General features: G+C 46.1%; 2 protein-coding genes and 1 pseudogene across 2 annotated transcripts; 2 read left to right on the top strand and 1 right to left on the bottom strand.

Annotated features, from left to right (window-relative positions):
• Positions 1-32,398: 32,398 nt before the first annotated feature.
• On the bottom strand, positions 32,399-77,135 carry LOC147725727 (uncharacterized). Its single transcript, XM_086964415.1, has 2 exons — positions 76,639-77,135; positions 32,399-36,180 (listed from the first exon to the last, which is right to left on the bottom strand). Exon 2 carries the CDS (start codon positions 34,933-34,935, stop codon positions 33,187-33,189), a length of 1,749 nt encoding a protein of 582 aa, XP_086820541.1. The 5' UTR covers positions 34,936-36,180; positions 76,639-77,135; the 3' UTR covers positions 32,399-33,186.
• An 8,672-nt stretch (positions 77,136-85,807) lies between these two features.
• Positions 85,808-88,153, top strand: LOC147725726 (uncharacterized; annotated as a pseudogene).
• Positions 88,154-108,992: 20,839 nt separating this feature from the next.
• LOC147725725 (uncharacterized) lies at positions 108,993-128,131 on the top strand. The gene is made up of 2 exons (XM_086964484.1): positions 108,993-110,765; positions 127,958-128,131. Exons 1-2 carry the CDS (start codon positions 108,993-108,995, stop codon positions 128,129-128,131), a joined length of 1,947 nt encoding a protein of 648 aa, XP_086820610.1.
• The last annotated feature ends 16,048 nt before the right edge of the window (positions 128,132-144,179 follow it).

Here is a 144,179-nt window from a genome sequence, read left to right as displayed (position 1 = left end):
ATCAATAAGGACCAAATCATACTTGGGAGAACTCCCAATCTGCCCAAAGGGACGAGCAACATCAAAAGCCAGTTTGCACCAGGGTGGGTTTTTCACTGTCACAGGATCAACCGGGGAGGGATGAGTCACTTGAGACTTGTCACTCAAAACACAAATGAAGCAGTCACGAACATAATGTGCGACATCTGTGTCTAATCCAGGCCACCAAAAATCCTCCCTAACTCTGCGTTTCATGGCACGAATTCCCTGATGACCTTCATGGGCTAAGTCCAAAATCCTCTTGTGCATGCACGCAGGAACCACCAGTAAACCACCTCTCCTTAACACGCCATTAAGCTCCTCACCGATCCTTTTGTAAGGAATCAACTCAGAGGGACAATCCTTGTTGATGGACCGCACACTCGATAAAGAATCAATGACCATATTAATTTCAAGATCACTTGACAAAGCTGGAAAACATTCTTGCTCAGAAAGAGCACTTCACACAGTATTCTCCAAAAGACATACTGCACAAACCATTTCCAAGTTCTCAGGTGATTCTGCGCACACTACCCACCAAGGGTACCTAGATAAGCAATCAGCCACAAGATTCTGACACCAGCCACATATTCCAGGTGATAATGGAATTATTGCAGTCTGTACTGCCACTTAGCAATGTGCGCAGTAGCCCTACCACCACCTTTAGTAGTGAACAGGCCAATCAAAGGTTTGTAATTGGTCCTTAAAACAAATTATTCCCACACAAGAAATTCCTGAAATGTTGGACACCCCACCACAAGGCTAAAGCTTCCTTTTCGATGGTTGAATAAGTACCTTCAGCGCCCCTTAATGTTCCCAGGAGCAGAAGCAATTGTTTCCTCACGACCATCAGCTCTTCTCTGCAAAAGAACAGCATCCACACCCACATTACTTGCATCAGTGGACACAAATCATTGGTCATTGATGATAAACAATTTAAGAGGGCGTGCATGGACAATTTCATGCTTTGTCGATTCAAAATTGTCACCACAATCATCATTCCACACAAACTTGACATTCTTTTTCAAGTGAACCTCCATAGATGCAGTTTTGCTGGAAAAGTTGCTCATAAATTTGGCGTAGTATTCTACTAGCCCCAAAAAGCTGGTCTTTAACCGTAGGTGTGGGAGAAATTTTGAATCGCCTACATTATTTTCAGTTTAGATTCAACATCCTTAATGGAAATATGGTGACGAAGATAATCCACACCCTCTTGAAGGAACTTGCATTTGTATTTCCTCAAAGTAAGGCCACTAGACCTGACAATATCTAAATCACGCCTAACTCGATCATCATGTTCCAATTCTGTCTTGCCATGAATCAGAATGTCATCTTGGAAAAACACGACTCCTGCAGTGTCTTTGAACAAATTGTTCATCAAACGCAGAAACACTGCAAAAGCCGAGGCAAGACCTAAAGACATTTGTTTGTAGTGATAGGCTCCCTCAGGAGTAACAAAAGACGTGAGATGTCTTGACTCCTTACACAGTTCTATTTGATGATAAGTAAAAGAAATGTCCAAGGACGTGAAAAACTTGCCACCCTTCAAAGTAGCCAATATCTCATTGATGTTTGGTAGAAGTTGGCGATCAATCCAAATGTTAGAATTGAGGTCCCTCAAGTACACACACATCCTCAGAGACTTGTCAGACTTGCGTGCTAAAACAATGGGGGCCAACCATTCAGAGCCTTCAATGAACTCAATTACCCCCCTAACACACAATTGTTCCAGTTCGCATTTGAGTTCCTTCTGAAGACTCAAGGGTACCTTGCGTACTTTGTGAACCATAGGTCTAGTACCATCTGCAATGCTGAAACCCCTTTAATTTCCCTACCTCTTCCTTAAACCATTCAGGGAAATCTTGAATCCATTTATTGGAAGGAACTTGAGCAACGACACACACACACTACACGTGGGGGTAAACTATAGAATTGGTTCACAGCTCTGCGGGATATCACCAGGTCAGAATGACTGGGGTGCATTTGCACCTTCCTTGACAACATATAGGGGACCCTTAGCCAAATCTTGACCAAAAGCAAGATCAGCCAAAAACTACCCCATCACTTCTGCTTTGTTTCCACCATAAGCAAAAATTCTGATGTTGGATTGTTGCAACTGGATGCCATCCAACTCCCACAAATCCTTTGCATTAATCAGCAGGAAAGGGGAACCTGAATTGACTATAAATTCTATACACTCCCCGTTGACATTCAATTTACACGCAGGAGATTTCCTCTTGTGGGCCCCTATCATGGAAGATATTTCCACCATGCCTTCAGAATTTGAGGGAGAAGAGGACAACATCAATAATTCATAACATTGTTCATCAGAATCAGACATATCTTGTGCAATTGTTTTCACCATCTGTGCAGGACTTTTTAAAGAAAGAACTGGCTTTACACATTCAAGCAAAATGACCCTTTTGCCACATTTAAAGCATGTTTGATTTAAGGCAAAACAGAGCTTAGCGTTCCCTAAATGTGATTTGCTTCCACAACGGAAACATGCACCCTCTACTTGTTCACTTTTAGCTTTAGATTGTGACAAAGGGTGCACCGGAATGGTAGGACTGCGAGGCTGGGTTCAGTATTCTGCAAGACAGTGACACCGAGTACCAGTGGTCAAGGAGTCTAATCACAAATCTGTCTAACAAAACTCTGAGCCCAACGGAAGTAAAAGTCCTAGAAAGAGGATTAGGTTTCGTCCCAACAGCCAGACCGGACAAATTTAAACTCCACTGTGAGATAGCCGACTTTTTCCGAAAGCTTAAGCTAAAAGCCTTTTTTGAAGCCAGAACAGAAGTTGACAATGAACCCCCTGCTTTTGATACCAACTTCAGATTGAAATCAACATTTGTCCCACCCCCTCACACCATCCCCGCAGAGATAACGGCTTTTGAACAGGCGGTCTATAATGATATGGAATCGCTACCCTTACCAACCACGTTCAAAAACTTCTCAGCTGTAGAATTCCAAGCACTAGACAAACTGAAAAAGGACAAAAATATAACAATCAAGCCAGCGGACAAAGGAGGAGGGATAGTGATTCAAAACACTCCTGATTACGACAAAGCATGTCGTACTCTATTGGACAATAGAGTCAACTACAAACGACTTACTGCAGATCCTACACCGGAATTGAAGGAACGCATCCATAACCTTGTCAAAGAGGCAGAGGAAAATGACCAGATTTCTAAACATGAAGCAGCTTTTCTAACTGGAAGTGGAAGCAATATCCCTTACTTCTACACCTTACCAAAAACCCATAAAAATATCAACCCACCACCTGGGCGACCAGTCGTCTCTGGCATTGGTTCGGTTCTTGAACCCCTTTCAACTTTCTTTGATTTCTATCTTAAACCATTGGTACAAAACACCCCGACGTACCTGAGGGACACCAAAAACCTTCTACAACTCGCTGGGACATGTTACCTTTTCAGAAAACTCCATCTTCCTTGTTACACTCGATATAGAGAGTCTATATATGAGTATCCCTCAAGACGACACCCTCAGGGTCATGGAAAGAGCTTTAGACTCAATTGAGTGGAACTATGTAACTCCCAAGGATTTCATAGTCCAATGCGCCACAATGGCTCTTAAAGAAAATTATTTCGAATACCAAGGTGAGCTCTACCTGCAAAGCACTGGAACATCAATAGGCAGTACTTTTGCTCCCAGCATAGCTGGACTTTATGTCTATGACTTTGAAGTGGAAAATATCCTGCCCACTGACAACCCCTTTCATTCTTCCATTACCTTATGGAAAAGGTATATTGATGATATACTGTTAATCTGGAAAGGTGGAGAGGATACTCTAAAAACATTCCTGACCTGGATAAACACCCGAGATCCCTATCTCAAGTTTACCAATCACTTCAGCAAAGAAACAGTCGTATCTCTTGATGTTAGCATCACTGTAAGCAGGGCATCTTTGAGAACAACAACCCACTACAAACCCACGGCAAAAAATAATCTCCTAGACTTCTCAAGCTTTCACCCTAGACCTTTGAGGGAAAACCTGCCGTACGGCCAATATCTCCGAATACGGAGAAATTGCACAGACATCAAGGACTACAAATCCCAAGCCTCCGATCTCACCAAAAGATTACAATTACGTGGCTACCCCAAAAAGATCTTGGAAAAAGGGAATAAACGTGCTAGAAACCAACCACGAGAGGCTTTACTGGAGGAAATCACCATGGAACCATCTGAAATACCCCTAACATGCGTGACCACCTACAGCTCTATCTCAGATGCAATGAAAAAATCAGTGAACAAACATTGGAAAATCCTAACAAGCAACAAAAGAACCTGGGAAAAACCCCTTTTTTCTTTAAAAAAAGGCATAAGTTTAAAAGACTCTCTGGTCCACACGCGCCCGAAGGTTGGTACCTCTGCCTCTGGGACTACAAGGTCGATCACAGATGCATGGGGCTTGCCCCCCGTGACAGGACACTTCCCTTGTGCCAACTGTAGCGTATGCCATCTAACTACGCACACGAAACAACTTTCACTTGAAACAGGAAAGATATGGACACAGAAGAGCCATACCAATTGCAATTCGACCAATGTTGTCTACATGGTAACCTGTCCCTGCCAGAAGAGATATATAGGGATGACAACTCGCAAAAATAAACAAAGGATCTGCGAGCATCGTAGCAACATTAGGTGTCAAAAGTCAGCAACCAAAATGAGTGAACATTTTCTTCAACAACACCACACGCCTAATGACCTACGGTGGACAATAATTGAGCAAGTCACTTCAGAGAGAAACACCACCAACATTCTCTTTGAAAAAGAGCAACGTTGGGTGTATAGACTGGGTACCCACATCATTGGGCTTAATGACCAGATTCCTTGGTCTTCTGTTCTCAAGCGGTAAGCCTACCACAGTCCTGAAAGCTAACCTCTGCATCTTTCGCCACGATCCTTTGCTCACCTTCACCTATGTGAACAATACCACTTACTGCCGCCATAGTTCTGGTCTCGTTGTGCCTGCTCTGTTTCTCCTTCTCTGTTTACTTAGAATCGAAAATATAATTGTCCACTTCACCTTTCGATTCTGTCAGACTCGTTGTCATCTGACGAACGAGGCTTTCATCACCGCTAAGAATGATCTAATCACTCACCATGACAACGCAAGTGTTTGGATCACAAGCCCCGGTCTGATCCTTAACTCTGCTGGGATACTGAGGCGCATGCGTTATGTCACACCTTCTAAGCCTCCACAACAAAGCGAGGGCTTGCATCCCAAGCCTCACATCTGTCCTTTACTGTGATTGGGTATTGAGACGTGCACGTCTTCATACACACACCCCCTGGCACGCCTACCTTCGGCCACGGCAACGCCCTCAACCGCGCGCTTTACCGCGGAGAGAGTATTTCAATGCCATTCGATCTCCGGACATCCATCCAAGGAGTCCGGTTTGAGGAGATCGTTAGGCGCCTAGCGGGTGTTTGGCGTTGCGGGCGTAAGAATCTTTCTGTTATGACCACTTGGCACCATCCAGCCCCCACGCTCAGCTAAGTAACCTTAACATCATTCCAATCGCTAAGTAGGTCTGTGTTCCTTTATTTATCTTTGTACGGTGTGCCATTGTCACCACCACCCCCCTCCCGAGACCCATGAAGTGTGGATCTTTTAACACACAAGTGAGAAACTCGCCATTTTAATTTATTTATTTATTTATTTTAAGTTTATTTATTTGTTAAAAATGGGTTGAACCGCTAGGGTCCAACATAGACACCGGCCCTCCATTTGGGCGCATTGATCGCACCAGCACGAATGGCATGAAGTCTGTTTTGCGATCGTCTTTCTTGCTCTAAAACTGCATGCCCTGAGACAGCCTGGCTCCCACAGTTTCAGGCTTTAAGTACCTCTAATTTCCACCTCGGGCACGCGAATTTTCTCCTTAACCCAAGCACAGAACTTTGAGATCAGTGTTTGCAAAAAGACGCTCCAGTCCATTCATTAACTTTGTTTGTATTGTCTTCTATGTGTGTTTGTCATTTCTTTTAGACCACAGGTTCATCAAAATTGTTCGAACCCCCTTTTTTTCTGGTTTGTTTTTTTGCACCCTTTTTTTACACATAATTCTGTTTTTTAACTGTCACGTCCTCTGGCTAGGGTGGGCCTTAGCGCGCCCACACCACCGAGGTACACAATTACATGGTCCTGACGAATGCCCAGTAATATCCATACACTTAAAGGGCAGAAACATGTTGACCCCATTGTAAAGGGGAAAACACCCAACACATTAGTTGGTATATTTCCCTGCACATACTTTTTAACTAATACCCAGCTAACCACGGAATAAAGTTTTTTGTTTGGGAAAGCTGCTTGGTATTTTTTAATTCACTTTTTTCGTACACTCTGTCACAAAAAAATCCCGCTCCGCAGTAACCTGGCGTTGCAGCACACCAGGGAGGCATTCGGCTTCTCCTGGTGGGCCCGATGATGAAGCATGTCACCACCCAGGGTGGTGAGTGAGGGCTTCCAAAAAATCCCTGAGAGATTCTTGCTCAGGTTGATTTGATTCTCTTTTCTTTTCTGTGCTGGACACAACTATCCCTGTGTGGACACTCTTCTGTTGTTTGTAACCATTACCTGGGGGACCGAGAGTGCCTCTTCCCTCTCTCTCTAGTTGTTGTTATTGTTCTAGCAGCGTACAGCTGTGAGAGTACAAAAACATCCCATTTTTTGGTACGTCACCAAAACATTTTTAAATATGGCGAATTTCGGTCTTACCTTTTCGGAGGAAGAGGTAGACGCACTTCTGGCTGATCCTAATCTTTTTGCGGACCCGGGAATATCCCAAGCTATTTCCCATACTGCTGAATGGGAGAAACTCACGGAGCAGAAACGAGACCGCATCAGAACTATTCTGCATGGCACCATTTTAAAACATTACTTATCATCCAACACTGCACCAAAAGGACTAATAGTAACCAATGCCCCACGCATATTCCTAAACGATGCCACATTTCGGAAGGAATGGGCGATGATAGCCTGGCATTGCACCTGCGATTGGCTGGTGCTCATCATTAAAACAGCACTTTGCTTATCTGAAGCACTTATGGTTGAAATCCAGCAAACAGAATCACAATTTAAAGCCACGATCACTGGTTATAAAAAGAAGCTGGAGGAAATCAATAAAGAAATGGCAGAATATAAAGAATCTCTCATGCAATCTAAAATAACCAAATTCCAAAAAGATCTCAAGAAATTTGAATTTAAGACGGTCTATCCTTACTCTGAACCTGACTACACTCCACCTCGGAGGGACTCCAACAAGTCAGATGATACCGACAGCAACTCTTCAAATAGCAGCAATTCTAGCAATCACTCTCACAAACAGAGAGGACGCAGAGGTGGCAGGGGTCGACCCAACTTTCATAATCAGCCACCTGGTTGGGCACAATTTGGAACCCCGGGAAACGGTCCACCTCCCTTTATGTTCCCGCAACATCCTCCATTTCCCCTAATGGGATGGAATCCCTCCATGCAGCCCCACTACCCCCAACACCATCAACACCAGATGCCTTTTTTAGAGAGAGGCGGGAGGGGAAGGGGAAGGAGAAGAGGGAACAACCAAAACCCACGAGTGACCTGGCAAACAGAGGACCGAGTGGGCGACCACACCCGCAGCAAGACAGTGACACCGAGTACCAGTGGTCAAGGAGTCTAATCACAAATCTGTCTAACAAAACTCTGAGCCCAACGGAAGTAAAAGTCCTAGAAAGAGGATTAGGTTTCGTCCCAACAGCCAGACCGGACAAATTTAAACTCCACTGTGAGCTAGCCGACTTTTTCCGAAAGCTTAAGCTAAAAGCCTTTTTTGAAGCCAGAACAGAAGTTGACAATGAACCCCCTGCTTTTGATACCAACTTCAGATTGAAATCAACATTTGTCCCACCGACTCACACCATCCCCGCTGAGATAACGGCTTTTGAACAGGCGGTCTATAATGATATGGAATCGCTACCCTTACCAACCACGTTCAAAAACTTTTCAGCTGTAGAATTCCAAGCACTAGACAAACTGAAAAAGGACAAAAACATAACAATCAAGCCAGCGGACAAAGGAGGAGGGATAGTGATTCAAAACACTCCTATATATGTAACACACCCAAGCACACCATATTATTGTGACGCATCAAGTGATGTAAATATTTTGTCTCAAGAACAGTCCATATAATCTCAGCATCCAATGATTTTCCAAAGCCCAAAAAGAACTTTTCAATAGAATATCCACACAAATCTTCTTGGGTTGAGATCTGGTGTTTTATTTCCAAAGTTCATATGAGGAAAGACAGCAGCCGATGCGCGTTTCGCCCACAGGGCTTTTTCAAGGCTGCAACCAAAACATTTATACATGTCCATCAGACAAGGATACTGTTCCATCTAATCACAACATTACGCTTGTCAGAATGACATGCAAGATCCCTCATGGATCAATCAACTCAATTAATTATGTGATGATTTTTATAATAATAAAATGTGAAACCAAATCATACAAAGATAGTTCAAAGGACACCCTGGTGGATCGAGTCTCCCAGAGACCACAAGATCGTGCCGATAGAACAATGGTCAGAAATATCAAACTAGTGTAGATCGTAAGAATCAAAGGACAGGCATAGCATTCGCAGAGGCCGATGAGTGTTTGATAATATTGGCATTAAATGTGTCATGCCAACGGGAAGCATTGCCCTCCACCAGGTGCAAACCAACACGCACCTGTGAGTATGTCAAAAATTCTCACCTATTTGTTCACTTTTCTTGCGGGTAATATTATTGTCCCCCAACATATATTGAAGAAAAAATGCCACTTGTGGTGAGGATGTATACAGATTGTATTTCTGCTCTGTGGGAGGGAAAACCATATTACCAAAACGCCTTATTGTGCAAGTCAGCATCAGGATAAAAATATGCATTTCTTGTTAGTAGATCATCATTTCTTGAGTATTTACACTAATCAATTATGGGACACACACGGTGTCCTTAATGGGTTCAGTATGTCTGCACCCGTGATCTGATATGTCACCAATTCATGTATGAAATACTAACAATAGAGCAGCTATAAGATAAGTATTAAAATAGGTCAGTCATAAAATTGTCTGTTATTTTAGATATAGAGTTGAAAAAAGAATATATTTACCGTATAAAATTTATTCATTAGTCTATAAAAACACATAGTAAGCCAAAGGTATTTTGACATTACTGCCTTACCATTCAAATGGTATTAGTGGCCCCTACAGTTTTCAGGCCTGTCCTCTTCCAAAGTCACCACGCAAAGCGATTGTTCTAATCCATTTCATAAGTTGTATTTAAACTTGAATCTTGATACATCCAAGGTTGTGCTTGTATGACCGAACCAAAAAGGTAGAGAAAAAAAGGAAAACAGAAGGAACAGTCAGCCAATCTGTATCTGTTGACATTGAATTTTTGTTCCAAACATGTTGTGTTGTCTGTCGCAACACAAGAATGTGTTGCGACAGACCCCGCATCCTATGTGCAACGTTTACAATTTGTAATTGGACGTCCGGTTTGGACGATTCATCCGAATAATAAGGCATGCGAATGGGTGGGTGGTAGCCGTTTTAGAACGAGGTGATGAACATAAAAAGCATAGATAAATGGGATCGAGCCAAGCAATAAAATTAAAGAGTAAATATCGTATTCCTGTAATAAGGATATGAACACAACATGTTTGGAACAAAAATTCAATGTCAACAGATACAGATTGGCTGACTGTTCCTTCTGTTTTCCTTTTTTTCTCTACCTTTTTGGTTCGGTCATACAAGCACAACCTTGGATGTATCAAGATTCAAGTTTAAATACAACTTATGAAATGGATTAGAACAATCGCTTTGCGTGGTGACTTTGGAAGAGGACAGGCCTGAAAACTGTAGGGGCCACTAATACCATTTGAATGGTAAGGCAGTAATGTCAAAATACCTTTGGCTTACTATGTGTTTTTATAGACTAATGAATAAATTTTATACGGTAAATATATTCTTTTTTCAACTCTATATCTAAAATAACGGACAATTTTATGACTGACCTATTTTAATACTTATCTTATAGCTGCTCTATTGTTAGTATTTCATACATGAATTGGTGACATATCAGATCACGGGTGCAGACATACTGAACCCATTAAGGACACCGTGTGTGTCCCATAATTGATTAGTGTAAATACTCAAGAAATGATGATCTACTAACAAGAAATGCATATTTTTATCCTGATGCTGACTTGCACAATAAGGCGTTTTGGTAATATGGTTTTCCCTCCCACAGAGCAGAAATACAATCTGTATACATCCTCACCACAAGTGGCATTTTTTCTTCAATATATGTTGGGGGACAATAATATTACCCGCAAGAAAAGTGAACAAATAGGTGAGAATTTTTGACATACTCACAGGTGCGTGTTGGTTTGCACCTGGTGGAGGGCAATGCTTCCCGTTGGCATGACACATTTAATGCCAATATTATCAAACACTCATCGGCCTCTGCGAATGCTATGCCTGTCCTTTGATTCTTACGATCTACACTAGTTTGATATTTCTGACCATTGTTCTATCGGCACGATCTTGTGGTCTCTGGGAGACTCGATCCACCAGGGTGTCCTTTGAACTATCTTTGTATGATTTGGTTTCACATTTTATTATTATAAAAATCATCACATAATTAATTGAGTTGATTGATCCATGAGGGATCTTGCATGTCATTCTGACAAGCGTAATGTTGTGATTAGATGGAACAGTATCCTTGTCTGATGGACATGTATAAATGTTTTGGTTGCAGCCTTGAAAAAGCCCTGTGGGCGAAACGCGCGTCGGCTGCTGTCTTTCCTCATATGAACTTTGGAAATAAAACACCAGATCTCAACCCAAGAAGATTTGTGTGGATATTCTATTGAAAAGTTCTTTTTGGGCTTTGGAAAATCATTGGATGCTGAGATTATATGGACTGTTCTTGAGACAAAATATTTACATCACTTGATGCGTCACAATAATATGGTGCGCTTGGGTGTGTTACATATATATGTTTGACCTAGATTCAATTGGATACTAGGACGGATTGACACCTTGGTGGGTAGGTGTCATACACCTTAGGAGCACCCTAGCCATAGTTGCTGTCTCCAAACCACTTCTATCTATTTTTACAATTGGTGAAACTCTGTGATGTGCGGTTAAATTATAGCAAACCCATTGCCTTTGACTATTATGTACAATTTTGCTTAACCAGCACTCTATCTTAAGCCATAACTAAAAAGATACTATTGCTTGAAGCGTGCTATTGATCAGTCTAATATAAACACTAGTGTTTTTGTGGAAGGAAAAACTCAGTCATTGACCTACAAACTATATTTTGACTTACTTCTCCAACCAATACAGGAAATACGCAAATACAAAGACTGCTCCTGATCAAGCCCAAATTTCAATATGGCTTCTTTTGATGACAATAGGAATGCCCTTATGGATGACCTATTTAATGCCAATCCCAGCTCTGCGTCTAACACCACTAGACCCACTGGCAATGAGGGACTTAAACAAAAATTCCTACGTCTGGAGAGATTAAAAAAGCAGGAACTCTCCCGATGGTGGGATGCGAGTGTCCTTCGTAAATATATAGCAAATGAACAAGTACCAAGAGGACTTCGCATATTGATTTTCCCCTCCTTTGAAGACCTGGATCGGGGTCATCTCAAAGAATGGGAAAGACTACTGGCAAACTCTTCTGCAGGTATGATTGATATCCTAATTAGGGATGCAGAACTTAAAAGAGAGAAACTTCTAGTGGAAATTGCTGCGCTAGAAAAGGAAATTGACAATATGAACCTCCCAGAGGTAGTGCAGAAGAATTTGGCGATACTTAAGGAAGAGATACAAAAACATCAACTCTACTTAAAAGAGAAGAAATTACAAAAGATAAGAAGGGATGAGAGGGACTACCACAGCGGTAGAGTTTACACGTTTGCCAAGAAATTCGACAACATTAAAACATCAGGACATGCTAACACAAATGATAGTTCAGCCACTACTGCAACCCCTAGTATGTCTGCGGCCTCTAGTACCAGCAGCATCACAAGTGCAGAGTCATCTAGCTTATCTGTCCCAATTCCTAGTACCAGTTCAGACCCCTTTTTTTTAGAGCTACAGAGGTTCCGCAAAGGGAACAAACAAGCCCTTCAGAAAGAGCGATTTACAGGAAAACAAGGAGGGGCAAATGTAGGAAGAGATCCAGGCACAAAAGTAGGGATGACGACAAGATCGGCAGCGCGCAATCAACAAAGATAGATTGTGAGCCTGTTGACAATGAAAAAGACACTGTGAATGTAATCAACTTGTCAGACTATGATTTGTCAGAAAATGAAATAAATCTTCTAAGCAGAGGCCTTGGTTTTTGTCCTTATGTTTATCCTAACTTTACCTCGTTTCATCTAAGTTGTTTTAAATTCACCAGAAAACTAAAGTTACATACATTTTTTAAGGAACAACAGCAATCAAACATGAATTTAACTGAACTGGATACAGCAGGACAAACTCAATCAATTAAAGATATAAAGGCAATACATCTGTTAATGACAATGGGTGACCAAGAGACATCTATATCACTTGAAAGTCTGGCAGCTGAATTAAATCTAGACACTTACGAAGGGTCAGACAGTGGACTTAGACCAAATTCGAAGTTCACACCTCACTTGCCACATAATAACTGTATAGATGTCTTTCAGGAATTGGTCTATGAGGATTTATATAAGTTGGAGGACAAATTCAAATTCTCATCTAGTAAAGACAGATTTAATCTTTCCCGTGAAGAAAGTGATGCCCTTAGGAAACTTGCTGGTATTCCCTCCCTTGTCATCCGAGAGGCTGACAAGGGAGGGAACATTGTTGTCATGAACAAAGTGGATTACATCAACGAGATAGACAGACAGTTAGCAGACGAAACCACATACACACCATTATCAGGCAATCCTATAAGATCTACTGTCACACTCATTGAGACCTGTCTGAAACACTGGAAAAGTAAGGGACTTATTTCAGATACGGAATTCAGATAACTTTTTAATGATACTCCAAAATACCCATGCATATATGTGCTTCCAAAAGTACATAAGCAATGCACATTCCCACCAGGCAGGCCGATCATCTCTGGAATCAATTCACCAACAGAAAGAATATCAGAGTATATAGATATGTACCTACAACCCCATGTGATCAACCTGCCATCGTATATAAAAGACACCTGAGATGTTCTAAGTAAGATTTCTGATGTAGAATGGACAGAAGGACATCTCTTGGTTACAATGGACGTTTGTTCATTATATACATGCATACCTGGAGAGATGGGTGTGAATGCGATAGAACACTTTCTGGACTGTCGCCCAATACAATGCTATGAACACACACAAATGCTATTGGACCTAATTAATTTAGTTCTAAATAATAACATCTTTCTACATAATGGTCAGTGGTTTCGCCAAAAGAGAGGTGTGGCCATGGGGGCTAAATTTTCACCCTCATATGCAAATCTCTTTATGGGACTATTTGAACTAACACACATTTGGCGTAATTGCCCTGAACGTCTGTCACAACACATTCTTTACTATGGCCGATATATTGATGATGTCCTGCTCTTTTGGGCAGGATCCAAACAAGAGCTAGACACATTTTGCACATTTGTCAATGCCAATGACTTCAATTTAACATTTACTATGGAGTCTAGCACTAGACAAATCAATTTTTTGGACATCACTATCATTGCTGATAACAACAAACTTATGACCATACCATACAGAAAGGTAACGGCTTGTAACGCCACTTTGCACGCAAAGAGTGCACATCCACCTTCACAGATCAATGCAATACCGTTTGGTGAGATGTTGCGCATCAAGCGGAACTGCAGTGTCGAATCTACTCTAATTAATGAACTGGATGATGTGGAACGGAGGTTCTTACAGAGAGGCTATTGCCCCTCCATCATCAAACAGGCAAGAACTAAAGTAAATCGAATCAAAAGGTCCACCTTGCTGACGAACAAAAAGAAAAAGAAAAAGAGTATTAGGATGATGAATTTCATCGCACCATACTCCAGTATAAGCACCGATGTTTACAAGATTCTAAAAAAACACTGGCATCTACTAAGGCATGATATGGATCTAAAAACAGTGATAGGAGTTAACCCTATTCTTACACATGCCAGAGGAAAAACTTTGAGACAATATCTATGTCCTAGCTTTATAACACCTACAAATAGCAATATTTGGCTAAGTTGCAAACAAAAAGGTTTTTACTGCTGTGGTAATTGTAATGTATGTTGCTTTGGATTACATAGGAAAACAGAATTCAAATATAACACAGAAAAAACATACAATATCAGTAGTTTTATCAACTGTAACACTAAGTTTGTAGTGTATTGCATCGTATGTGTATGTGGCAAAATATACATAGGGAGTACCATCAGAGCCCTAAAGGAAAGAATTCAAGAACACATACGTGCGATAAAAAACAATAATGCTCAATATCCGTTGGCAGTACACTTCAATACCACACACACTGCAAATGATCTGCATAGACTTGGCTTTCACGGTATTGAGAATGTCAATTTGGGCCCAAGAGGCGGTGACAAATTGTCATGTTTGCGAAAAACAGAAAGTTTGTGGATCATTAAATTACGTGCTGTGGAATTAATATACTCAAGGATCTTCATGAATTTCTCTAAGAAAATTGATAACTGACGTATGAATATTGCAGTTACAATGATGTGGCTAACCGTATATATAATGAGCTGTACAAGGTTAACCTTCGGTCATATGTATGGTTAAAAACAATATGGGACATACAAGTCATGATGTGATTAGAGTGACAGATAATGTTAAAAATATGTTCCTATTCTAACATATGTATCACATATACAGTTGTAAGTGAGCTCTGAGGTGGTCCACCATGTGGAAATTGGATCAGTCTGTTACTAATGCTCTAAATGTTCCTGTATAATTCTCTTCTCAAACCCTTATTGATGTGAAATCTTCTGCTGTAAACAAATAGACAGGACTACCTACACGTTTAGATTGTAATGGTGGAAATGAGTCTACTGGTGCCCTAGGTCCATACTGGTGGAACAATTTGTTATGACTCATACGGTAATCTAGGTCTTAAATGAACTCCTCGTTTATTGCGGTGATAATGAAAACAAAATAAGATGGTTTCTCGTTCTTTTTCCCCTTAGAAATAATCCATGCCGTCAGAACTATTTTTTATAAATAGTGTGATGTAAAAGCATAACATTCACGTAAGATTTAACTTGTAACAAATTATGAACCGAACGGGTACGTAAATAGAGGAAGCATATAGAATTATGCTCGAAAAATATACAACTCTAACATCTTTAGTAATGGCAGCCACCAATTTTAGGACGCCGGTATAGTTCAAATGGCGAAGTCCGTCTCTTATGTCTATCACAACCAAGGCGGTTCTCCAAACTATATCTATGGCGGAAACACGGAGCAAGCAGGACACAAAACTTCACTCGGCTCGTCAGAACTCGCACAGAAAGCTATAAGGAGGTAAGAATAATCTTGTTAGAGCGGCTATATTTGCACTAATAACGAGTTCAGGCGGAACTCAAACACCGGCAAATATGATGCCGTTTTTCCACAAACGTGGTTGCATCGTTTGTAAATAACTGCGCCTACATAGACTAACAAGGGGAAAAATATATAAAAAAAAATTCTTTTGGAGGGGAGAGGTTAACCCAGCCTGCCCCGCATCCTATGTGCAACGTTTACAATTTGTAATTGGACGTCCGGTTTGGACGATTCATCCGAATAATAAGGCATGCGAATGGGTGGGTGGTAGCCGTTTTAGAACGAGGTGATGAACATAAAAAGCATAGATAAATGGGATCGAGCCAAGCAATAAAATTAAAGAGTAAATATCGTATTCCTGTAATAAGGATATGAACACAACATGTTTGGAACAAAAATTCAATGTCAACAGATACAGATTGGCTGACTGTTCCTTCTGTTTTCCTTTTTTTCTCTACCTTTTTGGTTCGGTCATACAAGCACAACCTTGGATGTATCAAGATTCAAGTTTAAATACAACTTATGAAATGGATTAGAACAATCGCTTTGCGTGGTGACTTTGGAAGAGGACAGGCCTGAAAACTGTAGGGGCCACTAATACCATTTGAATGGTAAGGCAGTAATGTCAAAATACCTTTGGCTTACTATATGTTTTTATAGACTAATGAATAAATTTTATACGGTAAATATATTCTTTTTTCAACTCTATATCTAAAATAACGGACAATTTTATGACTGACCTATTTTAATACTTATCTTATAGCTGCTCTATTGTTAGTATTTCATACATGAATTGGTGACATATCAGATCACGGGTGCAGACATACTGAACCCATTAAGGACACCGTGTGTGTCCCATAATTGATTAGTGTAAATACTCAAGAAATGATGATCTACTAACAAGAAATGCATATTTTTATCCTGATGCTGACTTGCACAATAAGGCGTTTTGGTAATATGGTTTTCCCTCCCACAGAGCAGAAATACAATCTGTATACATCCTCACCACAAGTGGCATTTTTTCTTCAATATATGTTGGGGGACAATAATATTACCCGCAAGAAAAGTGAACAAATAGGTGAGAATTTTTGACATACTCACAGGTGCGTGTTGGTTTGCACCTGGTGGAGGGCAATGCTTCCCGTTGGCATGACACATTTAATGCCAATATTATCAAACACTCATCGGCCTCTGCGAATGCTATGCCTGTCCTTTGATTCTTACGATCTACACTAGTTTGATATTTCTGACCATTGTTCTATCGGCACGATCTTGTGGTCTCTGGGAGACTCGATCCACCAGGGTGTCCTTTGAACTATCTTTGTATGATTTGGTTTCACTTTTTATTATTATAAAAATCATCACATAATTAATTGAGTTGATTGATCCATGAGGGATCTTGCATGTCATTCTGACAAGCGTAATGTTGTGATTAGATGGAACAGTATCCTTGTCTGATGGACATGTATAAATGTTTTGGTTGCAGCCTTGAAAAAGCCCTGTGGGCGAAACGCGCGTCGGCTGCTGTCTTTCCTCGTATGAACTTTGGAAATAAAACACCAGATCTCAACCCAAGAAGATTTGTGTGGATATTCTATTGAAAAGTTCTTTTTGGGCTTTGGAAAATCATTGGATGCTGAGATTATATGGACTGTTCTTGAGACAAAATATTTACATCACTTGATGCGTCACAATAATATGGTGTGCTTGGGTGTGTTACATATATATGTTTGACCTAGATTCAATTGGATACTAGGACGGATTGACACCTTGGTGGGTAGGTGTCATACACCTTAGGAGCACCCTAGCCATAGTTGCTGTCTCCAAACCACTTCTATCTATTTTTACAATTGGTGAAACTCTGTGATGTGCGGTTAAATTATAGCAAACCCATTGCCTTTGACTGTTATATTCAAAACACCATCCCCGCAGAGATAACGGCTTTTGAACAGGCGGTCTATAATGATATGGAATCGCTACCCTTACCAACCACGTTCAAAAACTTCTCAGCTGTAGAATTCCAAGCACTAGACAAACTGAAAAAGGACAAAAACATAACAATCAAGCCAGCGGACAAAGGAGGAGGGATAGTGATTCAAAACACTCCTGATTACGACAAAGCATGTCGTACTCTATTGGACAATAGAGTCAACTACAAACGACTTACTGCAGATCCTACACCGGAATTGAAGGAACGCATCCATAACCTTGTCAAAGAGGCAGAGGAAAATGACCAGATTTCTAAACATGAAGCAGCTTTTCTAACTGGAAGTGGAAGCAATATCCCTTACTTCTACACCTTACCAAAAACCCATAAAAATATCAACCCACCACCTGGGCGACCAATCGTCTCTGGCATTGGTTCGGTTCTTGAACCCCTTTCAACTTTCTGTGATTTCTATTTCAAACCATTGGTACAAAACACCCCGACGTACCTGAGGGACACCAAAAACCTTCTACAACTCGCTGGGACATGTTACCTTTTCAGAAAACTCCATCTTCCTTGTTACACTCGATATAGAGAGTCTATATACGAGTATCCCTCAAGACGACACCCTCAGGGTCATGGAAAGAGCTTTAGACTCAATTGAGTGGAACTATGTAACTCCCAAGGATTTCATAGTCCAATGCGCCACAATGGCTCTTAAAGAAAATTATTTCGAATACCAAGGTGAGCTCTACCTGCAAAGCACTGGAACATCAATGGGCAGTACTTTTGCTCCCAGCATAGCTGGACTTTATGTCTATGACTTTGAAGAGAAAAATATCCTGCCCACTGACAACCCCTTTCATTCTTCAATTACCTTATGGAAAAGGTATATTGATGATATACTATTAATCTGGAAAGGTGGAGAGGATACTCTAAAAACATTCCTGACCTGGATAAACACCCGAGATCCCTATCTCAAGTTTACCAATCACTTCAGCAAAGAAACAGTCATATTTCTTGATGTTAGCATCACTGTAAGCGGGACATCTTTGAGAACAACAACCCACTACAAACCCACGGCAAAAAATAATCTCCTAGACTTCTCAAGCTTTCACCCAAGACCGTTAAGGGAAAACCTTCCCTATGGCCAATATCTCTGAATACGGAGAAATTGCACAGACATCAAGGACTACAAATCCCAAGCCTCCGATCTCACCAAAAGATTACAATTACGTGGCTACCCCAAAAAGATCTTGGAAAAAGGGAATAAACGTGCTAGACACCAACCACGAGAGGCTTTACTGGAGGAAATCACCAAGGAACCATCTGAAATACCCCTAACATGCGTGACCACCTACAGCTCTATCTCAGATGCAATGAAAAAATCAGTGAACAAACATTGGAAAATCCTAACAAGCAACAAAAGAACCTGGAAAAAACCCTTTTTTCTTTCAAAAAAGGCATAAGTTTAAAAGACTCTCTGGTCCACACGCGCCCGAAGGTTGGTACCTCTGCCTCCGGGACTACAAGGTCGATCACAGATGCATGGGGCTTGCCCCCCGTGACAGGACACTTCCCTTGTGCCAACTGTAGCGTATGCCATCTAACTACGCACACGAAACAACTTTCACTTGAAACAGGAAAGATATGGACACAGAAGAGCCATACCAATTGCAATTCGACCAATGTTGTCTACATGGTAACCTGTCCCTGCCAGAAGAGATATATAGGGATGACAACTCGCAAAATTAAACAAAGGATCTGCGAGCATCGTAGCAACATTAGGTGTCAAAAGTCAGCAACCAAAATGAGTGAACATTTTCTTCAACAACACCACACGCCTAATGACCTACGGTGGACAATAATTGAGCAAGTCACTTCAGAGAGAAACACCACCAACATTCTCTTTGAAAAAGAGCAACGTTGGGTGTATAGACTGGGTACCCACATCATTGGGCTTAATGACCAGATTCCTTGGTCTTCTGTTCTCAAGCGGTAAGCCTACCACAGTCCTGAAAGCTAACCTCTGCATCTTTCGCCACGATCCTTTGCTCACCTTCACCTATGTGAACAATACCACTTACTGCCGCCATAGTTCTGGTCTCGTTGTGCCTGCTCTGTTTCTCCTTCTCTGTTTACTTAGAATCGAAAATATAATTGTCCACTTCACCTTTCGATTCTGTCAGACTCGTTGTCATCTGACGAACGAGGCTTTCGTCACCGCTAGGAATGATCTAATCACTCACCATGGCAACGCGAGTGTTTGGATCACAAGCCCTGGTCTGATCCTTAACTCTGCTGGGATACTGAGGTGCATGCGTTATGTCACACCTTCTAAGCCTCCACAACAACGCGAGGGCTTGCATCCCAAGCCTCACATCTGTCCACACACCCCCTGGCACGCCTACCTTCGGCCACGGCAACGCCCTCAACCGCGCGCTTTACCGCGGAGAGAGTATTTCAATGCCATTCGATCTCCGGACATCCATCCACGGGGTTATGGGGGCAATGGGGAGGGTGTGAATACGCATGGGCCTACATGCCGAGGCTGAAAGGAGAGGTAATTTTATGGCCATTTTGGATTCTCACTCCAGTCTATGGTGGGCTGGCAGGGGGTAAGGGAAGCGACCTCCCAAGAGGCCAGGTGTTGCCATCTCAGCCCCAGTGTCTTTTAGGCCTTGTTGCTGGGTTTAAATGACTGGATATGACATTAAGATTAATCCTGAATCGCTGCACAAAATGTGTGCCTAGAAAAGTACACAAAGCACTGACTGGAAAGGTGTCAGTGATGTAAACTAGCATTTACAACAATAGTTAAGTGAACACTGCAGTACATGCAGATGTCAGCGAGACGTAAAGCAAGTGCACAAGTGGTAAAACCAGATGGGCCACTGATTATAGGAGTAACTGACTAAAGCAGAATTAAACTATTATATCACAAACTGAGAGTCACCTGCAAATCGTGAGGTCCTGTAAAACCAGCTTCATAGATCTAATTATCAGAGGCTCCCATGCTGTCAGACAGAAAGGATGTTATGCAGCTACAGAAAGGGGTTCCTGAACCAGTGTGTTTCAGAAGATATTTGATGCACACAAAAGAGGGTGTTCCTTACTTTATCGGAGTTGCCTGCGAAAGGTCTGTGTAATTTGCACTTCGTGAAAAGTGGGCTACAGTTTTTTTTTAGTTTATTGTTATTCTTTTAGGATTGCGGGTCTCAGGAACGTGCAGGCATCTCTGCTTCATGCACAAGCACTTTTAACATGTGCTGCCTGCTTTGGGGCCACTGCAATTATGCAGCAATGGAGGACAAAATGATGCTGCAGTGTTGGCTAAATTATGCAGCAAAGAAAGGCTGCTGCCTAATGTGAGGTACATTTTCTGATACTTTATTATTTTGACTTTTTTACACATCCCACAGTCTCTGCAAAGCTTTTGCCTCAATAATACCAGTTTAACATACAAGTGCAGCAGTGAGAACGGTGACCAGCCAACCTTTGTAAAGGGCTTTCTACTTCACAGCAACAAAAGTCACGTGTTTTGATCCATTTGAGGTACATACAATTTTTTTGTTAAAATCATCAGATTATGCGGCCGATGATGTATTAAGTGGAAAATATGGCAGAGCCATAATTATGTGGAAAAGATTAGAAAATTAGGATATTTTGCCATTCATGTTTCACCTTCCTCATGCTGTCTCTGTTGGGTGGTATTTCTAGACACCTACAGTGCTTTTGGAGAGACAAAGTATGAAGGTGTCTAATAGTGATTGCAGAGGATAGTAGTCTCAAGGGGAGAAAATAACTGATTGAGATAATCAGAGGAACACTGATGGAGCAAGTATTTGCATATGACGCGACTTGCTTGTATCAAGAACCTCGAATAACAGTAATAGAAACTAACTCTGTTTTGTCTTTAATATTGCATTTCACACTACACGGGGGTGTCCCAGTGACGCTTGCCTATGTGTTTACTAAAGGTAATGAAGCTTGCTAATAATATGGTTGCTGCTTTGCGGGAATCTAGTCTGCGCATGCGTCTGTCATGTCCACGTGATGTGACGCACTTGCAGTTCTGGAGGGAATTTGTCGCCCATGCGCAGTATTGCTAAAATGGCCGCTTTGTTTCTCACATGCTCCGGGCTTGCACTGCTGCTTTGGCAAAGCCGTTTTTTTCCGCTTAACTCCTAATGCTATAGTTATTATAAAATAAGGGATATAGTATAGCCATTCACGGTATACAGTGTATTCATTTTATTCTGTGTCTCTAATTTGTTTTCGCTTACTTTTCATGTACCATCCTTGGGGGGGGGGGGGGTCTGGGAAGCACCGCTACTCCATCTTGAAGTCAGGGTAGAACCAGTCCTGTGACGGGGAAGAGAAAGTCATGCAGCAGTGGAACCCAGCCAGCTGGCAGCTAAAGCAAAGATGCTCATGGGAACCTGCTCTCTGACCCAGCTGAAGAAGCCGAACAGTTACCTGCAATTGCAACAATTGTATATGAAATTGTGTACCTCATTGTCTGCTAAAACCTCTCTTGCAATGAGAACTGGAATGTAATGGGTGGGTTCGAAAATGAATATTAAGTCTGAGAAAGTTCGAAATTTAGGAGGTACCATGACCTAACCTCCTCTCTTGCCCAATCAGAAATTAGGGAACCTTTCACTTGCAACATTTGTGGGTGGTACGTTGTCCAGAAAACAGTATAATTAGTCTAGGTTTAGCTAGAGAAATTGTCCGACTTGTCCGAATAGCTGACCTGTCACTGACCCAACGAACTCTATAAGTGATTGATACAGAGAGCTGCGGAGCACTCTGTCCGTAATTTCCCCAGACTCAGCCAGAGTTTGGGAAACCTTAAGTGCTGGCGAAGCACTTTGCTGGGAGATTCGAGAACCCAATCGGGGTTATTGGCAGAGTTCTTGCAGAGAGGGGGTAGCGCAGGTGTTGCATCCGAAGCTGCAGGTGTTGGTCGTACCCTTTGGTGAGCCCAGTCCTGATCCAAATCCTGAGGTTATCCTGTCCTGACTGTCCATGAGCTGTACCTGCTCGCCTACTGGCAGCCTAAGTCTTTGAGGGTCCTTTCCCGCCTTTTTCCAACGGACCCGTGGCCAGGGTTGGTCTTCATTCTGTCCTAGGTAAATATAAACTTGCGTGGGTGATTGTCTTTCTCAAATCTTCATTCCCTTCTCGAATAAAGCAAATTACCTTTTGTCCTTTACCCTGTTTTTCTCTACAAATAAGGTTCTCGTATAATTTGATGTATTAGTATGTTCCATTCTCTCCCTACCCTTAGTCGAATACAGAATCATATGCATATATAGTTTGTTCCATTCTTACCCTCCCTTTAGTGAATACGAATCAAATCAAAGTTTTGTTTCTTATAGACCGTTAGTGATAATCGAAAATCTGCTTTGACTAGTATTGTTCCCTTTTCTTACCCGCCTTTTAGTAAAGTTATGAAAGTCTGTTGATCTAAAATTAGCGTGTTCCTTATTTGCCTTCCCTTTATTTCCAAATTTCTAAATGTTTCTCACTTTGATTCATTGTTATACTATTTTCTTAATTCTAGTGATAGATAGTTTGATTTGTGTTAACCTGTGGCTCATTGAAACTGAAGAAAACGAGAACTAGATAAAGGTTTTTGAAACTTCCTGCGTTTGGGGTTATTATAAGGAGTACAAAATTGTTATATGGTATTTGTGTTGTCTACTTTCTCCACAGCTAGCTCCTCGACCCATTGTGGTCTTAGGTACCTGAACGAGGATTGGTAAGTCAGGTACACAGTAGTAAATAAAGAACCGAACTGCTGATGGTAGAGTGCGGGTTGCCCGATTAAAGTATTACGTGAAATATTCATATAGGCCCAAAAGTGCATATTTGGTTGGTCGGGTGACCTGCGCGCTCTATCAACACTACCTATTTCTGACTCTACCACTGTTTGAATCTCATAATTTCTGAATTGATGCATTTGCAATTCTCATTGCTAACTAACTTGAGTAGTAATTACACAAACTACTAATATATTAATTGCACCCCATTCATCTGATAATGCTAAAAGCATCTGCAAAACCAACAGGTCTGGGTTGTTTTAGGTGTATATATTCATTTTTGATTGCTATTTCTAGATACAATAACAGGAAACAAGAAGGCATTTAATGCTGGCTTCATTACATGTTGAGTGAAGCACATAAAAAATGTAGGACTACAATTTTGCATTGACTGAGGGGCACTGAATGATGTACTCAACAGTGCTCCCCAACATGTAGGCCCTCCTGTCATAGAATTTACTCCTAAATTTTATGTTCACAAATGGTTAGGAAAAGGAAAGAGAAGTGCTGATGAAAGAACCCGCATGGCTCGGAGACAAACGGCACCTGGTTCCTCTTATAAGCGTATTTGGTACATTCTGTGATCGAAAATGTATCCCACGTTGTGAATGTATTTTAATGTAATTAACTAATATATTAAATTTCAAATAAACGTTTATCCATTGGTTGTGGATGCCAAACATACTAAAAATTGGTATGTTTTGCTCTTTTTAGCCTCACTTCTGACTCCTACTGATCCAATCCTCTGGTTATTCCCGCCTCCTGATGCTCCACCAACAGTTCCCCTACTTTTTTCTCCCAACTTCGACCACTGTTTTTAACTAATACCCAGCTAACCACGGAATAAAGTTTTTTGTTTGGGAAAGCTGCTTGGTATTTTTTAATTCACTTTTTTCGTACACTCTGTCACAAAAAAATCCCGCTCCGCAGTAACCTGGCGTTGCAGCACACCAGGGAGGCATTCTGCTTCTCCTGGTGGGCCCGATGATGAAGCATGTCACCACTCAGGGTGGTGAGTCAGGGCTTCCAAGAAATCCCTGAGAAATCCCTGCTCAGGTTGATTTGACTTTCTTTTCTTTTCTGTGCTGGACACAACTATCCCTGTGTGGACACTCTTCTGTTGTTTGTAACCAAAAGCAAGATCAGCCAAAAACTACCCCATCACTTCTGCTTTTTTTTCCACCATAAGCAAAAATTCTGATGTTGGATTGTTGCAACTGGATGCCATCCAACTCCCACAAATCCTTTGCATTAATCAGCATGAAAGGGGAACCGGAATTGACTATAAATTCTATACACTCCCCGTTGACATTCACTTTACACGCAGGAGATTTCCTCTTGTGGGCCCCTATCATGGAAGATATTTCCACCATGCCTTCAGAATTTGAGGGAGAAGAGGACAACATCAATAATTCATAACATTGTTCATCAGAATCAGACATATCTTGTGCAATTGTTTTCACCATCTGTGCAGGACTTTTTAAAGAAAGAACTGGCTTTACACATTCAAGCAAAATTACCCTTTTGCCACATTTAAAGCATGTTTGATTTAAGGCAAAACAAAGCTTAGCGTTCCCTAAATGTGATTTGCTTCCACAACGGAAACATGCAGCCTCTACTTGTTCACTTTTAGCTTTAGATTGTGACAAAGGGTGCACCGGAATGGTAGGACTGCGAGGCTGGGTTTAGTATTCAATAATTTAACTCAGGGATACATAGCCTCACCAACGAAGATCGTACCCCTGCTTCAGGCCTCCCATCACACACTCCAGGCTGTCCGCTCAGGGCTCTGCACGTCAGGCTCTACGCTCAGCTCACCGCTCACCCAGGAAAGGCCTCGCAAAACCAGGACTTCCAAACAACATGGAAACAGTTGTGTTGAGGAAATGCAGACACAGCACGGCTCCGATGCCTCGCAGAGGGGGGCGATGGCCCTACCGGACAATGAAGTGAAGTCCACACGTGAGGTAGGTTTAACACTACATTTATTCATCCAATAGTTTCCAAACCCTGGCAGCAACTGCCGCTCCACATTCTTTCCCAGAACCCTCCCGAACCCACAAGCATTCATCCAGTGACATTCCCGAACCCAACAGTACCTTAGTACCATATACTAAGGACTTACAAGGGTACACCAGTAGCCGATTGTGGAGGTACAACAGTACTTACCACAGTCAAATTTAGGTAGAAAGCACAGCGACTGGGGTCCTTATTAGCAGGATCCCAGCAGACTAAGTCAAAAACACACTGACACCCGGCAAATAGTGGGGGTAACTATGCTAGAATAGAGATACGCTGTTTGCATTTCTCCTGAGGCGGAAGCCGGGAGGTTGTTGTTTAATTTAACTGTGTGTAGCCAGATTAAGTGAGCTATCACTAGGGTCTCCTCGCGGATTTATCGCAGCGATTCCCCCCCGTTTTGAAATCTTTTTAAAACCCTCCCCTGCACTCTGCTTTATCTCCAGCAGTTTTAATTTAATTACTTAATATTTCACTCGCTCTCCACGCATTCCTAGGGGTTCTCAGCAGAGTTAAGGTGCTGAGCCCCTCGGTCCCAGGCTTCCTGTAGCGGCCATTTTGGCTTGGGAGACTTCCTTCTCTCCACTAGAGGGACAGTACTTAAGGATACGGTCATGCCTCCGCACAGCGGACGCGACCAGCGGACACGCCATATCAGGGCCGGAGTCACGCCTGAGTCCAGCCCCTCTGCACCCGTCAGCGACAAGGAGGCGCCAGGGGCCAGGTACGCTGCCCCCCCTCCCCGTCCTGCCATAATGGAACCCCTGTATACCTGTAACCTCACGAGCCCTCAAACCCTCTCGCCTTCCTTGCCATCACACCATCACTCCGGAAACGCTCATAACGACTCCCGAGTGCTGCTGGAATAAGACAGCTAACCACCAGCAGACCCCGAATACCGGTAAAAATCTGCCCTCCCCCTTAAGACCAGGTCCTCCTCCTATGTCCACCCACACCGGGTTCCTCATCAATACCCGATCGCTTGTTAAAAACAATATTACTTTCAAGGAATTCACCTCTGAGAAGCAACCCCCGTGGTTCTTTATCACCGAAACCTGGGTCATGGACTCTTCCGAGCCAGACCTAGTAAACGCCATCCCTGAAGGCTATGCATTGGCCAGAATGGATAGAATAGGACGCGTGGGAGGGGGCCTTGGGATACTCTACCATAGCTCGATTAAATGTCGTACCTTTTATCTGTCCTCCCCGCACGACCCCTTTCAGGCTATGCATTTTATCTTAAATCCTTCCCCTACGGTCTCCTTCTCAGGGATCCTGATCTATAGACCCCCTGGCCCCAGGTCCGTTTTCTATCTCGAACTCTTAAAAATTCTGGAACCCTACATCGATACCCCTAATTTTACCATCCTCGGGGATTTTAATTTTAATTTAGAAAACCGCAACTCCCCCGACACCGTCCATTTGTTGGATTCCTTAGCCTCCTGCGGTCTGCTGCAACTAGTGGGCAGCCCGACCCACTTAGCTGGGCATACCCTGGATGGGGTATTTTCTAACGACCCCCGGCTCCAGACTGGAGCCCCCCTCCCCCTGTCTTGGTCTGACCATCTGGCCGTTCCCCTTGATTTTGCAACTCCCCTTTCCACCAGACCCCAGCTGGACTGCAACAAGTAAGATTTGAGGAGGAATTTCAGGAAGATAAGCAATGAGACCCTTACTCCCTTTTTATCCAAATGCACAACCCTGCCTATAAAGGATGCTGAAGCTGCGGCTCTCGAGCTCTCTAACACCTTAGCAGAGGCCGTCGAATCTCTCACCCCGGCTCGCCAACACTACTCAGCCAGGAAGCGACCTTCGGCCCCCTGGTTCTCGGACTCCCTCAGGACCCTTAGACAGGGCTGTTGGAGGCAAGAAAGACTATGGAGATCACACTTGGACCCCATAGAGAAGGACAAACATAAAACCCTCCTCAAGGGCTATAAAGCGGCAGTGTTGGCTGAAAAGAAGGCGCACTTTACTCAATTAACTGGTTCTCTTACTTCCCCCAGAGACCTGTTTAATATAGTCAACACTTTATCCCTCCTTCAGGCTCCAGACCCTATAATAGCCTCCCAAGATCTATGCGATCGGATCTCCACCTATTTCCACACTAAAATCTTGTATATTTACACTGAGTTGGAAACCCTCAACCTCAATCTTAACCCCCTGATCCCCCCCATCAGCCGCCGTAACCCTGGAAAATCAAGCTACCGAGCTCTCCACTCGGCTCACCCATTTTCCCCCTCTCACCCCCGACCATCTTAGTGTGCTCTTGGACAGGCTTAAGTCTGGATCCTCGCTTGATCTCTTTCCTGTAAGAATCTTGAAAGAATGCAGGCAGGTACTTATGCCCCCTCTCGTGGAGGTCATGAATCTAGCTATGTCTGAAGGGGTTTATCCCTCGACGTGGAAAATGGCCATTGTCAAACCCCTTCTGAAAAAGCCCACATTGGACCCGGGGACTTTAAAAAACTTTCGTTCCATTTCTCTTCTCCCTGCCCCCACTAAACTCCTGGAGGCACACCTTAACCACCATTTGAGTGCCTTCCTCAACAGTTCCAGTTCTTTGGACCCCTCTCAGCACGGCTTCCGAAGGGCACACAGCACCGAGTCGGCACTCACTGTTGTTGTCGACAGCATTCGGGCCAAGGTTGATAGTGGCCCAACGACTTTACTGGTGCTGCTTGACTTAACGGCGGCTTTTGATACCTTGTCCCCTTCTATTCTTGCCAGTCGCCTTAGCAGGATGGGTGTAGATGGCCCCGCACTCAGCCTTCTCACATCCTTCCTTGACCAACGGCAGCAAAGGGTAAAGCTTGGCGACTTCATCTCACCAATCAAGCCTGTGAAGTGTGGGGTCCCCCAGGGCTCCTCTTTGAGCCCTACTCTTTTCAACATTTATGTGGCCCCACTCGCCAGGCTTGTAAGGACCTTTGTCCCAGAAGTTCTTTCCTATGCCGACGACACGCAGATCATGGTCTCCATAACACAATCTGTGGATATTACAACTCAACTTTAAAAACTGTATGGAAGCGGTTGCTGACTGGATGGTTAAGAACTTCCTTAAATTGAATGGGGGAAAAAACGAGGTCCTCATCTTCGGTGCCAAACATGAGACCTGGTCTATGGACTGGTGGCCCCCTGCCCTTGGCATCTGCCCCACGCCCTCTTCCTCCGCCCGTAATTTGGGTGTTATCCTGGACACCACTCTTTCCCTCGAGAAACAGGTCAGCAGGACAGTCTCCACCTGCTGTGGTGCTCTGAGGATTTTAAGAAAAATCACTCACTACCTCTCCCTTGAAGCCTGCAAACAAGTCGCAGTGGCCCTTCTAGCCTCCAGGCTGGACTGCTGCAATGCACTTCACCTAGGCATTAACATCGGCTTGGTCCATCGCCTACAAATTGTGCAAAATGCAGCGGCCCGGTTTGTCATGGATGCCCCCGAAACACTCTTCTGTTTCGGCCATCAGGTAGAACCTGCATTGGCTCCCCATGCAAGCTAGGATAAACTTCAAGGCCCTCTGCCTTATGCACTGTGCCTTGAATGGCACTGGGCCCGAAGACATTCGGTCACTTGTGTCCCCCTATGTCCCGGGCAGAGCACTTCGCTCCTCCAATAAAAATCTGCGCGTTGTTCCTCAAGTCTCCAAGGCCAGATGGGGCGGAAGGGCCTTCCGAGCTCTCGCCCCCAGACTCTGGAACACCCTCCCTGATGACCTTAAGGGACTCGCCTCCCATACCCTTTTTCGCAAAGCACTTAAGACCTGGCTCTTTTAGGAAGCTTATCAATAACCCGCTCCCACTCCTCCTCTGACCAAACAGTTTTACCATCCTAAGCGCCTTGATGCCTTCTGGTTTAGGTACGCTCTACAAATTTATTTTCATTCATTCTAGAAGAATCCTACCTTCCTGCACCCACCCTCCATTTTGCTACTTCTACCAGGATCTTCTGTCTCTCATGTGCTTCTTCTCCTTTAGTGCTCCTTGTTTCTCTCCCCTCACCTGCTTCTTTTGCCCTCCTCCCCAACCGAGGAAAAACATTTGTTTTATTTACTGATCCAAGTGGCATCCACCATCTTGGATAGTAAAATTAAAAAAACAAAAAAAAGAAAATGGTGACCACTTCATTCCGCTGGCACACATATGCCATCACACCATCACACCATCTCATCTTTCCGTTTTTTCCAATGCTGTACATCGCCTAAAAGTACTTTTTTTCCACTGCTGTAAAACATCAGGAAAAAGCACGGGGAAAGCCAATAGTCAACAAGGTGAGACCCATTGGATTTCCCAGTGCCTGTTTTCTTAGAAGGCATGCACCTGTTGTTTCCAGTTCATAATAAATATCGGAAAAATGTGAGTGCCAAACAGTAATGAAAAGATTGCATTTTATAGGAACAGGCAACAGCGATTACTAGAACCATAATGTGTGGCATATCAAGCACTATATAAAGTTACAATAAAATAATATATTGTCTTCTTTGTGCAGGTCATGAGTACCATTTGTATATGTGTGAGGAAAGTGGTGCATTATATGGTGTGGTTCTGAGACCTTACCGACTGATACACTCACAATACCGTCTAGGGTCGAATCAAGCTAGTTTGTAAAACCTGTTTCTCAACCCTGGCCAGCTGTGGCCTCGTGCTGTCATGCTCAGACTAAGGAACAAGTGTAAAGCATTTAGATTTTGAAATACCAAAACAACAAAATAAGAAAATCATACAACACAAAAGAAATCAGGTAGCAACTTATAATAATAGATAGTATTATTATGAATTTTTAGACACCAAAATGAAAACAATCCGTCAAAGGGTTCTGGAGATATAGATTTTTAAGTAAAACGAAAATCACTGTAAAAATCCAACAAGCACTGGTAACTGTAAAGTTTGGAAACTTTGCAAAACTATTGTGAAGTTATGTTTGGCTATTCCAAACCATTTTGGCGAGTAACTCCAGCAGGGAGTAAATCAAGGCAGCCAGTAAGGAGGTATTGGACAGTTACCTTCTCACCAAAGCAGTCTCAAGTACATTTCAAGCTCTATTGTCGGGCTGTTGTAGACTTCATTGGAGTGGCCCTACTGCAAAGGGATACAGGATGCTGAAGAGGCTGTAGGGTGCTAAGTGGGTCTTCCTGGGATCCCCCTCGGTCTATGGTCCATGTGGGTTGACTTTGGCCATAGGGGTTGAAGTCCCTCAAAGTCCTCTTTGGTCCAGAACTACTGGCCTCAGGTCACAGCAAAACCAGTGGTTCCCTTTGGTGAAAGCTAGTGTCCGCCTTGGGTGACCAAACTGCACTCCAACAAGTCTTTCAGATTCAGCAGATTCGGGTGCAATTTTTGAGCATTGAGTTCCAACCTACCTGGCTGCATGTTAGTGGTCAGTGGCAATAAAGCGATTTTGGCTACTGACTTGCCAGAACGGGCCGTATTCGGCTTTTGTGGCCCTGGTCCTGACGCAGGAAGTCAGTTCAGTGACTCTTGGATGTCACCTCTCTTGTCTATGGCTCGGGAACGACTTCCTCGAGCCCGGCAACACAGATCCAGTCCACTCTTTGCTAGCCCAAGGGTCAGCAGGTGCAGCCCAGCGGTTGGTCCAGTCTCTATTGCCAGGTCTAGGAAACAGCAGGGCAGTCCTTCTTTGGTCCTCTCTCCAGCCTCCAATGCGACCACAACACCGGCCCTCAATAGCTCAATGACAGAATCTCCTTCCACGTATCCATGAGGAACCTAAGATCCGTCGTCCTCGGCGAACCCCTGTGCATCCACAGAGCAAGAACGGGTGAAAGAACCTTCTCCTACATCACGACCAAGACCTGGAACGAGCCACTGATCAACATCATGCGCGCCCCCACCATGCACATCCTATGGAAGACCCTCAAGACCTGGCTCTTCGGTTGACTGGAGCACCCCCTCCCACTCCCTGCACCATAAGACCCTCAAGGGTGAGTAGCGTGCTTATAATCTCCCTGATTGATTGATTGAGTCCAGATGTGATCCGAGGTCTCGGTGCCAGGTGTGCCCTCAGAGAATGGAGTGCTTACTAGCCAATAGGATACCAGTTCCCTCACCATCTGATGATGACTTCCTACAATGCGTGGCAACCAGCTATTCCAGAGTGCACTATTGTACGCACTCCAAGGGTAGCGGAACCCTTCTCTCGTCGTGTGGAGCTTGGTAGCCCCTCCAGAGATGTGACTACCTGAGGGCTACATGCCCACGGAAAAAACATTTGACAATCGTTCTCTCCTTTCTGTCCCCTTCTCCATGGTAAACAGCTGTGGTGTGTGCCGGAAAAGTTGGATATGAATCTATCCACCCTAACACGGGCAGTGGGAAAGTATACAGTAGTTTTGTCCAGGAGAGGAATCTGCTACAAACCAGCCATAGTAGTGTAGAGAATATTCAAACTCAAGGAACTGACAGCTTTCTTGCTGTCAACCGCCAGTACGGTGGCCTTGGAGTAGTCCCTAAGTGGGGAGTGCAGTGCATGAACAAGTTGTCTAATATTAGTGATGGTACTACGATTCGGGATAAACCCAGACTGGCCGGGGTGCATCAGGATCGAGAGTCAAGGACGCAATGTAGTGACTTGGATCTTACTAAATATTTTGTAATCCACATTTATTATCCTTAGTGGCTTGTTGGAGGAGAGTTGATCCACCTCCTTGCCCTGTTTAAGGAGAGGGACAAACAAAGCCTCTCACATAGTGGGTGGGGAGGCATCACTCCCCTTCTCAAAGTTATAAATATTGGTTAATGGAGGAGCCAAAGAATCCACAAAGGTTGAAAAAAACTCAATAGGAAGTCCATCCTTTCCCTGTACCTTTTCCCTGGTCAGGGACTTAATAGCCTCTCCCACTTCCTGAACCTGTACAAAACAAGACATTTATGCCAAAGAAATTCATGGCTGCAAGGTGTCCCATTGTTAAGTGTGATACCTTCAGCTAATCATGACTTCATACGCAACTGCAATTTACTGCTGGAATTTGCAAGCATATAATTACAAAGTTTTTTTTTAAAAAAAACTCTTTTTACTGATCGCACATATAATTACAATGTTAAAAGCAAACTTTCAAGTCTCAGAATACAATGTAATGCCTAGTAAAATTTAAGGACTGACTTGTAGTTAGATATTTCTATGGCAGCTACAAATGTAAACACAACAGCGGCACCACCCTAATGTAGTTAGGCAAAGAGTGCAGAAAAGCATTGGTGAGCCAGCTTAAATCATCAAGTTTCAGTTGCCTTAGAATGCAGGCCTGCAAATTAATCTATTGTAATAAAAATGTTAACCAGTTGACGAGGTGTTATGCTGCTGGCAGGGTTGTCCACCCCTAAAATGTCATAATATTAAGTAAGGAGTAATTGAATGACTCCCACCTGAGTTATAGAATTTTCAAAAACATTTGAATATATCACTCTTACTTAATCCATTAACAGGAATGTAACCCAGAGTCCTAACAAAGTGTGAGAGATAATGAGATGTGAGAGAGGGTAATGAAGGGTGAGTGAGAGTGTAATACAAACTTTCTATGCTTAAAACAGTGTAACGTAAGTCCACTGGACACACTGTCAATGGTAAGTCACTATCTAGTATGCATTAGTCGCCTTTATATTTAATACGCTCTTTATAACAACATTTCATAATCAGTGGAAAAAACATATATTTTGTCTATTCCGTGATAGACAAAGCTGAACAAACACTGATTAAGCACTGATATAAAAAGGTTTGGAACCCAATAAGAAAACACCACTGCAATCCACAAAACATAAACACTGAAAACTGGACGGCCTAATTATAACATTTGCATGTTTTTACTCTGAGTGTGAGCTCTCAGGTGAAGGGATAGTGTATACCTACGTTTGAAAGCCATGTCACATTCAGAACATGTATATGGTTTCTCCCCCGTATGACACCTCTGGTGATAAGACAGTGTACCATTTGTTGCGAAAGCCATGTCACATTCAGAGCATTTATATGGTTTCTCCCCAGTGTGAGTTCTATGATGCACTGATAGCTCTCCTTTTGATCTGAAAGCCTTATCACATTCAGAACATGAATATGGTTTCTCGTCACTGTGAGTTTTCTGATGTATGGCGAGTGTACCTTTCTGTCTGAAAGTCTTGTCACATTCAGAACACTTATATGGTTTTTCCCCAGTGTGAATTCTTTGATGTATTGATAAAGAGCATTTTCGTGTGAAAGCCATGCCACATTCAGAACATTTAAATGGTCTTTCCCCGGTATGTGTTTTGTGATGTGATGCCTGATGACCTCTAACTTTAAAAGCCATATCGCATTCAGAACATTTATATGGTTTCTCCCCTGTGTGAATTCTCTGATGTAATGATAGCTCTCTTCTCATCTTATAAGCTTTATCACATTCAGAACATTTATATGGTTTCTCCCCTGTGTGAATTCTCTGATGTAATGATAGCTCTCCTCTCATCCTAAAAGTTTTTTCACATTCAGAACATTTATATGGTTTTTCCCCTGTGTGAATTCTTTGATGTATTGATAAAACACATTTTCGTGTGAAAGCCATGCCACATTCAGAACATTTAAATGGTCTTTCCCCAGTGTGAATCCTTTGATGTATGAATAGTGTAAATTGGTGTCTGAAAGCCTTATCACATTCAGAACATTTATATGGTTTCTTCCCAATATGAGCTCCCTGATGTTGCCTTCGTGAAAGCTTACCTTTGAAAGCCTTTTCCAATTCAGAACATTTATAAGGTGTATTCATAGTATAAGTTATCTGATACTGGATAGGGTAACCATTTTTATTAAAAACCTTGCCACATTTAGAATATTTATATGGTTTCTCCCCAGTGTGGCACCTTAGGTGAGCAGTTAGTGTACCTTTTTGTGCGAAAGCCTTGTGACATTCAGAACACTCATAAGGCTTCTCCCCAGTGTGAGTTCTCTGGTGTATTGATAACTCTATTTTTGTCTTGAAAGCCTTAACACATTCAGAGCATTTATATGGTTTCTCCCCAGTGTGAATTCTTTGATGTGTGGCTAGTGAACCTGATCGTGTGAAAGCCTTGTCACATTCAGAGCATTTATATGGTTTCTCCCCAGTGTGAATTCTTTGATGTATTGATAAAGAGCATTTTCTTGTGAAAGCCTTATCACATTCAGAACACTTAAAAGGCCTTTCCCCAGTATGTGTTTTGTGATGTGATGCCTGATGACTCTTAACTTTAAAAGCCATATCGCATTCAGAACATTTATATGGTTTCTTGCCAGTGTGAATTATTTGATGTAAGAATAGTGTACGTTTTTGTGTGAAAGCCTTGTCACATTTAAAACATGTATAGGGGTTCTTCCTCATGTGAGGTCCCTGGTGTAAAAATAGATTTCTCTTTCCAATGAAAGCTTTATCATATTCACAACATTCATGAGATTTCTCACTGCTGTGATTTATTTCATCTTGCAATACCCCTTGTGATGAATGTAAAACCTTGTCACATTCAGAAAATCCATATGGTTTCTCCCAAGTATGAGCTTTTTGATATACTGGGAGTGCCATCTTTCTCATGAAAGGCTTCTGACATTCAGGACAATTATGGCGGTTGCTCCCAGTATGAGTTCTCCGATAAATGGATAGTGTCAACTTTCTTATGGAAGTCTTGTCACATTTAGAACATTCATAGGGGTTCTTCCCAGTAAACTCTTGATGCACAGTTAGAGAATTCTTTTGAATGAAAGCCTGAACACATTTAGAACCTTTGCATGGTTTCTACCCAGTGTGAGTTCTCAGATGCTGGATTATTCATACAATTGTGTGCATAGTTACATTCATAATATTCATATGTTTTTCCTCTGGTGTGTCTTATCTGATATTCCAATAGCTCAGATGATATCTCGAAAACGTTGCCACATTCAGGACATCCATATGGTCTCTCTCAGTGCGAATTCTGATGTATAGATGGTGCATGCTTTTGACTGAAAGCCGGGTCACATACAGAATATCCATATGGTTTTTCACCAGAGTCCTTTGATATTTTATCAACTGCTCCTTTCATTCAGAATATTGATAAAGATCTCCATTGTTGTGTGTTATGTTTTAATGATTATCCTTCCCTCATTCCGTATGTTCATATGGACTTTGCTTGAGATTGTGGCTCACTTGGATTCTCTCGCCAGGTTGGGTACATTGTGTATAAATGTATTATGTTTTGTATGTTCAGCAACAGTGAAACCACCCTAACCAATCCACCATCATAGCTAGCGGTGGACACCTTTTTACATTGATCTAGAATGGCAACATCCTCACCTTACGGGAATCAGACATATATCTTTTATACGATCTGCAGATATGAAAGGAGTCTCTTTCCTGCAAGTTTTCTGGTGTCTAATTAGAGTTATTCATTCATATTGCCTCTTCAAGGATTGGCCTCAAGTTGATTTCATATTGCACAGTTAGTCGGTGATCTTTACATCGAAGATGTCACATGCAGAACATGTGCTCTCTAGTGAGCATGAGATCGGACTTGTTAGAGTTTGTTACAGTGGGAAAGAGCATCAGGTACGTGCGCTGCTTTGGAAACAACTGTGTGCATTAAAATATCTTCTCACATCAAAAACATTTGCAGAATTCCTTCAGTAAGTTAACTTCCCTCCACTCTGCATAACATTTTTCTAATGTTCGTGCTTCCAAGTCAGGTTCGATTGGTTGTTGCTTGAGAACATTTTAATGGAACTTTAACTATGATGACATTTGTTTTTCCAATACACTGTGATTCCCACTCTTCAGATTCCTTTCATAATGTTTTTCTTTTACCTTCCAGAGTAAAAAACAGAAAAAAAGGATTTAGGACAATAAAGCCAATAAACAACTTCAATATGGTAAAACTAGTCATCACGGTAAGAATTAACATAGAAAACAGCATATTTGTAATACCGTGACTAAACCAACAGCATGGAAAACAGAAATCTAGACATCACTGGCCAATGACTACGCTACACATTTAGACTGAAACAAAAATACAAGAGAATCAGCTCCAGAGTTACAAAGATTTTGATTGTGGTTGCATCGTTTTTTTGGAGCAGCCGCAATGCAAAATCTATTTTGAGATTTTAAGGTCATGCAAAGCCTAATTTATTTGACTGCATGGCTTTCTTAAAAAAAAAAAGATTACTTTGAGGTACCTTACATTGAGGAGGGGTTACCTGGATGGCACATGGGCATTCCCAATCATCCATCCACTCTTTTGACGCAAACCCATTTCTATTAATACAGATAAACATAGGTTTGAGCCAAAATGGTGCCCCTACCCAAGGCTGGCAGAAAGAGGAGAATTATTCTTTTATTTCTGGTCTGTACTTCCACTTTGCTTGAGTACTGCATTCTGCAGCACACATTGTCATGTGCCTAGTTAGGCCCGAGTAGGAAACAATACCATTCCTGTATACACACAAATCTTTTTCTTAAAGTTGCCTTCTCTTTGCCACATTAACGTTTGACACTCATTTTGCATTTTTGACGCTTGAATTTATATTCGCAGAAACACCGACCTTGTTGACAGAAAACACTTTGTTAGAATCCTATCACACAGCCTTGGCATAGTGCAAGGCCTCTCACGAGCGGAGTACAAATGTGTTTATTATTACATCCATATGGCGACATAGCTATCTGTAGAATACAAACAATGGTAGCCCGATTACAATCTCGACTGAGGCAAGGATGCCATTTTCTACATTAGCCTTTTGTTTCCTAACATAATCAGAGGAGACACTTCTACTGTCTCAATCCCTTTTTTCGGTATAGTAATGCCAGATAGCCTCTGCCGCCCATCGCTTGACGGTCAACCCTGCATACCGGTTCCTCCCTATCCGCATACAACCATGCATTGACTGTACTCAACTGTGCTGCCCAGTAGTACTTCTTAATATCTGGGACTGCAGCTCCCCCTCATAAACCCTCCTCTGTAGCTTTGAAAGGAAAATTCTAGAGCTGCCCCCATTCCAGCGGAGACCACATAGTTCCCCATCTTCTGAAAGTAGTCAGAAGGAACCCTACATGGGGTATTTGGTGGGACATGAAGAAAGCGGGCAGGGCCATCATTTTAACGAGGGCCGCTCTACCCATTAGGGATATTGGGCTGCCCCTCTAGTGTGCCACATCTGGCCCGAACCTCTCGATCAATGGAAGTAGATTATCTCTTTATGTATATCAGTCTTGAGCCTGTTCCTCATGGGAACAGTCCAGCCTGAACTGCTAATAGCACAGACACCAGCACTACTAGGGAAAAAAGTGCAAATACCAATGAAACTATTTTTCAGGTGTATGATGCCCCTGGACTCTGTGAAAGAAGAACATATGATATTTGACATACAAGTCCTTGAGATTAGATCAGGATAGACAATACTAATAGCCTTTGACAGAACTGTGGGAATCAATTGTATTTATGGGCCCAGGAGTTAAGTTAGGAGACTTATCAGATGAAGAATCATTTGAGGACAACCCATTGACCAAAAAAGTGGTGTTTGAAATGGGCATCAATCTTAGAATACAATTAAAGTACAGTGTCAAGACATATGAAGTATAGTTCAACACGAGAAAATGACTTGATATGAAGACCCGAGGGCACATGATGCAGTATGGATAGCTCTGAAACAAGGGGCAATACTGCCCAGGGTGCTCCAATATCCCGTAGCAGAGGAGGGATTTTTTCTAACAGTACAAGCTGTATTAGAGCATGGAGTAACATACGGGGGGACTTCACCTGGGAACACCCCTATTTTCCCAGGTAAGGAGGGCAAGGGAGGAACTTGAAGGACAGTACAGGATTTCTGCCCCTTGAATGACATAGTGGTGTCTGAATTTCCAGTGGCACCTGACCCCTCAGTGATTTTGACAAACATTCCTGCAGACTCCACCCACTTTTCAGAGATTGATTTGAAAAATGTGTTTTTCAGCATCCCACTGCAACCAAACTCAAATACTTGACCTCATTTGCATACAAAGGGACACAGTACCAACATTTGAGACTGCCCCGAGGGTATTGTGAGTCCCACAGCATCTTCAACAGGACACTGATACATGATTTAACAAACATCCAATGTAAAGTACACTTTTGAAATATGTGCATGACACTTAATATGCAGTCCCACAGATCATATATGTAGACAAGACACCATCAGTCTCCTTTGTAAGCGGGTAGAGAAGGGATACAAAGTAGACAAAGACAAATTGCAATACGTACAAACAAAAGTGCATTATTTGGAACAACTAATAATCCATTTTGGGAGGAGAGTGACACCTGATAGGGCAGAAAGAATCAGGAACATGCCCATCCCTAATACAGCTAAGGAAATGCAGCAGTTTTTAGGACTGTGAAATTATGTGAGACAATGGCTGTTTGGTTATGCCTCTTCTTTAACTACACCATTGTTGAGCGCATTAAAAGGGTCCCAAACTAATAATGCAATACCAAAGAGGATGATGGACGGAGAGTTGAACAATGCAAGCACTCACCCCCAGTCAACTGATCTGGGTTTAATCCACCATCATTCTTTAGCTCACTCCGCCACCTCAGTTCAGACATGGCCATATGCAAATCAGTCTGACCCTGTGCCTCATGGGAACAGGCCAGCCCGAACTGCCAAGCCATGTCTTCCCTGGACCAGAAACAAGCATCCCGGGACTGGTTTCTGGCTAATCAGCCGTCATCAGCCAGGCTAGCTTGAATCCAGTGGCAAAGTGAGCAAGGGACTCACGTCTGAGCATACCCTGCCAACTTAGGGCGAACAAAGCGATACCAAAGGGGATGATGGACGGAGTGTTGAACAGGATAAAACAGACCGATGAAAGGGAGACGGTATTTCAGGAATTAATAAGGCAATTACAAATGCTCCAATGTTAGGTACACCAGACTACGGTAAAAGATTTTAGCTCTTCTGTCACTGTAACGGATTAACAATGACTGCACTACTGACTCAAAAGAAATCCATGCAATATACGCCAATTGCATATTGCAGTGGTCTGTTAGACCCGATAATAAAGGGTCACTGTCCTTTTGAGCAAGCACTGGCCACAACAGCATTTGCAGTCCAGAAATGCACCACCATAGTGATGGGATCGCCACTCACACTATATGTAGAGCAGTCACTACCATAGTGATGGGATTGCCACTCAAACTATATGTAGAGCATGCAGTATTTGCCATCCTACAGTAAGCCAAGGGCACCCTCCCTACCCAGAGGGCCTCCGGCTATGAAGTGATACTTTCACTACCATTGCTGCTAGCGGTGCGCGGTAACACGGTCAATCTGGTAACATTGTTTGCACACCCAGATATGGACAATGAACAGGTACATGACTGTGGCACATATGTACCTGATAAAGTCAGGGTGGTAAGAGAAAACCCTATAAGTGTTAGTATCTTCGTGCGCCCATTGCTTGTGAGTGCAATATTGTTTGATTGGTGTTGGCGCTATCCTTGTTGCACTGTGTCTGTCAGTGCCTTTTTGAAATGCGAAACAAATGTGGTCAGTTGAACACAAAGGACGCGCACTTTCTACTTCAACCTTCTAGGTTTTCATCAGATTCAGTTATTGTTAATAACGTATTGAAAGAAACAAGATTTCGCTGAGTTTTTTCAACGTTGCTGTTATTTTAATTCATAAAGCATGTCTTTAGAAATTATTATCATTTCCAATATAAAGTTCTTTTGACATCTCTGGGATTTTACAACGTTACATTATGCCCAATGCATTTCGGGTTTGTCAATGAAACCCTTCGTCAGGGTCCTGTTGTAAACAAAAACATACAAGACCTTAGCATTCAAAAGTGAAAATCCTGATACTCAGGCAAAAATTACAATCCATGATTAACATCCTAATTTTGCTCACTAAAGGTTCTATCTAACAGATGACAATCTGATACAACAACATAAGTGTGCATAGTCAAACAGTATAAACCTATATGTACCAAAGAATATGGGAGAAGTTTAACACATAAATGAAACAGAAGTGCGGGTCTCTGTTCGAGGGAAAGAGATTAACACGCAACGCATAAACTTACGGTCTGTAAACAATCGCGGGGCTCTCGGTCTTCTCTTCCGAACGCGGAAGAGCACGGATATTGGGTTAGCCTATCAGATTAGTATTTGTAGGGAAGTGACTAAGTCATGTGATCGCGAGCGCACTGAAGTAAACAGTGCGTTCGATATATGTGCCGAAAAAACTGTTAGGAATGGAAGTGAAGTGAACGTTTCAACAAAACGGACTGGGTGAAATTGTAAAAAAATAATAATAAAACTCGTTAATATTAAGACGGGGAGTCTCATGCCATTAGTGCTAAAGTTCCGATCACGTGATCGAGTGAACAGCGATGTGATAGGTTAATGCTTCAGACCCATGGAAAGGGAAAGGCGATTAGTAAAGCATCGACTCGAAGTGAAAGACGGAGAAAAGACTATCTTCGCAAAAGTTACAATATGATGGACAACATTTGTCGAAACATAACAAATTATAAGAAATGATATACACACTAGATAATATAAATTTAAGATCAAAAATGCAGTTAATAAACATTAGTATAGTACATATAGGATTAAGTTATTGCACAGTCGATCCTGTGATTAATGAGGAAATAGGGTCAGCCTTACAAGACTGACGTTGTGCATGTGTAAGTTTATAAAAAGCAAGACATTTCAATTCTATCATTAATCCCGGTCGGTTGCAGTGCATTACGTTTTTTAATCCCAAAAAATTCAGCTTGCAAACGCTGTTTTGTAGGGTCCATGTCGCAGCGTTGCGGCAATATCTCCAGTATAGTATATTTCAATTGTGCAATTTGATGATTGCAGTCTAACCAATGAGTGGCTAGAGCGGATTTTGTATTCCTAGTCCGAATATTGCTCTTATGCTCGGATATCCTTATTTTTATTTTTATTTTTCGTTCAGTTTGTCCAATGTATATTTTGCCACACAGGCATTTGATTACGTAGATCAGATTCTTGGAGTCACATGTGCCTGTGTACTTCAGATTGATTTCATACCCTTGAGTGGGATGCCTGAAAGTTTTTCCGATTATTACATTATTGCAGTGAGTGCAATTTAGACATTTAGCCATTCCTTTATGTTGAATAGGTGTCGGTTTCTTGGTATTCAAGATTTCTTTAAGATTTTGAGATCTTCTATGTGCAATGTTATACGTTCACTGTAAAGCTGGTGTAAATCCGGTTCGGATTTGATTAACATCCAATGTCGGTTAATGATTTTTTTGATTTTCTTAGTTTCCGTTGAAAATTTCAAAACACACACTGTTTTCTTACTAGTGTCTTTTTCGGTTGGTCTCAATAATTTTTCTCGTGGTAATTTGGCCAACTTCTTGATGGATTCTTCTAGAATCTCTTTGGGGTAACCTCTTTCCAAATATTGATGTTGTTGTGCGATCAATGCTTTCTCTAGTGTCTGTGGATCAGAAGTGATTCGTTTAATGCGAAAAAACTGTGATGTGGGTAAATGGTTTGACAAACCCGAAATGCATTGGGCATAATGTAACGTCGTAAAATCCCAGAGATGTCAAAAGAACTTTATATTGGAAATGATAATAATTTCTAAAGACATGCTTTATGAATTAAAATAACAGCAACGTTGAAAATCTTGTTTCTTTCAATACGTTATTAACAATAACTGAATCTGATGAAAACCTAGAAGGTTGAAGTAGAAAGTGCGCGTCCTTTGTGTTCAACTGACCACATTTGTTTCGCAAGAGAAAACCCTATCCCAGGGAGCACCCTGCTCTTTGCCGATGGTTCCTAAATTCCTTCATAGATCAGGAAACAGGGATCAGACATTCCAGAGCAGCAGTTGTCAAGGCTGAACAGCGGCATTATTCTGATATGTTACACATTGTAAGCCAGATGTCACTGCCAACTCACTTTTTGCAACAAGCAGCAGAATTAGTGGGCATCATTGAAGCACTACACCAGGATAAGGGATTAGAGGTGACTATCTATTCAGACTCAGCATGTGTTACCATTACAATACACTCTGGTATTCACAGATGGGAAAGGAGGGGATTTCTCAAATCTGATGGGTCACCAGTAAGGCACAAAGACTTATTATCGCAGCTGATAAAAGCCTCCAAAGTAACTGTGATAAGTGTGTCAGGAACTTGAGGCAAGATGGCGGCCGCTCACGCGGCCGAATGAGAGGTGGTGTGTGAGCGGTCCCTACCTGATATCGAAATATTTGCTGATGTATTCGTAATTTACCTGCTGCCTTGCCCCCCCGATGGAGCTTGAAGCCTGAAAACTCAACTTTTCGTCCTTGGAGGAGCAGCGGGTGAGAAAAGCTGCAGTCAGGCTGTGGCATTTAAACGCGGCTGCCTTCGGTTCCTACCCGCCGCAGTGCTCAATTACCGCTGGGAGCTGCTCTGTGTCTGGCGGGCGGGCGTCCGAGCCCTCTCTCGCTGTTCCGCCTGGTGGTTGCTGCATTTGGTGCCTTCGTGGACAGCTTTTGGTGTCAGTTTCCCCTACTCAGAGGGAGAGACTTTTTCTGGAAGAAGAGCTCGGAGCACGGAGCTCCTTGATTACAAGTAAAAGCCAATTTCGTTCTCCGCTGAGCTGGAGCAGCTGGAGTTACGGTTCACTGGAGCGGGAGTGCTCCGATCTGACTGAGCTGACTGAGGTGGTTGGCGGGTCTCAGATAGCGTTCCAGAGACTGCACCCTTAAACGCGGTAGGACTCATTTATCTTTTGAGACTGTTTTGGTGGTGATTTGTGAAGGCAATAGCGGAACAGACTCTTTTTTTATCCTACCCAGCGGAGCTGTGTGGCAATTGGGGGGCAGACCTTGTTAAGGCAGCTGAGGGGTGAAGCTTTTTTTTTCTTTTTTTCTCGCTTTGGGTCTGCTTTGGGCTGTCAAAACTGAAGTAGTGGTGAAGCTGTCTCGAGGCACCCCGGTTCTTTTCTGATTTGGAGACATTGAGGCTGAAACACATTAATATCCTGGTCCTCATGAAATTGGGCTTTGTCACAGTTGCATGAATAATTGAATCTGTATTCATTACAATATATTGCCAAATCACTCCAAGAGATATATCTAGTGACAATCTTAATCTCTAATAAAAAGAATTCTATGGCTCCTAAGGGAAGGGGGGTCAGAGCAAAGGCCGCTGCTGCAGCAGCAGCAGCAGCTCTAGTTGGGACTTCGACTTCGACCACAACGGCTCCCGCCGCTCTAACTGGCGACGCCAGTGCAGCTTGTACTCCAGAGGTGGTTAGTAATAGTTCACGTATGGCCTCTAATGAACATTCAATACTTCAGCCAGATAAGGGTACAAAGGAGCGCACCGTAACCGATTTTTTCAAAAAAAGGGACTTGCCTGGTGCTAAAAATGTTACTCAAGCTGCCCTGACAGCTATAGGTCAAGGGGACGGAAATAGAACGGCTATGGGTCCAAGTATGGGGGAGAGTACGGTTCAAGGCCCTTCTTCAGTGCTGGTCCCAGCAACAGCAGTGATGCTAAAACCTGGTCAAACCGGAGTGTCCGTACTATCTCTTGAGACTGACACGGACGAAGAGTTGACAGAGCTGTGTTAGGCGGTGGGAGAGGTCAGAGTCTCACCTAAGGCAAATGTTAATCCTACTCAATTATCTACCGATATGTCTCTCTGCCTAGCTTCTGAGATTCCGGGCACTCTCTGTGCCTCTGTACCCTCTGGAGAGGCTCCTCAAGCGACTAAAAATCAGCCAACTAATACGCTGGACAAAGGCAAAGATAAAGATAAGGATACAGGAAAGGTATCCGTGAATGATGGAGAATCTGTTGGCTTCGGGGGTCAATTCTACTCTATGTCGGATGTATCTACTATGTCAGAAGGAGAGAATGATAATGACAGGCTATCCTTCTCAGGTGATTGGGTGGAGGATGGCAATTTATCTTTGGAAGATGACATTCTAAGTTTAGATTCTGCGGCAAATGCTGGGACCCTCGGTACAGTCCGTAAGGTGCCTGACCTTTCGAATGCACATCCCAATGCCAGTCCAAGCATGATGGAATAGCCTCAGTGAGATGCCACGACTGGCCTGCAGGTCATTCAAGGAGAAACTTCTGAATATCCTGAATCAGAATGTGAAGGAGAAATTACCCTCAAGTCTATCTACAATTTACAGTCTTCAATGTACAAAATCATTATGGCTCATAGAGAGGAGACCAAAGCGGAAGGGCTCCGGACCCAGGAAGCTGTTTGTAAGCTGCAGAATTCGGTCCGCCGCATCACTAAGTCTTGTACAGAAGCTATCACCAGAGTACAGGAAGCAGAAGAGCGGATCTCTTCAGTTGAGGATGAACTCTCCACTCAAAAATCCTCTATTACTGTATTACAGAAGACTGGTCAGGACATTGACTGGAAACTCACTGATTTAGAAAATCGTGCATGACGCAACAACTTACGTGTTTTGGGTATACCAGAAGGTGTCGAGGGAAAGGATGCTCGACGCTTTGTTGTGGAACTTTTTGCATCAGCGTTTCCAGACCTGAAGGAGTGGGACTGGGAGAAGGAGATTTTAAGGGCTCACCGGTTCCTGTTCATGCAGAGACAAAATGCAGAGCAATTCTTATTTGTCTCCACTTAATGATAAAAGAAAAAGGGGCATAATGGCCCAAATATTGAGAACTATGAGAACGGATATACTATGTATTCAAGAAACTCACATACCCTGGAAAAACAGAGGCTGGCTTAGGGATCTTGGTTTAGAAGTAGTGGGATGTTCTCGTCAGGGATCTACTATAAGAGGAGTAGCTATTCTAAAACGGTTCGGGCTGGGGCAGATTAGAAGAATCAAGGAGGACCTGTTGGGTCGATGGGTCATTGTTGAATTACGACTAGATATGTTAACTATGACCATATGCTCTGTCTAGGGATCCAACGCCGATGACCCTGTAGTCCTGAACCAATTAAGTATTGAGTTAGCATTATGGCCCTCAACGTTAATTTTGTGTGGGGATCTTAACCTGCATTTGGATGGGAACTTTTGATATATCTAGTAACACTCCCTTTGTAGGCAGGAAGAAAAATGTGTTTAAGGCCATTAGAGCTATTTCTCAGGAATATAGATTAGTGGATGTTGGGTTTCTTAGATCTGGCAGTACTTCTGGGAGCACTTTTTTCTCTGCCCCACACCAGAAGCATTGTAGGCTGGACTATTTTTTTGTTTCCGCCGTACTTATTAATACTTCGGCAAATTTAGGCTTTAATATTATTCCTAAACTGATCTCGGACCATAATCCTATTATTCTTAGTTTAGATATTAGTTCTCCACAATTTCATAAACCCTGGTCTTTTGAACGAAAACTTCTATTTGATCCCTGCTATATTGACCGTGAGTGGATACCGGAGTTTTTTTAAATAATAAAGTGTCTGCATCAACAGGGATTATATGGGATGCATTCAAGTCTGGGGTCCGGGGCGAAACTTTAAGTTACTCAATAAGAATACAGAGGGAGAAAAGGAAGACGGAAGAAGGAGAGATGAGTAAGCTGAGAGATTTTGAGATTAACTTAATGCAGGCGTGTAGCACAGGTACTGGCACGGAGGGAATTTTAAGGGACATAGCAGTTCAGAAAGCGAAGATTTATCAAGGCTTTGCTACAAAACTCGCTCAGCAGCTTGCTGCTTACAGATCTGAAGTCTATGAAGTTGGGGAAAATTCTGGAAAGCACCTGGCTAAAAGATTGAGACAAAAGGCCGTCGCAGCTAATATAGATAGAATAATGGATGAATCAGGGAAATTATATGATAACACAGCCGAGATCTTGGGGGTTTTTCGCGAATTTTATCGTAAACTTTATATGGATGATGTCACTGGAGAGATTGAAGGAAGAGTAACTGACTTCATGGAATCACTATCTAACTTTGCTCTAACATTGGAAGAGGCAGAATACTTAGAGTCACCTATTACTTTTTTTTTTTTAAACTTTATTGTGCAAAACCAATAGTACTACAAGTATGGGCCTACAACCACAGGGGCCGGCCGCTAAAACAAGTAGAGCAATTGTATGACCTCACAAAGCAGCGACTGATCCCCTAGAGGTCCAGCAGAAACAGGATACATTTCTCTGCAACACAGGATGTAGTAGATAAATATTTTGAGTTTTTTAAAACGGAACAAAGAAACAGTTAAAACAAAACTCAAGGCGAAAAGCGTTCTTAACAAGGTCGAGCTCCAACGGGGGGGACCTGCAGCATCGGGTAGAGAATCAAAAAGACAATAGAGATGACCAGGGGGTAGGAGGCAGTGAGGAAGTCAGACAATCAGGAAAAAGAGTAAATTCTTTCAGGAACCCCAGGATCAGGGGGACAGAGGAATGTCTGGAGAATCCTCAAACGGGGGCGTACAGTTGGTACCACGGTTGGAGTTCCATTGTCCCCAAATTTTATTCCACGCCCTAGGCTTGCCCCTAGCCAAATATACCGTCTTCTCTCTAAACACGCACCAGTCCATATTCTCCTTCCATACTGACACGGTGGGGGCCCGTTGGGAACCCCACAATTGCGCGATATCTCTCTTTGCGATCATGTTCCCAAGTGCCGCCCACCGGGCCTGAACAACGTTATAATCATTCGGCTCCCACACGTTCAACAAACATCTCCGGGCCTCGGGTAGCAGAACGACCCCGGTGACACACTCCATTACCACATGCACACGCTGCCAATACGCCGCCACCTCACGACATTCCCAAATGATATGAAGAAAGGTGGCACTCATTCCACATCCGCGCTTACACAACCCATCCGAGGAAAAACCCATAGCAACCAAACGAGGGCCCGTAACATACACCTGATAAAGAATTTTGAGCTGGACGAGACAGAGACGGGCAGGAATGGCGACCTCCTTCGGGGAGGACAGTGCGGACTGCCAATCCTCGTCATCCAACTCCAAGCCGTCTCCGGTCCAGGCCTACCTGAGATGCAAAAGGAGATCCGCCCTATTGTTAATTAATTTCTTATAAATCAAGGAGATCGTACCATCGGGCAGATGACCATCAAGTATACGGTCCTCGAGTGGGGAAGACTCAGGAACATTAAAACCGGCTGTGAAAACCGACATCAAAGCGTGGCGAACTTGCGCATACCTGAAGAACTCCCTATCACTCAACTCATACTCTCTTTGAAGAACCGCAAAGGACTTCACCGCGCCCTTCACCCAAAGATCACCCACTCTGCTTATGCCGATCTTATCCCAGTTCTCAAAACCTTTCGTTGTCCAGAGGCATCCCAGTCTTTCAGAAGCATACAAAGGGGTCGCTCGTGTCAATTGATCATTCCATCCCATCGCCGCATTCGCATCTTTCCACACACGCACTGCAATCCTGGTGGGTCCCGTTAGGTGCCTCCCCGCCGCCCGAAAGTAGAGCGCTCTATTGAAGTTACCGCCGGGCAATTGATATTTATCCATTTCGAAAGCCGGATTAGGACCGGGTGCATACGTTGCGTGGTTGATTGCGGACAGCTGGGAGGCCCAATAATACCTCCTGATATCCGGGAGCGCGATGCCCCCGTCATACCAGGGGAGAGTTAATTTTGCAAGGGCGATCCGTGCACGACCGTCCCAAACAAGCCTCCTCTGTAAACCTTCCACCTCCCGAAAGTAGCCCGCCGGAATAATATCGAAAGAGTTCTGGAGTGCGTAGAGAAATCGAGGGAGGAACATCATTTTAAAGAGTGCCGCGCGACCAAGAGGCGACAACGGCAATCTACGCCACCGATACACGTCCAATTTCAATCGTCGGAGAGGAGGAAGGAGATTGTGCTCGTAGCGGGCCGCTGGGTCTAACGATATAAAGACCCCCAAATACTTGAAGCCAGATTGTGAAATTTGAATGGGAAACCTACTCGGCAGGGGGGGGAAGGCAGACCGAGAGGACGTACACACACGATTTAGACCAATTAATGATCAAACCAGAGTTCTTGCCGAAAGAAGTGAGAACGTCAAACAGGACGTTAAGGGACTTACGAGGGGAGGTGAGGTATAAAAGGATATCATCGGCATAGAGCGAGACCCGATCTTCAAAATCGGGGGCCCACTGAATGCCCTATCGACGGCTCCCATCGGAGCCAGGTTGCAAGCGGTTCTAAAGCAAGAGCAAAGAGCAGGGGGGACAGCGGGCACCCCTGCCTAGTACCCCTCCCAAGAGCGAAGGACTGGGACACTCTACCATTAACGACCACCTGAGCCAGCGGTTCCGTATATAAAAGTCTAACCCAAGTGATAAATTCCACACCGAAACCGAACTTCGCCAGGGCTGCCCAGAGATATGGCCATTCTATCGTATCAAAGGCCATTGTGGCGTCCAAAGAAGCCAAGATGGCCGGCTCCGGAAGAGACCCCGCCCTAGCGAGAACGCCATGTAAACGCCGCAAATTGAGAGCAGTATTCCTGTGCGGAATAAAACCGGACTGATCCGGATGGATCAGGTCACAAATAACAGTGAGTAGACGATTAGCAAGGACCGTGGCGAGAATCTTCGGCTCAGCATTCAGTAGGGAGATAGGCCTGTATGACGCACAACAATCACGAGGCTTGCCCTCCTTGGGAATTACTACGATTGTTGCTAGACCCTGGTCACAAGGGAGGATGCCAAGATCACGTGACTCCATAAACATATCGCGGAGATATGGTGCGACTTTGTCCGGGCGCAGTTTGTACAGTTCGATGGGCAAGCCGTTTGGGCCCATAGCCTTGCCCGAACGGAGGGAACGAATTGCGGTCGCAATCTCGTCCACCGAAAACGAGGCCTCCATGCACTCTCGATCCTCCTCAGAAAGGCAGGGCAGTGCAATATCCCTCAGCAATAAACGGGAGTCATCCTCATCCCTATCGGACACCGGGGAGTAGACTACACGAAAATAGTCAGCAAAACACTCCACAATCTCGCCAGGGTCAGTCACATTCACACCATCCGAAGTCTGAATCACAGATGTATAGGCATTTATATAGCGCACTACTTACCCGTAGGGTCCCAAGGCGCTTCGACCGCTGCAAAACCCTTCCTGGCTTCCCTGAGAGATGGTCCCTTAATGGGTATCTCCAGGGTGAGACCAGGCATCCCCGGCGGTCTGGTGGGGCCGTTAGTGAAGATGAGGCAAGCTAATGCCCAGAGTTGCCGAGTGTGATCGCTGATCAGAGTGGGCACTGAGGCGAGAGAATTATCGAGTCCGCTGACCCTGGTCCAGAAACTTGCCGCACCGGGAATCGAACCCTGGTCCCGGGCCGTCCTCTGCTCTCGGGTCTGCCGCCTCTAACCAGTGAGCCACACTACTTCACTAATCACAGGGACCACACGATTCGCTCTTTCCTTCCTATCAAGCCAGGCAATCAATTTACCCGCCTTATCCCCAACATCATACAGCCTACCTTGCTGTTCCCTGTACATTGTCTTGGCAGCATCGGTGACAAGGGATTTGTAGTCAAACTGCTTCAAACCAAGGGCGTGGAGTCTATCCTGGGTAACGCCTAAGTCTAGGTCAGCCTCCAACTCTAGTATTTCTGCCTCGAGACTCACGACCTCCCCATTCCTAGCTTTCTTGGTCTCAGCTATTAGAGATAGGGCCTGTCCACGAATAGCAGTCTTAAAGGCCTCCCACAGGGACACAGAGGACAAAACGGACCCCTCGTTCTCCAGGAAATAATGATCTAGGGACTTTATCAGACTGTTACGGGTCTTGGGATAACACAGGTACCAGGGATTAATAGGGGCAATCCGCCCCGCGGCGTGTATCCCTATATCGAATTTAAGCCACAAAGGAGAATGATCCGAGATACCCCGGGCCAAGTGCCTGATCTCCCCGACGGAGGAAGACTGGGCAGCCGGCATAAGGATGTAGTCAAGCCTGGAGAGACTCCCATGAGCCCCGGAGTGAAAGGTGTACTGACATTGTGTCGGATGCATTAGCCTCCAGCAATCTACCAAACCAAAGGTGTCCAAGAACCCACTGAGCCGAGATTGGGAATTAGGAAGATCCCTGGGGGGGGTGGGGATCCAAACCGCCAGAAAGCACAGAATTGAAATCCCCACCCATGAGGAGAAGACTATTAGGTAGCTCCAACATCACCCGGCCAACATCCGAGAAGGTAGAGGTCTGGAGACCCGGAGGAACGTATACAGTAACCAACGAAAGAGTCCTACCCTCCCACCTACCAGTGAGGGCAGCATAGCGCCCTCTGTCGTCAAGAAGTATGTTATCAATCTCTAGAGGGAGAGAAGACCGAACCAGAATACCAACTCCTCTGGGACCAGTGGTGAACCCGGATTGCGCGACCAAGCGATAACCCCACCTATTCATAGCATGACACACATTTCCCACCAAATGCGACTCCTGTAAAAATACCACATCAGGCGACAAACGACGCAAATACTGCAGTACAACACCCCGTTTTATACGATCCCCCAATCCATTGACGTTCCAAGAAAGCAACCTCAACCCACTACCCCCCATCCCCACAAGTGATGCATGAGTCACCCCACAGAGAGCAGGACACCTGAAGCAGAGAAAAAACCATTATGTCGCCTTGAGAAAAAGAAACACCTAAACAAACACCCCATCCCACCCCCCAACCAAAACCAGTTACAACTCCCCCCTCCCTGCACCCCTGCAATAGACTAAAAAACATCCCCAACATGCAGTGTGCCTGTCGCCCTAACATTCCCATTCTACAAAAAGACCCCGGAGGTGGAAAGAGGCCCGTCACCACCCGCCACCCGGATGTGGACAACAATAAGTAATATTATACAATAGCAATAGCACCCAGCTGAGCAATGTCCGATGTCGGAGGTCAGGGACCGAAGGGTCACTTCTGTGTAGGCTCGCTACCCTCGGCGCCTCCAGGGTGCCCCGTCCGATCGCCTCGACCCGGCAGGAAATCCAACCAGTCACTCACATTGTCCGGTCGATCAAAAAAGAAGGTCCGTTCCTTGTACTCCACACGAAGCCTAGTAGGGAAAAGCATTGCGTATTTTAATCCTAAGTCCCGGAGACGTCGTTTAACCCCCTGAAAGCCCATCCTTTGTCTCTGGACAAATGGAGTAAAGTCCGGGAAAAAATTGACAGTGGAGTTTTCAAATTTCACCGGGCCGCTCACCCTTGATGCCTGCAGCATCGCATCACGGTCTCTGAAGTGAAAAAGTTTTGCAATGATAGGCCTCGGAGGAGCGCCCGGCTTGGGCTTACCACCCGGGACACGATGTGCACGCTCCACTGCGAAAAACTTGCTCAGTCCCGAAGGGGCAAGATGGTTCAGGACTAGATCTTCAACCAGGAGGTCAACCGAGTGAGTCTCGGGATTTTCTGGAACACCTATGACGCGGACGTTGTTGCGTCTTGCCCTGCTCTCAAAAACCTCCAGCCGATGGGAAAGCAGGTCATTCGCCGATTTTAAATTGCCGAGTTCGGTTTGAAGGTCTGACACATCGGCCGTGAGGCTGGAAGTCCTAAGATCCAATGACTTCACCTTCTCATTGGTCTTGGACAGGTCGGCCCTGATCAGAGTGACATCAATGGCGACCGTGTCAATTTTATGAGCAAGAGCCTCATATTGCTGGCCGATGGTTTCCTTCATACTGGTGATGGCGCCCATAATGTCCTGCAGGGACAACTCAACAGGAGCGGACGGGTCCTCTCTGGCGTCCTCCGGGGTACGGCTGGAGAGCCCGGGGGATCCTTTGGCTTGAGTGTACCGGTCCATAACATTTGTCTGGACCGGTCCCCCACGAAGAGGCGTCTTGGTCTTCCGCTTCTCAGCGTCACCCCTGGCTGCCATGCTAGAAGATGCGCCCCGGAGGGGCCCGCAAGACCTAGTGAAAATGGCCGCCTGCGGGCAGGGCACCAACAACCCACAAAAATTGGCTCGTACGGCAAGACGAAGTCACGACTTGACCCAAAAGGCTGTGATGATGAAGCAGTGCTTGCATTACATGAAAGCGAAACGGTCCCGCACTCAGATCAAGCCAGGATCCAGAAACGAAACCGAAAGTTGAGGTAGGGCTACTGAGGAGACCCCACTGCCGTTGTTGTTCAACTTCGTCCCGGATCCACAAGTCGCCAAGCCCCCGGCTCGCCTCAAGGTGGGCCCAAAAAGTTCAAATCGCTGTAATTTCGGTTGCCCAAGTCCGATTTAAATTTTGAAAAGAATTATGGACTCAGCCGAGGTTCATCTTCGAGAGTCCGTCCAAGAATTCAGGATCAATTGCGAAGAGTGGCGGGGATCCGGGGAGCCCTGTGCTCACGCGACCATCTTGGATGCGCGCTAAGCTCCTCCTCTGAGTCACCTATTACTTGGGAAGAAATAGAACTGTCCCTTCTCTCGCTGTCTTCAGGTAAAGCTGCCGGACCTGATGCGTTTTCCGTTCAGTTTTAAAATCTGAGTTAATCAAGGTATGCACAACTGCTCAAAAAGGAATGGCCCCAGCCTCCTGGCAGGAATCAATAATCACAGTCTTCCTCAAAAAGGATAAACCTCCTCTCTCTCCATCTTCATTTCACCCAATCTCATTAATTAATGCAGATAGCAAAGTGTACTCTAAGATCCTCGCTTCCCGACTTTCTAGCATTATCTCCCCACTTGCCCCGAAATATCAGCATGGATTTATTCCTGCACGAGATACGGCTGATCATATACGTCGCCTCATTACCTTTCTAGATTGGGCCCAGGCTTCACAGTCAAATATTGGTTTAACCCTGTTGGATGCTGAAAAAGCATTCAACAGGGTGGCCTGGGATTACTTATGGGACATATTATCTAGAAAGGAACTTGGTCCAGGATTTTTAACTGCGCTTAGAACTATGTATAGTGCTCCTAAAGCATCTATTTGTATAAATACTGAAATTTCGGCTCCTTTTCCAGTCACTCGTGGAACCTGACAAGGGTGTCCATGTGCTCCTTTACTTTTTGCATTTTACACTGATCCTTTAGTTAATCGTCTTAACATGGAAGAAAGAATAAAGTTATCTTAGCTCATACTAGTTATCGAGCGCTAGCATATGCCGACGATATCATTGTTGCTACTACAGATGTTGAACTGGCTATACCAGCAATTAATGACTTAGCCCTACAGTTTGGACTTTTCTCGGGATACAAACTAAATCTTTCAAAAACTCAGATTTTGTATTCCGGGGATAGCCCCCCTGCTAATATCCCACTTGCGTCTGAAGTTATGTATCTTGGAATCAAGATCTCACTTCCGATAGTGAAAATTCCTGAACTGAATTTGAATCCAGCTCTGGCAAAGTTAATCTGTTGCTAGAACGCTTAGATCATCTGCATTTATCTTTACACGGAAGAGTGAATGTTCTAAAAATGCTAATCCTACCAAAATTTTTATATATGTTCCGCACAATACCGCTAGAATTTCCACTTATTTGTTTTAAAAATCTGGAAAGGGCAGCCTCTAGATTCTTGTGTGGATATAAACGTCAACGAAAAGCCTATAAAAAAATGATTCTGGCTAAAGAGTGTGGTGGCTGGAATGTTCCTTATTTCTTTTTTTATTATATTGAAGCGACTCTTCAGTTTATCAGCCCGCTCATTATTGGGGATAAAGCTAGAATTCCCTATTGCAGCACCCCATCTATTTATGAATTACTTATGGGTGAAGGAATGAAGGCGTGTTTCATGAAAGTGATTGAACCAAGTTATTATAAAAAGACGAGGTTTAAGATTGTAAAAGCAACTTTTGGTGTGTGGCAAAAGGTTCGACGACATCTGGGCATTGCAAAATTTAATAAGTACACACCTATCGCTGCACCCGGTCTATTACCCTCTCCCATATTTTGTGATTTAGTAGCAATTAGATGGGGTACGAAAGGAATACATTCTCTAGGGGACTTGTTTGTCGATGGTTCGATGGCCTCATTTCAAGAGTTGCAGATTAAGTTCTCTTTGACAAGAAATTATTTTTTTAAAGTTTTTGCAAATCCGTAGTTTTTTTACAAAATTCAAGACACATGGCAGACATACGAATGAATAAAATTCCTCTTTTGGAGTATTTAGAGAAAAAAACTTCAATTGGTACTTTATATTTATGTTTGATGCAAGAATTTCCTGATGATTTGAATAATTGCCAATTAAAATGGATAAATAAGATGGGGATTCCCGAAATCGATATACATGAGTCGGTGATGCTTGCTAACAGAATTCTTATAACTGGGATGATGAAATCACAATATTTTATGTGTATACAGGATTTATATTACACACCCAGCAAGTTGGCTAAATGGAGCACGACAACAGGGACTCAATGTAATCGCTGCGGTCTTTACGCAGCTGATGCACTACATATGTTTTTCCAATGTTCTAAGCTTGGGGAATTGTTTAAGCAAATCGAGCTTTTCTTGGGGACTGTCTTAAAGAATAATATTAGTATAACTGCAGAGATGGTCTTGATCGGCGTGAGCTCAGGAACTGTGGGCTTTCCAAGACCTAAAGCTGTAACTTGTTTTATCTTTATTTGCATGGCTGTAATACGAGCCTGCATTACTAGAGACTGGATTAGCCCAGACCCTCCGTCTTTTTTTAATTGGCGTGAAAGATTACTTTCAATGTATAATTTAGAATTAGCTATATATAAAACTAAAGGAGTGAAAAGGAGGGGTATGGTAACAAAGATTTGGACACCAATTACTGAATGGATTTAGAATGGTTTTCTCTTGTTTTTTTCTCCTTTTGGGCGAAACCCATGTATTTGTTGAGTTTGATGCTTGACTATAATGTACGATTCTCTGTAAATTTGACCTGTTCTTTCTGTCTTTTCTTGCATAAAACAATAAAAAAAAAAGTAACTGTGATAAAATGTGCAGCTCACACTAACCAGCAAGACCTCATCTCCAGGGTAACACCGTGGCAGACTGGGCAGCAAAAGAGGCAGCAAAAGCATTTCAGCTATTTGCTGATTACGCCTCCACCATGATGACAAGTAGAAAACAGCCTGCTGTCGAACTACCACCTCCCTATACAGAGACAACAAGACTGCATCTGCGCGAGTTACAAGAACAGCCCCTGTCACATGAAAGTGAGTTGTGGGGGCAGCGAGGCTGCACCCAGTCAGCATCAGATTTTATTTATAAGCAGGAGAGCACAGGCAAGTCAGTGATGCCACAAGCACTGTTGCCCACAGCCATAGATCAACTCCACCTCCCAGCACATAACTCGAAGGAATATCCCCTTGCCACCCTGCAAGCAGACTGGTTCATTCCTCTATCAGGTGAAATGATTACCATGTACATTTCGGAATGTGCTGTATGTCAACAGTACAGCAACAAATCCACACTAGAGGTGATTACTCCAACAATGCCACGCCCAACATGCGCATTTCAAAATATGCATTTAGATTTGTTTGACATGATTGACAGATGCAATAATTACAGGTATCTTATTGCGGTTGTTGGCCCATTCTCCCGATGGTTGAAAGCAGGACCTGGTGTACCTAATGATGCTTAAGCCACAGCTCATTTTTTGATAAGAGAAGTAAATACCTAGGTGGGGCATTTCAGAAGCGATCTGTTCCAATAACGCACTCACTTTGTTGATTCAATGTTACAACACATCTCTACCTCCTTAGGGATATAACACAAACTGTCATCTGTTTATCATCCCCAAAGTAATGGCATTGGGGAACGCCTGAACTGCACTGCAAAGTTCTTTTCCAATCAGCGATCAAAGAAGGAGAAGTGCACCACAGCAGCCTGCCAGCCAGGTCCCGTAATCGTTGGCCAACAAGTGTACAACTGTAATTTTGTTTGGAAATGGAAGGACCTGAAAATCAAAGACCCGTTCTCAGTGACAATGAGTACCCCCACAGCGATCGAAGTGGGTGGCAGGAAGCCATGGATGCACCTGTCGGATGTTCGACTGGACCATGCCTTGCATCAGACACCTCCACAGACAGAAAACAAAAAAGAGAGGGGAAGAGAGGATCAGCTGTAAAAACCCCTCCACCCAACGCACAAGTGGAACAATTTCTCGACTATGCAACTCAACAGTTATTTATTTCTGCTTTATTTTGTATTTCTGTTTAATTTTTCCTTATATGTCTTTTTATGTTGCTGTTTACCTTGCTCTTTTACAATGACTCATACCTCAGATCAGGTCAATATAACGTGCACCTGCAGAGACAAAGAGTTACTCATAACAATGCTTCTCATAGTATTCATGTTAACCTATTAGATAATATGTGGTACCAACCCATGACAGAGAACAAAACTTCAAATGACTCATGCTTCTAGTGCTCACCGATACCCCATGCCACAGGGTCCGAGAGATTACATTCTATTAAAGACGTTTCTCCAAAGGTGGTTGGATGCCAAATACACCCATGTCTATGTAAGGTTAAAGCACAATTCCAGCTCACAAAAATAGCAGCATCCGAGATAGTTGTTAACACCACTAAGGGCCTGATTCTGATGCGGTTAGGAAAGCATTCCCACCTAGGGCATGATTCTGATGCAGTTAGGAAGCCCTCCTACTGGCATTTGCTCCTTACAAATCGGATCGGGAACGTGTCTTCCCAACCCAGGACCCAATTATGATGTGGTTAGGAACATATGCTCCCACTGAAGTCAATGGGAGTCCAACCAAATCGTATTGGGAAGCATCCGGATGCATCATACTCCGTCGGTCGGACTCTCCCGATCCGAGTGGGTCTGAAACCATTTCCAAACCGATTTGTTCAGGAAGCTTTCCAACCCACATCAGAATGAGGCCCTTAGTATGAAAGAAACGCAGCCAGTCTACAAATACTAACGGACACTCAGGCCATTCAAAACGCATCTAAAGAACTTGAGCTCAGGAGACAGAGGCCCCTGGATTCAAGATGGGTAAAGAAGATATTAGAGAAAGGGTTCATGGAGAAAACTGCCCACCAATGCTGTGCAACAATAACAAACTAGCCTACAAGCCGAAATTGCCTGACTGCGCCTCCAGACCCGCCCTTAACATGGTCAGTCGTTGTCAAGTGAAAATGGCATAGGAACTTCACATTAGTTTGTAGTGCAGCGTCTCTCTGGAATGGAACACACAAGAAGAGTAAGGAATCAATTGAGTGCAGGGGAAACATTGGACAGCTATGCCAAGGGGTATACATGGGTAGGAGAGAAGACGAAACCTGTTCATACCATGAAACTGATACCATTTTTAGGGCTCGACCTCTGCAATGCGCTGTGCCCGTGTGCTTTTTAGGTCAATGCACAAGAGCATTGACCTAAAAAGCGCGTGCACATCAAAGCCAGCCATCTGTTCCCCAGCTTGGTGGCGCCAGCAGCTTCTCCTCCCCTAATTATTCACGGCCAGCCGTACTTTCAGTTACACGGCCGGCAGACCGTGTCTCCTTTTATTTGATCTCTTCTTTATTTAAACAACAGTCAGTGTTCATGTCTCAAACTGTTATCCATCTGCACAGAAAAAGAAAATTCAGCAGAGTAATGTGCACGCTTTTGAATAAACCCCATGGAACAAAAACTGACACTGTTAAGCAATTTATTATTTTTCGTGATTGCTAATACATGAAAAATTACTTGAACAAAACACCCCCCTTTGAAGTTGGGAAGAGTGACAGGGCTTTTTCCTGCCCCTTTCGAAACCCCTGTCCTTTTGTTGATTCGACGTCCGTGACATGCGCCTTGAAAGGAACCCTTTCCCCGTGCCGCTTTGAGACCTCGCTTTCTCCCCCCACGCTCATGCAGCCCATCTCTGGCTGACAGTTTAAATGCCAATGCTTTCTCGCTGTCTCTGCCTCTCTCTCCCTCCCACCCACATCCATCCCTGTTAACAGTATTACCTCCATGTACTCTTTACTCTCGCTGCGACTCTCTCAGTCTCTGCTTCTCATCATGTCTCCTACCCTCCCCCCTTCATCTCTGGCTGACAGTAAACTCCATCGCAGGGCTCTCTCGCTCACTCTCTCTATACCTCTCCCTCACACGCTCCTCCTCCACACGTCTCTCCCCCCTCCCCCAATCCATCTCCGGCTCACAGTTTAAGTGCCCATTTACTCACACAAACGACACCCAAAGTGCTGGTGCCTTCCCCGTGCATACCAAGCGGCCATAATTATCTGCGCTATTACAACGAACACTGAAGGAATTCATAATGGAGGGGGGTGGGGGGGATCATGGGCCAACTTTGATTAAACTGCTCCAGGTGCGGTATTATCAACTAGTCTTAGTCCATTTTATGTCACTTTTGGTCTGCAATTTTTGCATCTTTTTGAGTTTAACATCTCTTTCCAGCCTACAAATTGAGGGGTAGCTAATCCAGTGAGCGTTGCTCTGATATTATTTCCCACGGAATCGCAGTGTTCGTCAAGTCCACTTTAAAAATGCTGCCTGACCCCCGTTTCCTCCTTCTATCTCAGTGTCAGTGTTGCTGCTGCTTCTTTCTTTTTTCCAGCCTGTGCTGCTTCTTTCATTTTCCTTCTTTCCGCTCACCTTCCCATTGTCTGTGTTAATTCTTCACCCCACCACTCACTCTGCCATTATATGTGCTGCCCCCACCCAAATTAAACAACCACTTGTTTTTTATACTAGCTGGCGCGCCTTATGTTTTACTACTTCAACATGCAAAAGAAGTGGCATGATGCAGAGCCCATTGTGTAGATAAAACTTTTTGTTTTTGCAAAACGCATACCATGCTTGATCTTTAATACAGCGCCTGCTTTAAAAAAATATATATATATTTTACCCAGAACGCATACCGCGCTTTTTCTATAACACAGGCTAACACTTTCAACGGAAGCATAGATAAACATACTTTTTGAAGCTGTGCCGCCTTTCTTTTGTTTTGCACGGCACAGTGTGTTCCTTGAAGCTGTTTTTGCTTCCCCCCTCCTTCTCCGCATTATGAGCCCTCCCCCACCCTCTGAGCAAAAATGGAGCCTTTCTCAACTAAGCGGCAACGCTCCCTCATTCCTCCTCCTGTAGCCATTCCATGCTCTGCCCAACCACCTCTCTCACTCCCAACACCCCCATGTACAGGTCTCATGGGCGCCTATAAGGTACGGTACTTTAGCATGTGTACTGCCAGAGCTGCGAAGAAATGCTTCCACATTGTTCCTGAATCAACATTTCCATGTCACCAGAATTGGCACGGAGTGTTGGACTCGTGGCATGGTAAAAAGTCTAAGACAGGCTTGAACAAAGCTGTTGTTTTTGACAAGTGCTATTTAACTCGTGGGACTAAGTGCTCAATGCAGACAGCATGCAATCAAAGGGCGAGCAGACAAATTGACTTTCCTTCCCTGTCTGTAGAGAGTACTGCCACTTCAGGGCTAGTCTGCTTAAGGACGCTATGTTAACCAAGAGGACTGGAGCGCGACATGAGGTAAATACAACACTGGCATTAAGGAGTAAACTAATCGCCTACCACAGAATTAGACTTCCACTCCTGCACTCTTGAATCTTCTTTTCACTGGCTCTTCCTCGTCTTGTTTAGCCTTTCAGAGTGACTGAACCGTTTGGAGTTTTTTTTATTTCCCTTAAATCTACTTCAGTCCTGCAACCAGCATGTCAGCCTGAACACAAGGTGGCCTGATCGCTTTACTCGTGATTTTTTTAATACTCTGAAACTATCTATGGAGGTAAAGTGGTTCCTTGTAAAGAGCTTCTTGTTGTGCCCTTCTGCCCTCTGTTAGACTAGTTTTTTGTGCCTTTCTGCCCTCTGCATCACCACAGCATCACTCAGCGCAACCACAGCATCACTCAGCACCACCACATTATCACTCAGCACCACCACAGCACCACCACAGCATCACTGGTTCAAATAGGTTCTTTCAATGTTTCAAGCTGTTTTCAAGCTTTCACGCTTTATTACAAATCACAAAAAGATGTTAATATTTCACTTCTGTTCTTGGATTTTCGTCACAATAAAAAACACTGAACATAATCTTCACAAAAGTTATTAACAACAATTTAAGCTACTGCCATTACAAATTAAATAAATTATTTAAGTATTACTTATTTAAAAAAATTAAAAGCAGTTATTTGTAATATCAATACATCTAAGTCACGTAAATACAAAACATGTTGCATTACAAATGCTATAGGTGGTGTCACATTTGCGAAAGTTATAACTATTGGCATTGGAAATGACAAAGCTATTAATTTAACTATTTGAAAAAATAACACATAAATAAAAAAAAATCATTTATAAGACCAATACCTCAAACTTTCCTAATGCGAGCCCTATTGCACTTCCAATACTTGTTTTCTTTGTTTCCTAGGAAATATTTGTATAAGTGTGGGTACAAACCACAACTGCAACACCACAATATACAATGCCAACACCTCCAGTATGATAGACTTCTATTATTAATACAGAGACCTGGCTTATGCGCAATTGTCACTGAACTGGAATGGCCTCGGTTTCTTGGTCAGCTTGCACACCCCCTCCCTGGTAATACAAGGAGTGAACATTTCCAGGTTACATGACCATCCTGTGATCCGTCCGACTACCCTGCTCCACCATCATTGGAAGAAAAGAGCTGCAAAACATTATGGCACTACTGTCTGGGAAAATGTCCCCCGGGATCACAGAATGTTCAATGACACCGAACTGTTCTTCGGAAGTGTCTACTGTTTATTCAGACAAAAGCAACCACCTGATAGCTGCAGATAACTTGGTGGTAGCTGATGAAAGCAATAAATATCCCTGAAGATGGATTTAATTCAGTGAAGGAGGAACTGTGAGCCATGAGGGTAATGCTAATACAGCACAGGTGTGTGCTAGATTAGATGACGGCAATTGGTGGGGGGGGCAAAATAGGGACTGGTTGCTGTACGTATGTCCCTGCTAATGATGTGAATGATGGAACACCGATGGAGGCAATACAAACTCTACACAATTTGCAAAAGACAATTGTGAGCGGAGGAGTTGGCCCAGATGAATGGTTTAAGGGTTGGTTTAATAGGCTACCATCCTGGATGTCAGTACTGTTTAAGGCCTTGTTGCCCATCGTTTTGGTTTTGAAGTACTGTTTCTTTCAAATAGTAATAGCATGCTGTAAAAGAGTTAACACTAAAGTGGGAGGAATGTTATGTTATGTTATTTTTAGGTCTCGCCTGTCGATGCGCATGCGCATCGAGCAAGCGAGACTATTGCGAGTTATCCACTCTTTATCCACACTGCAAGGAATCGTGGCGATTCCTTGCAGTGCCCGTGACTTTTAAGGTCAATGCGCATGCGCATTGAGCTTATGCGCATGCGCATTGACCTTAAAAGCGCGTGCGCGTGCACGTCCGTCTCCTAACAACACACACACACCCTCTCCCCCGCTCCGCCCCCTCCCGCCGTGTCGCATTTCTCTTTCTCCTCCCCCTCCCCTCTCTTCCTTCCGTCTAACGCCGTGTCGCACCTCTCCCCTCTCCGCCCCCTCCGCCCCCTCCCCTTCCCTCCGTGTTACAAGGCTAAACTAGCTAGATAATGCTACAAAAGTTGTGGACAGATTTGCCTTTAACTTCATAATATGCTTAATAATTTGCCTCTGGTTGCCACGAAATGTTAGTCCACTACTGCCGCATATTTCTAGCAGCCATGGCAAGAAATAAACTGAACAAAACAGCGAGGCCTCTTCTCAGCCCTCAAGGATTGAACCTCCTAACTCGGAGTTTTGCCAAGACCTCAGATATAGCATCCCCGAGGGAGACACGCGCCCCAAAACACCACCCAGCCGCGCCCAAAACATCATGTGTGCTCGCACTGTGCGCCTCGACCCCTCGTGGGCAAACAAACCTCACCACACCTGAATCTCATCCAAATGAGGCCGACACACGCACTGCGTGCACCGGCTCGCAGGGCGCCATCTTCGTAAAACACTTCACTTGTTGGCCCGGGGCTAGCGTGGTGCCTCCCCAGCTGGGGGATCCCGAGTGCGCGGACAGGCTCACTGTTGACTTCTTTGAAGGCAAAAAAGCAATAAACTCGGAGGTTTACTCGTGAGAAGGCAAACAAGGGCTCGTCTGCAGTGAAAACTGAGCCATAGCCGGATCAAAATGGCTGCTCCCTCTTAGTCGAGGATGTAAAATGCATCTTGCCACATGTTTTAAAAGCTATGTCTTTTTATGTATTTGTTGTGCAGTTGTAGCAAATTGGACAATAAGATAAAATCCAGCTTGAATTTGGTCAACATCGTGTATAGCTAAAAAAAATAGTCATTTTATTGATTTGCTATTTTATATATTTGTTGGTATATTCAATTCAATTTCGGTGGATGTCAATATATCGAATTATGTATACTTCTTTTAAGATCCCAAAGATTCCCGGTCCCCAGCCCTTCCTACATCTTTATTCATAATACCAAGAGCTCTTTGTTTTAAATGACTTTATTGTCTAAAGCTAGCACGGGGTCCCCGGCTCCAGGCGCTTCGTGTTGGGCGTGAGCATAGCGCCTTCCTCAGATCCCCCGCGGGCAGCTTTGCCCCGGAGCACTTCCTACACGCTCCCCACGGGGGCTAATGTCCCGGAGGGGGTGATTATCGGGCAAGCGGTGACCTGAGCGAGTGAGTAATCTTCCTTCATTAGAGCCATAGACACGCAGATTTCGAGGGGCCCCGTGATGATTGCACCCCCTCGCCCTCGCCCCCCGCCCCTCCAGACCCCCTGTAACTATCAGGCAGCGCCTGGAAGGCGGAGCTGCCAAGCACTCGCCATCACTTCCTCTAATGAGCACGTTTACCCGCCCCGGCCCTGCTGGGCTGTGAGAGCACGTGCTGTGTGTATGCCCCTGCCCTCCTTAGCAATTTATGACCCGTTCTTAATTTGTTGGCATTTGGGGTTTTCATAGCGCCAACTACATCAAACCCGCTGCTCTCAGTGAGGTATAGATATGCGGTCACTCCCTATTTAACTCGTTGTCTCCTCTACACCCTCTTTACTTCCACGGGTGTATGCATGTGTAGCGCCTCGCAGCCCGGTACTGTGATGCCAGAGGAGACTGCTCTCAGTACTTCTGTACACCATGCACGTGTCAACAACATCTCTTCTTTCTAACTCGTTGTCTCCTCTACACCCCCTCTTTACTTCCCCGGGTGTATGCATGTGTAGCGCCTCGCAGCCCGGTACTGTGAGGTCAAAGAAGGCTGCTCTCAGTACTTCTGCACTTCAGTACTTCTGTACACCAGCCACGTGTCAACAACCCCTCCCCTTTCTAACTCGCTGTCTGCTCCTCTGCACCCCCTCTTTACTTCCTCGGGTGTATGCGCGTGCCGACACCCCTCTTCTTTCTAACTCGCTGTCTGCTCCTCTGCACCCCCTCTTTACTTCCTCGGGTGTATGCGCGTGCCGACACCCCTCTCCTTTCTGACTCGCTGTCTGCTCCTCTGCACCCCCTCTTTACTTCCTCGGGTGTATGCGCGTGCCGACACCCCTCTCCTTTCTGACTCGCTGTCTGCTCCTCTGCATACTCTGCCGTTTGTCCTCTTTACTTCACCCCTCGACCCCTTACCCATGCCTCCACAGTCCACACTGCACTACTGGGAACGGGGATGCTTGCTCCCAGCCACTTCCGGTTCCTCTTGGCATACCCTCCCCTCTCCTCTCCTCACCCTCCCTATTCTGTTCCTGAAAAGAAGGGCTACGGAGACTGGTGCCCAAGATCAAACCTCGAGCCCTTCTTTAGAGGTCTCTTTCCATTGTCTTTGCCGCACATCCGGCATTCGGTAACATACTCTCCACCTGCAGACTGCATATCTTGCAGCCTGAAACCTCTGTCGCATTTCTCCTCCCCCCTCCCCTCTCTTCCTTCCGTCTGCGCCGTCTAACTTCCCCCGGTTCGAGTCCACCGCTCGCCTTTAGACTTTCCAGCCTCTTTCTGTACCTTCTAAACTCCGTCTGTACTTTCAGCCTCCTCTGTACCTCCCAGCACCCCCCTAAACTTCCATGTCCACTTCCCCCTTTCAGTCATCCCGGACCATGTCCCGGCCTCCCTCCCGTTCTCTGACTCTGTGTCGCTGACTTGGCCTGTTTCAGAAGTGTCCTTTCTTCAGGGTCACTGATATATGTTGTTGTCATACATTTCCTGGCCTCAAAAATGACGGACAGATTTTGTTTTCTCACATTTATTATTGAAGCGAGGTGGGTAGTAGGTATGTCGATGACCGATCGTGTTTTCATGAGTCCACGATCGTCAGTGTCACCGCTTGTTACCCCTCTACACAGATTAAGAACTCCTTGAAGCAAAGAGGGAACACATCCAATGCTCTGAAGTTTGACGTCTTTAGAGGTCTCTTTCCATTGTCTTTGCCGCACATCCGGCATTCGGTAACATACTCTCCACCTGCAGACTGCATATCTTGCAGCCTGAAACCTCTGTGTAATAAATGTGCTGCATGCTGCATATCGTACAGCTTGCTATCTATGTGTGAAATAAGTGTGTTGCAGACTGCATATCTGGCAGACTGCAATCTCTGTGTGTAATACATCTGTCTCAAACAGCATATCCCATAGTCTGCAATCTCTGTGTGTAATAAATGTGTATAGCAGACTGCATATCTGGCAGACTGCAATCTCTGTGTGTAATACATCTGTATCAAACAGCATATCCCTCACCCTCACTCACCCTCAACCCCTCACCCTCACTCACCCTCAACCCCTCACACTCAATCCCTCACCCACACTCACCCTCACTCGCACTCACCCACCCTCACTCACCCTCACCCTCACTCACCCTCACCCTCACTCACCCTCAACCCCTCACCCACCCTCAACCCCTCACCCTCACTCACCCTCAACCCCTCACCCTCAACCCCTCACTCACCCTCACTCACCCTCACCCTCAAACCCTCAGCCTCACCCTCACTCACCCATCAGCCTCACTCACCCTCACTCACCCTCAACCTCATGCTAAATATTTACAAAAAAAAACATAAACAATTCTAAAAGCACTAACTCTAATGCTGCGAGACCTATTGCATTTCTAATGCTTGTTATTTATACCGCGCACAGCTGCCCCAGCGAAGGGGCGTCCTGGCGCTTTGACAAGGCAAGCACAACACAACACAAATAGACTCAGGAAGGGCCAAAAGAAGCAGCAAGAAAACTAAACAAATAAGATAGTCTTAACGGCCCGTCTAAACTGGAGAAGGTCATCAATGGCCCGGATATGCGGAGGAAGAGAATTCCACCACTTTGCCGCTAGCACACGAAAAGAGCGGCCACCAACTCTAGCCAATCTGAAGCGCAGAACCACTGCCAGATTCTGACCCATGGATCTGAGGGTTCGCGGGGGGACATACGGTGTCAGCAAGTTCTCCAAGATTTGGGGAGACATACCTTTGAGGATTTTAAACGCAAGGCAGAGAACCTTGAATTTAATCCTCTGGGGCATGGGGAGCCAGTGGAGAGAGTGCAGAGATGTAGAGACCGAGCACCGCCTTGGCAGACCAATCACCACTCTGGCTGCAGCATTTTGAACTCGCTGCAGCCGGGTGAGTTCTGACTGATTAATCCCAGCCAAAAGCGAGCTGGCATAATCCAGCCGGGACAGCACTGATGCTTGAACCACCAGTTGCCTGATGGATGCATCAAAAAATTTAAGGATAGGTCTTAGTCCTCTAATGATGCCATAGCAAGAAGCCGCCACCTTCTTGGTATGACCGATGAAACCGAGGGTCGGGTCAAGCCACACCCCTAGATTTTCTATCTCCGATGCTGGAAGAGGGGTCACACCTAATTCAGAGGGCCACCACTTGTCACCCCACAACGCCACCTGCTTACCGACCACCATAACCTCAGTCTTTTTGGTATTTAACTGGAGACAGTTGGAATTCATCCAGTTAGCCACTGCCCCTAAACCGTCACAGAACCTGGGAGCCTCCATGTCTGAGTCCCCACTCAGCGTGACCGCCAGCTGCGTGTCATCTGCGTATGAGACCATCGTCAAGCCCCATTGCTTGACGACCGCAGCCAGCGGCCTCACATAAAGATTGAATAGAGTGGGACTCAGCGATGAACCCTGTGGGACCCCCAGGTCTAACGGATAGGATTTAGACTTGCCGGGCGGAATCGCAACCTGGAATGTACATACCGAAATCACAAGAACAGGTAACAGATTCCTTGAGGAACACATATCAGTTTACATTTAGTACGGACCAGGAGTTAGAAGAAGTAGTTGAAATATCAACCACAGGGGAGAATGTTAAGGAAAATATAAAATGCAAGGAAATCTTAGACAGACAAAAACAACTACCACCATCTCTGACTGCAGAGAGCACTGTAAAACTCTACATAATTAAAAGACAATTGAGGCCTGGGTTGCACAAGGACAGAGTACGGCTGGGAGGCTCAGGAGAGAGCAGAACACGAGATAAGTAAGTTTCAGTTAAAAAGAGAAACATAATTAACAAGAGTTGAAAGAATTGAAGATTACCGCACATAAGCATGTACCTCCACTCCCACTCTTGAAAGACACATGTTTCAAGCTAGATAAGAGACCCTGAGAACAGCAGAATAACACACACGGGAGAGGTGTAGCGCCATGGCCAGGGCGTGACGCTGGAATCTGGGGATCACGGTTCGATTCCTGGCGGCAGATTAGCCCAGCACCATGTGACTCTGGGCAATAGCTTGCTTAATCTTCCCGACGGCCCCCAGCGCCTGGAGACCCTTACGGGTGATTGTTTGCGCTTTACAAATGGGGATTATTATATTACAAACTCGGGGAGGACAGGTTAAAGGATAATGAGCTTCATACCTTTATCAGGGTTGCAGGATAAGGGGAACTGATCAGGTAGGCAAGAAGGTCACTAATGCAAGTGGTGTGGGGTATGTGGAAATATATAATTGACTTGTCCTATTCTGTGACTTGTTTATTACTTGTTCGTGTAAGATAACATGCATGGAGTCATTGTGGTTTCTGTGAATAAAAGGAGCGGTCTGCTGTGCAGCAGGTTGAGACAGTTTTTAGTCTTACAGGGATGACTGTCTCCTGGCCATTATTTGAGTAAATCTATTTCCTATTGTCAATGACCTGTGTCTTTAATTTTTTCCTAGTTAACATTTGCAATGATGGAACAACAAGTTTGCCTATCGTCGGACATCTTTGATGATACTTTGAGTGAATCGAAATCTATGGCTGGTTCTTCTTAGCTGCCAGATGACACATTTGGCTTAGATCCTGGAAGGCAGAAGCCTCGCAAAAGGCACTATTGATAAAGATTCCTTTTTAAGCATCTAAGTTGTTTGAATCTCAACTAGAGGAGGTAATCAAGAGGTCGACTGAGGATAGAACACTTTTGGCCCCAGCCAACTTTACAACAGGAAGATTTTTGGCACTAAATCGGCATTTAGTTCATCTTTTCAGGTTAAAGTGAGTCAGCCCTTTCGAGGGAGGGGGTGAGGCCGGGAGTCCCTTCTACAGAAAAGTCCCAATCCCAGTAAGCAGCTTGCTCAGCTAAGCCCTCAACTAAGTCCTGACTATCTGAACAGGAGTGCATTCAGTGGTCGAGGTGGGTGGGATCGACAGGGCACGGCGTGCCCCTACTTCTTCAATTCCAAGAATTCCGTTACCCTACTTTTTTATTCTGAAAATGCATCCCAGGATGCAAGAAATCTCCATCACCTATAAATAAAGCTCGGCGTTCCCTGGGTTCGAGGACGGCGGCAGAGAAGTAACAGGACTCTGTCTTTTCCTTCTTGCCCAGAGAAGAATAATACAGTGTCCACTTCTGCTCTGCCACTTCAGCTGCCCCCAGTCTTTCCTTCTTCCCTCTCTTTCTGTCTAGCACTCTTACTGAAAACCATGACTTCAAGATGGGTTTCTCACTCTCTTTCCTCTCCTTGCTTTTATTTGCGCCCATGTGAAATGGATTAAAAAAAAAAAAAAAAGAATTTTTGCTGGAAATGTATTTTTCTGACATTTTAATCCCAAAGTGCAGCATCTGGAATATAAGGTTAACAATAGGAAAAATAACTCAATAAAGTAAGACAGAGTGGGCGCAAACTGGCAAGATTGATTTTATTCACCCCCAAACACATTAGCGCCACTTTTACAGAGTTTGCCAGTGAAGCGCTATTTTTGTTTTCTTGTCTTTGTTTTCCCTGGGCTTGCAACTAGTGCACTAATCCTGGAGGTACTGCAATGTGTGGATTGGATAACAAAATGTGGACAGCGGCTCTGCGTCCAGGGATGTGGTCTTTTTACCCTACTGCATACGTTTCCTAAGGATACAAGCAATGGACATTGACATGGGTCCATTCAGGGCCCTGTAGTCGTGCCCTTAACTTTTCAGGCAAAAGCACTCACTGATTTCTGAATAGTGAGTGTAAAAGCATTAAGGTAACCATGTTGTTCCTGCTTACATTTCACATGGTTTGCTAATTTTTGCATTCCCTATGAGTGTTTGCTGTTTCCAGGATGTTGTTACTTTTTTGTAGGGTGTATTTTGCTCTTGTCTAGTGCGTCATTTAAACTGAGCCGCATCAAGGTGTTTATAGCCGTCAGCAATTGGGTTGTAGTTGAAGGCAGTGTGAGGTTTTCTCGGTGGGGCAGTATGGTGCTCAGTAGGGGAGAGGATGTGGCACTATGGCCAGAGCTGCTGAATTTGGAACTGGGGGACCAGGTTCAGCCTTAATAATCAGTCCACTAGCCCACTGTCCTGAGAGAGCACAATCCCATGCTAGCCCGTAGAAGGCTTTGCAGGACCTTAGAAGCCCTGGTGTCTTAGCACCAGCAGGTGGACCCTAGCAGTGACAAATGTGGGTTAACCTTCAAGGTTTGTCCACCACTATCCATACTAAAGTTCACCTCCAGTCTTGCGGGCAGGCCTGTGAAGCAGCACAGCCTAGAACAACAGTGACTCTGTCACTGTGGTCACAGGACCCTTGAGAAGGGCCAGCTCCAGGGCAGTGCAACCAGTGTGACCACCCCGAGTCCGGACTTTGGGTGGAGGCAGCAAAACAAGTCACATTTTTTATTAACTTTTGATATTTTTGAGATATAAACAATGTATTAGTTTAAATGGTCAGATCATGCAGCAGCTCTTGCATTATGAGGCAAATATGGCAGAGCCATAATTATATAGAAAACATTTGCAAACAAGGATATTTTGCCATTCATTTTTAAACTGCTGTTGTGGAAAAAGGGAGACGTGCTGATGACAAACTCCATGGCTCTGCAACAAATGGCCTGTGCTTCCACATTTTATCGTATTTGGGAAATTCTGTGATTAAAAGCATATCCCACTATGTGAATGTGTTTTAATGTCAATAACTCATTATAACCTTAAATAATCATGCGTATCCATTGGTTGATTAAACTGGGCAGTGAAATGCCAAACAAATACTAAAAATTGGGATGTTTGTGCATTCTGGCCACACCTCTGGCTCTGATCACTGATACAATCCTCGGGTTATTCCCGCCCTCTGATTCTCCGCCCACAGTTCCCCTACTTTTTTCCCCCCACTTCGACCACTGAGTGCATTACCAGTTGGTGGTCGAATCTCTTGTTTTCTGTATTTCTGGAAGAATTCCATATGGGATCAATGGGTCCTACAGATAGTAGAGAAGGGTTTTCAGATTAGATTCTGTGCATAGCCTCCAGAATGTTTCTGTTGGACCATGGTGCCATCAAATCTAGAGAAACAAGAGGCCTTTAGAGAGGGCATCCAGAAATTGTTGGTAAAGGGAGAAACTGAATCAGTTCCAATGCACCAAAGAGAACGGGGTACCTATTTGATCCTTTTTTAATGAAAAGTTCAGGCCTGTCTTGGACCTGAAGAATGTGGTACATTCCTCATACTAAGTTCAATATGACAACTCCTTAGGAGAGTCTGCCGTTCATCAGTCAGGGGGATTTACTGGCTTCCCTATTGGATGTGTACCTGCATGTGCCAATGCATCCCAATCCTCAGACGTTCCTGCATTTCTATGTTCTACATCAACACTACCAGTACCAGGTACTACATTTTGGCCTTTCATTGTTTTAAAGAGTTTTTTTTAAATTAAAACATTTTATTGGCATTTTTGTCATTTAACATTCAAGACATGAACGCTACGGCCCTCACCTCGCGTTGTACAAGAAGTCTGCCCCTGTCCACATCCCTGTTATTACCAGCACTAACGGAATCGTGAATACTGTCCACTCGCCTAGACCCCCTGCTCAATACACCTCTGTCCACCTTTGTCCCCCCATTATCTAGGCTCCCCGTCCACTCACTTGCATGCTCCTGAACTGCAGATCAGCAGTACAACACGCTACTGACACTGCTGAAACTCTGCTCGCTGAAGAAACCGATATCGCCTTCCTCACAGAATCCTGGATCAATACCCACTCCACCCCCATTCTTGACATTCTCACCCCTCCAGGGTAAAGCCTCATCAGACAAGACAGGCCAATCAAAACTGGGGGGGGGGAGGGGGGGGGCGGGGGACTAGCCATCATTCATAAAGATGGAATACAGATTACCAAACTCAAACCTGCAGAATACCTATCGTTTGAATACCTAGGCGTCAAACTCACCACCAAGGGCACCCCACCCATCAAATTCCACAACATCTACCATCCTCCTGGAGAGCGTACCCTTTTCCCCGAAGAACTAACAGACCTAATAGCACGATTCTCCTTGACAGACACCAAAGACGTGTTCTTGGGTGACCTGAATATCCACTGGAACGACCCAGAAGACTCCACTGTCCTGAACCTTTCCAACCTTCTGGAAATATATAACCTCAAGCAACTCTGCAATAATCCAACTCACATCAAAGGTGCAACACTCGATGCGATCTTTACCAACAACGATCTGATCTCCTTGAGAGAGATTATTCCCATTGACTGGTCCGACTACCACCTCATTATGTTCAAGATTGACACACTTGTCAGCCTCCAACCTATGTGTGTTGCTAAACCTAAAATTTTAACCAGAAACATCAAAGAAATACCTTTATCTGAACTTGAAGCCAAGATTCATCCCCATCTTCAACTCCATCCCTCATCATGGACAGCTGAGGACCTCACTTCTCACTTCAACTCAAGAATGACGGAGGTCTTAGACCAAGTAGCTCCTCTCAAACTCAAACAAATGAGGAGAACCAAATCAAAACCCTGGCTTAACGTGGAGCTGAATGATGAACGGCGCCAACTCAGACAAACGGAAAGGTCCTGGAGACAAAACCCCTCGTCCTTGCACCTAACACATCTTAGATCTGCTCAACGGTCATACAAAAAAACACATCTTCAGTGAAAAGGCATCTTTTTTCCGCAGCGAACTAGAACTGGCGAAAAATAGACCACAAGAACACTTCAATATTGTTAAAAGCCAAACTAACTGCACTCCCTCTCAAGAAATCGAAGCCACCAATGAGCGATGTGAAGAAATTGCCACCTCCTTCACCAGTAAAGCCTCTAAAATTGATCCTTCTTACAAACTGCTAACCCCCTTCCCCTTAACCTGCCCCCCTTCAACCTCCCTGGACCACTCAGAAAGAGTTCTTAACAAGGACAATCAGACCTACCTCCAGCTAAAAAACAATGCGCGTTGGTCCGACTTTGAGCTGATGTCGGTAAATGAGGTCTTCAATATATTTTCCAATCTAAAACCTTCCTCCCACACTATGGACCCCCTCCCTCCCAGAATCATAAAAGAACTCAACCACACCATCTCTCTTTCTGGACAAAAATCATCAACGCCTCTCTCCCCTCAGGCTGCGTCCCAGACTCCCTTCAACTAGGACAAATCACACTCATTCTCAAGAAACCAGGGGCTGACCCTAATGATCTTAACAATCACACTGAGAAAAGGTGGGGGGTTGGCAGTAATATATCACAACTCTCTTGATGCCTTTTTTCACCCCATGACTGTGGACGGTTGTGAAGCTGTAGCGTTCAACTTTACTCTGGGCAATCATCACGGATTCAATGGCTGTCTAGTCTACAGAACCCCTGGGCCTAAAAATATCTTTCTGAGCTCAGTGGGATGCATACTGGAGGAGGGTCTCTGCTCTAAGGACTTTACGGTCCTGGGAGATTTCAATTTCCATTTAGAAAACCTCCTGGACACGGAGACCAACGCACTTATTGACCTGATGGATGACTCCGACCTTAAACAACTGGTTAGGAGTCCCACGCATAAAGCCGGTCATACCCTGGATGGGCTTTTTTCGAACCACCCCACTTTGGACTTTTCTAAATCTATTCAGGTTACTTGGTCTGACCATAGGGCACTGTTATTTGCCATCTCAGTGCCAAAATCCCAAGGTGGGAGGTGTCCGCCTAAAGTAGCCAAGTTATCCAGGGCCTGGAACAAAGTTGAGGGTAGAGCACTAGAAGATCACTTGCTCTCCTCCAGGGGGCCCCTCCCATTAGAGGTGAGGCGGCGGCTCTTGCCCACACTAGCTGGATTGAAAAAGCCTGTGACATCCTCGCTCCACCTAAACTACGTCTCCTGGCCAGAGCCCAGCCCTCAGCACCGTGGTTCTCAGATGAGTTGAGAAATCAGAAGTTGGGATGTAAAAAACTGGAAAGGTTGTGGCGGAAGGATTACAGGGAAAGTGACAGAGCGCTCCTTAAACAAAGCCTCCTAGCATATAAAAAAATGGTGGGGAAGGCAAAACAAGATTACTATACTAAACGCATAAATCTCGCCAAGAATTCGGCGAAGGAACTATTTACAATGGTGTCCGCTCTGGCTGACCCGGTTCCCGTGCCTATCCCCGTGAGTCCTGAATTATGCGAAGTTCTGGCCAATTTCTTTCTAGGAAAGGTGGAGGCCATTTTTAAAGCCTTCTCTAGTCAGGAGAGGGCGAACAGCCAGGCGATTACACCAGGAAATGTAATGGAGCCTACCGTAGGGCAAAAATTGGACTGTTTTTCACCAGTAAATAGTGAATAAATCACGCGCTTACTGTTAGCAGCAAAATCAGGCGCTGCGTCAGACCCTTGCCCGGTGGATGTGATTAAAATGGCCCCAGGTCCGATAGTCACATCACCGGTGACCGTTTTTAATAACATGCTCACGACAGGAATTTTCCCATCATGCTGGAAACATGCCTCTATTTTGACCTTACTCAAAAAACCAAACTTGGATATTAGGGACCCAAATAACTACTGTCCAATAGCAAGGCTCCCTCTACCAGCTAAACTAATTGAAAAGGCCCTAAATACCCAATTAAGTTCCTTCCTTGCACCTACTCAAATTCTTCACCCCTCCCAACATGGTTTTAGACCCCACCACAGTACGGAATCCGCACTCATTAAAACAACTGAGGAAATTAGAGCGGTGACAGATGTGGGAGGGAGGGCTGCCTTGGTGTTGTTGGACCTCTCCGCGGCCTTCGACACGGTCCACCATGAGATCTTACTCGATCATCTGAAGGCCTGCGGAGTACAAGGGAAGGCGCTTGACATACTTAAAGCCTTCCTGTCCGGCAGAGTCCAAAGCGTGGCGCTAGGAGACAATGAATCAAAACCCTTCATCCTGTTCTGTGGAGTTCCTTAGAGCTCGTCTCTGAGCCCCACGTTATTTAATATTTATGTCAGCTCATTGACACCTGTAATCCGGGCCTTCGGCTTTGATCTTACATCATACGCCGACGATACCCAGATTGTGGTGTCGCTATTACCAGGGAGGGAAGAAGGAGTAGCAAGGAACTTTCAGGACTGCATGCTGGCGGTCGAAAACTGGATGGCACTTAACTGCCTTAAACTAAACTCAGCGAAGACTGAAGTCATAGTATTTGGATCAAACACTAACTTTTGGAGCCCAAGTTGGTGGCCAGAGCAGATGGGCAACGCGCCGACACCAGTGGCTAAGGTGAAAAACCTGGGGGTATTGATCGATGATCAACTCACCTTTCGCCCCAGGTCAATGCGCTGTCCTCTTCTATTGCTTACCTGCTCAAATCCGTTCGTAAGATCCTACCATATATTCCAGGCAAGGACAGAAAAACAGTGGTCACGACGTTGGTCATGGCAAGGCTGGACTACTGCAATAGTCTATTTCTTGGTGCCCAACAGGGGGTACTCAACAAACTGCAGGTTTTGCAAAATGCGGCTGCCAGGCTCATATTGGGGATCCCAAAATGTGTCCCTGTGTCACAGGAGCTAACTAAACTGCATTGGCTCCCAATGCGAAAGAGGATTCTATTCAAAGCACTATGCCTAGTATTTAAGACCTTACAAGGAAGGGGTCCTCATTCTTCAGGCAGTACTTTCATTGGTATTGTCCGACTAGAAATCTCAGATTAGCAGACCTGGTGCTCATCGCGGTGCCCCGTATTAGGAGAGTGCGCTGGGGAGGCAGAAGCTTTGTACTGGGCGCAACCAAAGCCTGGAACGCTTCGCCTCATGCCCTCAGAAAAATGACGGACTTAATGGCCTTTAGAAGAGCATTAAAGACATGGCTGTTTACTAACTGATCCCCGACCCGCCTCTACTTCAGGAGTGATACTTAGCGCCAGGACACCTACGGGTAACAGAGGGCTGTACAAATGTTTATTTTTAATTTTTAAATGTTTATTAAATGTAAAAAATAAATAAATAAATAACAACCTCAGACCTATCTCTAACCTCACATTCCTTGCAAAAACATTGGAGAAATATGTTCTCCTCCAACTCAGTAAGCACATTGAAGAGTTTAACCTCCTTGATGCCTTTCAATCTGGTTTCAGAAAAGGCTGTAGCACGGAAACAGCTATGCTCAACGTCGCCGACGACATTTACAAGGCCTTAGACTAAGGTGATGCCTGCCTACTCATCCTTATCGACCTATCTGCAGCATTCGACACAGTAAACAATCCAGCCCTTTTGGAGACCCTGTTGAATCGGTCCGGCATTAATGGCACAGTTCTTAAATGGTTCACCTTCTTCCTTCAACACTGCTCGCAACAAATTAAAATTAACTCCTGTCTCTCAAAGCCAACTAAAGTCACACTTGGAGTCCCTCAAGGCTCGATCCCCTCCCCGTCCCTCCTCCATCTCTTCATGGAGCCCCTCACAATCATATTGAAAAACGCCGGAGTGAACTCCGACCTTTACGGGGATGACACCCAAATCTATTTCAGAATCAAGTCTCCCAGCGACATCCAACTCCTCAATACCACCCTAACCGAGATCCAAACTTAGTTTTACGTTAACCACTTAAAGCTCAACCCAGATAAAACTGAACTAATCCTATTCTCTCCAAAAAGTAACCATCGTCCAATCCAAGAGTGGCTCAAGAATCCGGTAATCCTAAACTGCCCCCTTATCCTATCCAACTCAGTTAAGCTTCTAGGCATCACCCTTGACAAGAACTTATCAATGGAAGCTCACATCAAAAACTCTGCAAAAAGTGCTCTCTTATCTCTAAAACACCTTAAGAAACTGAAACCGTTTCTACCCCACGATGACCTCAAGACAGTAGCACAATCCCTAGTTCTCTCTAAAATCGACTACGGGAACGTCATCCTTACAGGGACTCCGAAAGCGCACCTAGCCCCTCTAAGGGCAGTGCTGAACATGGCCGCTCGACTCGTATCTGGAGTTAAAAGATTTGAACACATCACTCCAGCTCTCAACTGCCTCAATTGGCTTCCTAGGGAAGAGATGTATTCATAAATTGGCTTGCATCACACACAAAACCCTTCACTCTCCTGACCCCAACTACTTGAATAATAAACTGAGTAGAGCAGGTTAATCCAGAATACTAAGAAGCTCCAACTCACTCCTTCTCATTACTCCGAAATTGAAAAAGAAAAACCACCCAATACCGATTGTTTTCTGGCAACGCTCCCAGGATATGGAACGCTCTCTCTGGAGTCCTCAGATGCAACCTCTCCTTCTCCTGTTTCAAAAGGGACCTGAGACTCCATCTCCTAAACAAATACTTTCATGAACAACGTCAACCAACCTAGTCTTCTGTATCCGAGTTATCTACTCTCTCTCTGGACATTCATGGATAGTGGGTGACCGGATCATGTCACTCTCGCCGTTCTTTTATTGCTCTCTCCCCCTCCGCTGTACTGCATATTTTTTGCCCGCCCATGCTGTATTTTTTTGTTTCTATGGTTTGCTTCCTTCCTGCCGGCCTACTATGTAATGTAATGTCATTCTGCTGTTTACTGTGTGTGTGTAAAGCGCTCTGATACTTACAGGTTAAGCTAGCACTATATAAAACTTTTATAATAAAATTAATAAAATAAATAAATCAATGGATCCTTCCGCAGTGCATACAGTGAATGACATAGGCGTTATTTACCAATAGTAAGCACAGAGTTTTTAATGAGATTGAACTCCTTTGGTGGTGAGGTCAGTCATGCTTCCCATACCTGGATGACTAGCTGATTTCTTCTTCTGATTGTTTCAAGGCTCAGAGTTCGGTCCAGGAGGCCTCCAGAGTCGTCCAGGACACCGATGGTTGCTCACTCTGGAGCAGTCAGCCCTGGTTCCCCCCCAAGGCTTGCTTTCCAGAGGGGGGGTGTGGGAGGGGGGTTTCAAGAGCAAGAAAGGGAAGGTGTTCCTGCAGAGCAGAGACTGTCACTGATGCAGACACTGCTCCTCCAGTGAGGCCCTGCTTTGTACTCATTTGCTTACGGACCAGCTGATGAGCCACTTCCTTCTCATTGAGATCCGACGTCACCAGCTCGATGCCCAGGGATGCACCTGTGAGAGTCCTCCCTCTCAGCCTGCCAGCCCTCCAGGGCATACATGGGCCCCTGGATAGCACCAGTGACGTCAGATGATGGAGCAGGCGAGGGAGGCTGACATCACTCGACCATGGGTGCGGTATCAGAGCATCCGGCACCAGCGCGCATGCGCAAAGGTCGTGCACGTGGCGCATCCGGCACCGGGGCGCATGCGCAAAGGACAGCAAGAGAGCATCCGGCACCAGCACGCATGCGCAAAGATCGTGCACGTAGAGCAACCGGCACCGGGGCGCATGCGCAAAGGACGCGCACGGAGGGCATGCGCACGGTTGGAAGGGCTCAACAGCTGAGCGATGAAACGAAAGTGCACTTCCGAGCATGCGCAGAGAAGAAACACAGTTTGAGCGTGCGCACTGAAGCAGCACCGCTCTCCTGCGCATGCGCAGACACGAAAGAGGCATAGGAAGCGGCAACACGAGTCTTGCTCTGTGCACGTGCGATGAGTCTCCAAAGGACAGACGAGGGGGGTGGACACACCGCACCCCCAGACGCCCTAAAGCTGGGCCTCGTCTTCATGGCACTCCTGGTTTATCATATGCAGGTTTATGTAGAGCGAACGGCCCAGGGTTCAGATTGCCATGTGTGACATTTGCATCATTTGAGAGTCATTATGAGTGACTCTGAGGGACACTCTTTGTGATCCTGTGCTGGCCCTTGGGATGCAGGCGCCTAAGGGTGCCCTCTGCAGATGCGACGGGCAGTGGGTGATGTTACAGAGACTCTTGTGAGGTCAGCACTGGCTGCGGTCGGGAGTGCAGCCGTCGGCTGGGTCTGTACCAGGGCGAGAGAAACAAAGTACTTTGGAGGCACGGTTGACTGCGGCTCATCTGTACACAACTGGGTGACGACGTGGAGCCGTCCTGGTGCGGAGGACCCACGCGACGCACGGACAATATTCAGAAGCAGAGACATTACTTCAAACCCTTCCACTTGTTTGAACACAGCAGGTTGCGGACTAAAGGAATAGTCAACTTGTAGTGTCTCTCTCACACGAGCAACACCCCCCCAACCCCCGCATGAGCATTGTGTGATGTCATGGCTCGTGAGGGGTTGCTTGACGCTAATCGCGTGATCTGTGAGCTGACAGTTGAAGTCACTTGTGGAGTCGCCCGGCTGTGGTTCATGCTGACTGTCGGGATGATGTTACTTCATGTAAACGTAATAAATCATCTTTGAAGACAACCACCGCTTCTTCATGGTTACTACATAAACAAGCATTTGCAATGCAATAGGTCTCACATTAATTACATTTGAGTTTTTGCAATTGCTAAATAATGCAATGTTTTCAAAATGAGTATGTTTTTATAATTTTCTTTGTTATGTTGAATAATAAATATACGTATTATAAGTAAAGCAATCTATTAATATTTATTTTAAATGCCAAAACATATGATAGGTTATGCATGTACATCTCTCTCTGTGCATCACTGTCTATGTGTGCCTCTCTGTCTGTGCACCACTGTTTGTGTGTGAATCTTTGTCTGTGCCTCTTAGTGTCTGTCTCTATATGTGCATTACTGTTCCTTTGTACGTCTTCGTCTCTGTGTGTGCATCTCTGTTTGTACGTCTCTATGTGCATCACTGTGTCTGTTTTTGCATCACTATCTCTACTGTGCATCTTTGTCTCAGTACGTGTCTCTATGTCTGTGTGTGTGTGTGCGTCTCTGTACATATATATGTTTGCATCACTATTTCTGTGTGTACATCACTGTGTCTGTGAGTGTGTCATTGTGTGTACGCCTCTGTGTGTGTGTTCGTCTCTGTCTTTATGTGTACATCTCTATGTGTACATCTCTATGTGTGAGTCTCTATGTGTGAGTCTTTGTCTATGCGTGCATATCATCAGAAGCAGATAGCTTGATATACTGCCACTGCATTGTCATGGTGATGGCATTAACGCTTTAAATTACAACACCAGCCCCGTGTATTCCATGCAGTGAGGCAGCCATGTTTGCTGTTGACACTGCGCAGTATGATAAAACAGTGATTCAGGGGTGTTCTTCCTTCGGTGTCAGGAAGCAGTGAGGCAGCTTTTTATATTAGTCTAAAGGTCAGATAGAAGTAATTCTAAACTTGTGGCTGGCACAGCACCTGTGTCCTTGTGACGCTCTCTGATATATATGGAACAACTCATTGCATAAGAACGTATTTTTAATCGGACGTGTCTGGGGGGCCCAGCCCTGAAAATCCTACGGTTTAATAGCGGTGCAAGTTTTTTTAATTAAAAATTATCACTCCCATTCAATGAATAACTCTGTGCTTCTATTCCATTGTTTCGAAATATATCTGGTTCCAGTGCGTCCCGGTTTTGTTCCATTCCGTGGTTACTGGGCTTGATGGGTTTGAAAATGAAACTCAAAAGCATCTGAAGTCCAGAGCTCGCCATAAACCTTGAACTGCAGCACCATGTTATCGCCCACCTAGTATGCAATAAGGCAATGATATACAGGATGTCTGTCTTACAGATAACTGCATTAGTGGTGTTATGGTTCGAATGTGTGTTGTGTTCTAAATCAGAGCCACTGAAGAATGCGCTTCTGCGATTGGAGCCACTTCCATCTGATCATGGCTCGGACGCTTTAGCTGCATAATACACCACAGGCTGTATAATCAGCAGCTCTTCTAAATCAACGACGTGTGGTAAATCAAAAGATCCAAACATAACCAGGAATGCTGCATAGGAAATGTAACAGCGCTCCTGATACTTTGCCGAATCTAACAAGTCACCTTTCACCAATTGTGTGGTATAATCCGGCATTAAAGAGGTAAAATGTGTGTTGTGCTCTGTCTCCCGATGCACTGGCTGAAGAGATTCAGGGCTAGAGTTTTAATGTGGCAGGCAGGGTGCTCTGTGACAAATGTGGCTGGGTACTCTGTCTGCTGCAGTGACGCTCTGCTCGCCCTATTTAAAGAGTCAGGCAGACAACAGCAGGAGCTCCGCCGGCTTTGCTGTTGGAACCCTACAGTGACAGCCCGGAGTTGGGGGCCTCAATGTAGGTACATCAGACGTCTGCCCTACATTGTGCAGATGGTCTGCTGTACTTCGTTTCTATTCAGGGCCCAATAACAGAAAACATAGAAAACTAGGAGTTGGGAAGGGCACTGTATTTAAAGTGCAATTCTGCAAGGAATGCAGGATTCTTGCAAATGCAACTAGTGGTGGGCGCGCACCACAGAGGAGCGGGGGAAGGAGCACGGCAGTAGCAGTGAGGCGAACGCACGCTGCTGCGCGTGCTAGCCACCGTCGGGAATGGGCGTTATAAAGGCGGGACATGCGCCCGCCTTTGCTCAATCACGTGCCTTTTTTTGTTAAAAAAAACCACGCGAAAGCCAATGCCTGACGGCAAAAGCTAATCACACGCGCGAGCGTGTGGTCAGCTTTCAAAACCAAATACAAAAGGGATCAGCTTGGGCAGCCGAGAAAACATCCGGCCATAAGATCTTTATTTCCAATTAAAGTGGGACTAAGATCGGATTTGAACCTGCGACCTTGGAGCTGAAAGGCTCCCCGGTCCGTCTGCCGCATTCCTTTAATTCATTACTGCGGCGGAAACTGAGCGGCTGCAGTCTAGACTGGCTAAGCCGATAACACACATCAGATGTCCAAGAAGTCAAGTGCACCGAAGTGCACGTGGGGACGGGGAGGGCGTGGTCACGTCATGCAACCCTAGACCAGCGCCCTGTACATGGTGCTCTCGGTGAAGCACGCAATCCGCTCCCCTGCATACTGCGCCCAAAGACTAATGTAGAACCGTGGGCTGCAGACCAAAAACGGAGGCTCCCAGAGGACTTCCTGCCGCCAGTGAGACTATTTTCTAGCCATGGGTTTCCCCTGCAACAAAAAGATGCATTCTGGGAGTTGTAGTCTTGGTTCAATGCAACTGAGCGAATTGGTTGACTGACCTGAAAATAATGATTTGTAAACGGTAAGCTCATGATTGGAACCTGGCTTGGCTGATGAGGAGTCATCTGGTAACCTTATGGGCCAGTGTGAGCAGCGTATGGCTACGGTGAGGCTTGAGGCTACCGTGTAAAGAGCTAGGCACGTGGCCAGAGGGTGAAAAACGTGGACCAAATAGACAGAGTATGGTGGGACCTGGACCCAGGGTCAGACAGTGCGAGTGGTTTGGGCACATGGGCAATGTGCGGAGACTGACTTTTGCACAAAGTGGGATAATGTGAGACATTTAGGGCACGTGGACAGTATGGGGAGCCTCGCGCACAGAGTCAGTCAGAGTGAGAGCTTTAAGGCACGTGGACAGTGTGCCAAGGCTTGTGCACAGAGCCAAGCAGTGTTATGTTATGTTATGTTAATAGATGTTTTATATAGCACTCAGCTACTCAAAAGAGTGGCCCGGCGCTTAAAGCAAACCTCAGAGGGAGCGATGCAGAGGAGGAGATAGTGCTTAGTGAACAAAAAGCCACGACTTGAGGTCCTTCCTAAAGGCCAAGAGATTGGCATTCAGCCTTAATGACAGGGGTAGAGCATTCCACAGTTGTGGCGTCAGGCGTTTGAAAGAGCGGCCTCCAATGCGGGCGCGTCTGATTGCCGGGACCGAGGCCAAGGCCAAAGAAGATGACCTGAGCGTCCTGGATGGCTGATAAAAATCCAGACGCTTCCCGATATAAATGGCCCCAGAGTCATGGAGTGCCTTGAAGGCCGATGTAAGAGCCTTAAAAATAATGCGCTTCCTAATAGGAAGCCAGTGGAGGGCATTCAAAAGGTCTTTAGCACTAGATCTCTGGTACAGGCCAAACACGGCTCGGGCAGCGGAGTTCTGCACGATCTGCAATCTGCCTGGACAGTAATTCTTCTGTGGGCAAAAGAAAGTAAAGGCAGGAACGTGTGGAGAGATTGAGGTACCCAGTACGGCTGAAGGGTCCTGCCTTAAATGACCCTGCCCTTCTTTGTCTTCATTCCACTGCTCGACGTGTTCTCTTTACGTACCTCAACATGTGCTCTACACGTTAACCTGTACTCTATACCTCAATTTGAACTCTATATATACCTCAACGTGCACGCTATACGTTAATCTCTGTTATATACCTCAAAGTGTACTCTATACATACCTCAATGTGTGCTCTATATCTCAACCTGCACTCTACACATACCTCAACAAGTGTTACGAAAACACAGCAGTGGGCCCTTAGATGCCGCACATCAGTCCCAGTTCCAATAATATAAAAACAATCGTGCAAACAACCCCTGCGTCAGCTGCTGAGTGACGTCACTGTGTTCCAGATCACAAGGTACTTCTAAATATTAATGGGGGTGCATAGTTTCAAAAAAGTCCAAAGAAGCGAAAGTATATGAAAATAGCTCTTCTTTATTCTTTAACTTTTTTTCGGATAAAACAATTTTTCACTTTTGTCAAACAGATCAGCCAACACGTTTCTCTCCCTCACTGGGAGATTCCTCAGGGCAATATCATATCGGGATTCAATCAATTAAGGCAATGATTTAATCCAGTTGTATGGTTGCGAAATCTGATGGACAGATACTAGCGCTAAATGGAAGTAGAGACCAAAGTTATTCCAATGGTCCTGCAAAATTGCTATTTGCCATGTGTCATCAATTCATATTCTTAAGGCATGTATTTCCCAAGACAAGGATCCTGTAATCCTAAATTTCAAACCGCAGATTATAACCTGGAAGCTGCATGGGCAGGAAATATGCTTCTGGGTGGAGTGAACGAGCACCAAGGTAGAATCTCCTTGGGAGATGTCACATAGAGAATCCCACGATCGTTCTAGTATACGATCCAAGCAGTATATGTGTATACTGCTACTTGTAAAAGGCACAGCTAGCGAAAGTTCCGCTCTCATCCAGTTGTTTTATCCGAAAGAACGTTAAAGAATAAAGAAGAGCTATTTTCATACACTTTCACTTCTTTGGACTTCTTTGGAATTGTGCACCCCCATCAATATTTACAAATACCTCAACAAGTGATCTATATAACCTGTGCTCTATACCTCAATGCACACCCTATACATACCGCAAAGCGAGCCTCTGCTTTTTAAAGATGGAATGCCCTCCAAGAATAATATAAAGTGGAGACGAGTAAGGGAAGTGAACTGAAATGTTTCAGATTGATGGATTCTTCTTGAAGCAAGGTACACTTGTTTCATTTTAACCCTTGACAAGCTTGCAAATCTACTGAACAATAATATCTTTTGCGCATGGAACTGCCTTAAAAGAATGGATTTTTAAATGCAACATTTGCACGAAGGGATTTGCAAAGCTGCAGATTATATAAACAGGCTGATTGATGTTCTCTGCACAAGTGCATGAAACTGACACTTAGACTCCGCAGAACACCTAATTAAGGAGCCTTTGAAACACTTGGTCATTTCTGGAAGCATGAACTTTTATTTTCCCGTGAGCAAGGCTTGGACGTAAAGCTGAAACGCGTTGGGACAGACATTAATGCTGCATGCCTAATGAATTTATATTGAATAAAAGTGCCTGGATTCCCTGGAATTTAGCTTCAAGGTCCTTCTTTCTCGGAGGAGGTTTTGCTGGATATATATATATATATATATTTGATTTGATCAAGACCGGGGTTCCCTGGTCGAAACGCGTCATGCTGCTGTTTCATTGAATAAAGCACTGCACTGAAGAAATCTATGAAGTGGTCCGTACCTGTTCCTTTCGACATTACTGTAGTTTTCAGGATTGTGGAATATAAATATATATATATATATATATATATATATATATATATATATATATATATATATATGTATGTATATATATATATATATACGTATATACATATATATGTGTGTATATATATATATATATATATATATATATATATATATATATATATATATATATATATATATATATATATATATATATATATATACGTAGTCCAAAGCGGCGTTCCAAGCGTGCACTCAGGTACAACAATGATCCGCAGTAGTGTGGATCATTGTTGTACCTGAGTGCACGCTTGGAACGCCGCTTTGGACTACATATTGATTACCGGATGCCTCACCGGCAGCGCGCCACCCCCACTTGACGAGGGATACCCCACTGAGGTGATCTTTGGACTTATATATATATACAGGTCGCCAGTAGGTAGTTATAGTTAGGATTCTTTTCTATAGGAAATCCGCAACATTCTGTTGGGAATAACTTTGGCGCCGGTTGAGGAATCTGCCTGTAATTTTCCTTAAATTTGCGTCGCTGCGCGCCGCTCCTTCCCTGAAAGATTGGGGGTAATTCGTCAAGCGGGGGCCGAGATAAAAGGGGGGTCCCAAAACGTGTTTTCCCCATGTTAATTTCCATAGGGCGGTTGGACTCACTTTTAGCCCGAACGGCTGAATGGATTTCCACAAAACTTGGCAAAATTGTAGGGACTGGTAGCCCGATGTGCCTTTGCTATGTCTCAAGATATGTGCTCCAGTGGATTTTGAGTAATTTAGGTTCAAAAAAATATATATATCGGGGCGGAGCCTAACCACACATCTGATCTGATTGGCTGTCAGCACTTCATCCAAGAAGTGTTGGCAGCCATCTTGGGACAAATATACATGATAGCACCTCATTAAAAAGCATTGTAGTTAATAGAGGGTTTTAGGACTTTAGTTACATTATAAATAATTTGTTGATGGTACCATACTCATTTTAGGAATTGTGGTGTGTTCTAAGGTGATTTTACCATGTGAAAAAGCCTTCTGCTGTGATATCATGAATCATGTTTGAAAGAAAACTAATATCTCATGATTTTCCCACAGTGGTTTGGAAGGGGATCTATAAGCTAAACTGAAAGCATATTTTCTGTACATTCACATTATCTTTCTCAGTCATGTGAGAATGAAGTCTGACATTCTCAGTAAAACATGTACATCCAACAAGGACAGAAACTGTCAGTTGATTCCTTTGTGTTCTACTGCAGCCTCCTAGTGTGTTCTAAAGAACAACTAGAGCGCTAACAGTCCTACTTATTACAAAGGTATGGCACACCTGAAGCCATCGTGATGGGAATAAAGAGGTAACTCTTAAAACATTTAATTTAAAAAGGAACAAAATGAGGGGGTATATTATGCCATGGAAAGTATTATTAGTGCTGCAGAAAGAAAAATTAGGGCACATTTTGAGTGACTTCTCAATTCTATGTCAGGAAGAGGAGGCAAGGATTTTGCTAGTCCTTTCTCCATTTTATTGGACAGCACGTTTAAAGATATAAGAAAAAAACATAACATGAAACTACCCCAACCAACATGGCAGCGGTAGTCATGGAAACATATAGCCAATCACAGTCCACACAACAGCATGTAGGGATCCCACGTCGGTAGTCCTTCCTCTTTCTTCATTGCTGCCGCGTCAAGATAAGTCCTGTTTTCCTTATTCTTGAGGCGTGGCAGTATTTGGGACTTATTGTGACAGTGCTTATATTTATTACGCTACTTGTTTAAGACCTTTGCCTTGCTTTAAAGGCTTTATTTCATCTGTTGGTCTGACGCGGTAGGTTTTCAGCCCAAGCTTCCACATTGCGCGCGTGCGCAGGTCTGAGGTGTCGGCTTTGACGCCGAACGGCTTTTTCTCCACAGCGCTCTTCGCGCTTGTGGCGGACACTCGCTGAGGCACAGCGCTTCAGTTTTTCAGTCATTTGCCTCTCTTCCCCACACCCACCGACGCCGTTAGTTACGGCAAGATTATAAATTTTGTGACTGTATTCTTTTTTCACTAAAAATATTGTTTTTCTTTACTGTTGACTTCTGTGGGTGCCTGTGTTGGGGAAAAACCCCTATTACCTAGTTTGGGGTGTACTTCTGGTGTATGGTTGCCCATCCCTCTGCACAAATGCAAACTCGTCAAGACCATGACTATTTGGCAGAAAATTTTGACCAGCCTAATCAACCCCTATTGCACCCTCCAGCAGAGGTGGACAGACTCCTATCTTCGGCAATTGCCCAGGCGATGGCCCCTCTGCAGGACAGCGTCAATAAGCTGTCTGCACATGTATTCAAAGGTACTAACTTTTTAGGCGACAGCGGGGCTGGGCACAGTGGTGAGCCTTCCCAGCCACCACGCATGGCCAGAAAGCGTAGCGCAGGGCACCTGGAGGGTTTCAGCAGACTTGCAAAAGTTTTTCATAAGAGTGCGCGCACGCTGAGAAGCGCACCCTACCGGGGGGACGACTCACCCGGAAATATTGGTGGTGAGACCACCCAGGACCTAGACCCGGAGGAATGGTTTCCCCTAGAGGGAGAAAATGACGAGGAGAGTTCAAATGATGATGACGAGGATGAGTCCTCTGAAGACATGTCAGATGTTGGTAGGTCTTGGCGCCCTAAATCCAATATCTCAGAGTATGGTGATAGTGAACTGGTTTCACCTGACATGTTTGATCCCACCACTATTTAAAGACCCCGTTCTTCGGAGTGGATTCCAGAAAAGTCTACTGCTGAGTATGTTGCCGCCAAACTACGTCAACCTCTTTCCCAAGATGTGCGCTTACGTCTATGCTTGGAGTGTCCGCGGCCTAATCTTCCAAATAGAGTGGCGGCTACACCCGAGATAGACCCTAAGCTTTGCACTTTTTTCGCCAAGTACATTAAGGAACCCAAAAAGGGCATAGACCGATCCTGGAAGGCTTGCCAGGACAAGTTACTGGACGTTGTTGGACCTTTAACTAAGATAATAGAGCTTGCACCACGTTCTAAGAAGACAGGTATGCCTCTTCCTGTAGAGGATGTCGCGGGTTGGGCTCAAAGGGCGATTTGCCTTCTTGGCAATGCCAATTGTGCTCTTTCCGCGGAACGTCGTCGTTCCCTTTTGCTAAAAATTGACCCCAAGTTGGGAGAGTTATCTTTCTCTGAAGCGGGTGCAGTGGCGCAAGGTGCTTTATTTGGAGACCCTTTTGTCAAAGAACTGGGGAAATTTGTAGCAACCTTCTCGGCATTAGACAAGGCTCAAGCCTCAATGAAGAAAATGTTCCTCAAGAAGGTTTTTGGCGGGGCCGGCAGAGGCAGGGGTCGCTCTTCCGGCTGCCAGTTCCAACAAGGCTCCAACAGAGGCCAACCCAGAAGGAACAACGGATGGAATGATGGACGACAGGGTTCCTTCTACCCCTCCCGAGGTGGCAGGGGCCAAGGCAGAGGACGTGGTGGCAACCAGTCCAATTCCAAAGGATTTAACGGTAAGCTTTACCATCATTTCTCCAGTTCGTCTGGGGGGGAGAATTGCCTCGTTTCTTCAGGCCTGGTCAGATTTAACATCGGACTCTTGGGTTCTAGAATCAGTTCAAGGATTTCACATAGAGTTTTACGGTTCCCCCGTCCAAGAGTCTCGTCCTCGTCCACTGACTTTTTCTCACGTGGAACAGGAACTCATGGATCTAGAGGTTCAGGCTATGCTGATGAAGGGCACAATAGTTCCCGCGTCTCTTCATCCGCACGGTTTTCTCAGCAACATCTTTTTAGTCGAGAAAAAAGACAAAGGTTTCAGACCAGTCATCAACCTACGTTCCTTCAACGAATGGTTGATTTACAGACACTTCAAGATGGAGGGCATCCATCTTCTAAGAGACCTCTTACTACAGAACGACTGGCTGGTTCGTTTGGACCTGAAGGATGCGTATCTTTTGGTCCCAATCTTCCCTCCGCATTGTCGATTCCTCCAGTTTCTATGGAAGAATCAAGTCTACGAATTTCGTACCCTTCCCTTTGGTCTGTCATCAGCACCATGGTGCTTTACCAAACTCCTTCGAACGGTTGTCGAACACCTCCGAACCATGGGGTTCCGTCTAATAATTTATTTGGACGACATTCTCTTAATGATTCAGTCCAAGGAGCTCCTTCTGCGACATCTTCAGGTGACCATATCTCTTCTTCAGTCTCTGGGGTTTATCATCAAGTCCCAGAAGTCAGAATTAGTCCCCCATCAGGAATTGACTTTCCTAGGATTTCTGATAAAAACTACGGAAGCAACGCTACATCTTCCTTCTCAGAAGATTTCCAAAATCAAGGAGATTCGCAAGGTCCTCCGTCGGGACCGTATTTCCCTCTGTCAATTGGCCAGGATTGTGGGCTTACTGTCTTCATCGATTCAGGCCATTTTCCAGGCCCGCTTCATTACAGGGCTCTCCAGAGACTAAAAGCGTTCCATCTTCGCAAGGGCTGAAGGACTGGGTTCTTTAAGACCCAGCGGTGCCAGGGGACAACACCTGAAACCTTCGTGGGTAACCTGCTCCGGCGTACGAATGACAGAGACACGGGACACTTCCTTCGGCGTCAAAGATTCAAGGTTTATTTACTGCAGGGAACACAGAAGTCACGACAAGTACAACACGTGCAACTTGGGGAGACTGCTTCAAATTGGTTCTGTGGATCGCTCCTTTTATACACGATTCTCCCATAGGTTTGCATAGCAGACAAAGGTTTACAACCCGGTTCCCACAATTATCCCCGAGAGGGGTCGCTTTGGTCACTTTGATACTCATAAGGTCCGGAACATAAGTGCGGAAACATTTGGCGGTTCCCAACTGAAAAAACCCATCTTCCCACCATTAGTACATTCCAATCAGCAGTAAAACAGACCGAAATAGGATCAGGGACAGGTGTAAAGGAAGATGGAAACAGTAGGGAGATTGGAAAGGGTGTAAAAGAGGAGGTATCGGGAAACACGAGCTACAGGCATCAAAGGGACGTGCCTAATTAGATGCACGGCTAAGACAATAAACCAGCACGGCAAGATGAGCCTCGAGCGGGGCCATCTGCCTTACAGTATCATCCCTCTCACCATAAAGACACTTACAAAGGACATGTGTCTTCCGCAAATATCTTGGGAGTCCCAGGGTCGCGAAGCGGACAACGTCCGTTCGCTGGCTACTTGAGGGCAAGAGACAAAATGGATGCCGTATCTAAGATGGAACCCGTGGGTACAGATGAAAAACCCACGTAGCAAGCAAACAGTTTAAGTTAGCACAGAGAAACTGCGCACACTTACTAAACTCGTCATTTGCGGTTCGTAGATACCAGACTCGGCCATATTCGTACGAGTCGAAAACACCACTTATAATTGTCACGGAACCTCAGACGCTCCTTTTGCCCTCATGTAGGCAAGCACTAGTCGGAATCATACTCGATATTCATCAGACCATCTAGATGTTGCTGTAGCATAGCTCTGTCCAACCGAGAACCATTGGTAACAGGCGGCTGTCTCATACACGTTGTAGCGCAGAGGCCACATAAGGCAGGACCGCACTGCACACAAAGGCAACACGTGAACAGGAACGCCACAACGACTCCGATGATCATCAGAATCTTCCAACCCCAAGTCGACATCAGGCCCCAAAACCACCCAAGTAGCGTCCAATCCCCCACATCCACGTGTATGGATTCGGAGATCTTATGTAACTTCGAGATGGCTTGATAGACAGTCGGAGCGTTATCAGGAATGAAAATACAGCAGCTCGAATGGATCACCTTACATACCCCACCTCGATCTGCTAAGATCACGTCTAAAACCATACGGTTTTGTAACGTCATAAGTCTATCCGCCTGAAGTTCAGTGGTGATATTACCAAGGGCACTGGCAGTAATATTAGCTGTCGATTCTACCACTCGAGTCAACTGTCTTAGGTTCCTACTATTAACCATAGGTCCCCAAAATGGGAGGAAACCCTTGAAAAAGTCTCCTGCCTCTTGACCGGCAGTATCTTCTTCGCTAATTACGCCTCTCTCAACTCTAGTCTTGTGATAATCTGCATCTACAGTGAACGTCGGAGGCAACAAGTTTGCGATAAAACATGAGCCCATGAAGTCAGAGGGCAACCATGCATACGCACGATCATGACAGATAAAGTATGTACCCTTGGCAGCCAGAAACACAGGGGACGAGACCATCGGCAGAATGTAATTTTCAGTGCAAGCACTCTCTCCAAGTTGGGCTTTCGATCTTCGGCCACGACCTATTAGACAAAAATTACCAATGTGGGGTACGACCCATATCGGAGGCGAGCTTTTAAGCTGTTTTTCACTAGTGAACACACCATACTCGCCTCTACTCAGGACCCTATAGGCTTGTACCTCTTCTTCTGGATTAAGCGAAGGATCATAGATATCGCTATCTAAGTCTTCAATCGCTATAGACAAAGGTTTTTGATACGAGGTAGGACCAGAGTAGGGGGAACGTGGTTCTCGAATGGGGTGGAAACCTAGTGCGCTTCGAAACATTGTTTGGAATGCTCGAGCAGACCCTTGGGAACTATACGGTAACACCAGATATGGAATTCCCTTATCCGTAGTGTGTGGCATCAACCCACAAACCCAACAATTAGTAGTGTTAACCACTAACTGATGCTGATGAAGGAGCTGAATAAAGGAATTGTTGCGGAATTCTGCACGTCTAGCCTGCTCGTGTTCAGGTAAGATATGAAAAGAATGAGGGGAAGCAGTGGAGGTGAGTTTAGGGTCAGGGGTAGGAGTAGGTATAGCAGAAGGTAAGAAGTAAGACATCGTGTAATACACCCCACCCGCCAATAATGCAGAAACAGTCAAAAGCAATACGAATATTTGGAACATAAAACATTTGGTACGACTAAGTTGTTGCAACTTGAACCTTTGCGCCTGAGCTCCTTCCAAGTCCATCAGCTTCGAAAATGCCATCCCCTACGACCGTCCGCAACGTTTCTTGACGCACTTCGTTCTGTGTAGCAGTAGTCAATCCCTAGGAGTTCCCAGGAACCGACGGTCTTTAACCTAGTGTCAAGACCTACTAATCAGAAGGAAGTACACGCGCGGCCCTACGGCCTTTATTCACAATTATATGTATGCAAAAGTGTCTTCTCAGCTGTGGAAGCAAAAATATGAGGAACGAAACTCAATGTATATGTACAAAATAATTACAGTGGTACGAGTGTTCAAACTGATCGTGGAAAACAGGATAATGCAATTGTCAAGGGACAGAACAGGATCTTTTATTAGTCTTTAGTGCTGGATCGCAAAAAGTATCGGGTTTTCCCAGGACGTGTCTGTTCGTCAAACAAAGGATCCGTTGAAGAGACAGCGTTCTGTTGATCAGTTGAATGTTCTGGTCTTGAGTCCTTTGATGACAAATGTTCAACAGTGTCTTTCTGCTGCACTGAGGATTCTCCGACAGGTTGTGCGTCACTGAAAGGTACAAACGCCGGCAATCCTTCGGTTTCAGTTGATGCAATGCCTCTCCTCACCCATGAGTCTGCTGGCAACGGAATAGGGACTTTTTTGGTATGGGTGGCATGCACCCAATTTTTCCGACCCTCTAGACGAACTGCAGTTCTCGTGGCAAGGAGGACCTGGTAGGGTCCAGTGAACCTGGGGTCCAAATTGTTCTTGCGCGAAAAGTTGCGCGTCACCACCCAATCTCCGGGCTGGAGCTGGTGGCCTGGACCCTCCGTCTGCGTCGGCAATGCTTCGTAAACCTGTTGGTGAATTAACCTCAGTTTAGCAGTCAAGTCATGAAGATAATCGATTAACATTGGATACTCAAGATCACAGAACACACCCGGCCTAGGGACCCCCCAAACATTGGCAGGACGACCGAACACTATTTCATAGGGACTGAGCCCTACTCGGGAGTGTACAGTTGCCCTTGTTGACAATAATGCTAAGGGTAAAGCGTCAGGCCACGAGAGACCAGTCATAGCCTGAATCTTCGCTAGCTTTAGTTTAAGGGTGCCATTGTACCCTTCAACCAAACCAGCTGACTGGGGATGATTGGCGCTATGGAATTTCTGATTAATTCCAAGGCCCTTACACACACTCTTCATCACATTCCCCACAAACTCACTTCCGTTATCGGACCACACAACTCTAGGCATTCCGTACCGAGGAAAGTATTCCTTCAGTAGGATTTTCGCAGTTGACAAAGCAGTGTTGTCCTTAAGAGGGTAGGCTTCGATCCATCGGGAGAACGCGCAAACCACAACTAAAACGTATTTCAGGTTATTGCATCGCTCCATATGGATGAAGTCTAATTGGATCACCTCAAAGGGACATGAAGGGGGAGCAAAACTACCAGGAGGAGTTGGGGTTCCCTTACCAGGATTGTACAACATACATACCATACAATTCTTGACCAATCGTTCAGCACATTTCGTGATACCGTCATTCTTCCACACAGGAGACAGCAACTTGCAAATACCTTTCGCGCTAATATGTGCTAACCCATGCGCCATTGTCACAACAGCTAGCACATACGCATCAGGCAACATCCATCTTTTCTGATCCGATAAGTCAATCCAACAACCATGCGCATCCAACTTTCCCGTTTTTCTTTCCACTTCATCTTTTCAGTCTCGGTGGCCTCATTCTGAATTGCTTTCACACTCTCGATAGTGTCCTCACACATGCTCGATTCTGTAGGCCACCTAACCGAACTCGTCACATACATTCGAGTGCTAAGGTTCCGGGCAGTCTCCTTAGCAGTCTCATCCGCAAACGCATTACCACGACCAACATCATCCGTCACCTTACGATGCGCGCTACATTTGACAATCGCCACTTGCTTAGGCAACGTAAGTGCATCCAAAAGATCATTCACAAGCTGGCCATGCTGAATCTTCGTACCATGCGATGTTAGAAAACCTCTCTCTCTCCACAACCGTCCAAAACTATGTGCGACGCCAAAGGCATATTGGCTGTCGGTAAACACATTCACACGTTTCCCTTTCGCTAATACACACGCTCTAGTGAGAGCGATCAGCTCTGCAGCTTGGGCAGAATTCTGATTTAGTCGTGCATTCTCAACAACAGTATTCAACGTTACAACAGCATATGCAGTAGTCACATCGCCATTCGGTAATTTAAAACATGAACCATCCACATACAGTGTTCCATCTGGGTCTTCCAAAGGAGTGTTTTTAAGGTCCACTCGACCTTTTGTTTCCTCTTCTGTCCTCAAATAACAATCGTGTTCTGTTATTTCATCTGACTCTGAGCTAGTTGGTAACAAAGTCGCCGGATTCAGGACATTACAACGTTTTATCTGAATGTGGCTTGCCAGCAACGTCAACTCGTACCCAGACAATCTCGCACTCGTCAAATGCTGAGTTTTCGTACGATTCAAAAGAGTGTCGACTGCATGCGGAACCATCACCGTAAGCATATTATCCATGACCAATCCTGCTGATTGTCGGATGGAGACCGCAGCTGCCGCTGTTGCTCTCAAGCAACTCGGCAATGCTCTAGCTACCGGGTCCAAGGTCGAGGAAAAATATGCACATGGACGTTGCTTACCACCAAAAGGTTGCGTTAAGACACTCAACGCACAACCTTCCCTCTCGTGAACATATAATGTAAACGGCTTGCTATAGTCAGGAGTACCTAACACAGGAGCCGAACACAATGAATCACGTAATTCAGAAAAACTTTTCTGACATTCTTCCGTCCATGGTAAAGGAGTTGAAACATCCTTGCACGTAAGAGCCACCAATGGTTTCGCTAGCAATGAAAAATTTGGAATCCATTGCCTGCAGTACGACGTGATACCTAGAAAGGCACGCACATCTCTTTGGGTTGTTGGCACAGCCATTCGTGCAATTGCTGCAATTCTCTCTGGGGTCAACCGCCTTCCCTCCTTTGACAATAAGTGGCCTAGATAGGTTACTTCTTGACAACAATATTGGAGTTTAGAAGGTGACACCTTGTGATTTAACTCGCAGAGATGTTGCAGCAACGACACCGTAGCAATTTTGCAAATGTCCTGAGTATCTGCAGCTACCAATAAGTCATCGACGTATTGGATTAAGGCCGCACCAGCTGGCAACCTAAACGCATCCAGTTGACCCTTCAAGGCTTGACTGTAAATCGATGGACTTTCACAGTAGCCCTGAGGAGCGCGTTTAAACCGGAAGCTGCGTCCACCAAGAGAGAAACCGAAAAGGTCTCTGCTCTCTTCTGCAATAGGAATGCTGAAGAACGCATTCTTCAAATCAATCACCGAAAACCACGATGCAGAAGCTGGAATCAGAGTCAGTAATGCCGTGATGTCAGGCACAACGGGGAACTGAGGAATCACAATTTTATTCACCTCCCGTAAATCGATAACAAAACGATAAACAGGTGGTTTCGAAGGATCAGTACGTTTTAGAATGGGCAGTACAGGGCTGTTGCACACGTTTCCCCGTGTTTCCTCAATAACGTCTTTCTTGATCAAATCATAGATGATCGCTAACAATGCTCGTTCACCATCAAGAGAGATACGATACTGGGGAATACGTGGCAACCGCACATTAGATTTCAACTGAACAACATAAGGGGAGATGTCAAGCAGGCCCACATCATTGGGACCTGTTGCCCACAAAGATGTAGGAAGAGAACTCAATTCCGGTGGAAGCTTATCGAGAGACAAGTACATAGGAGAGACAACCCTCTCTCCCAACGTAAGGTTTACACCCGCAGGGGAACAATACAGAGTTGCATACAAACGTTTAAGCAAATCCAGGCCCAAAAGATTTTCACCACAACCAGTAGTCAAAATCAACGGAGCTTCTAGCTCACGAGGCCCAATTGTAAGGGGCAAAGGGCGTGAAACTGGATTGCTAACGGGGGCGCCAGAGAATCCAACGGAAACATTTGTTAAGCCAGACAAAGGTGCGCCAGGGAGTGTCGAATGCTTTATGGAACTTTTCGCTGCACCAGTGTCCAACAGAAAAGGCTCAACGGCGCCCGATGTAGCAACTGCGACGTAAGGCCCTCTCTGATCAACCGGAACTGATACCACTCCCTCTCCTTGTCTTCGGCTGTCCTAGTAATTACTGTCGTCAGTTCCCTGATCGACGTAATAATCGTCTACATTGTACTGCGCAGATCGTCCTTGCGACGAGCCACGTTGATCAAAACAATTATCGGAATTGGATGAGTTATCTGAACGGTCATTTTGAGCACCACGACCTCTACCACGTGGTGCCTGCTGTGAACCACCACCACCTCCTCTAGATGAATTACCACTATTACGTTCGTTTAGAACAGGACAATTGAATTTGATATGACCCTCCTGTCTACAGTAGGCACATTGATTGTACCCTAACGAGGATCTTTGGGGAGAGGAGTCATTACGAGATTGTGATCGATTCGATTGCGACTGCGATCTATTTTGTTGCGAAGCATTCTGATTCGAACGTGGAGGATAGGCCTGCTGTAACAACACTTTAGTTTTAAGTTCTTTCGTCTTTTTATCAGCACGGTCGTTCTCTTCTTTCTCTCTATTCTCATAATATTGTGCCGTAGCCAATATTTGAGCTGAAGTAGAAACAGCCCATGCACTTTCTGAATTCTTTAATTTATTGCTCAAATCGGGCAATAAATTCGAAACGAATTTGTCCACAAACAACCGTTGACCGCCCTCTGTGCTCATATCCTGACCACTATGATCGATGAATGCTTCCTCGAACCTCGTAAAGAAGTCGGAGACACTCTCGTCCTTCTTCTGTTTACAAGCTGACAATTTATCCCAATTCACTCTCATAGCTGGCATAAGAGTTTTCATTAACGTTATTATTCTTTGAGGGAGAGCAGTAATGAGCTGTTCAGGCTTAGCCCCACCAACTTGTCGCGTATCGGCCGCAATATGAGCAGCCCAATCGCCACCTAATTCATTTGGATGATTCTCCTGACGAATCTTAGCCCATACCGGTTGCGGTACAACATTGCCAAACAGCATGTCAATATCAGCAAGATTCATTACCGTAGCGTCTACAAGCTGTGATAATTCCTTATAGTACCCTGCAGGATTTTTGCGAGGGTCAGGCAAAGATTGCTTTACCTGTAACACTTCTGAGCGTTTCCATGGGAGATGTATCCATACTCTCTGGAAATGTGGCAAGATCGGAGGTTGAGCATTAGCGTCGCCTGGCATCCACACTGGTGGAACTTCTCGCATGGGGAACTGACCAGACTCATCTGGCTGTCTTTCAACATCCTCAACAAACAGGGCTTGAGGTATAGGAGTGGGACGAAAAGATAACAACCGTTCAACAGCACGTCGAACATTGGAATCCACTATCAGTCCAGTCGAGAACTGAAGCTGTAGATCAGACAAAGCGGTCAGCACCTCGTCAGGTGCGTCGGCCGATATCTGATCACGAAGGACCTTACACATTTCTTCGAACACAAATCTCTGGGTTGGTATATTGAATTGACAAAACGTGTCGAGTACAATACGTGGTGGATTTCTAAGGGGATGCGTCATCCAAGCCATCGCCATATTATATAGCGAAGCGCGTTCCCTGTTACCAGGAAGCTGACTACGTCTCTGAGGACCATCTAAACCAGCGGACCCAAGAACAGGTCCGAGCGAATGAAAGAAACTAGCCGCAAGAGGAGAATTACGACTACGAGTAGAGGTAGAAGTATAGGACACAGGACTAACAAGCGAAGGAGTAGAGACAGAAGCAACAACAGGAGTTAACAGAGCAGGAGCAGGAGCAGGAGTATGTGGAAGCGGAGGAGCAGTAGGGATAGCAACAGTCAAAGGAACAGGAACAGTCGGAAGAACGGGTGCAGGTTGAGGAACAGGCAAAGGAAGAATAGGTGGAAGAATAGGCACAGGGGGAACCACAGGAGCTGTTGTACCCTGCACATACGGAGGTGGCGACTTCATAAGATAGGACATTAGGGGATCCTCAACTGCCTCTTCCTTCTTTTCCGACTCCGTAGGCAAAGTAGGATAGCATTTATCTATAGTCATACGCTGTAGCCTATCAAACACTTCCTTTTCCTTAACCTCCTTATCATGCTGAAACTGCTCTGCTTTCTTTACAATGGTAGCAACACCATCTCTCTGATTTCGTTTAGCCTGTCTGATTTCTTTCTGTCGGGCTTCTTTACGCCACAACCGAAAGGCATCAAACATGGCCGGCCTTGACTTTTTCTCGAACAATTTAGCCTCTAAGTTATCTAGGACCGGGGTCTCAAAGCTACCGTGAGGTGGCCAACTAAGGACACCGTCCTTTTTAGTATAGCGAATCCAATAATCATTAAAAGTAATCGGGCCTAGCCCATGTTTACTGTACAGTTCATAAGTCGGAGTTCCAACCGGAGGTATCGGACACGAGTCCTCCAGTCGGGAATCCGCACCACAAGGTCTGAAACAACTAAACAAAGTACTGTGACTAGGCATCTTGCACACTAGCCGAGTTTCACAAACTTCAAGGGTTACGGGATTTACCAAGTCCCAGCAAAGAGCAAAAACCCTCGGTTTTTGGCGACTGCAGACGTCAAATATCACAACAAAGTACCAAGAACAACAAATGCAATGGAACCATGCAACAACTAAGCAACCACAACCAAGAACTCTGGGAGCGACCCACAAATACTTAACTCAAAGATCGATGGCGTCACCAGGAAGGCCCGTCAATCGTCTCGCTCTACTAAGGTCTACGCCAGGCGCCAAAACAGGTCTACAGTCAGGGCAGCACTCCGTCGCAGCCGTCAGGAGGCGGGAATCTTCGCGGGAAAAGTCTTCGGGCCACTTGTTTCGACAACAGGATCGATGAAGCGGAGTGCACCTTCCCTCGGAGATTTCACACGAAGTTCCTCACGATCGTCGGGCTTGGACCGGTACCACTGATGCAGCCCCACGTTGGGAGCCAACTGAAGGACTGGGTTCTTTAAGACCCAGCGGTGCCAGGGGACAACACCTGAAACCTTCGTGGGTAACCTGCTCCGGCGTACGAATGACAGAGACACGGGACACTTCCTTCGGCGTCAAAGATTCAAGGTTTATTTACTGCAGGGAACACAGAAGTCACGACAAGTACAACACGTGCAACTTGGGGAGACTGCTTCAAATTGGTTCTGTGGATCGCTCCTTTTATACACGATTCTCCCATAGGTTTGCATAGCAGACAAAGGTTTACAACCCGGTTCCCACAATTATCCCCGAGAGGGGTCGCTTTGGTCACTTTGATACTCATAAGGTCCGGAACATAAGTGCGGAAACATTTGGCGGTTCCCAACTGAAAAAACCCATCTTCCCACCATTAGTACATTCCAATCAGCAGTAAAACAGACCGAAATAGGATCAGGGACAGGTGTAAAGGAAGATGGAAACAGTAGGGAGATTGGAAAGGGTGTAAAAGAGGAGGTATCGGGAAACACGAGCTACAGGCATCAAAGGGACGTGCCTAATTAGATGCACGGCTAAGACAATAAACCAGCACGGCAAGATGAGCCTCGAGCCGGGCCATCTGCCTTACAGTATCATCCCTCTCACCATAAAGACACTTACAAAGGACATGTGTCTTCCGCAAATATCTTGGGAGTCCCAGGGTCGCGAAGCGGACAACGTCCGTTCGCTGGCTACTTGAGGGCAAGAGACAAAATGGATGCCGTATCTAAGATGGAACCCGTGGGTACAGATAAAAAACCCACGTAGCAAGCGAACAGTTTAAGTTAGCACAGCGAAACTGCGCACACTTACTAAACTCGTCATTTGCGGTTCGTAGATACCAGACTCGGCCATATTCGTACGAGTCGAAAACACCACTTATAATTGTCACGGAACCTCAGGGCCTCACGTACTCGGAACTCATTTCCTTGTCCACGGAGGCCAGGTCGGAACTCGCATGGTGGTTGGACCATATGGATGCTTGGAACGGGAAAGCGATATTCGGCTCCCGTCCGGATCTGGTGATTGAGTCGGATGCCAGTCGCCAAGGTTGGGGAGCCCGGTGCGGCTCCCTCTCGATGGGAGGCAGATGGACTGAGGAGGAACTTAATCTCCACATAAATTGCTTGGAACTCCTTGCGGGTTCGTTCGCCATCCGCTCATTCACCACAAACAAAGTCTCTTGTTGTGTTCTTCTACGGATGGACAATACGACTGCGGTTCGTTACATCAATCGACTGGGTTGCACTCACTCCATAGTCCTAGCGGATCTCGCGAAGGATTTTTGGAACTATTGCCTTCTACGTCAGATTTCTGTCATGGCGGAGTATCTCCCCGGAGATCTGAACATTGTGGCGGACTGGCACTCCAGGAACTTTCGGGATGTCAGCGATTGGAAGCTGGATCAATCGGTGTTTCAAACGATTTCGGATCTTTGGGGTCTTCCAGTGATGGATTTGTTTGCGTCCAGGTGGAACGCCCAACTTCCGCGATTTTACAGCTGGAAACCGGACCCGGGTGCGGAAGCAGTAGATGCCTTCCTGCAGGATTGTTCCCGGTTTCCAGCGTATGCTTTTCCCCCGTTTCTGTTCATTCAGAGAGTTGCAGCCCAGGTCCGCAGACAGCGGGCCTCCCTGATCTTGATCACTCCGATCTGGAAGTCTCAATGTTGGTTTCCGTCCCTTCTGGAGTTATCCTGGGACAAACCTCTACGCTTGCCGTTTTTCCACAACATTCTGACGCATCCATTGGGTCATCCGCATCCCCTGGTTCTCCAAGGCCATCTACGTCTCATGGCCTGGAGGATTTCAGGGGACGTTGGTCTAACGACACTCTTTCGAAAGACGCTGAACTCCTCATTCAGCGAGACTGGGCCCCTTGTACCACTAAACGATACAGATCAGCCTGGAACAGATGGGTTCGTTGGTGTGTGGCAAAACACCTGGATCCTGTAAGGTCCTCTGTTACGGAGGTGATTAATTTTCTGGCCGAACTTTACAACAAGAAACTTGCATACTGTAGCATCAATTCTTTCCGTTCAGCTATCTCTGCTGGTCATGCCCTTGTGGATGGTTCTCCGGTGGGAGAGCATCCTTGGACTTGCAAACTCCTCAAGGGTATTCGTCTTTCACGTCCCCCAGAACCTCGTTATTCTGGTTTATGGGATGTTAACGTGGTGTTACGTTTCCTATGTTCCTGGCAGGATAATGAATATCTTTAACGGAAGGAGCTTTCAGCTAAATTGGCTATCCTCCTCTGTCTAATATCTTGCAAAAGGGCTTCAGATGTTCGTGCAAGAAAAAAGGGGGGTTCCTTTCTGTGGTTCTTCGATATGAATGTAATGTACTTTGTAGAGTAAGACACCAGAACTTTTCTGTCCTCAAGTATATACTATATGTCCCACAATTTATATCAAGAAAACTAAATTATCATTAAAATCATGTTTATTAAAAGAAACAAACTTACTCAAATAGCATTGAATAAACACAAATTATAGACATAAAAAAATTACACAGATCATAGTTATTCACATTACAGTGTGCTTCATCACAATTACATATAAAAAAGTTAAAAGTAGCCAAAAAATGTCGACGCGTTTCGGTGTTTTAGTTCGATGGCACACCTTCCTCAGGACTACATTAAAATTCTTGAATCTAAAAACTATATGGACAATAGATTAGTATACATTCAGTGAGGGATTTAAGTTACATTACAGAAAAGTTTTTTTGGAATTCTAGTGATGTCTATCATACAAGTAACAAATTTCTTACATCTTTCGCGGTTTTCAATTAGCGGTACCAGTCTTAATCCTGGGGATAGAGTAACCTTATCCACTAGTATGGGTCTTTGTATTCCCTTGATCAACCTGTGTATAGAGAGTGATAGAGTGGTATACCTTCTATGAATATTTTCTATATGAACAACCAACTGCTGTTGAGCTACTCGCAGGACATTGAAATTTCATGCTTACTTTGTATTTATGATCGTGGCGTTGTAAATCGTTCTGCATATAAGTCAGAAGACTGAGGTTATTGCCAGCTCAGTAGTTTTTAGGGCGTCTTTCCACTCCTCAGTTACAATTGAGCGTAGTTAGAGCGGAATGCTTCTTATTTGAATTGAAGCCAGTTCTTTTCTCTGGATAAACAGTAAATATAGAGAACAGGAATTAGGCGTCGCCCTGTTTATTTAAGCAATTTTAACTACTTAGTATTAGCAATGAGGAAGAACCCCCATATATGGATTCTTAATTGGAGGCACACTATGACTTATTGATGATAGTCAGTTCAAGGATAGATCAATAGAACTGACATGTGCCAGAAGCATAATCAGAGTGGGATGCTTCTTATTAAAGTTGAAGACAGTGCTTTTCTCTAAATAAACAGTAGATATGGTCTGCTGGTATTGTACATAATACTGTTTTAAGGAAGTTTTAACTACTTAAAATTTGCATTGAAAACAAACCCCAGATATGGATTCTTAGTTAGAGGCACACCATGATGTTTTTAGTGATAGTCAGTATAAAGGTGGATTAATAGAACTGACATAAGCACAAAGTATATTGAATGGGGGCTGAGATAGTAAAATGCGCCCATTTAAAGCGCTGTGCGAATGGTCTGAGTGCCGTAATCTAGGGACCCATGTTAGGCATAGCCTGATCGGTCTAAGTACCGCGTTGTGGACCGGCGTCTGCTTATTGCCTAAGACGCGCGCCAACCCATTAGCCCCATGTGACTTACCTCCGCGGTCGGAGCAGCGTGCTGCCTGCCTGGTCACCCGATCTCCAGTGTCAGATCAGGGGCCAGAGCAGCGCGGGTCATTTTATATGTTAGGGGGGTGTTGCATTATTAAACAATTCCCAACACCTGGTTCGTAATTCTCGAGCTTGCACAGTGAATGGCCGCCATTTTGGTAGTTTTTACCCTCCCTGCGCATCTGAGTATGCATACAATTGAAGACGGACCCCACGCGTATAGCGAAACTGATTAATGATAAAAGAAACGCGTTTAATTGTTTACTAGTCGTTTGTTTTTAACAAATTAAAGAAGAAAGCGGGATACATTCAACACTATATTGTGTTATTTTGTTTCGAGAACTTTTATAATTTCTCGGTCTATTAATTATCGCGCCATTTTAGTAGTTCCTTTCACATTTCTATGTGGTTTTGATTTAGATAGAAATTCAATATGGTGCTCTCGCACAATGGTTAGTACATGCCTGCTTTTAATCATTTCAGGATAGACTGCCCTAAATTTATATGCCGGTAAGGCGTATCGCTAATGGTATTGCTATACATTTCCATACATATATATATATATGCATTTAAGGAACGCTCATGTCGTGGAACTTAGAGCATGAATGTACTATTTTTGGCATAATAAAATTTTCTGGGGGTGACAATTTGTAATAACCAATTATATAAGAGAGATAATGAGGGAAATTTAAAGAATTATTCAAAAATTGCTCATGGTTATCGCAACAAAGCGTCCTTTTACATTCTCATGAATACATTAAAGTACATAGAAGTTAATCGTTTCTATATTTGTCAGTGCTTAGTATCTCGAGTACCCAATATGTGAATTTCAAACCTAGTGTTTGCCCTTTCGCATTTCTACATATTCATATTTATATAAAATCCAATTACAAAATTCATCATTATATGCAGACAAATATACATACATAGGTACATACATTTTATATCTCTTATGGAAACAAAGTTTCATACTTAGGTGCAAACAGATGTTCGTGCCCTTGATATTTCAGCAAGAGTCTTTACTCCCGATGGAGTTACTTTTACCGTATCCAGAAGAACTAAATGCAATATCAGGTCAGTATCTTATCCGGCCTTTCCAGATTCACCTAAACTATGTGTGGTTCGCTGCCTCAAGACTTATGAGGATGTAACTTTGGAAGTGCACCCTCCGGGCGGAAGACAACTGCTGATTGCAATTAAGAAACCTTTCAAGGGGGTTTCTTCTCCCACCATTGCCAGATGGGTCAGGTGGATTATGTCTGAGGCTGGTATTAACATCTTGAACTTTGGCGCTCATTCCACTAGAGGCGCAATGGCATCCAAGGCTGTACAGGTTGGTGGCAGATTGGAGGACATTATGAACGCAGCGGATTGGTCTTCAGATTCAACTTTCAAGAAGTTTTATTTTAAGCCAATCCATGAGGCTGCTTCTTTGGTGGTGAGTAAGCTTTAAACAAGCAAAATCCTCGCCTCCGCTTCCTGACATAGAATGAGAAATTTCCTAGTTCACACAAAGGAAAGTTTCAAATCTATTAAGGACGCGGAAGCGAGGATTTTCCCACCCTGGCTTTATCTAGCCATCCCTCCCTGAATTGTGGATTCCAGTGATTATTTCTTCATTTGAAAAAAGTAATTTTCTTCTTCTATATCTTGATATTTACATTGAATGATATGTGTTTACATGATATTCTGACTTGACTTCAAGCTAGTCTTTTTCACCCCTGAGGCGGAAGCCGGGGGTTCTGCTTAACCATTTTAAAAACGTGTGCCTTATTACTTTGTTTTGCATACTTTCTAACTTTGTGCTTTTAAAATACCAGACCCCTTTACAATAGTATCGCGCATTACGTGGGCGCCATACTGGAGGTAGAAAGGGTGGCGCTCTAGTAGCTCGACGCCTCCCACCCTCCCAGGCTTCATAAACAGCGCGAGATCGCTCGCGCACTGACTTCAAGCTAGTCTTTTTCACCCCTGAGGCGGAAGCCGGGGGTTCTGCTTAACCATTTTAAAAACGTGTGCCTTATTACTTTGTTTTGCATACTTTCTAACTTTGTGCTTTTAAAATACCAGACCCCTTTACAATAGTATCGCGCATTACGTGGGCGCCATACTGGAGGTAGAAAGGGTGGCGCTCTAGTAGCTCGACGCCACCCACCCTCCCAGGCTTCATAAACAGCGCGAGATCGCTCGCGCACTGACTTCAAGCTAGTCTTTTTCACCCCTGAGGCGGAAGCCGGGGGTTCTGCTTAACCATTTTAAAAACGTGTGCCTTATTACTTTGTTTTGCATACTTTCTAACTTTGTGCTTTTAAAATACCAGACCCCTTTACAATAGTATCGCGCATTACGTGGGCGCCATACTGGAGGTAGAAAGGGTGGCGCTCTAGTAGCTCGACGCCTCCCACCCTCCCAGGCTTCATAAACAGCGCGAGATCGCTCGCGCACTGACTTCAAGCTAGTCTTTTTCACCCCTGAGGCGGAAGCCGGGGGTTCTGCTTAACCATTTTAAAAACGTGTGCCTTATTACTTTGTTTTGCATACTTTCTAACTTTGTGCTTTTAAAATACCAGACCCCTTTACAATAGTATCGCGCATTACGTGGGCGCCATACTGGAGGTAGAAAGGGTGGCGCTCTAGTAGCTCGACGCCTCCCACCCTCCCAGGCTTCATAAACAGCGCGAGATCGCTCGCGCACTGACTTCAAGCTAGTCTTTTTCACCCCTGAGGCGGAAGCCGGGGGTTCTGCTTAACCATTTTAAAAACGTGTGCCTTATTACTTTGTTTTGCATACTTTCTAACTTTGTGCTTTTAAAATACCAGACCCCTTTACAATAGTATCGCGCATTACGTGGGCGCCATACTGGAGGTAGAAAGGGTGGCGCTCTAGTAGCTCGACGCCTCCCACCCTCCTCTAAACTGGATAAAAATGGACGCCCATTCCGTCCGCGCAGCGGGCGGGCGCAGCGGGCGCGCCGGCGGCGCGCCGGAGGCGCGCCAGAGGCAAGCCCGTCTGCGCCCGTCCGCGCCAGTCCCGCGCCTAGCGCCATACCCCCTGCCCCGCTCAGTACTGAAAGGATCACTTACACGCCCGCTCAAATACGGATGTGGGAGGCAGGATATATGACATCCTGCGCTAAACACAATCCTGAGGATCTACATGAAAAAACCGAAATTGGGTGCAGAGACTGTAAATCCTCTGTACCGCTTTTGAATAACAAATCCAGTCAGTGTGCTAACGATGCCAACAAAGCCCCTAAAATATCCATTTTTCTTGTTAACGCTCGCTCCCTGGCCTGTCATAGGCAAGACATAGCTGATCTAATAGTGGACCAGGGAATTGATATCCTTTTTGTAACAGAAACTTGGCTGGACGAGTCATCCGAACCTGATCTTCAAGTAGCAATACCAGATGGCTACAAGGTGTTCAGGAGGGATAGGCAGGGGAAAAAAAGAGGAGGAGGCTTGGCAATTATTAGCCGAGACATCTTCCCAGTTAGAATCTCGCCCATGCCATTACTAGCCTGTGAGTCGTTACAGTTCACTATCGACCTAAACCCCTCACACAACCTTAAAGGAGTACTTATATATAGACCTCCTGGTCCGCGTGCAGAGTTTCTCTCCTCTTTTACCTCTTGGTTAGAACCACTGGCCATTGAGGACTACTTTATGGTATTGGGAGACCTAAATTTTCATTTAGATAAGATAGATGAAGCAGACACTCAAGCCCTCTTAGCTGAATGTCACACGTTGGGGCTATACCAACACATAACGGCTCCCACCCACGAAGCTGGACACATCTTGGACGCGATATTCTCCAACATTAATGAGTTGGAGGTTTCCAACATATTGCCTTTGACATGGACAGACCATCATGCCATAGGCTGTTGCCTACCGAGCAAACGAATCAACCTCGCCAAACAGGCTTCCTCTAAGGACAAATTTAGAGTATGGAAAGATATCAACTATGACACATTCAGGAAGTCTCTGACCACTACTCGCCCCGATACCCAGCCTAATCCTACTGAAGCAGTAGATCAGTTTCTGAACTGGGTGGGTAATGCAGTAGAAAAACATGCCCCATTAAAAACTATTTCGAAAAACAGACAAGTGCCATCCGCACCGTGGTACTCAGAGACACTCAGAAAACAAAAACAAATCTGTAGACATGAGGAAAAAGTATGGCGAAAAACCTATGACACTATGAGTAAAGCCAAGTATAAAAATGAACTAGCAATTTACAAAAACATGATTCATGAGGAAAAAAAAAGATACTTTGAGCAACAAATTGAAAAGTCCAAAAATTCAAGTCGACAGCTATTCGAAGTAGTCAAGACACTGTCAGGAAGAGCGCCTGACCTGAGTCCCCCTCAAACACAGGAATTTTGCAACAATCTGGCAAGTTTCTTTTATTCAAAAGTTAACGACATTTATTCCGAATTCTCGGTGATTGCTCCTAACCCCCTGCAACTAAAACAGCCAAAAAAAATCCCGAATTGTTCATTTGCTAAATTCAGGGACGTAACGACGGAAGAGATAACGGATATAATGAGACAGGTAAAAACCGGCTCTTCCTTAGATCCTTGCCCCCCAAAAATTTTTACTCCAGTTATAGACCTGGTAAGTGAAGTTATCACTCCAATATGTAACGCTATGTTCCATGCTGGCATCTTCCCAGATAAGCTAAAAAATACCTTACTGAAACCCCTCCTTAAAAAAAGTGGATTGGAGAAAACAACTCTCAAAAACTATAGACCCATCGCTAGCTTGCCTTTTCTGGCCAAAGTGGTGGAAAGAGCCATGAACAGCCAATTGGCTGAGTATATAGAACAGAATAATCTCCTGGACGAGTCCCAGTTCGGATTTCGTAAACTCCATGGAACTGAGACCGCTCTTATAAAAGCTGCCGATGATATAAGAACCATCAGGGACCAGGGAGGAACAGCGATCCTGATCCTACTAGATCTCTCGGCAGCCTTCGACACGGTCAATCATACAGTTCTGATTGACCGTGTCGAGGAGATGGGCATCTGCTCAACGGCCAAAGAGCTTTTAGCCTCTTTCCTCTCAAATAGGACGCAGGCAGTGACTTTGGGCGCATTTCAATCCACCGAACTCGCCCTCCCATGCGGCGTTCCACAAGGCTCATCCCTAAGTCCGACACTTTTCAACATCTATGTGTCGGACTTAGCTAGGGTAATTAAGACCTACCGGATGAGCCTTACATCTTACGCCGACGACACCCAATTGGTGATCGCGATCAAGAACGACGGCGAAGAAGTATCTGCCAGCTTCCAGGAGGGTATGATAGCCATTAAAGATTGGATGGCCGAGAACTGTTTGCGCCTCAATTCTGAAAAAACCGAGGTTATGATCTTCGGAAAATTATCCCCACATTGGTCTAATAAGTGGTGGCCAACCTCGCTTGGAGCCCCCCCAGAACCTGTACACAAAGTCAGAAATCTGGGAGTCGTCTTTGACGACAACCTTAGTTTCATCAACCATGCCAACCAGGTAGCCTCCTCTGCTTTTTACAAGCTTAAGATCATCAGAAAAATATTGCCATTCTTACCCGAGAGTACAAGGAAAACAGTGGTGACTTCTTTAGTACTCTCGTCTCTTGACTATTGTAATGGACTCTTTGTAAATGCACAGGCAAAGGTGGTAGCCAAATTGCAGATCATTCAAAATGCTGCGGCAAGGCTGTTAGCACGCATCCCCAGATTCCAGTCGACCAAACAGGCAATAAGAAACTTGCATTGGTTAACTGTGAGGAATCGCATTAGATTCAAGACCTTGTGTCTCACATATAAAGCCCTCAAAGGTCAAGGCCCAGCGTTTCTTAAACAGAAACTATGTTACTATCTCCCGAAAAGACAGCTTCGATCGGAACAGAGACTTCTTCTGGTGGTGCCTCGCACCAGGACTGTTAAATGGGGCGATCGATGCTTCATAAACTCCGCAGCCAAACTCTGGAACACGCTTCCACTGGAACTAAAATTGGCACCCTCACTGATCCAATTCAGAAAACGGGTAAAAACATGGTTATTTGACCAATAACTACCCAACATTTCTCCTCATAAGGTAGACTGCTTGATTAACTGAGATTGCCAGCTTAAGTCGCAGCGCCGAGACACCTACGGGTATTTGTCGCGCTTTAGAAATGTTTAAAATAAATAAATAAATAAATAAATAAATAAATAAATTCTATGCCATTTACTGCAATTATATTTGCTTTTTCCCATTGCAATGTGTTTTAATTGATTTCAACATTGTACTGGACGGGTGATTATTACTGTTTCTCTTCCCTAGGCTCCGATCAGAAGACGGACTAGTGGATAAGAAGACTTCTTTCCAGCAGCAGCAACAAAAAGAGGAAGGACTACCGACGTGGGATCCCTATATGCTGTTGTGTGGACTGTGATTGGCTATATGTTTCCATGACTACCGCTGCCATGTTGGTTAGGGTAGTTTCATGTTATGTTTTTTTCTTATATCTTTAAACGTGCTGTCCAATAAAATGGAGAAAGGACTAGCAAAATCCTCGCCTCCGCATCCTTAATAGAATTGAAACTTTCCTTTGTGTGAACTAGGAAATTTCTCAATCCTCTTCTATTTCATTAAAAAATTCTGACATGCAGTCTCCCAAGATGGCCCCAGAGACAAAAGAGCCCAAATGTAGCCCAAATATCACCCAGATGTAGCCCAAGTATAGCCCAATGACAGAATGTCCCAGAGTGTTCTAAAGAACAACTAGAGCGCTAACAGTCCTACTTATTACAAAGGTATGGCACACCTGAAGCCATCTTGATTGGAATAAAGTGGTAACTATTAAAACATTTAATTTAAAAAGGAACACAATGAGGGGGTATATTTTGCCATAGAGAGTATGATTAGTGCTGCAGAAAGAAAAATTAGGGCACATTTTGAGTGACTTCTCAAATCCTCTTCAATTTCATTAAAAAATTCTATGTCAGGAAGCGGAGGCGAGGATTTTGCTAGTCCTTTCTCAATTTTATTGGACAGCACGTTTAAAGATATAAGAAAAAAAACATTACATGAACTACCCAAACCAACATGGCAGCGGTAGTCATGGGAACATATAGCCAATCACAGTCCACACAACAGTATATAGGGATCCCACGTCTGTAGTCCTTCCTCTTTCTTCATTGCTGCCGCGTCAAGATAAGTCCTGTTTATTCCTTTTCTGTGGCGTGGCAGTATTCGATTTATTGTGACAGCGCTTATTTATATTCGCTTTTGTTGAGACCTGACTTGCTTTATAGGATTCAATTCCTTTGTTGGTCTGAAGCGGTAGGCTTTCTGCCCGAGCGTCTTATTTGCGCGCGTGCGCAGGTCTGAGGTGTCGGCTTTGACGCCGACCGGCTTTTCTCCACAGCGCTCTTCGTTCTTGTGGCGAACATGCGCTGAGGCACAGCGCTTCAGTTTCTGATCAATTGCCTCTCTTCCCCACACTGACGCCGTTAATTACGGCAAGATGAATTTTGTGACAGGAATTCTGTTGTCACAGAAAAATATCGTTTTCTTTGCTGTTGGTTTTCTGTGGGTGCCTGTGTTGGGGAAAAAAACCCTTTTACCTAGTTTGGGGTGTATTTTTAGTGTATGGGTGCCCATCCCTCTGCACAAATGCAAACTCGTCAAGACCATGATTATTTGGCAGAAAATTCTGACCAAACTTCTCAGCCCCTATTGCGCCTTCCTGCAGAGGTGGACAGACTCCTGTCTTCGGCAATTGCTCAGGCGCTGGCCCCTCTGCAGGACAGCGTCAATAAGCTGTCTGCTCATGTATTTAAAGGTTCTAATTTTTTCAGCGACAGCGGGGCTGGGCCCAGTGGTGTGCCTTCACAGCCATCACGCACGGCCAAAAAGCGTAGCGCGGGGCACCTGGAAGGCTTCAATAAACTTGCAGAAGTTTTCCATAAGAGTGCGTGGACGCTCAGAAGCGCACCCTACCGGGGGGACGACTCACCCGGAAATATTGGTGATGAGAACACCCAAGACCTAGACCCGGAGGAAGGGTTTCCCCTAGAGGGAGAGGATGACGAGGAGGGTTTCCAAGATGATGACGAGGATGAGTCCTCTGAAGACATGTCAGATGTTGGTAGGTCTTGGCGCCCTAAATCCAATATCTCTGAGTATGATGATAGTGAGCTGGTTTCACCTGACATGTTTGATCCCACCACTATTTATAGACCCCGTTCTTCGGAATGGATGCCAGAAAAGTCTACTTCTGATTATGTTGCCGCTAAACTACGTCAACCTCTTTCCCAAGATGTGCGCTTACGGCTACGTTCGGGGTGTCCGCGGCCTAATCTTCCAAATAGAGTGGCACCTACACCCGAGATTGATCCTAAGCTTTGCACTTTTTTCGCCAAGTACATTAAAGAACCCAAAAAAGGCATAGACCGGTCCTGGAAAGCTTGCCAGGACAAGCTACTAGAAGTTGTTGGACCTTTAACTAAAATAATAGACCTGGCCCAACGTTCTAAGGAGACAGGTATGCCTCTTCCTGTTGAAGAGGTAGCGGGTTGGGCTCAAAGAGCGATTTGCCTTCTTGGCAATGCCAATTGTGCTCTTTCCGCGGAACGTCGCCGTTCCCTTTTGCTAAAAATTGACCCCAAGTTGGGAGAGTTATCTTTCTCTGAAGCGGGTGCAGTGGCGCAAGGTGCTTTATTTGGAGACCCTTTTGTCAGAGTACTGGGGAAATTTGTGGCAACCTTCTCGGCATTAGACAAGGCTCAAACCTCAATGAAGAAAATGTTCCCCAAGAAGGTTTTTGGTGGGGCCGGCAGAGGCAGGGGTCACTCTTCCGGCCGCCAATTCCAGCAAGGCTCCAACAGAGGACAAGCCAGAAGGAACAACGGCTGGAATGATGGACGACAGGGTTCCTTCTACCCCTCCCGAGGTGGCAGAGGCCAAGGCAGAGGACGTGGTGGCAACCAGTCCAATTCCAAGGGATTTAACGGTAAGCTTTACCATCATTTCTCCAGTTCGTCTCGGGGGGAGAATTGCCTTGTTTCTTCAGGCCTGGTCAGATCTAACATCGGACTCTTGGGTTCTAGAAACAGTTCAAGGATTTCACATCGAGTTTTACGGTTCCCCCGTCCAAGAGTCTCGTCCTCGTCCACTGTCTTTTTCTCACGCAGAACAGGAACTCATAGATCTAGAGGTTCAGGCTATGCTGATGAAAGGCGCAATAATTCCCGCGTCTGTCCATCCGCACGGTTTTCTCAGCAACATCTTTTTAGTCGAGAAAAAAGGCAAAGGTTTCAGACCAGTCATCAACCTACGTTCCTTCAACGAATGGTTGATTTACAGACACTTCAAGATGGAGGGTATCCATCTTCTAAGAGACCTCTTACTTCAGAACGACTGGTTGGTTCATCTGGACCTGAAGGATGCTTACCTTTCGGTCCCAGTCGTCCCTCCGCATTGTCGTTTCCTCTAGTTTCTTTGGAAGAATCAGGTCTACGAATTTCGTACCCTTCCCTTTGGTCTGTCATCAGCACCATGGTGCTTTACCAAACTCCTTCGACCGGTTGTCGAACACCTCCGAACCATGGGCTTCCGTCTAATAATTTACTTGGACGACATTCTTTTAATGAATCAGTCCAAGGAGCTCCTTCTGCGACATCGTCAAGTGACCATATCTCTTCTTCAGTCTCTGGGGTTTATCATCAATTCCCAGAAGTCGGACTTGGTCCCCCATCAGGAAATGACTTTCCTAGGATTTCTGATAAAAACGACGGACGCAACACTGCATCTTCCTTCTCAAAAGATTTCCAATATCAAGAAGGAGATTCGCAAGGTCCTCCGTCGGGACCGCATTTCCCTCCGTCAATTGGCCAGGATTGTGGGTTTACTGTCTTCATCGATCCAGGCCATTTTTCCAGGCCCGCTTCATTACAGGGCTCTCCAGAGACTAAAAGCGTTTCATCTTCGCAAGGGCCTCACATACTCGGAACTCATTTCCTTGTCCACGGAGGCAAGGTCGGAACTCGCCTGGTGGTTAGACCACATGGATGCTTGGAATGGGAAGGCGATTTTCGGCTCACGTCCGGATCTGGTGATCGAATCGGATGCCAGTCGCCATGGTTGGGGAGCCTGGTGCGGTTCCCTCTCAGTGGGGGGCAGATGGACGGAGGAGGAACTTCATCTCCACATAAATTGTTTGGAACTCCTTGCGGGTTCGTTCGCCATCCGCTCATTGACCACGAATAAAGTCTCTTGTTGTGTTCTTCTACGGATGGACAATACGACTGCGGTTCGATACATCAATCGACTGGGGGGCACTCACTCCAAAGTCCTAGCGGATCTCGCGAAGGATTTTTGGAACTATTGCCTTCTACGTCAGATTTCTGTCATGGCGGAGAATCTCCCCGGAAATCTGAACAGTGTGGCGGATTGGCATTCCAGGAATTTCCGGGATGTCAGCGATTGGAAGCTGGATCCTTCGGTGTTTCAGATGATTTTGGATCTTTGGGGTCTTCCAGTAATGGACTTGTTTGCGTCCAGGTGGAACGTCCAACTTACCCGATTTTACAACTGGAAACCGGACCCGGGTGCGGAAGCAGTAGATGCCTTCCTGCAGGATTGGTCCCGGTTTCCAGCGTATGCATTTCCCCCGTTTCTGTTCATTCAGAGAGTTGCAGCCCAGGTCCGCAGACAGCGGGCGTCTCTGATCTTGATCACTCCGATCTGGAAGGCTCAATGTTGGTTCCCGTCCCTTCTGGAGTTATCCTGGAACAAACCTCTACGCTTGCCGTTTTTCCACAACATTCTGACGGATCCATTAGGTCATCCGCATCCCCTGGTTCTCCAAGGCCATCTACGTCTCATGGCCTGGAGGTTTTCAGGGGACGTTGGTCGAACGACACTCTTTCGAGAGACGCTGAGCTCCTCATTCAGCGAGCCTGGGCTCCTAGTACCACTAAACGATACAGATCAGCCTGGAACAGATGGGTTTGTTGGTGAGTGGCAAAACACCTGGATCCCGTGGGCTCCTCTGTTACAGAGGTGATTAATTTTCTGGCCGAACTTTACAACAAGAAACTTGCATATTGTACCATCAATTCTTTCCGTTCAGCTATCTCTGCTGGTCATGCCCTTGTGGATGGTTCTCCGGTGGGAGAGCATCCTTGGATTTGCAAACTCCTCAAGGGTATTCGTCTTTCACGTCCTCCAGAACCTCGTTATTCTGGTTTGTGGGATGTTAATGTGGTGTTACGTTTCCTACGTTCCTGGCAGGATAATGAGTATCTTTCATGGAAGGAGCTTTCAGCTAAATTGGCTATCCTCCTCTGTCTAATATCTTGCAAAAGGGCTTCTGATGTTCGTGCCCTTGATATTTCAGCCAGAGTCTTTACTCCAGATGGAGTTACTTTTACCGTATCCAGAAGAACAAAATGCAATACCAGGTCAGTATCTTATCCGGCCTTTCCAGATTCACCTAAACTATGTGTGGTTCGCTGCCTCAAGATTTATGAGGATGTAACTTTGGAAGTGCGCCCTCCGGGCGAAAGACAACTGCTGATTGCAATTAAGAAACCTTTCAAGGCGGTTTCTTCTCCCACCATTGCCAGATGGGTCAGGTGGTTTATGTCTAAGGCTGGTATTAACATCTCGAACTTTGGCGCTCATTCCACTAGAGGCGCAATGGCATCCAAGGCTGTACAGGTTGGTGGCAGATTGGAGGACATTATGAACGCAGCGGATTGGTCTTCAGATTCATCTTTCAAAAAGTTTTATTTTAAGCCAATCCATGAGGCTGCTTCTTTGGTGGTGAGTAAGCTTTAAACAAGCAAAATCCTCGCCTCCGCTTCCTGACATAGAATGAGAAATTTCCTAGTTCACACAAAGGAAAGTTTCAATTCTATTAAGGATGCGGAGGCGAGGATTTTCCCACCTCGGCTTATCTAGCCTGTCATATGGATACTTCGTTACATATATTGCGTTAAGTTAGCGTGAGTGCATTACATGTTTAAACAGCCTTTTTTCCTTCGGCTTCAGTTTTGCACACGACACATACTTGTTGTTGTCGATTTCACCCTAGAAGCGGTGAGGTGGTTTATTTGAGAATAATATGTTATTTCTATGCTATCAGCTTTGCCTGGTACACTTGGTACAACTGTCTGCACACTGAGAGCTGCACACTCTAAAATTAACCTAACACAAGGTTGCTGGGAGGCCTGATCCTCGCACCACATTAGACATAAGACAAATAATGTTGATGCCAACATTTTGGGCTCTACGCGGGTTTAAGATAGAGTTACACGGAATTAACGTAGACACTTGGTGCTGCGCATGAAGAGAGCTGGTAGCTGTTGATGTGATCTGCTCCTACTGATATTGAGAGGTATGGGGCCGCCCTGCTAAAGCCCGAATGAGACCTTCTTAGATATAAAATAATATGCTAGATAGGGTGCGCGAAATATAGGTGATATAGATTTCTATAGATTTTGCATTATAACATGCTAGCACCTTTTGCTTACTATGGATTAGTGACTATGCTGCTGACTCTGATTTTTATAATCTGCATTTTGGTATTATACAAGATACTGCGTTTGAGAACTTTGCATTGAATAATAAATATTTCAAACTTGCACTTGTGTTCTTTGACTCTCAGTTTCGGTTTGAAATGATTATATAACGAAAGAGTGTTCATGTGTTCCACGATTCCTGAGGTATTCTAAAGATCATGTTCTGGTTTGTCTAAGACATGGATCATTCCATAATGATCCATGAGACACTGTAGCTAGCTAGGTAAGGGGATTTCTGACACTGAGATGAGTTTTTGGATCATCCTAACTCACTGAGGTTCTAGATCTCTATGCACAGTTCTGTGGGAGAACGGAAACCCTGCTACATGGCGCCCAACGGTTTGGTTGGCCTTATTTCATGACACTCGAGTAGTATATCATTCAAACCTTGACACCTTCATTCCCGTTTCCGGTAAACGGTGGTGTCGGAAAAACCTACCTAATTTTGAATTAGGTCTTTTCAAGCTTGAATTCTTCTGAAACGGTTTCTTTGAATTACTACCCAGTTGTGCTACAAACTGTTCTTTGTCTCTTTTCACTTCCTGTGCTAACATGGCCGTGGACATAGCGCAGCATAGCCGCGTCGCGGTTCGCGACCACTTGCGGGGTTATAATGTACCTGTGGAAGGCTTGGCTGTGGTTCTAGTGGTGAGTGCGGAACATGCGTACCCGTACGAATTGTTCTATTCCTGGGTAACGTTTCCGGCTGTGGACGCTAATTCGGGTGTCTTCCATTCATACACTGCCACGGATGTACCGGCGGTTTATGCTCCGTACAGGGCACTGGAAGTACCTATCGACGCTTGGCAGCACGGAGTTTGGTTTAGTGGCGCCCTACCCCATTCTTTAACGGCTCCGAGGTTAGGTCCTTTGTCCATTCCGGGCACAAATTGGCCCGCTTTGGGTGGATTTACTCCTCATCCTAATCGCGCCACTTGTAACGTGGGTGACCTGCGGCGTCTTCATGATGTCGCGGTTGGAGTGATTAGAGCGCTTGTTCATTACATTGGTCGTAATATTCATGGCGAGTGCGCAGCTTCGGGCAGAACAGGCTGGTTTGAAAATCAGTCCTGTCTTGGTGAATTCCGTTATGGGCAGAAAGCCAGAGAATAAGGATGATTTTCCTTACTGGCTTGCCGAGAAATTCGACCAGCTGGAGGCTCTGTTTCCTAATACGACTCCGGGTGAAAAACACCGGATTCTTACGCTTAGTTTACCGAAAGATTTAACCCCTGAACTTGCTGACTGTGAAACATGGGGTAAGACTTTTGCAGCGGTTTACTCGAGGTGCTATGGCACCCCGTCTGTGTCAAACCTTTCTGAGGTCCTTAAACGTGTTCAGGATGATCACGGACCGGAGTCGGCGGTTGAATTGGGTATGCGCCTGAGCGGCTCGTTTGAGACGGTTTGCGGTCTTATCCTTGCAAATGTCAAGGGGGATGCAGTGAACTTTCAGGTGGCCAATGCTCTGGCGTTAATTCCCGAGGCCGAGAAACCCCGTCAGCTGGCAAGAATTATTGTGGCGGCTTATAAAATGGTTGGCCGCACTTCTAAGGGTTTAAAAGCTTTTTCTGAAAAAGAGAGGAAGCAGCCCCAGGGACAGTCTTCGGAAACGGGTGGACAACCCAAGTCCAAAAAACAAAATTGGCCTAAAAAGCAGAAGCAGGGTAAGCAACAACAACAGCAGACACAGGTTTCTAGTCCTACGCCTTCGCAGCCTGCACAGTCAGATCGAGTTTATGATTTGCGCGATCGCGCGACGATAAAAACGCCTGAGAGATATCAGGCTTCTGACCAACGCTCTCCTCGTTCCTTTCAGGACTCATCGGCTCCGTCAACCGGTGGTGGAGGGGGCGGCAGGGGCAGGGGTGGCCAGCAAGGACGTGGCCAGCCCCGCACGCGAAGTGAAGAGGATCAGCGGGACGACTCTACGCCAAAGAGACCGCAGTTTGCCAAGAAGAAAGTCGCAGCCTTAACGGCGCATCGATATGCCCCAGATAGTGAGAACGCGGCTTCGGAATCTGACGTGGGCTCTGACCTTGCTGGACAGCGCGGCGGAGATTACCATAGTGAGAGAGGCCCTCCGTCCACTGTTGAAGGTGACAGCGACTGAGACTTTTATTGTGATTAAAACAGCTGATACACATGTTGCTCCCCCTGAAAGACTTTTTGAAATTGTCCTGTTAATTGAAGGTGACATGCAGCGAACTGTAAAAGGGGTATTTTGGGAAAATCTTTCGGATACGTATGACATTTTGCTTTCGGAGGCTGACTGGCCCCCACCTTTTGTTCTCGCAGCTCCGCGAGGGGAGGAGGTGATCCTCCCCAGTTTCGCGCACACTGTATCGAGAGTGGAAGCGCTGCATTTTGCAGAAGAGTGGGCTCTGGCGCTTGCGCCGGCTGTGTACCGAAATCAGTGTGGCTGGGATAAATTGTCCCCTAGCCATGAGATTCCTTTACGGTCACAGCCGCAGCCACAACCCCAATATCCCATACGGCGTGAAGCTAAAGCTTCGGTCGCGGCTATCCTTGAACAATTGGAATATCAAGGTGTAATTGAAACGTGTGTGTCACCAATGAATAATCCCCTTTTTACTGTTAACAAGCCGGACGGCTCGTATCGTCTAGTTTTGGATTACCGGCATTTGAACTCGCATTGCCGTAACTGTGCAGTACAGAATACTCACGGCTCTGCCCTAGTAAATAGTCTTGAGCGTAAACGGTTCAAAACCACGCTTGACATTTCCAATGGTTTTTATGCACATAGATTAGATGGTCTAAGTTCCCAATGGACCAGTTTTACGTGCGGCGGCGTACAAAAAATGTTTAAACGACTCCCAATGGGATATAAAAATAGTCCTGGAGTGTTTTCCGCCCGCATAGTCTCTCTTTTGGAGAGTTTCGATCCAGTTGCATGTTCGTATGTGGATGACATTTATCTCACAGACGACGAACTTTGGGTGCATCTGTGTCGAGTAAACAGCATAATTTGTAACTTTGCAGACATGGGTTACAAGTTTAACTTTGCAAAATCACACATTGCGGAGTACACAGTGTTGTTTCTAGGTTATGAACTTAACCATGAAGGAAAGGGATTGGCTCCTCACTTCCTGGAGAAGTGCGCGCAGTTGCGCTCTCCGACAACGCTGAAAAAATTACAGTCTTTACTGGGTTTTTTAAATTTCGGGAGGACATACATTCCGGAATATGCCCAGCGTATCAAGCCTTTATATGCCTTGGTACAACCATCTTTTTCCAAATCATGCTGGCTGCCTGAGCATTCAGCCATTCTGCAGTCTTTACAGGCTGATTTGCTCACTTCTGACTACTTACAGACCCGTGATAACCAGACCAACCTGGTGATAAGAATTATCCCTGGGACGGTGGGTTTCACGTACCTGACTTTTAATGAGGGGGATACTGTACCTATTGCTTACAAGTCACACTTGTACACTTCGGCTGAACTGCGTTTTTCCACTGTGGAGAAAGTTTTAACGGCTGTGCAGATGGCAATTCTTAAAGAACGTGCCCTGTCGCAGGGAAAGCGCATGTTGGTTGTTACCCCGTGTCCTGCCTTGGAGGCGGTCACGAAAGCCAGTGTACCGAATTCTAAAGCTTTGCACCCTCGGTGGATTCAGTGGGCTACATCCTTGACATCTCAGGATGTCACGTTTATTTTTGACGCCACTTTACGGTCGCAGGAGTATTTACAGTATGAATTTGTTCATCCTGCTCCTTTAGCGATGCGGCCGTTGGAGGATTTCCATTGTATCATTTACATGGATGGTTCGGCGCAGGTTGCGCATGGCTCTAAACATGCCTACGTTTCCGCTTGAGCCATTGTGGTCGGTGCCATGGTGAACGATGAGTTCAAGTCCAGTGTCGTGCACACGCAGACGCTTGGGGACTGCACCGCACAATTAGCTGAGCTGCGTGCTCTGATGCTTGCATTGGAGTACGCTGATCCTTGTGTGACGACTTTAATCGTAAGTGATTCTTACTACTGTGTCCAGTCTTACAATGAGAACTTGTTCTTTTGGATTCAGAATGATTTTCATGATTCCAAGGGTAGCACAATAAAACATAAAATGATCTGGGTCCGAGTGGCGGAACTTAAAGAGAAACTGCCGCTCATGTTTGTGATTCATACTCTCGGCCACCAGCGCGTGGGGGTCCACGCTGTTGGCAACTCGCTTGCTGATGAAGCAGCGAAGTCAGCGGTATCCAAATACTTAGTTGCAGCAGTCACGAGGTCCAAAAGCAAAATAGATGACGACATCTTGGCGGCGGTTGCTGCCACGGAGAAGGGAGGTAAATATCCTGCGGGGTTCCCTTCGAAGTACACATACCACTTAAGTCCCGATAAGGTTCCTTATGTGAAAATTCCGGAAGTTGGAGAGCGTCTAGTTCCCAACTCGGATCGCAGAGCTTCTCTGATTACAGCGGCTCATGAAGGTGTGGCGTCTGCGCATGCGGGCGTCTCAGCCACTGTATCTCAGCTACAACAGAGGTTCTGGTGGCGGGGACTGTACAAACAGACGCGCGATTATGTCCTTATGTGTGACATTTGTCAGCAGATCAAGCCTTCTACTGCTGTGCGTCCGCCTCAGACACAGTTGTATATCTCTAATAAACCACTTGGTTGTGTTTATTTGGATCACTGCGGTCCTTTTTCTTCTGATACTGCGTATAAATACATCTTAGTAGCAGTTGACTCATGCACACGCTTTGTGTGGTTATGGCCGCATCGCAGAGCTGATTCACGGACTGTCATTAAGGATTTGCGTGTCTTTGTGGGAATCTTTGCTTGTGGTGCTTTCCATTCGGACCAGGGTCCGGCTTTCGCCTCTAAGGCGTATAAGGATGCTATGGTTTCGTTGGGAGTACAGGTGAAGTTTTCAAGTCCCTACAGGCCTGAGGGCAATTCTGTGGTAGAAAGAATGAACCGCGACTTAAAGCAATCTTTGACAGCCCGAGTTATAGGCACTGGTAGAAACTGGCTGACCCACCTCTATGGCGTGCAGCGTGCGCTTAATAATCTCCCTAGAAGGTCTCTGGGTGGGCGGACCCCATACGAAATGCTCTTTGGTATCAAGATGTACGTCCCTGACCTTGATGGTGCAGACTGCCAGGCCCAGGCCGCGGCCTTTGACGTAGATGAACATTGCAATGTTTTACAGGATCTACAAAAGACCAGAGACAGTCTTGCAAAGGAACACTTGCCCTCCACGTCGGATGATGCGTTGCAGATCCCGGTAGTTGGCTGGCTACCCCAAGTTGGAGAACTGGTTCGAGAGAAGATCGATAACAAGAAAGAATTTGGTCCCTCATATCGTGCACCAGTTCGGGTTCTTGGAGTGAAGGGCACAAGAACAGTCATTTTACCACCACTTCCAGGTCGTAAAGAAAACAGATTTATTTCTATTGACAATGTCAAGACACACAGGGTGGCCGATTCTTCATAGCATGACACCGGCTGTATCCTGTCCTTCCATGGTGAGGCACTCTGTGCTGGCTATTACATCTGGTGCAGATCAGGAGGTGTCCCTCGAGATGCCTGCTATGTCCAGTCCTTTATTAAATACTATTCCTGTTACTAACATTGATGAGGTGACCTATGCAGATCCTGCAGATTTATCTATGTCCGATTTACAAGCTCGTTTGGCTAACCAGTCCAGATTCTCTTTTGACTCTGATTCGGAACTTTCAAAGAAACCATCGACTATTGCAAAATATGCCACGTTGTTTAAAAAACATTTTCTAATTCCACCTTGGACATACATTTGGCTGATACTATTTTCGTTTTATCTTTTTATGTCAATTGGTTTTGTGTTTTATTTTTTCCGCCTGATCGATGGCCATTATGTGAAAGAAAGAACAGGAATTCGGTACCTTAATGGAACATTGGCCCCTCTTTCCTCCTCACATTCAGCACACAGACTAAAGAGAGACTTACATTCAGTAGAGATTACTGCTTGGCCTGTCCTTGATGGGATTGTGTGGGATGCGGTTAGGTTTCAGATACATGGCCCCACAGAAGTTATTAATGTTCCTAATGTGCTTAGAGTAAACATGGGAGATGTGATTAAGCAAAATATTCGTTCTGATGATTGGGATCTTCAGGCCGTAGAAGCATTGTTCTCTGATTTGAAATATTATGCGGCCTTTGATGCTGAGGATTTGTACTTGGATTCTGTTAATTATGGTGATTTGTTTTGCTATCAACATTATGGGAATCATTTCTTACACAAAACGAGTTCCGTGAGGGTTCCGGTAAACTACACACAGTGGGAACATTGTCCTGCGCCTTTGCAAGGGAGCTCGAGTACTTTCCTGGGAAAATACTTATATTTTACAGATTTTAATCAATCAAATCCTGAGTCGTTTTATTTTAAAGTGAAACAGAAATTCATGTCCAAAGTCAGACTTACCGATACAAAATTGCTGTATTCAAAGTCCTTTCTAGACAGGTTGGCTGTAGATGGCTGTAGATGGCTATGAGTTATTGACCTTAAATCGGTTTGGGGTACCAAAGATTGGCAGGTACAAGGCACTGAGGCTTTGCATCGTGCATGTCTCATCCCGAATCACATGTTGTTTTTAAATTCTACTATTTCCCAGACAACATGTTTTGGATTGGCTACATCTAAAAAATTAAATGCACCAACCATCCCTGATTTGGAAGAATATTCAGGCTGGAATAATTTCACTACATTGTCCATAAGTGAGATGCGAGACCAATTACACAATTCCTCCTTTAATATTTCCAGTTTTGATCCAGATGGGTGGCTTTTGTGGCAAAGAAGCTCTGATTCTTGCCAACGTCGTTTTTTCCACGCTCCCTGGCTCCTGACGGTATCGTTACCCTCTCCTCAAACCTCTGTGTACCTGTGCATTTACTTTCGTGATTTGCTTTCTGCATTAGCACTCGTGATTTGTAATTGGCGATTTGTTAACCTGCATTAGCGCTTGTAACTGTGAATCTGTCTCAGCGCTAGTGATTTACTGCTCAGTCCGCTCTGTGTGTGGCACGTTTCAGGCATTCTGCAGCGCAACATAATTCAGGCCATTTAATTAGCGCGACGGAAACGGAGCTGCGCTCTACCTGGTTACTTCAATCTTTATCTGCATATTTAAAGCGCCTGTGACCTTTTCCTGTGCCCCAGCCTCACTCGACTTGTCTCTACCTCCATTTTGTTTGTTGTTGTTGGTCAGAGCCCTTCCTCCTCGCAACGCTCCCGCCTCCCTGCTGCCCCTCCCACGCCCCTCCCCCCCTCAAAGTGTATGAATGTCAGATGGTTCCACGCGCAGCGTCCACGCGCTACGGACACGCCGAAGGTGCGCCAAAGGTAAGCCCGTCTACGCCCGTCCGTGCCTGGACCGCGCCCAGCGCCAGTCCCCCTGCCCCTCGCGCAGCCCAGCCCCCCCGCATTACCTACGATGCCGCCGCCCTCCTAGCCCTTAACCCCGGTCGCGCCCCCAACTGCGTCCAAGCCGCTCCTGGACGCACCCATGGACCGTTCTCCTGCCTCTCCTGCAAATTCAGCGGCACCAACAACGTCTCCGCTCCGACCACACCACAGATTCCCGACCCCAACCACCTAGAATGCATCCTTCTCAACACCCGCTCGGTCCACAGGCACGCCATTGACCTTTGGAACCTACTAGACACCATCTCTCCAGACGTCGCATTCCTAACGGAAACATGGATGAACGCCTCCTCCGCCCCTGACATCGCCATCGCTATCCCTGATGACTATAAGATTACACGCAAAGACCGCACCGACCATTCAGGAGGAGGAATCGCTATCGTCCACAAGAAATCAATCCGCATCTCAACCAGCTCTGACGCCAACCTCGCCAACTCCGAACACCTTCACTTCCAGATCCACATCGACCCCAAGACCACACTCAGAGGCACCCTCCTCTACAGACCACCAGGACCCCGCGCAAAATTCAGTGAAGACATCACGGACTTCATCACCCCACACGCGCTCCTCTCCAAAGACTACATCCTTCTGGGAGACCTCAACTTCCACCTTGAGAAAATCAACGACCGCAACACCGCCACCCTCTTGGACAACCTCGCCAACCTCGGACTTAAACAACTGGTCACTTCCCCCACCCACATCGCAGGTCACACACTCGACCCCATCTTCACCTCCAGCAACCATGTCTCTTTCAACCACACTACGGATCTCCTCTGGACTGACCACAGCTGCGTCCACTTCTCCTACAACAAGCCGAAACCCATCATCCACCTCCAACCAACTCTACAAAGAAACTGGAACAAAATCACCACGGAGCAGATCTCCACTTCGCTCCTTCAAACCTCCCCAGCCCTCTCTTCTAACGCCAACGAAGCCGCCTCCAACCTCACCCTTTGGTTATCCAACACCGCCGACACCTTAGCACCACTGAAAAAACGCCACCACAAACTTGGCATCAAGAAGGCCTCATGGTTCAACGAAGACCTCAAGAAATCCAAGAAACTATGCCGCTCCCTTGAAAAGGCCTGGAAAAAAGACCCATCCACCAGCAACAAGGACGCCTACAAAAGCGCCATCCGTACTCCCCACCAACTGATCCGAAAAGCCAAGAGAACAGCATTTAAGGATCGACTCGACAACAACGCCCACAACAGCAAGGAACTTTTCAACATCGTCATGGAATTTTCCAACCCCTCGGCCAACTCCAACGACATCACCCCCTTTCAAACCCTCTGCGACTCCCTAGCCTCTTTCTTCCACAACAAAATTGCTGACATCCACAACAGCTTTGACAACCAACCCGGAAGCCAACCCACCCTACCATCAGCTGACTATCTTCCCCCCGTTAACACCCTTAACGCCTGGAACCCAATCTCCACTGAGGACACCATCCGCCTGATGAATTCCATCCACTCTGGATCCCCCACAGACCCATGCCCTCACCACATCTTCAACAAAGCAGACTCCGTCATAGCTCCGCACCTCCGAGACGTCATCAACTGCTCCTTCACCTCCGCTACCTTCCCAGAAGACTGGAAACACGCTGAACTCACCGCCCTTCTGAAAAAACCAACAGCAGACCCCACCGAACTCAAAAACTACCGCCCCATCTCGCTTCTTCCATTCCCGGCCAAAGTCATCGAGAAAGCTGTCAACAACCAGCTCGCCGCCTTCCTCGAAGCCAACAAATCCCTCGACTCCTCACAGTCCGGCTTCCGAGCAAAACACAGCACTGAGACCGCCCTCATCGCAGCAACAGACGACATTCGAACTCTACTGGACAATGGAGACACAGTCGCCCTCATCCTCCTCGACCTCTCTGCAGCCTTCGACACAGTCTGCCACAGCACCCTTTTACAACGCCTCAGAAACATCGGTATCCAAGGAAAGGCACTGGAATGGATCACCTCGTTCCTCTCCGGAAGAACCCAGAGAGTCCGCCTCCCACCATTCAAGTCCGAAGCCTCTGAAATCATCTGCGGCGTACCACAAGGATCCTCACTCAGCCCCACCCTCTTCAACGTATACATGAGCCCCCTCGCGGCCATCGCCCGCCAACACAACCTCAACATCATCTCTTACGCGGATGACCCTCAACTGATCCTATCTCTCACCAAGGACCCCAGCACCGCCAAAACTAACCCACACGAAGGAATGAAAGAAGTCGCCGAATGGATGAAACAAAGCCGTCTGAAACTGAACTCAGACAAAACAGAAGTCCTCATCTTAGGTAAATCCCCCTCTGCATGGGACGACTCCTGGTGGCCGGAAGCCCTCGGAAATGCACCCATCCCGACAGACCACGCACGGAACCTTGGCGTCATCCTGGATTCTTCACTCTCAATGAACAGACAAGTCAGCGCCGTATCCTCTTCCTGCTTTAACATCCTTCGCATGCTCAGAAAAACATTTCGCTGGATCCCCTCCGAAACAAGGAAAACAGTCCCCCACGCTCTAGTCACGAGCCGACTGGACTACGGAAACACCCTCTACGCAGGTACCACCGCTAAACTCCAGAAGAAACTACAACGAATCCAAAACGCCTCAGCCAGGCTCATATTAGACATCCCACGCAACGAACACATCTCTGGTCACCTTAAAGACCTCCACTGGCTACCCGTCAATAAGAGGATTACTTTCCGACTGCTTACCCACGCACACAAATCACTCTACGACATCGGACCAGATTGCCTCAACTCTCGACTGTCCTTCTACACCCCCTCCCGCCAACTTCGCTCTTCCAGCCAAGCACTCGCCACTGTCCCTCGCATCAACAAAACCACCATGGGAGGCAGATCCTTCTCATACCTGGCTGCCAAAACATGGAACTCACTCCCCGCTTACCTTCGCCTCACCCAGAATCACCTAGCGTTCAGAAAGCAACTTAAAACGTGGATATTTGACAAATAATCCTCCTCCCCTCCCTAAGCGCCTTGAAACCCTCTGGGTATGTAGTGCGCTATATACATTTTATGACTTGACTTGACTTGACTCTGAAGGTTTTAAACACATCAGGCCGGATCCCCGTTTTGAAACAGATCACACAGTTACTACTTATTCAGTAGGCAAATTGTGTCAGACCTGGTTGCAACATTCCACTTTGGCTGCAGTGAAACTGCATCTGTCACGTTTGAATGAGAATATAGACCTGAATGATTTTATAAAAGGCCCGGCTAGGGGTAGATCTAAACGCTTTATTTATGCTGTTTACAATGAAATTTGGAAATTTTCACAAGTTGAGGCAGCTAAACGCCTAAGGGCTATTGATCAAGCAAATTTGGAAAAAGTGCTTGCAGTGGTCGATAACAGTATTAACATGCTTTCTTCCAGGATTTACACATTGGATAATATTGTTTCTTCTGTTGTTGATATTGTACATGATGAAGTGTCCACGTTATACCATGGTCAGAATCAATTGCGTTCTGTAATGCAGTTTGCCTGGACCCTACAGACACTTAAGGCTGGTCGAGTTCCCTGGACCTCATTGAACGTTTCATCCCTTTTTGCCCCTTTTAATCTGACTGAAAAACAGCGCATGCTTTCAATGCGTGATGCTTCATTTTCTATGTTACATATTGAGAAGCTAGAATCCTTACCTTTCTCTGTTGCTGAAACCACTACTGCCACGTGGCTTATTCATGGATTAATTACATTACCATTTCCCTTATATAAATTTACTAACTGTATGCGGTATATTGCTATAGGACAATATGAACCACTAGGCAATGCATTCCTACATGAGGCATGGTCCTTACCATACACGTATAGATGTCTGAAGGATGGAAAAGAAGTGAATCTTAATGGTGAGGAATGCACACAGTCACCTGACCATTCATTAATATGCAGACACATTCAGTTACACGGTTCTTGCAATCAGGACCGCCCAAATTTAGCATGTGTTTTAAAAGGCACGCCAGTTCCAGCAGTAGTTCCCACATTTACATTATTGACTAATGGTAGTTATTTGCTTTTAAACAACGAAGTATGTTGTGGGTTATTAATTGGTGTGGCTTACGTGGTAACTGTATCAGAGCGTGTGGTGTGTTGCAAGAATGTTCTATACCCACCCACGCATGGGTCTTCAGATGTCTCCATCTGGCCACGGATTCCAACCTTGGAAGCAAAATTCAATGGTTTAAGCAGAATAAGGGCCCTTTTGTCTCAAAAACAAGTGACCCTGAGTTCGGCCCGGGAGACTTATGTCCTTCACATAGCTAACACCCGCACAGAGGTGCAGGCGCTTTTAAATACTGATTTGCCATTTCATTTCTGTGAGCTGGTGCACCAGATTTTTAATGCTTCTTCCACGACTGGCCTTGCACATTTTTTTAAATTAGTAGGCAGTGGCCTCGTGACTACGTTTGAAAAAGTTTTTGGTATCATTCCCACGTTTTTCCACACTATTTTTTCGAGTTTGTTTGGAGGACTACCTGTGTTGCTGGCTGTAGCCGCTGGCATTCTGTTGGTGTTTTTCTCCATAAAACATGGATGCCCATCCTGCGCAAGAAGCCGTTCAACGCCTCCTGACACTGTGCCGTAATCGGATGCTCAATTACTATGGAACATTGCCGCTTGCAGCATTAAGCACGGCCTATAGATTGTCATTTCGGTTCACCGACTTCACGTGTGTCCAACCTGTGTTTCACTGCCTGAGCTGCGAGTTCGATTGGGCCATTGATTTGTGCCTATGCTTAAGGACTGCTCCTGACGTCGATTTTGATCAGCTAATGCGTCCCGTGGTGGCTCACGAGCTGATCTGTTCTGGCGAAAGAGTTATGGCCTTGGCAGCGATAAATGGAGTTCTGGGCCAATGGGAGATCTCTGCAGCGGCGGATGCCTTTCTGACACACAGCGATCTGGTGAACCCACCGAGTTGTCCTCTGACGTTACAGGAGGATCCGATGCTGGAGGAGCACGTATGTTCTTTCCCATTGCTGAATTGGATTGCTGAACTATTTTCGGATGATGGCAGTGATTTCATACTGGAGGCTGTTGCAACTTTCTTTGCATATACTTTCCAATCATGACATGCCTGGGAGGAGTGCTGTGTTGTGAAATATGACTTTCCCCTCGCTGAATTGGAGGGATGGACTGTGTTCAGCTGATGGAGAGTTCAATCACGTGATGTCGCTGAGGATAACGTCAATGTGGCACATGACTTTGGATATCGGATAAGTGCCTTGTTTTTTCTCTTACAGACATTTGAATTGATGCGGCCTGGTCCTACATTTCATATTTTTGAGACCTGGCGGATAACTTTTGGTTCGAAAGTTTTGTTTTTATTTTTAGACTTGAGGCCACTGTAGGCATTCATACATATTCATTCATACACATTTTTAGCTTATTTTAGCTCAAGATTATTGAACTTTGCTTTCAATTTTTGTATCTGATTTAGTATTGCCTTTTCCCTTATGTTTGACGGTGCTCGGACCAATGGGGGGGTGTCATATGGATACTTTGTTACATATATTGCGTTAAGTTAGCATGAGTGCATTACATGTTTAAACAGCCTTTTTTCCTTCGGCTTCAGTTTTGCACACGACACATACTTGTTGTTGTCGATTTCACCCTAGAAGCGGTGAGGTGGTTTATTTGAGAATAATATGTTATTTCTATGCTATCAGCTTTGCCTGGTACACTTGGTACAACTGTCTGCACACTGAGAGCTGCACACTCTAAAATTAACCTAACACAAGGTTGCTGGGAGGCCTGATCCTCGCACCACATTAGACATAAGACAAATAATGTTGATGCCAACATTTTGGGCTCTACGCGGGTTTAAGATAGAGTTACACGGAATGAACGTAGACACTTGGTGCTGCGCATGAAGAGAGCTGGTAGCTGTTGATGTGATCTGCTCCTACTGATATTGAGAGGTATGGGGCCGCCCTGCTAAAGCCCGAATGAGACCTTCTTAGATATAAAATAATATGCTAGATAGGGTGCGCGAAATATAGGTGATATAGATTTCTATAGATTTTGCATTATAACATGCTAGCACCTTTTGCTTACTATGGATTAGTGACTATGCTGCTGACTCTGATTTTTATAATCTGCATTTTGGTATTATACAAGATACTGCGTTTGAGAACTTTGCATTGAATAATAAATATTTCAAACTTGCACTTGTGTTCTTTGACTCTCAGTTTCGGTTTGAAATGATTATATAACGAAAGAGTGTTCATGTGTTCCACGATTCCTGAGGTATTCTAAAGATCATGTTCTGGTTTGTCTAAGACATGGATCATTCCATAATGATCCATGAGACACTGTAGCTAGCTAGGTAAGGGGATTTCTGACACTGAGATGAGTTTTTGGATCATCCTAACTCACTGAGGTTCTAGATCTCTATGCACAGTTCTGTGGGAGAACGGAAACCCTGCTACAAGCCTTCCCTCTCTGAATTGTGGATTCCAGTATTTATTTCTTCATTTGAGGGAAGTAATTTTTGTCCTATATCTTGATATTTACATTGAATGATGTGTTTACATGATATTCTTTGCCTTTTACTGCAATTATATATGTTTTCCCACTGCAGTGTGTTTTGATTGATGCCAACATTGTACTGGATGGGCTATTATTACTGTTTCTCTTCCCTAGGCTCCGATCAGAAGACAGACACGTGGATAAGAGGACTTCTTTCCAGCAGCAGCAACGAAAAGAGGAAGGACTACAGATGTGGGATCCCTATATACTGTTGTGTGGACTGTGATTGGCTATATGTTCTCATGACTACCGCTGCCATGTTGGTTTGGGTAGTTCATGTAATGTTTTTTTTCTTATATCTTTAAACGTGCTGTCCAATAAAATGGAGAAAGGACTAGCAAAATCCTCGCCTCCGCGTCCTTAATAGAATTGAAACTTTCCTTTGTGTGAACTAGGAAATTTCTCATTCTGACATACAGTCTCCCAAGATGGCCACCAGAGACAAAAGAGCCTAAATGTAGCCCAAATATCACCCAGATGTAGCCCAAGTATAGCCCAATGACAGAATGTCCCAGAGTGTTCTAAAGAACAACTAGAGCGCTAACAGTCTTACTTATAACAAAAGTATGGCACACTAGAAGCCATCTTGATTGGAATGAAGTGGTAAGTCTGAAAACATTTAATTTAAAAAGGAACAAAATGAGGGGGTTCATTTTGCCATAGAAAGTGTAGTGTCGCTGACAGTGGGGTGTACCACTGCAGCACACGCCCCCTCCCACTGTTCCTGTCCAGTTTGCCCCTCGAGCGTAATGGGACTTTGGTTGAGTCCAATGTAAGCGTGGACACGCAAAGCAAGTAATAAAAGGCCCAGGGCTCTGGGCGTAGTCAGGTTAGATACCCGCCACTAACAGCAACACATGTGTCCAGCCTCCTCTATTTCCTAGGCCCAGACAAGGATATTACACTGGCGACGAGGTGGCTGTTGTCCGGCCCACTGCGTGCCCTGCCACCACCGCTCAGACTGTTCCTGGCTGCCAACCTCCAGTCCTGCCTGCGCGGCGCTCCCCCAGCGCCCCCCTGTGCTGCCGACTGCCCGCCGTGGCCCACCCCGGCGTCACCGCCGGCCTACCTGCTGCTGCCTTCGGTGGTGTCTGCCGGTGCCCCGGAGCGCCTTCGCTCGGCCTCCTAGCTGTTTCCAGAACTTCCGCTGCTGCGTGGCCCTGAGCGCCACTGTCAGGTACCCCGAAGCGTCTGCCCGCTGCCCGCGGCCCCCAGCCCCCAAGCCACGCTTCAAGCACCAGGCCCGTTCCCGGCAGCTCCCCGGTGGACCCGCGCACGCGCTGTGTGCGCCCCGCACTACGTGTCCGACGCGCTACGCGGCCTCCCTGCCAATCCTCACGCATTGCGCGTGTCATCGGCCCTTCCAATCCTCACGCTTCCCGCGGAACGAAGCCTGCAAGCCCTCCACTGTACCGGCGTGCCTGCCACTTGTTTGCTCCTCGTCTGGCAGCTGCTGGGGCCTGCTGCAACTGCCTGGAGCCCCCCCTACTGGCCTCCCCTGCTGAGTGTCGGCCATCATGGCCAACGTACCGCCTCTGGAACCATTCGCGGTCACTGGAACCCCCCCTTCCCAAGCTGCCCGGTGGAGGAAGTGGGTAGAGCGGCTTGAAAACTACTTCATCGCAGCGGACATTGCAGCAGAACGACGGGGTGCAATGCTGTTACACCTAGGGGGTGAAGCCATCCATGACATCTCCAAAGACATTACGGAGGGAGACCCGCCTTACACGTATAACACCCTACGGGACGCCATCACAAGGTATTTTGAGCCGTTCGCCTGCGCGGATTACGAACGCTTCCTACTCCGCCAAGCACGCCAACTCCCAGAGGAGTCCGTAGATGTGTTCTACGCACGGCTCAAGAAGTTAGCCAGCACGTGCATGCTCCCGGATGCGGAGGATGAAATTCGCGCCCAATTCATACAGGGATGCGCCTCCCTGAAACTGCGGGAGAGGGTGCTAGAAACGGACACCATGTCTATGCGCGACATCCTGGCCCTGGGGCGGTCTAAAGAACTTTCCAAAGCCCGTGCTGCCCACATGGAGCCGAAACCAGCGGTCACAGTCGAGACGGAACCCATGTGCGCCATCAAATCGCAACCTACAGACAACCGGACGAGACCTCCCAGAAAAGGGCGGCCGAAGCAGGCCCAATCCACCCACGATCAAGCCTGCATGTGGTGCGGAGGTGCCACTCCCCACAAAGGCGCATGCCCAGCCCATGGCAAAATCTGCAGCGCATGTGGCAAAACCAATCACTTTGCGAGCGTCTGCCTATCATCGCAAAGGAAGAAGCAGAGTGGCCCACCCAGGAGGGTGCGACAGATGGCACCACTACCGAACACGTCAAACAGCAGCGACATGGACGACGACGAAGAAAACGCCGCGTCAGTCCACGTGGTGCGCATGCTCAACACGCTAGCAGCCACGTCCTCGACCGAACCAATGTGCACCGTCCAAGTGCATGGTCAAGCAGTCAGAGCCCTCATCGACACCGGCGTGACGATAAACCTCATGGCCGCCAGCGTGTACCAATGCCTTGAAAATGCCCCCACACTTCACCCCACAAGAGTGCAAGTGTTTGCCTACGGAACCCGGCGCCCGTTACGCCTGTGCGGAGTATTCCGGACAGCTGTGTCCCACGACTCAACGCAGCTACAAACAACAATCTACGTATCCCAAGAGGGGTCAGGGTTCCTTCTTGGTTGCAGAACAGCACGGGGGCTCGGGCTCATACACTTTGCCCTAACAGTACAAGCCCAAGGATTGGATCATCTGGTTTCAGAACACTCCTCGCTGTTCGAGGGCATCGGATGCTTACGAGGGCCCCCCGTCCGACTCCACATTGACCAGTCAGTGGCCCCAGTAGCCCTCCGGCACAGACGGATCGCTTTTCACCTCCGGCCAAAGTTGAAGCCGAGCTGCGGATGCTTGAACAGGCTGGCATCATCGAACGGGTGACTGGACCCACACCGTGGGTATCCCCCATTGTAGTAGCCAAAAAGCCAAAGCAACCCGAGGCAGTAAGAATATGCGTGGATATGCGCCTCCCCAACCTAGCAATTAAGAGAGAACGTCACCTGATGCCGACCATTGACGACATCATCGGGGAGCTCGCAGGGTCCAAGTGGTTCTCCAAGATGGACCTGAGGTCGGGATACCATCAGATCCCCCTTCACCCAGACTCGCGCCCGATCACGACCTTCTCCACCCACGCAGGCCTGTGGAGATACACGAGGCTAAACTTCGGCATATCAAGCGCAGCGGAGGTGTTCCAAAACATCATTCACAACGTCCTACAAGGCCTCGACGGAGTGCTCAATGTGAGCGATGATATTCTGGTACACGCCCCAACCTTGGAAGAACACATCAGACGCCTCCAAGCAGTATTCAACCGGCTGAAGGAGAGAGGACTAACTCTCCACAAGGACAAATGTGAATTTCTACGCAAAGACATCAGTTTTTTTGGATACAGGTTCTCCGATCAAGGAGTGGGCCCAGACCCAGAGAAAGTCAAGGACATCCACAACGCGCCAGCCAACACATCTGTGACGGCCGTCCGCAGCTTCCTGGGTATGGGGACATACTGTGGGCGCTTCATCAAGGATCTGTCGGACCTGACAGGACCCCTTCGCGACCTCACAAAGTCAAATGCCGCCTGGACGTGGGGCCCGGAGCAACAAGAGTCATTTCCGAACACTAAAGCGGCTCTGTCGGCTGACACTACCCTGGCCTATTTCAACCCGCAACACGAATCACAACTGCTAGTTGATGCCAGCCCCACCGGCCTCGGGGCTGTCCTATCACAACAAAAAGCATGCGGAGAATGGGCCCCTGTGGCGTACGCCAGCCGTACACGGACGTCCACCGCACAACGCTATTCGCAAATTGAACGAGAGGCCATCGCCATTCTATGGGGGTGCCGCCATTTCCATATTTACCTCTATGGACATCCTTTCTCTGTGATCACCGATCATAAGCCCCTCATACCACTCTTCCAAGGCTCTTCCTCTCGCCCACCTCCGAGAATCGAGAAATGGGTGCTGCAGTTGCAGGAGTTCCAGTTTACAGTGGAATACCGGCCCGGTACACAGAACCCCGCGGACTATTTATCAAGGCACGCCCGTCCAGTCACCGAAGCTGAGGCAGCCGAAGCAGCAGCCACAGAAGAATACGTTCGGCTAATCGTCGAACGGTCAAGGCCACGACCAATGTCCCTGGAGGAAGTAGCGAGGGCCACCAAAGATGATGACTGCCTCCAGATTGCAATCCATGCCATAGAATCTGGTGACTGGAAGGCGCTGCAGAGCCCGGCATCTTTTCACACTCCAGACGCCCAAGCCGTCCTGAAAGCCCTGTATCAAGTCAGGCACGAACTATCTATCTCAGCCGAAGGATGCCTCCTGAGAGGACCTCGCCTTGTATTGCCCAGCAGCCTTGCCCAACAAGCTGCCTTGTTGGCACATGGGTCACACCAAGGGATCATCAAGTCTAAAAATAGACTCCGAAGCAAGTTGTGGTTCCCAGGACTCGACAGAGCAGTCGAAGAAGTGGTCCATAGCTGTCCAGTGTGCCTAGCGACGAGCCTACCAAACCCTCCAGCACCAGTGATCACCGAAGAACGGCCAACGTCCCCGTGGGTACGAGTAAGTGCAGACTTCGGCAGCCTCCCCGGGGGCAAGTACATGCTCGTCGTAGTAGATGACTTCTCTCGCTACCCCGAAGTGGAAATCGTGACATCGACAGCGGCATCTGAAGTGATCCCTAAGTTTGAAAAAATCATCGCCACCCACGGGCTCATGGCTGAAGTCCGCACGGACAATGGACCCCCGTTCAATGGCAGCGAGTTTACAGAGTACCTGCAAAGCCATAGCATCAAACACAAACGGATAACACCAAGATGGCCTCAGGCCAACGGAGAGGTCGAAAGGCTAATGAGAACTTTAAACAAAACAATCCAAATTGCAATTGCCGATGGCCACTGTCTGGAGCTAGCCATCTACCAATTTCTCCGAGAATATCGCCTGACCCCACATTGCACAACAGGAGTCTCCCCAAGCCGACTCTCCTTTAACCGGGCTATCGCTGACACCATCCCGCACCACCCCACGTGGGAGCTAGCCCCAAACCCCAGGAACCGGTCCATGGAACAGCGCGCCAAGAACAACCAAGAAGCATCCCGAAGACGGAGGGCAGCAGACAGCCCAATTCAAGTCGGGGACAGGGTCCTGGTAAAGGATCGCCATCCTGGCGGGAAATTCCGTCTACCGTTCGAGCTAGACCCCTGGAGAGTAACGGAGGTAACCGGGACAATGGTCACGGCTGTCAGAAACGGAGAAGTAGTCACAAGGAACATTTCGTTCTTCAAACAAATACCCGAGAGTGGAGATGACCCGGAACCGGATGATTGGCACCTGACCCCCCAGCGCAGACCGTCCGAGCCAACCGGAACAGACACCAGGGCACACCAGACCGGTGACATCGCTCCGAGCGAAAAGGAGCCAGAGAGAACGGCAGAAGACCCCAGCATCAACGAGGCTAGAGAATCAGGAGGACAACCCCCAACTACGGCGGAAGGGCGAAGCCAAGCAAGATATAGTCTACGACCGCACCCCAAACCCTCCCAGAGGTTCCGAGACTTTGTGGCCCAGTGCTGGCGTTGAACTGACCGAGATGGCTGACCCCGCCGAGAATCAAGTAAGACTGTTCTGTTTTATATCCTGTATGTTATGGATCGCGCAGTAAATTCAGAGACTGCGCCAGAGACAGTTTGGTGAACTTTGTTGAATGCAGCGGCTATAATTGTTACAGCACACCCACTGATCAGAGAGACATTTGTGTGCCATGGTATTTTTCAGTTTGTTTTATCCCTAGGTAAAGGAGGAATGTAGTGTCGCTGACAGTGGGGTGTACCACTGCAGCACACGCCCCCTCCCACTGTTCCTGTCCAGTTTGCCCCTCGAGCGTAAGGGGACTTTGGTTGAGTCCAATATAAGCATGGACACGCAAAGCAAGTAATAAAAGGCCCAGGGCTCTGGGCGTGGTCAGGTTAGATACCCGCCACTAACAGCAACACATGTGTCCAGCCTCCTCTATTTCATAGGCCCAGACTAGGATAGCTTCAGAAAGAACAATTAGGGATCATTTTGAGTGACTTCTCAAATCCTCTTCTATTTCATTAAAAAAATTCTGACATGCAGACTGAAATATGCACTTTGAATACCAGCAGCAGACTTCGCTGGTGAGCAGTAGCTTTACTACAGTGATCTAATGAGCAACTAGAGTGCTAACATTCAGAATTTATGGCAAATGTGTGACACATCTGAATGCCTTCTTGATGGAACCAAAGTAAACAAGCATTGAAAATGCAATAGCTCTCGCCCTCGTTTAAGTTAAAGCCATTCTGTTTGTAATGAGGTGGCTTTTTAGCTTTGCTTTTATTAGTGTTTTTTAAACTTTCATGTGAATACCATGCATTTGTATGCATATAAGTATATGTATGCATGCATTTATGTTTGTATTTATATAGATATACAGATTATATATGTTTATATATGAATGTATATATATATATATACATACACATACATATATATAAATGCATAAGAACAATCTCAGCTTTCTCTCGCCAGGAGCCCAATTCACGGATACCAGCGGCGCAGAAGAAGAGAGGAGACCCAAGTGCAGGTGAGCAGTGATTTATTCAATCGCGTGGAAGGCGCACCTCAGCATAACGTTTCGGCCTTCACAGAGGCGGACGGTAGACGTAGGCTACATGCCTCCACCCTTCACGACCAACTAATACGTTGACAAAACGTGAAGTGCCTACCCCTAGCTCGATGAAGTCCACCACGAGCACTTTTAAAGTTTTTTTCATCTCCTAAACCTTAGGAGTGAATTCCCAGAGATACAGTTTTATCTTCTGGAAGACCAAGGAGTTAGGACAGGGTGAGTCTTTTAGGGGACCCACACCTCCCACTTCCTTGTTTTTGGTCCTGAGGAATACCGGGGATTACCCCTTAAGGTAGAAACATGTCGACCATCACATAGTAGAGATACACAGGCCGTAACTCCCCTGCCAGTATCTCACCTTACGTTTTAATTTTGTCCAACAACCTTTTTATTAAAGATAATATTGAAGTGTTGACCAGGACAATTTTAACATTTACACTGTTTTTTGTGCACCCCACACTTCACTACCTGCTCCACTGTAAACCAGGTGTTGAAGCACACCCAAGTGACGCTAGGCCACTTGGGTGGGCCCCGATGATGAAGCAAGTCACCACTAGGTGGTGAGTGAGGGGTTTACTTACAAAGGAATAATACTCCCTTGTCAGGAACAAAGCCTTCTCTTCTCTCTTCCCTCATCGGGTGGTACTCCTTCATTTGTTTGTAACAGTTCCTTGATCAGGGGATCAGGAGTATTCCCCGTCCAGCTACTTTGGACGAAAACCCTTACTCTCTACTTTGGTAACCTATATATGTATATGTATGCATGCATTTATATTTGTATTTATATAGATATACAGATTATATATCTTTATATATGTATGTATATATATATATACATACACATACATATATATAAATGCATATGCATATATATGCATATATATATATGTGTATATGTGTGCGTGTAGAGAGAGGTAGAGAGGTAGAGGTAGAGCGGTAGCGGTAGAGAGGTAGAGACTAGTAGAGAGAGAAGTAGAGAGAGGTAGAGAGGTAGAGAGTAGAGAGTGAGTAATAGAGAGTAGAGAGTGAGTAGTAGAGAGTAGTAGAGAGCAGTAGAGAGAGTAGCAGAGAGTGATTAGTAGAGAGTAGTAGAGTGAATAGTAGAGTGAGTAGTAGAGAGTAGTAGAGAGTGAGTAGTAGAGAGTAGTAGAGAGTAAGTAGTAGAGTGAGTAGTAGAGAGCAGTAGAGAGTGAGTAGTAGAGAGTAGTAAAGAGTGAGTAGTAGAGAGTAGTAGAGAGTAGTAGAGAGTAGTAGAGAGTGAGTATCAGAGAGAGAGAATAGCAGAGAGTAGTAGAGAGTGAGTAGTAGAGTGAGTAGTAGAGACTAGTAGAGAGAGAGTAGTAGAGAGTGAGTAGTAGAGAGTAGTAGAGAGTGAGTAGTAGAGAGAGAGTAGTAGAGAGTGAGTAGTAGAGAGTAGTAGAGAGTGAGTAGTAGAGTGAGTAGTAGAGAGTGAGTAGTAGAGAGAGTAGTAGAGAGTGAGTAGTAGAGAGTAGTAGAGAGTGAGAAGTAGAGAGTGAGTAGTAGAGAGTAGTAGAGGGTGAGTAGTAAAGAGTGAGTAGTAGAGAGAGAGAGTAGTAGAGAGTGAGTAGTAGAGAGTGAGTAGTAGAGAGTAGTAGATAGTGAGTAGTAGGGAGTGAGTAGTAGAGAGAGAGTAGTAGAAAGTAGTAGAGAGTAGTAGAGTAGTAGAGAGTGAGTATTTGAGAGTAGTAGAGTAGGAGAGAGTAAGTAGTAGAGAGTAGTGGAGAATATTCCAAAGTTTGGCACAGCACCACTTGCACAATAAGTCCAATCAAATCATATCACTTAGAGTCCTTACTGAAGCGCTGAATCTTGGTGTATATTCAAATGCTTTTATTTTCCTTGTTTATGTACCACAGCCAGCCGAAACGTTTCGTTCTGAACAACAGAACTTCTTCAGGGCGTTCTTATTTCCTTCAAGTTATGTCGGTATCCTGTTGTCATATAACTAGATATTTCTTCCAAATGTTAGACAAGACGTAAGTACATTCTTATTCAAAGTGAATAGGTATCAATTTTACCCACACAATTCGGGCAGACTTGAGTAATTTATAGCATCCTCAAAGTCAGTCTTTCAAAAATTCCAAAGTATAGGACATGATAATCCAAATCCAAATGTTTCTCAAGAAAAGTCATTTTCAATTTTTCGGAATATCGGTGTTTGGGCAGATATGACCCAGGGACCCCCGGTATGCAAGGGGAATTAGTCCCCCCTCTGCAAACGCGCCAGTGGCCTGCGTTGCAGAGAGGTGTAAAAAGGTGCATAGCCTCATTACACCTCTGTGCAATGCAGCCCCCTGGCGCATACTGGAGGTTCCAGGTGGGCTAGTTGACCCCTAGGGACCCCTAGTATGCAAGGGGAATTAGTTCCCCCTCTTCAAACATGCACGGGGGCTGCGTTGCAGAGAGGTGTAAAAAAGGGTGTGGCATCATTACACCTCTCTGCAATGCAGCCCCCTGGCGCATACTGGAGGCCCCTGGTGGGCTAGTTGGCCCCCAGGGGCCCCCAGTATGCAAGGGGAATTAGTTCCCCCTCTGCAAACGCGGCAGGGGGCAGCGTTGCAGAGAGGTTTAACAAGGGGCATAGCCTCATTACACCTCTGCAATGCAGCCCCCTGGCGCATACTGGAGGTTCCAGGTGGGCTAGTTGGCCCCCAGGGGCCCCCAGTATGCAAGGGGAATTAGTTCCCCCTCTTCAAACATGCACGGGGGCTGCGTTGCATAGAGGTGTAAAAAGGGGCGTGGCTTAATTACACCTCTCTGCAATGCAGTCCCCTGGCACATACTGGAGATTCCTGGTGGGCTTTCAGGTCTTATATAGTTAGGAATTAGCATTAAAAAAACCTTTGAAATTCACTGAAAAAAACATAGGTTTCAGGCCTTATATAGTTAGGAATTAGCATTTAAAAAACCTATTAAATTCACTGAAAAAACAATAGGTTTGACACCAGTTATATTTAGCTGGAAATTTTACTGACATAAAACCATTGAAATTCCCATGTTATAGTTAGTTGGACTCACTATAACTTGCTCGCCTGCAATGCACTGCTGATGACGTGACATATTACATCCCTCATGACATGGTCAGTGACATCACTCATGACATCACTGATGACTCCATCCAGTGAATGTGTGTCTTTCTGAAAAATAAATATGTTTTATATATGTATATGTAAAGGTCGATGGAAGAATAAATGTTTAAATAAGTGTCTAAATGGATGTTTTAAAAAAAATTGATTGGTTAACTGGCTTATTAAGTGTATCTTAGTGAATACATATATTAGCGAGTATTGTTTAAATATTTAAATGTTTGTATCAGTGTTTCACTTTGTGTATAAGTGGCTGCATGGGTTGGTGAGTAGCTACATGCGTGTGTATATGGGTTATTAGATGTTGTTTTTAGTATCAGTATGAGTGTCTGCATGGTTTGGTGGGGGTGTTCCTTAGCGCACAGATGCATCAATGAGTAACTCACTGTTTGTATGTGTTTTGAAGACAGCATATGTGCAGGACTGTATGGGTGGATGAGTGTGTATATGTGTGTGTTAGTGAGTGAATGACTGTCTCACTAGTGTCTTTATGAGTAACTACATATGTTTTAATCTAGTATATGTGAGTATTGATGTATATAAGTGAGTATATGTGAGAGTGAGAGATTGAAAGGGTTCCTGTTTAAATAAGTATGTGTTTCTATAAGTGATTGTTTAAGAGAGTAAGTATGTGTAAGTTTCCTTAGAAGTAATGTGCTAGTGTGTGTATAGTTGTATATGCAAATAAATGGATGTTCAATAGTTTATTTGCATGTGTGAGTATGTGTGTGAGTAACTTTTGGATGACTGTCAGTGTGTAACAGGATGTATATGTGTATCACTACATATGATAAGTGAGTATATGTATGAGTGACTATATAGAACTGTTGCTGAATGAGTGGATGTGTAGATAGATGGTGGAATTACTGAATTGGTTGTTGTAACTGGTATGGGTATCTCCATTTTTTTGAAAATGTTAGTTTCTATTTTTGAATATGTGTTTCAAGGGTTACATTACACTGAAAGGAGGTCTGTCACTCTGTCACAAGGATGGTGTCATCAGTGATGTCATGAGTGATGTCACTAACCATGTCATGAGTGTTAGACGGGGACCTGGAGGGTCGGCCGAGTACAGGGGGGAGAGGCCTCCGGTGAGGGCCGTCTCCGGCGATCGTACAGACAAGTAACTTCCCCCCCACAGATGGACACCACACAAGGATGAGTTCAACACACTTTATATAAGAATCTTGAGGCAAGGTGATAAACGATACAGCGGGGGCAGGACACGAGGATCCTCCCAATTCTAGTCTCTGTAGGGGAAAGGGGTAGCGGGACAGTCTTAGTACCGGTCCGGTACGGGAGCAACAAGAGGGAAGCTCACAATCCTCGAGCTTGGGGGTCCGCAAAGATGGGCCGCGGCAGCGTTAGCAGGCTCCGAAGATGGGTTGAGGTGATGAGGGCCGGGGCAGCGCCAGCAGGCTATGAAGTTGGTTCGAGGCGATGAGGGCCGCGGCAGCGCCAGCAGGCTAGGACGGTGGTTCACAACGAGGAGGGCCGCGGCAGCGCCAGCAGGCCAAGACGATGGTTCACGTTGCAGAGGGCCGCGGCAGCGCCAGCAGGCTTCGGAGATGGTCCACAAGAAAGGGCCGCGGCAGCGCCAGCAGGCCTCCAAGGATGAGTTTGTCTCGGTGTCTCTCGACTCCAGGATACAACTGCCTTCCTGCTCAGGAGCTGCCCCAGTTATAGGTCTGGTCTCCTTTGATGTCCGGACCCTCGCACTTGGAGGTCGGGAGGTCCGGGATGAGGGAGTCCAGAAACCCAGCAGGGGGGTGGAGCCAGCGCCCGGGGAGGCCGGGGGCGATCGACACCTGGCGGAGGAGAGCCATTGACACTCCTTCTCCCATTGACCTGCCAAGTGGTCTCTTCACCTCCTGGGTGGATATGGTGCCTCGATGTCGGGGCCTGGCCAGGCCCAGGGTTGGGGTCGAGCCGAGGCCACGCGGCCTTGTTATGTAGTGTCCAAAGATGGCGGCTGGGCCGGGGCAGTGGTGCTAACAGGGGCCCGGGCCAGCCGATACTGGGGTGTTCGGGAGCTGGAGTTCCGTTGTGGACGGGTCGTGGGTTGCCCCGGTGGGTTGCCGGGATGGTTCTTGTCGGGGATACAGGGAGAGCAGGGGTCCGGGCCCCGTCATGCGGGGAGGGAGCGGGCCTTCCACGAGGCCTGTCCAACATGCGTCCCCCCCAGCTGAAGGTAGGGAGAGTCACCCATCCTCTTGGGTACTCTCCTCGCCGAGGCGGAAGAAGTGTGACAGGCTGTCTGAGTTGGCGTGGTCCTGGCCTGGACGATGCTCCACAGTGAAGTCCATCCCCTGCAGGGAGATGGACCATCGCAACAGTTTTGGGTTCTCTCCCCGCATCTGCATCAGCCATTGCAGGGGTCGGTGATCTGTTTGCACCCGGAAATGGGTACCGAAGAGATAGGGCCGGAGCTTCTTGAGGGCCCATACCACGGCAAAGGCCTCCCGCTCGATGGTGCTCCAGCGCTGTTCTCGGGCCAGCAGGCGTCGGCTGATGAAGGCCACTGGCTGATCGACTCCCTCGGTGTTGAGTTGAGGGAGGACAGCCCCAATGCCATGATCTGAGGCGTCCGTCTGCACTATGAATTCCCGGCTGTAGTCGGGGGCCTGGAGCACGGGGGCGGTGCACATGGCGGCCTTCAATTTCTCAAAGGCCGCTTGACAGTCCGGAGTCCAGTTGACTGTTTTTGGGTTTTTCTTGGATGTGAGTTCTGTGAGGGGCCCCACAATGCTGCCATAGTCCTTTACAAACCGCCGGTAGTACCCGGTGAGCCCCAGGAAGGCTCGGACCTCGGTTTGGGTGGTAGGGGGTTGCCAGGCCTGGATGGCAGCGATCTTGAGCTGGAGGGGGGCCACCAGGCCACTTCCCACTTGGTGTCCCTGGTAGGTCACGGACCCTTGGCCAATCTGGCATTTGCTGGCTTTGATGGTGAGCCCGGCCTGCCGGAGGGCGTGCAGGACCTCCCGGAGGTGGTGGAGGTGGTCTGCCCAGTGGCGACTGTACACAGCAATATCGTCCAGATAGGCGGCGCTGAATTCTTCGAGGCCCGCCAGTACCTGGTTCACGAGCCTCTGGAAGGTAGCTGGAGCGTTTTTCATGCCGAATGGCATCACCTTGAAGTGGTAGTGGCCATCCGGGGTAGAGAAGGCGGATCGCTCTTGGGCCCCTGGGGTGAGGCCGATCTGCCAGTAGCCCGCTGTTAGATCGAAGATGCTCAGGTAGCGGGCGGCCCCCATGCGGTCAACCAGCTCATCCGCCCGGGGGATAGGGTGAGCATCAGTTCTGGTAACGGCGTTCAGGCCCCGATAGTCCACACAGAACCGGAGCTCGGGGGCAACGCCCGGGGCGGCAGCCTTGGGGGCCAGTACGACTGGGCTGGCCCAGGGGCTGTCAGATGGCTCGATCACTCCCAGAGCCAGCATTTTGGAGACTTCGTTCTGGATGCAGGCGCGCACTCAATCCGGCACTCGGTGCGCCCTGTGTCGAATAGGGGGACTATCCCCGGTGTCCACGTCGTGAAGGCACCAGGGGGTGACCCCGGGGATGAGGGAAAACAGGTCGGCGAATTGGAGCAGAAGGTCTCGACAGTCTTGGCGTTGCTCTGGGGATAAGGCATCGGAGAGACTGACCCCTTCCACGGAGCCGTCCTTCTCAAGCGTCCTCAGCAGGTCAGGAAGGGGCTCGGAGTCTTCTTCCATCCCACTATCGGTAGCCATCAGGAGGCTGAGCTCTGAGCGTACGAAGTGGGGTTTGAGTCTGTTGGCGTGGAGGACCCTTAGGGGGTTCCGGGGGGACTCCATGTTGATCAGGTAGGTGACGGAACCCTTGCGCTCTACCACCTTGAAGGGCCCCATCCATTTGTCCTGAAGGGCGCAGGGTTCAACCGGGGACATCACCCAGACTTGTTGTCCCGGCTCGAACTCGATGGAGGAGGCATGCTGATCATACCATCTCTTCATGTCCTCCTGACTGGCTTCAAGGTTGGCCTTGGCGAGTTCCCTGAATCGCCGGGTCTGGTTGCGGAGGGTCAGGAGATACTTGTATACATCCGGCGGAGTCTTCTTGGGGGCCACCTCCCACCCTTCTTTGACCAGGCTGAGGGGACCCCGGACGGGGTGTCCATACAGGAGTTCGAATGGGCTGAAGCCCAGGGATTTCTGGGGGACTTCTCAGTAGGCGAACAGGAGGCACGGGAGCAGCACATCCCATTGGCGACGTAGGGGTTCTTCCAGGCCCATGATCATCCCCTTGAGGGTGCGGTTAAACCGCTCGGCCAGTCCATTTCCTTGCGGGTGATAGGGGGTCGTGAATTTGTAGGTGACCCCGCACTGTTGCCAGAGGGACTTCATGTATTTAGAGATAAAGTTTGTGCCCCTGTCGCTGACGACTTCCCGGGGGAAGCCCACCCGAGAGAAAATCCCCATCAGGGCTCGGCCTACCATGGGCGCCGTCACGGTCCGAAGAGGAATGGCCTCGGGACAGCGAGTGGCGTGGTCCACCAGGACCAGGATGAACCGGTGTCCTTGTGCTGTTCGGGGCTCCAGGGGTCCCACAATGTCTATCCCCACCCGTTCAAACGGGGTGGTGACAATGGGGAAAGGCTGCAAGGGTCCTTTGATCTTTCGCCCGCTCTTCCCGCTGGCCTGGCAGGTTGGGCAGGCCCGGCAGTGGTTTGTCACGTCATTCCGCATATTGGGACAGTAGAAGTGGGTCACCAGGTGGCTGTACGTTTTGTCTTGCCCCAGGTGTCCGGCAAGAGGCACATCGTGTGCTAGGTTCAAGAGGAAGTCTCTGAAGCGGAGGGGGACCACCAGCACCCGGCTGGCCCCCAGCTCAGCAATCTTTTGCTCACTGTAGAGCAGGTCATTGTCCCAATAAATCCAGTGGGCCCCGAGGTGTCTCCTGTGCTCTGGGCGAGGGCTTGCTGCCGGAGTCCCTCGAGGGAGGGACATGTTCTCTGCTCCTGTCGGAATTGTTCCTGAGTGGGGCCACCCTCTTGATGCCACTGGGCCAGTTCATGAAGGTCCCAGAGCCGATCGAGTCCTTCTTCGCTGTGCTCCGGAGAACTGGCTTCCAGGGTGGCTTCCTCTTGGACGATCGGGGGAGGGGGCTCTGGCCATTCGGGTTCTTCGGGACTGGGGATGGCGCGGGCGACCATGGACCGGGTCGTTACGCAGACCCATTCAGGGAGGCCCAGCATCCCCAGGTGCTCTCTTCTCTCGACGGCTGGCCAGGGAGAACTTTCGAGGTCGTTCCCCAGGAGGCAGTCCACGGGGGCATCGTCGCGGACAGTCACTTTCAGCATTCCGGATACTCCTCCCCACTCGAAGGGGACGCAGGCCATCCGACACAGGCTTTTGGAGTTGTCGGCCGACCGTACTGGGCAAAGGATGTTTGGTAAGATCTGGTCCGGGGTCACCAGATGGCAGCGGACTGCGGTCACACTGGCCCCGGTGTCGCGGAGGGCTTCGGCCCGGTGCCCATTAATGTTGACCCACTGGCTGTACTTCTGCGTGTTGGCGGGAAGGGGTGCCCGTGGGATCAGGTCTCTTTCCCCTAGGCAGACCAGGAACATGGCGGCTGGTTCCCACTTGGGCTGGTCTGGCTCGTACTCTTCAGTGTCTTCCTGGGTTTGTTCTTCTCCCAGAGCGGCGGCAGCGACCTGGCGGGGCTTAGGGCTCTGGTTTTTCGGGCAGTTGGGATCATTGGCGTAGTGGCCGGGTCGCTGGCATCGATGGCAGGTAACGTTGGCGCGGAAACCTGGTCGCTTTGGGGGGCTCCCTCTTCCGGCCGGGGGCAGGGTGTTGCTGGTGGGAGCCACCGGGACGGTGTTTCTGCCCCGACCCTGGCCTCCTCCTCCCCCTCGGGGGCGATGGGGCCCTTGGGAGGCTCGGTTCTGTTCGCTGGGCCAGTTTCGGGGCACTCGGGTGCTCTCCCATCGGTCAGCCTCGATGGCGAGTTGCCGAGGTTCAGTCAGTTTACTGTCAAGGGGGTGCTGCCTGAGCTCGACGAAGCAGTTGTTAGAGAGGTGCTCCCATACAATAAGGTCAAAGAGCTGCTCGTAAGTGGTCACCTTGCTGCCCTTGATCCACCCCTCGAAGGCTCGGCTAAAGAAGTTCACGTACTCCACCCAAGTCGTACCCGGGATCCGTTTGCAGTCGCGGAACCTCTGGCGGTACATCTCGGGCGTTAGTCCATATCGAGTGAGGAGGGCGGCTTTCATGTGGTCGTAGGATGTCATCTGATGGTCCGGGAGTTGCAGCAGGGCGTCTCGCCCTTCGTTGACAAACCTCCCCCATAACCCGGCTCCCCAGTCGCTCCGGGGAATCCGGTGGGAGGTCATGGCTACTTCGTAGGCTTTGAACCATTGCTGGATATCATCATTCCTGTAATATTCTCTGACGACATCCTTGGGGAT

Source organism: Lissotriton vulgaris, chromosome 3_2, assembly GCF_964263255.1.
Source record: "Lissotriton vulgaris chromosome 3_2, aLisVul1.2, whole genome shotgun sequence".
Taxonomy (NCBI): domain Eukaryota; kingdom Metazoa; phylum Chordata; class Amphibia; order Caudata; family Salamandridae; genus Lissotriton; species Lissotriton vulgaris.
The sequence above is the reverse complement of the archived record's forward strand: the minus strand, read 5'-3'. Positions and strand labels throughout refer to the sequence as shown.

What these genes read in the sequence shown, in the direction of transcription:
- LOC147725727 (XM_086964415.1), bottom strand. Translation starts at nt 34,935, where the DNA reads ATGAGAAAGATGGCACTCCCAGTATATCAAAAAGCTCATACTTGGGAG.
- LOC147725725 (XM_086964484.1), top strand. Translation starts at nt 108,993, where the DNA reads ATGGGTGCCCATCCCTCTGCACAAATGCAAACTCGTCAAGACCATGAT. An exon ending in CTCTTACTTCAGAACGACTG is followed by an intron (nt 110,766 to 127,957) that starts GTTGGTTCATCT and finishes TTCCCACTGCAG; the next exon opens with TGTGTTTTGATTGATGCCAA.